Source organism: Podarcis filfolensis, assembly GCF_964270895.1.
Source record: "Podarcis filfolensis genome assembly, chromosome: 1".
In the NCBI taxonomy this organism is placed as follows: Eukaryota; Metazoa; Chordata; class Lepidosauria; order Squamata; family Lacertidae; genus Podarcis; species Podarcis filfolensis.
The window spans coordinates 57885453-58026017 of record NC_139604.1 but is presented as its reverse complement, the minus strand read 5'-3'; the positions used below and the strand labels follow the sequence as shown (position 1 = coordinate 58026017).

The window sequence follows — 140565 nt, the reverse complement described above, 5'->3', positions numbered from 1 at the left end:
AACCTTTTGAAAAGAACTTTTAATTAATCAGTTAATTGATGGATTCCTTTGCCTGTATCCATCACCCAAGCATGAAGAAGAAGAAGAAGAAGAAGAAGAGAGACCGGAAGAGCACAGAGAGAAAATGTCATCAATTCGGCAAGTCCCTTACCTCCTCTGGGCAATGACATTGGTATAAACAGAGTTATCTACACCACGGTGATATTCATCAGGGGGCAGGACACCTAGAAGAAGGCAGAACATGGAAGCACTTCCTGGATTTTCTGAAAATTCAGAATGAGCCCAAGTCTAGAAAAGTCAGAGTCCAGGAGCCAAATAAATGTTGCAGGTTAAGTCTATTGTGCATATACTTGCCTATTTTGCACTTTTTGCATATATCTGCTGTTAGGTATGGGATGCGGCAAGGAGTCATGCAGATAACTAAGCCCCACTTAATCAGCACTGGAACACAGCAAGCTGCTTTATATTGAATCAGATGGTGGCTCCAGCTGGCTCTATATTGTCTGCTCTACAACGGCTGGGAATGACTCTCCAAGGTTTCAGAAGCAAAGGTCTCTCCTTGCCCTACCTGGAAATGCTGGGGATTGGAGCTGGGACCTTCTGCATGCCATGCAGGGGCTCTACCCCTGAGCTATAGCCCTTCCCTTCTATAGCTCCTCTGAGATTTTAGCAGTCACTGCAAACATAGTTCCAAGCGCCTAGAGATGTGCCTTCCTGGTCGAAACTCCTGCGCAAGCACATTCACTGCATTTTGGACACAGGCGGACAAACTGTTTCGTCCCAGCATTGAGTTGGTGATGGTGGTGGGGAACCTGTTCTTCCAGTTTGCACATGTGAAGAAGGGCAGGGCTGAGGGCTGACAGGTTGGTCCTTGTGACATACACAGAGCCATCTCTCCTGCTTCCCCAGAATTGTGCCTGGTTTCCCCTCAGAGGATTAAGGAAAGAGGCCAGAAAACCAAACGCAAATCACTTTGCACCTGAATGAGAAGTGTAATAGTAGCAGATTGCAGGCAGCTCAAGAGGCAGCACAGGAAATGCAAAAGTTGGTGTATGTCTCTTTGGTGAAGGAGGAGTCCCCCTTGCACATATTTACCAGGGATGTGATAGCTCTGGTCTTCTGGGTTCCACACCACCCGGCTGCACCAATACTGAGCCACAGCATGGACCACCTCCCAGCCTCCTGCCTGATGGAAGAGCTCCAGGTCCTAGAACAAGAGGGGAAAGAGGGGCTCAGAGGGCCACTGAGCTCCACATTTCCATCCTAGAACAGGATAACATCAGCTGGGTAGCTCAGTTGGTTAGCGCTTGGTGCTGATAATGCCAAGGTTGCAGGTTCGATCCCCATAAAGGCCAGCTGCATATTCCTGCATTGCAGGGGGTTGATCCCTTCCACCTCTATGATTCTGTGATCATGGTTCAGGGGGAATGAGAGGTAAATATCAGAAGATGCATTAATTGGAAAGATGAATACGACACTGTCTTCAGAGATGAAGCTCTCTCAATTTCAAAAGCAGGTCCCAAGGCTAGAGTTTGATTCATTTACCGACAATGCCATACAATATGCCCAACACTTACCTGAGTGAAGTAGTAATACTGCTCAAATGCCAGCAAAACATCTCCATTGATGTGGATTTCCTCGTTTCCATAAACCTCCTCAGGGCAGACCTCTCGGCCTGTTGCTGCACTCTCCCAGGGGAACTTCGCACCCTGCCACAATCAAATCGAGTAACACTCAAAAGAGATGATAATTCAAATGGTGATTCGCTGTGGGCGATTTCTGTGGGCAATTTCAAACTCAGGACAACCTTGCACTTTAGCTGCTGTTGAAAGTCATGCGTACTAGACACTGTTTGTGACTCGCTTTGTATAATCCATTTGAAACAAATCAGAATGGTCCCATCTGCACTATACATTTAAATCAGAATCGTACCACAGTCATGGCTTCTCCCAAAGAGCCCTGGGAACTTTAGCAAAGAGCTACAATTCCCAGAGTGGTTTACTAATCATTCCTCTTCCCATGGGAACAAAACGCCATACCCAGGATTATTTTCTGACTAGCTGCATTGTGCAGTGTAGATGGGAAGCAGTGGGATATTAACAAATATGATGAGTGGAAAAAATAAGAGTGCATGCACCCTCATGGGTCAATCTCTCTCTCTTTTTAGACCTGAGCAATCCCTTTGTCAAGTAAGGTCCCCATTCTGTTCCTATTGCTCCTTACCTTGTATCCTTCCTCCTGTGCATTGCACAGAGCTCCTCCTAGCGTTCGAATCCGGTATTTCAGGATAGCAGAAGCTGCTTCCGGATAGAAAAGCAAGATGTTTGGGTACATCCAGGTATCCTGAGTTTAACGACAACATCACACATTATTATTAGATGGAGAAGCTCATAATCCTTCTAGCTCACCACCACTAACCTGGTCATAAAATCTGTATGTTGATTCTTCCTGAAGCTTTTAATGATGTAGGATAGTGGTAGCCCACATAAGATGCTCTCTTACAATGTCTAGAGAGCCACAGGTTCCTTACCACTGGATTAGGGGATAGTGCCCATGTCTGACTTTTTAGAGAGGTATATGCTACAGATTTTCCCTTCCATGGCTTAAAAAAAAATACATGTTAGTTCAGTGGGGTGTATACAAGATAGTGTTCAAGAGCTAAAAACAGGTAACCTCTGGGATTTGTGAAAGGCTGACACCTACATACGTTTTAATACAGGCCAATCTTTTTACTCGAAGTCTATGTCCTTTTTCTTTGGTTTTCTTGAAGGGTTACCTCTAGTCTAGGAACCCCTTTAAATTTCTCCAACCTATTGTTCCAGTTTCATTATCTGGCATCTTTAGTTTAAAAGATCTCAGTCTTCAGGACTGGAAAAATCTCTCTCTGCCTAATATCTTGGAGACACTGGGTTAGACAAGACTTATAGTCCGACTCAGTTTCCTTGATTTTGAACAAGTCTTTCATGATCACTCACCACAAACTGTGTATATAACAAGACAATACTTCATTCTGGAGCTAGTTACACAAAACTTAAATAATATAGCACACAGAGAGAAAATCCTGCGGAATTCATGCCACCTCCTGTTCTTTATCTCTCAAAATTATATACTCTGGAAAGCCAATATTTGCCCAAGCAACCAAAGAATAAGCTCAGGGGCTATGTCTTCCCTACTGGCATCTCCTGATTTCTGCACTTCATCACCTCTGTACAGAGATGGGAAACTGGAGACACAGTAGTGCCTTTTGGATCACCTGGTCCCAGAAGACATGGCCCCAGTAATCTTCACCTGAGGTCCCATTAGAAAGGCCTCCAGGGCTAATTCCGGAGAATGGGAAGTCAGAAGAACCCAGGGGAGGAATGGCACTCAGCAGGTAATAGAGGCATCCATAAACAGCCTGGCTCAGTGAAAGAGGTCCCTCAACTTCCACACAGCATCCTTTCCAGAGGGCTGTCCACGCCTGGACGTGAGACACATATAATGAATGAGAGGCAATCAGTGACATTCCTTCACTAAAGCTCCTTTTCACGTCCTCTTCACTCTCTGCCACGGCTGTGAGGAACTCCCAGGTCTTTTCCTTCTCCTCCTCAGGGAGGGTCACTGCTTGTAGCACTGGGGTCCAGATCATGTGTACAGTAGGCTGAGGGCCACTCTCCACCTCAGGGACCAAAGTCTTTCCATAGATGTAGCTAGAGGAGAGAGGGAGAGAAAAGCTGCAGGAAGGAAGACCTTATGGTTCTTTCATCAGATCAGAGAATCACACAAGGAATTCAAGCCCCATCTCTAACTCTACCGTTAATCCTACCACTGGTTTCCTAGCTCCCATCCACATCCTGCGCAAAATCTTTGTCCTCCTTACTTTTCAAACTCTCCGTATCTTTGCCCTACCTCCAAGGCAGATATTTTGGACTACAACTCTTTTGGACTACAACTCTCATCCTAAGAACATAAAAATATATCAAGATATACATGGTAGATTTTCTCCCCCATTAATCTACCAACATCTTCTGAATGGGGCTGCCATTGTTCCTTGGGCTTGCCTGTATTCAAACACAGGGACATAAGAAGTTGCCTTCAGGAACGCAGGTCCTTGTTCCATCTAGTTTGGCATTGTTTCAGGCAGAAGTCTTTCCAAGGACTCCCTGGAGATGCCAGAGACTGAACCTGGACCTTCTGCATGCAAAGTATGTGCTCTACCACTGAGCTATGGCCTCTCCTCCAAACCACAGGAAGTACTCGGTTCTTTCTGCCGCTGTCTTTAAATCTCAGGGGAAGGAGGACAACACAAATCTGACCAAATCTTCTCATGATGATACTCACTGAGCTCCCTGGAAATCTGCCCCTCTGTGCAAGTCCAGGTCTGGACTCTCAGGTGTGAATTGGGTCTGTAGATTCACAATAATGGGTTCGCCTTCAAGCATTGACCTCTGGATGGTTACGCTGAAGGCCAGAAGGTGAACAAGGGATTGGTGGGCATAGATCCTGTGAGTGGCTGTATAACCTGGAGCCTGGATTGTGTGGATATAGGTCCCTGCAGGAAAAAGGAAAGAAAATGATCCATGTGAATTCAGATTCTTACACTTTTGTTTACGTTCAAAAGAAAGCCTAACAACACAAATTTCACACAAGGTCTGTCTGGTTCAAAGTTCACTTTTGGGACAAGAACATCTAAACACAATCTACAACACTAAAATGATATACTTGGACAAATAATGAGGTTTAAAAAACCTTCGTTTTGTTATTTACTGAAATAAGAATTATATCAGGCACCCTATGGAATTGAAAAAATTGTCTAGTAGCACAAGAAGACAGAAAAACCTCCAGATCTTAAACATGTTGTACTGGAAAAATTGATTACATTTGAATCCTAAGTTTCCTCTGGAGTGGTATATTTTGGACTGCATTTAAGCTTTATTTCAAAACTGGCTGATAGACTACAACTAGCTTCCAAAAACTTAGTGAAATTTGTGCTAAGTGGGAATTTGAATCCAGGACATCCTGAGCCCAATACCAGCACACTCTATTCAGTGTTCACCTTTGTCTCTTTAAAAGTAAGAGCTTCCTTTTAAAACAATGCCCATGCTCAGTGCAAGCTAAATAACGTAGCCCCATCATTGTGGCATTGCTGCATTTGCAATGAAAAGCAAGAAAGGAAGGGCAACAACACGGTTGACACTTACCTGTCCTGGTGTCCAATGAGAAAGTCTCGGTCAGGCTGTCCTCAGCAGCCACACTCATTTTGACATTAATAGGGCTGGGAACATCAGCACGATGACAGTCCCCGACTGCTCCATTATACACCCCGTTTACATGCAAGATGTCCCTGTAGACACGAGTGCCCAGGTAGGCGTTGGTCACCGTGGCAAGGAGACGGGGGTCAGAGGGCAAAGTGCCAGAGGTGAACACAGCAGGATCTTCCTCTGCCATGGCAACATACCACAGGCAGCTGAAAACAATGTGATGGCATACAGTGAATATTTCACCAGATGAGAAATGTTATGCACGTAATCACAATACTCAGCACTAAGGCACGCAAAATGAAATGTAAGCTCGGAGCTGGACAGAGGTGTGAAAAATGTTCTTATAAGGAAGTGGAAACATTGTGTTGCTGTACTTAGGCTGACCAGGCAGAGTGGGGGACAGGGATTGTCTCAGATAATAATTTTGAAAACTGGAACTCTTCTCATCCCTTTAGGACAAGATGGACCTGCTCAAATTCTCTCTTCTATGCAGTTTTAACAGAGAGAGGAATCCTGGCCTCTTTGGCATCTGGCTGGCCACTGAAGGAGGGAACTTTCTCAGAGAACAATGCCCTGCGACTCCAGTCTCAGTCTCCCACTCAGCCACAGGAAGCTTGGTCGTGCCCAAGGACTTGAATGTCCTTCCTCCTTTAACTGGCAAGATTCTCTCTTACAAAGATGAAACCAAAAGGAGAGGACTTATCTTTCCCTCACTTTCCATAGGTCAGAAAAAAAGGTTCCTGCTCATGCATATATGAAAATTTTCAAATACTAGATGCTAATGCAAAAACCTGTTTTTAAGAGTCATAGTTGTGACAAGATATGTTCCATTGCAGCAGTCTGACCATGTAAGAACTCGGGCATCTGCAGGATTTTTTCCAGGAGAGATGCAGCAAAGTACAAAATGTACATAGATACATAACTAGTGCCAAAGGACAGGTCTATCATTTCTGGTAGATCTGGTGACTGAGTGGTGGTGAGGCCTGGGGACCACGTCTACTAAGCTGAGTAGTAACTGCCTTTGAGGAACTAATATACCATAGTTCTCCCATTCTGTTAATTTTTTGATGGGCAGATTTACTGATCATTGCAGACTTGCTGTTTTGACAATATTTTTCCACCACAACTGAAATGCTTCAGTTTTTCCCCCGGCTCCCTTTGCCCTGCACACCCTTAATTCATTGCACTGCTGCTCCAAGTAACACCACAGTCCCCTCGCATTTCCCCCTTTAAAAACAGAAGAAAACGTGGGAAGAGTACACTGCAGGGCTGCCACTCCCTACTGCAGCGCCCAGCAAAATGGGTATATCATTAGTCTGCTTCGTAAGGCTAGTGTACTCTGTTCTCTCAGCAATATTATCTTTGTTATTACAGGGTGAGTCCTTTAAAAGAGGCCCTGTGGATACAGAGTACACATGTTCCATGGAGCCTCTTTTAAAAGACTCACCCTGTATTAGCATGGCAATTTTACAAGAAGAAAATCACATGTATGGAAAATAAGCCCAGAATACGAAAGCTCAATCACAGCTACAATCTACGGTATTTCTGACTTTCCCCCATGGAACAGCAATCACTCCCCTGTCCAGAAACACTCACTCCAAAAGGTCAGCGAGCGCATGGGGGTGGGGGGCGCTCAAAAAATTAACCAGGAAGTTTCTACTCCACCTTTCTTTTGGTTAATTGGCTAGCTCCGATTTCTCATTGTTACGACTTCATTCATTGGCTACACACAGTGAAAGGCGGGAGCAAGGTTAGTTTCTTAAAAAAAAACACCTCCCATCTCAAATGTCACAAGGTTTGCTGCGATTATTATTGAAAAGCTGCTTCCCCTCTCTCCACTGCCATGCTGGCAGTTTGGGGAAACTCCGCTTCTCTCACTCAACAGGTATAATAACAACACTTTCCTGGCGATTTTCCTGCAAAAAAGCTCCCTCTGCTCGTCCGCGCTGAGGATCGAGCAAAACACGCACACGCGACATAGACATTTAACCACCTTAATGTAGGTGTTAAGCAATCCCATAAATGTCTACTCAGAAGTAAGTGCCATTGAGTCAGATCGGGCTGACTAGTCCCAGGTAAGTGCAAGCACACTTGCCTTGGAGTAAGCCCCACTTGGATCAATGGCACTTACCGCGCTAAAAGACGTGGTGAACTGGAGGCCAGTTCATACTACAGTACAGGCAAAGAGGGAACGGATGAGTTGCCTCGGGAAAACAGTGGTTTGGGTCTTGCCTTGAATCAGGTCGCTGAGATCCGGACAGTCCTCCGGGTTGCTGCTGGAGGTGGAGCCGCCGGAGGACGACGGGGGCGGGGAGATCGCAGAAGAGGGATCCTGGAAGCCCAGGAGGGAGGAGAAGGAAATACGTTTAACTTTTAAAAAAGCAATAACAACTTCCAGCCGGAGATAATTAACTTCGCGTGTGTCCTATAATATCGTAATCTGAGCAAGGGAAACAAGTAGGGTACACAGATTGCGTCGAAAAAGATTTAATTATCTGGTTAATCACTTTTTCGCACGGAGAGGAAATTTCCTGCTTGGCGTCCTGAGAGTCAGTCAGCAAAGAGATCAAGGGAGAAGCTCAACAAACAATAAAGAGCGAAAAAACACAGCAAAAGGCAAGGAAACCAGGAGTTCCAGAGCAGGGAAATTCCCGTGTAATAAAAGATTCATTTCCTTCACACCTGGGGCTGCCTACACACTATACATTTGAAGCACATCCTTCCGGATCCTGGGAACTGTAGTTTACTACTCCCATATATTGTATGTATTGTACATTGTACCCAGCACCCACAACAAACTACAGTTCACATGGCTTTTTGGTGTGTGAGATTTAAGGGGGGGGGGAGGAACCTGGGTCTTTCTGGATGAATCTTCTGGTACCACCAAGATCTACCTTGGGATCTGCTGCCCCTGTGGATCCCGCCACCTGAGGCAGTTGCCTCACCTTGCGATATGAGTGGGCCGGCCCTGGCACCATAATACAAGTTTTTGTGGCGGGTAGGTGGACTAGAGTCCACATTATGCTTTAGTAAACATGTTAGTGAATAAGTTACCACAGGACTCTTGGTTGTTTGTACTGCAGTGGGTCTGGGAAATGGGTGGAAAAGGGACAAAAAGAGGGAAAAAAACTCTTTTCGTTTTGAAAATGAATGTCCTTCTTTTGTGCCTGCAGCACACTATTTGCCTCCAGGAAGGCAAGTCCAGCAAACATCTTGTCTATTCTGTCTGGTAGATCAGTTTCTGTGGTGCCTCTAGTGATGCGATGCCAATTTTTAGGGGTCTCTCTTCCTGGACTATTTTTAAAACCATAGGCTTGGAAAATGTTTAAGGGCAATGAAATACACAGTAAGCCTGCAACTTATTCATCTTTAATTTGTACTCATTCCTCTTTACATGCTTGCCATTTTTTAAAAATAACAAAACAGAAATTTAAAAGGGGGCAGGCACCCAGGAAAAAAGACTTTGGCAATCCCGCTTGCCCTTGAACCCAATGTGTTTTTACGAAACACAATATTGGCTTTAGGTGTGATCCATGGAAAGTAACCACCAGAAAAGTTGAGGACATACTCCCAAAGCATAGTCGTTTTAAAGAAGAAAGTCCATATGCATTTGAAGATGACGTATGAAGTGTGTGCGCTGCGTGTATTTTCACTTTTTAAAAAAATAATCAAGGATTTATATTTTACAGAGCTTGTAGCAGTATGTTAGGAATTCAGTGGTAATGACTTTACTTTGTTACACCTTCTCTTTGCCCTTACTCTGAAGAAGTAAGAGCACAGTGGTCATTGGGCCCCACAAATAACTCAGAGATGCATTTTAAATAAAAGCACACATTCTACTCATGTAAAAACACACTGATTCCCGGACCGGATGTAGAAGGCAATTGGGCCGGATCTGGCCCCCGGACCTTAGGTTGCCTACCGCTGCTCTACACCATTCATAACCCGCCTCTATTATGCCCCTGGTTTCTTGCCTGTTTTCTAATCTAGAAAGCCCCAAATGTTGTAACCTTTCTTCATAGGAGTTGCTGAAGTCCCTTGATCATTTTGATAGACCATGCATGCTGTTAACCTTGCCTCTAAATGTGCTTGTCCCCCTCAAGTTGCGTCATTCTTAGCTCCATGCTATTGGTGGTTGGCATCTCTCATCTGTTCTTCCCACCTACCCATCACTATCTGAGATGGACCTGGGAATTAACCTGCTGAGAGAGTCAGGAATGAGGCTGCTGGCTGAGGGGGTGAAACACCCAGAGTGCAAGACACAGAAACTGGTGTAAGTGATGGGTTAGCATTCTATCTTCTGCGTTTGCTATTTCTGCTAGAATCATAAAATCCTGTGCCTGACCCAGTTATTCTGTCATTACAAAGAAAACAACGTCATCTTCTTTTACTTGGTTCCTGTATATTTATGTATCTTTTTCAATCATTGCTGCTAAAAATGTGGTTTGGACAAACAACTCGTACTCTAATAGCCCAATGGTCCCAGTGTGATGTTTCCAAACATATTTGCAGAAGAAAATATAACTATTCCAGATAAAAATCAAAGTATTGCTTCACTCTCTTTCTTCTGCTACATGCTGGCCAACACCCAACAAGAGAGCTGCCCGCCGGCTATTCTGTGTGTTTCTCTGAGCCAATACCTCTTTGTTAGCTGCATATGTAAACAGTAGTAAAACTCTTTTACAGCCAACTCATTACAGCTTCAAATTGTAATTTAGTTCTACCCTTGTATGAAAAAAACACCATGCTTAATGGAAAAATACAGAAGCTTTCTTTACAATGCAAACTAAAAATGCAGCAGTTTATTTACATTAAACATAACTTTAATACTGTATAATGCAAGGAATCCCAGAGGTGCTGCCACACTGAAAGCTCAACTTCTTTCAGATGTGGAGTGAACATCATATGGTCATTGCAGGAGTGCAAGGTCTGCACAGCAAAATGGTCAGGTAGGCGCATGTGGTGGGGAATCCCTAAGGTAAACTGGTCTCAAGCTCTTAAAGAGCTTTCTATAGAATAGTAAGACCTTGAACTTGGCAGCCAGTGCAGGTCTTTGAGCGGAGGTATGATTTGGTGGCAGGATCTCTCTCCTATCAGCAGTCATTCTACACTAACTACAGCTTCCAGGCAAGCTGCAAGGGAACCCCCCCCCCCGCAGTGCGTTGCGGTACTCTTAACCTTGAAGTACAGTATAGTGACTCTTCACCTAAAGGGAGCAGCCTAAAATGGGGCAGCTCAAAAAAGAGCTGAAACACTTGAGTTTCCTGACTTGGGAGTGTGTGTTTCAGTGAGAGGGGGCAATTCATGTTTGCAAATACCCAGTTCAGACAAAAAAATGCATGCAGCAACTGAGATCCTGCAAATCACAGTCCGTCTGTGAACAGCTCCTAGGGAGAGGCAACAATTATTATATATAGGACCTCAGGCTAAGTATCCCGGGTTTCTTTTTCTTTTTGCGGGTGGGTGGGTAGGTGGGTGGGCAAACTCCTGCCTCGCTGTGGGCAAGTTCAGGGAGGGCAGGCGAGTGTTTGGGCGAAGAGGGGCTCTGGATCTGGAGCGCAGCAACCTGCGAGGCAAGGCCGTTGCCTGCTGCGTCACCAGCGCTGTGCGTGCCTTTTGCGTTTATGGGAAAGTGACGCGCCTGACTCCTTAAAAGTCCAGAAAAAACACTGGCGGCACTGCGAGGAGAGATGGGCGCTGGAGCAGCGGGAAGCCGAGCGGTGAGATGCGCCCGAGTGGCCGCGCCTGCTTTTTCTGCCCTTCCCTCAGCTGGGCCTTTCCCCCGCTGTCGTCTGAACCGGCCTCGCGGCTCAGATCTCCCGAGTCTGGGCTCTTCCCTTCTCACGTCGCAGCCTGGAAAAAGGGGCGTGGGGTGGAGGCGAGAGGGGCCACGATTCTCACCCCTCCTCGATCTGAGGGGGAAGCTGCGATGTGCGAAAGGCACTCTGCGTGCTCTCAGAGACCTGTTGCGTCATTAGTGCATCACGTGATATCCCAGGGCAAGGTTTTTGTTGCTTTTCTGAGCATGTAGCGGGACGCAAGCTGTGCGGTTTGGAAAGATGAAGATGTGCGGCGTTAGACGCGCGTGTTTATTAAGCACTTAAATAATAGGCAGTGTCAGGGGCACAATGCGTTCAGTTGTCATGTTTAAACTGCCGAAGCCGTATTGAAACACCACTTTCTTTTGGGCGGGAATATCCTCTTTCATCTTCGGGCAGGTAACGCTTCATCACCTTCTTAACGCCCTGAAAGCGCCCTTCTTCTTGCACCTGTTGCTGAACTAAAGGAATATCCATAAAATAATCATCCTGTATAGCAGATAAGAACTACTGACTGACTACTGTGGAGAAACCACAACTGACACAAGGTGTAAGAAAGGTGCAAAGCAAGCTTTGTATCCTTTTGGGGTTATTTCTCTCTTTCATAATGTGTCTGAAGGGAAATTTGTGAGGTGGGGAAACCTGCTTCTAAAACCTATGCCAGGGCTCAGTTACAGTGTTGAAGAATACCTCCTGCTAATCTCCTTAAAAAATAAATAAATCCCCACATTTGTTTTAGTTATTGCTCTTAATTGATTTTTTTTTCTTTTACAAACATGCATTTTCTTTTTATTTCTGTTAATCTTCTTTGAATGTTTCAAAAAACTGAGGTGGGGGGAGTGGGATAAAATGGTTTTATAAAAACCAAATTGCCCCATGTTTAAGACGTGCTGGCTTGTTTACATGCTTGCTTTCTGTATGCAGGAGGAGAGTCAGCCAGTGTTTCTTTTCTTAGGAGTATTGCAGGGAAGACACTCTACACATCATGCTCAGGGCATGTTGATATAATAATTACTTTGTTTTAGCCATCATCTGAAATGTGTGTGTCATTAACACTGATGACTAAGAAAGATTTCAGAACCTGCTTTCCAATTTCCAGATAACAGGTTCCAGTTTATCACAATTAATTTAATTTAAATATTTACATCCTCTCTTTCTACCCAAGGCAGGTCTTCAAGGGGGATAACAACATGACTGAGTCACTGCAAATAATTCCACAACTAAAATAAGAACCAACCCACAATAGTCAGTCAAATCAAATAAATGCCACTGGAAGCCTAAGGAAAGAAGACATTTTAACTTGTTGTGCCCAAGCTTAGTAATACCAAAATGTTTTAAATTTGTCCAGTAATTGCTTTTATTTTGAGTAAGCGCTGCAGATTTGTTAGGCGCTGGTGAAATATGGTCAATCCTATTGGCATTGGTTAATAACATAATGGCCTTACTAATGGATATTTCTGTTCTAATGGAAGCTTCTCAGCAATCTTCAAGGCCTGATCCCTGCAGATGAAAATGAAGTAATCTAGAATTTTGTTAAGGGAACATGCTAGGTAATTTATTGGATTGTTCCATTGGGGATAGCCATGGGTGTAGCCAGGATTATTGTTTGGGGGGGCAGGCCTTTTGTTGGGGGCAGAATCTGAGTTTGCTATGTATTTTTACTGAATTTTATCATTTTAGCGGGGGCAGTTGCCCCTCCCTGCCCCTCTGGCTACGCCCATGGTGATAGTTCAGTTGGTTAGAGCATGGTACCGATAACACTAGGGTTGCAGGTTTGATCCCCATAAGGGACACCTGAATTGCAGGGGGTTGGCCTAGATCATCCTTGGGGTCCCTTCCAACTCTATGATCTCTTTAGCTTGCTTTTCACAATCTCTAAGTAACAGCTTTTCATCTTTTTGTGTGGCCCCAGATCTGAGAGCAGAGTCCTTTTATGAGATCTCCAAAGCTCCGCTCCAGCCTCTAACAAGCAAACCCACAATGGCTCACCCAGATCTAGCGATGGGTAGGAATGAAACCTTAAGCCAAACCCTCTATGATGCCTTGGAAGAACTCCTTGAAGACCAGTTTAACATTTTTAAACGGAAGCTACAAGACATTGACCATGATGGAAAGGGGAAAATCCCCAAAGTTCAGCTGGACAGTGCTGATAGATCCGATGTTATTCATCTCATGTGTGACTTCTATGGTGAGGCCAATGCAGTAAAAGTATGCATATGTGTCCTTGAACATATTGGCAAGGAAGACATTGCTGCAAATCTCAAAGAAGCAACACGGAAAGGTAAGAAATCGTAGCATATTGCTGGAGATTCTCTTTTTTCTTTTCTTTTCTTTTCTTTTCTTTTCTTTTCTTTTCTTTTCTTTTCTTTTCTTTTCTTTTCTTTTCTTTTCTTGTTCATGTTATCGGCTTTAGATCCATTTCAGTCTGGTTTCCGTCCTGGTTTTGGGACCCAAACGGCTCTGGTTGCCCTAACAGATGATCTCCGTAGACAACTGGATCGAGGCGGGTCAGGACTGCTGATCCTTTTAGATTTGTCAGCAGCCTTTGACATGGTCAATCATGATCTTCTGGACCACCGTCTCGCAGACGTGGGGATACAGGGCATAGCCCGCAACTGGCTGTGCTCTTTTATCTCTGGTCGGGGACAGAGGGTGGCACTAGGGAGGGAAATGTCGTCGTGCCATTCCTTGGTGTGTGGAGTGCCGCAGGGCGCAATTCTCTCCCCGATGCTTTTTAACATCTTTATGCGCCCCCTTGCCCAGATTATCCGGAGCTTTGGGCTGGGCTGTCACCAATATGCTGATGACACTCAGCTCTATCTGCTGATGGATGGCCACACCGAATCGGCCCCGAACACACTGACCAGATGCTTGGAAGCTGTGGCTGGATGGTTTCATGGGAGCCGATTGAAACTAAATCCTTTGAAGACAGAGGTCCTATGGCTGGGTTGGGGTGGCATGGGGATGAGGGACCAACTCCCTTCTCTTGCGGGGGCCCAATTAGTGCCATTGCCTTCCGTTAAGAGTTTGGGTGTAATCCTTGACACCTTCCTTTCCATCAAGGCGCAAGTTACAGCAACAGCCAAGGCGACATTTTTCCATCTTCGCCGCATCAAGCAGTTGGTCCCTTACCTTTCCCGCCCCAACCTGGCCACAGTGATCCATGCGACGGTCATCTCCAGGCTTGACTACTGTAATTCGCTCTATGCGGGGCTGCCCTTGAAGCTGACCCAGAAACTCCAGAGGGTGCAGAATGCTGCAGCGAGGCTCCTCACGGGGTCTCTGCCATGGGAGCATATTCACCCAGTGCTTTTCAAACTGCACTGGCTCCCGGTAGAGTACAGGGTCAGATTTAAGGTGCTGCTTTTGACCTTTAAAGCCCTTCACGGCCTAGGAACCTCGTACCTACGGGACCGCCTCTCCCGGTATGCCCCACGGAGAGCCTCAAGGTCCATAAATAGCAACACCCTAGTGGTCCCGGGCCCTAAGGAAGTTAGATTGGCTTCAACCAGAGCCAGGGCCTTTTCAACTCTGACTCTGGCCTGGTGGAATACTCTGCCTCATGAGACCAGGGCCTTGCAGGATCTGATTTCTTTCCGCAGGGCCTGTAAGACAGAGTTGTTCCGCCTGGCCTTTGGCTTGGAGCCAATTTGATTCCCTCCCTCTCTTTCTTTTTTCCTTTCCTTCTCCTCCTGTGATGAGGCTAAATTTTAATATTTTAATATTTCAATATTTTAATGTTGTATTTTAATTTTGTTTTTAAGTTGTAATCATTCAACTTGTTTTTATTATTGCTTGTAAGCCGCTCTGAGCCCGGCCTTGGCTGGGGAGGGCGGGGTATAAATAAAAATTATTATTATTATTATTATTATTATTAAGGAGGATCTCCAGTAAGCAAATGCATCAGATCCTGGTGGAACTGCTAACGGGGACTCACCTGAAGTCCATTATCAGGCAGGGGTATAAGGACTTGGGCAGCCCTTAAGGTACCTTGGACTCAAGTTGTTAAGGGTCTTGTAAGTTAATACAAGAAGTTTAAACTTGGCTCAGTATCATGTGGGCAGTCAGTGCAAGCTTTTAAGCACTGGAGTTACATTCTAGCAGTAGTCTGTCCCCATGAACAGTGGAGCCACAGCATTTTACATCTCCATGTTTGATTGGGATGGGATTATATATGTCTGTGTAGTTCATGTACAGGCTAAAACAGCTTTTTATATTTACTGAGCTTTCTCATTTCAAGACAAGAGATGGAATTCCTAACAAATAATATTTGGTGCTTTCTCAATACTTCTGCTAGCACATGTCCTTTTCTTAGGTTCTAGGTTAACCTACAGAGACTACATAAAGGGCAAATTTCAGTCAATGAAAGTCCATCCTTCTCTTGGTGAAAATCTGCTTCGAAGCTCCCAGTATTCAAAGCTAACCTTTGATATTGAGAGTCCCAGAAAGCAGAAGGAAGAACATGAAATCATGGCTTTAGGATGGGTATATTTTCGAGACACTTACATGGACTATTGTAGCCTTCAAACAGAGTATACCACTGAAAAGCTATTTAATCCTGATAGAAATGGACTGGTTCCACAAATCGTTGTACTGCAGGGAGCTGCAGGGATCGGGAAAACAACAACAGCAAGAAAAATCATGTTTGACTGGGCCTGTGGAAGACTTTATCAGGCCATGTTTGATTATGTTTTCTACATTAATTGTGGAGAGATGAACCTCTGTAATGAGGATAGTAGTATTGCAGAAATCATTTTAAAACAGTGGCCCCGACAGGATGAAATTAAGAAGATGCTGGAGAATCCGAAGAAACTGCTGTTTGTAATTGATGGGTTTGATGAATTAAGATGCTCCCTTCAACCAGACCCCTTTTGTACTGATCCCTGGCAGAAGGGGCCGGTGGAGGTCCTCCTGGGCAGCTTACTTAAGAAAAAACTCCTTCCTGAATCCTACTTGATAATAACAACAAGACCAACAGCCCTGGGGTATCTCCATGAGTGCTCAGAGGAATTACGTCGCCATTTCAAGATCCTGGGATTTTCAAAAGAGGACAGAGAGAAATATTTCCACAAATTCTTTGAGAATAAAGACCGAGCAACTCAAGCTTTCAGTCTTGTAAAACAGAACGAGACCCTCTTCACCATGTGCTCGGTTCCCCTTGTGTGCTGCATCATCTGCATGGTGTTGGTACAACAGATGGAAAACAGTGAGGATCTTTGGCAAACATCCAACACGCTCACTGCCATCTATGTGCTTTACCTTTCCAGCTTGCTAAAGCTGCACCACAACAGCCCATCAAAGGAACATATTAGAAAGAACTTGAAAAGTTTGTGTTGTCTGGCTGCAGATGGAATCTGGAAACGAAAAATACTGTTCTGGGAGGAAGAAATCAAAGAGCTCGGCTTAGATCAGGAAGACTCCCTCCCCCTCTTTCTGAGCAAGAGCATTTTCAGAAGGAACATTGAATGTGAACGTGCCTACAGCTTCATTCACTTAAGCTTCCAGGAGTTTTTTGCAGCCTTATCTTACTTACTGGAAGAAGGAGAAGGGCTGAGTTCTGAAAATCCTAATCGAGATGTGGTCAGATTATTAGAAAGCTACGCAGTTTCCAGACCTGATTTAGAAGTAATGGTACGCTTCCTCTTTGGCCTCGTAAATGAAGGAAAGGGAATGAAGGACATGAAAGAGCCGTTCGGATGGAAATTTTCGCCTAAGATTAAAGAAGTCTTATTAGAATGGGTGAAAAACACCACAGAAACAAAGATGGATGTACATGAGAGGCATAAGCACCGATGGCTTGAATGCTTATATGAGAACCAAGAGGAAAATTTTGTGGAAAGTGCATTGGATCACGTGACTGAAGTTACCGTACACGGAAGATACCTGACTAAGACGAGAGTGATGGCCCAGGCATATTGCTTGGAGCACTGCTCTTCTTTGGAGGTCCTTCACGTGGAGGAAATGTTATTTATGAGATATTATGATTTTACCGAAGAAATACTAGAAAAAGAGGAGGAGGAAGAAGAGGAAAAACTTACTAATTCAAAACCACGTTCAGACGGGTATGTATTATTTAAATAAGGGATGTTGAGTTTCTCTGCACCTGCCACTTCCACACACGGGATTTCACCACATGCAGCAACTTTTTGCCCTTTTCTAATATTTTCCAGAGTTTCTGATGAGGACACACATTTGACTTTGAACTCTCATGAAATTCTCCACACACACACACACACACACACACACACACACATCCCATGTGTATTCTTGATGCTGACCAGCCAGATCTTCTTTTGATAGACAGATTTCTGGTTAATAGCCAAAAACAGTTAAGACCCTATTTAACTCTTGGCTGACCAGCTGCTGCATTAGGAATTCCTAGAGTGGGCAAAAGGTGTTGACTGTGGCAGCGGGGCAGATGCAGGAGTTGGGAAGTGTGTGGGTGGGTGTGAACTAAATGTTCCCATGACCTTGTATTATGGATTATTGCCTTGGAGGAAAGCAAGAATGCAAAGGAGTCTGCCCCCAAAACACAGGGGAGTGGCATGGCAGGGTGAGCATCCCAGTTCCTCGGGAGGATGATGAGTAATGCACTACTTTCGTGGTGCTTGGAGCCTGTTGATCAAAATGGGAGATAGAGAATGCTTCTGTATTGTATACTGTGAAGCATGATAGGAAATTTTCATGAAGTTAGAGAGGAGCCTACCTGGGCTGTATCTTTGTGGCTCAGTCACAGAGTTATTAGCATACAGTCACATGAAAGAGAAAGTATTTCATGTCTATGCATATCTAAACTGACAGGCATCCATGTTGGGTGTAGTGCCTCTTCTGAGCTCCTGAAAAGAATGGATATGTTAATCTTCATCTCCAGCAAAAAGAGGTTGCAATGGAGAAGAGCTTTGATTTTAGCTCAAAATGCAAGATACTTGTTTTTGTATAATCTTTTTTTATTGAGTTTGACATTGCATATTTAAATTCAAACATTAAACCTCACCATCAGCATTTAGGATTCCCTGAATCCTTAGACTCCCCTCCACCCTTCCATGGTTACCATTTTCAATATTTTTCAACTGCCTCACATATTTTCTCTTTTTTTCTTACAGTCCATTTTTACCTTAGTTTTTATTACATTACAAGCGTTACTCAAATCCTGCCAAAGTTTTTAGTTGTTTACAGTGTTCTCTTAAGTACATTGTAAATTTTTCCCATTCCATATTGAAGTTCCTCTCTTCCTGGTTTCTGATTTTCCTGGTCATTTTCACCATTTCAGCGTCGTCCATCATCTTCATGAGCCATTCATCTCTGGTCGGGACCAGATATTTGTAATCTAAGTTATCGTGCCTTATGCTGGAACCAGTGCAAGAATTATGCAACTGAGTGTATGTAATTTTTATTGTTTGAAGTTGAGAGCTGAGTTCTGTGATAGTGCAAGTTTTTTGTAGGGATACAGTTAGGGCCAAAGGCGCCATCTTGAGAGGGCAGGGGACATTGCGCACATGAGCATCACACCTCCTTCCCTAAGCTGGGCAGAAGCTTCCCAAGCTTTGGGAAGGAGGCACCAGACTTTAATACTTTAATACTCTAATTTACCGGGAACATGTAGGGGTCCAGCTCAGTCTCCCTAGTCAACTGACTGCACACCACTGTTCTGTGAGTAAAGCTTTTTTGAACCATATTTTTGGACTGGATAATTTTTATTTCAATACAAGAGTCAGTTTTTGCTCATCCAGTGGCTTCTACTGAATAATAATATAATAATCTCAATAGGTTATGGGCCCAGAGCCAGAGACTTAGAAGAGACCCAGAGTGCAATAGCTGGACTATGTACAATTTTTTGAATCGATTGACTTGTGGTATGTTTGGGAAACCTGAAGAACCTTTGTTTGGGAAGCTGGAATCCTGTTGGTAAGTCATCCTTTTTTTGGGGGCGGGGGAGGTGGCCTGACCCCTTGGATCAACTCGCACCATGATACTGATAATGGGACAGGTTGTGCAACAGTGGTATTTGATGTGTGTGTCATGGTTAAAGTACAGGTTTGAAAACCACCACACTATTCTCTTCATAAAAATAAAATAATATGCCGAACCTTTTCTTAACAAGGACATTTTCTTTCATCTCTTAGTGAACAGTATCAAAACCCAGCCATCTTCAAAGCACTGAAGTCTCCAAAAAGTAACTTAAGGCATGTGAGGTAAGAAGCTGTTTGCGTTTAACTTCATTAGAGTCCTTTTGCAAGGGCAAAATATTGATCCTGATCCTGGCTGTGATGGACCAAAGTGGGTGTTCCTCTGCACTGTCCTCAGTTTCTTCAGTCAGCGAAAGGCAGCTCTCAAAGCATGGAAAAGAAACCCAGAGAAGTATCCCCAGTGGCTCCTCTCTAGCTCTCTCAAGCCTAATACTGAGCACCAGAATCAGGCAATATCGTGCCCATGTTTCTGGCCCACCAAGGCTTTTTGCCTGATCAGGGCAGTCCTGCACTGCTGCTGCTTTTGGGTAACTGTGCCCCAGGGTGTTCATTCCGGGGAGGAGGGTTCAGTGAATTTAGGGGGACAGACTTGGCAGGCTTGCTACCACCCACAGTTCTCATGTCTCCTTCCAACAAACGCTATGTATTGGAGGTGATGTTTAAAGGTTGCATTGTAGAGAACGTGGACATTTTGTGGTTAGAAGGAAATGCAATGCTAGCATTGTTATTGTTTTGTTTTATTGTATACGCTGAATCATTTCCTATATACAGATTTTCATCCTTTCATCCAATTGTCCTCCACAGAGTGAAGTTTTTTAGTGAACAGCTTGTTTCTTGTGGTTTCCTCGCATCTCTTCTCTCTGTTAACTCAACACTATTGGAGCTGGAGCTGGGAAGAAATAAAGTTGGAGATTCAGGACTGAAGCTGCTAGCTGAGGGACTAAAGCACCCAAACTGCCAGATACAGAAAGTGATGTGAGTCAGTACTTGTTAAGATTTCAGCCTCCCTGTGTATCTGCTCCTTTTGCTACAACACGTCTGGGGAAACTTTGGCCTTCTAGATGTTGCTGAACTACATCTCTCATATCCGTGGGCATTTTCTATGATTGTTGGGGCTGATTGAAGGTTTAAGGTCCTTCCCTTTATCTCACTCCTTCATCCTGAAGACAAGTGAGGTCAGCAATAAGTGGGACGGGAGTCCATCTCTGTCCGCTAACCCTCTTGAGTAGAGCTGGGTGATATTTCAATTCATCATCTGAAACCGATATGAAGTTCAGATTGTGATACCAGTTTCAGACTTTTTGAGCTGGCCAATACATCACGGCTCTCTGGTCGCCACCAGCACAGTGCATTTCACTTCCACCTGCCTGTTCTGTACTGTCAGCAACCAGGAAGTGGCATTGTACAATGGTACCTCAGATTAAGAACTTAATTTGTTCTGGAGGTCCGTTCTTAACCTGAAACTGTTATTAACCTGAGGTATCACTTTAGCTAATGGGGCCTCCCGCTACCGCCACGCGATTTCTGTTCTCATCCTGAAGCAAAGTCCTTAACCCAAGGTACTATTTCTGGGTTAGCGGAGTCTGTAACCTGAAGCGTCTGTAACCCAAGGTACCACTGTATTGCCAGCTCAATTGCCTGCTCTCCCATCTGCCTGTCTGCACATTTGCCTTTGCCTGAGCAAGTGGGACAGGCTGTCTTTCCTCCACCTTCTCAGGCTCCCTCTGCCAAGGCCAAGCTGTGGAGAGAGGATGGGAGGGAGTGGGCAGGAGCGCCTTCACCCAGAAAGCAGGCAGCCTTCTTCATTTCCTCCTAGTCACTCCACAGCCCCACCACTTTTTCTGCCTATTTCGGTATTATTTCAGATATCATGATATATCACTGATAGTTAGTTGGTGGTATATTACAATGCTGAAAACCAGATATCGCCCAGCCCTACTCTTGACATCAGAGATGCAGATGAAACAGTATTTGTGGAGAAGTGGGTCAGAAAGGAACATGGCAACTTTGTTAGCCAACTTTTGTTGTTGTGACGGAAGGTGTGGAAATGTGGGATGTAGTCATATGTACATGCAGCTTTCCCCTCTGAGGAGTTCCACTGGCACTTTGCCAGCGCCAAGGCAACCAGAATATCTTAGGAGATGGCAATGGGGAAAGGAAAAGATGGGGATAGATGCATAAACACGTTTTATTTTCGTGCTTGTATTTCTGTTTGCTGTAGGTTATATAGCTGTGGACTGACAGGAGCATGTTGTGAGGACCTGTCCTCTGTGCTCTGTACCAAGCAGAGCCTGACAGATCTGGATTTATCAGACAATGCACTAGGAAATTTTGGAATCCGCCAACTTAGTGAAGGTTTAAAACATCCTAACTGCAGGCTGCAGAAGCTCGTGTGAGTGTTAACAGGCAGAACATCAATGAAATAATTGTGCACCTGGAAAACCAACCAGATTTTTGCAGTCACATACACTGTTTTATTGACAACGCTTTCAAAGCCTAACCACCTCGCCAGTAGTCAGCTCGTTCCCCATATAAAGCTCACATTAAGTTCCTTATTCTCACATGGTTTGGATCTGCTAGTCCTTATTTAACATTAAAAAAGAAAATGTTTACTCCAGTTTCGAACTAAATGTGTGTTTATTTGAGTTTTTATTTGTTTCTGCCTACAAAACTTCCCTTTCTCTTGTTCTTGTGTCTTTTTGGAGAATGTTTGGGGAAATGAGAAATGTTGGCAAAGAAACAAATGTTAAGTTTTTAAGGCTGCCCTAATAATGTAAACTGTTGAGAGAGTAAGAACTCAACAAAATAAAATACTCACCAAGGGGTGTAAGGGGCCATTCTCATGGCAGACCCGCACTGGCCTCATTTGGACCTGGGAATTTGGCAACCAGAAAGCCACCCCACTTTCCTTTCTGACCCATTGTGCAAAACCCTTCACTTATTTTGCTTGCTTTTTTTTTTAAAAAAAAAAATCATGTTCAGTGTTTCCTACATTGCAGGGGCTTGGATTAGATGGTTCTTCTGGTCCCTTCCAGTCTGATTGTTCTTGTTTTTGAAATTCTATTCACAAGTCATCCAGGAGTATTCTTGTTTTTTCTTTTGCTGTCCTCTGCAGGTTATCCAATTGTTCTTTCTCAGGAACTGCTTGTTGGGGTTTCGCCAAAGTTCTGCGTACAAGCCGGACGCTGAGAGAGTTAGATCTGCGTTTCAATAAAGTGTGGAACATAGGAGTGATGTTGCTGTGTATGGGACTAAAGGATCCAGCTTGTAAATTAGAGAACCTACAGTAAGTATGAATGGTGCAGTTCACTCAACTGAATGCTTCATGCAGGAGTTTTCAACTTTTTGGGGGGGGGGAGGCAGTGGGCACACTTGGATGATTTTTTTTAAATATAAACTTGTATTAATTTTCCAATATTTACCCAATATTACCACAGTTTTGCCAATTATACAGATACCAATTAATATCAAAATAGTTCCAATTAATTCCAAATTTATACAATTTAAGCAAAGTGTTTTCCCGCATTCCTTGATGTGTTTTTTGTCCAGTTCTTATATTGCTGTGGTTAATTTTTTTATCAACTTCTAATTACATTTCAGTTAGTATATTAATCATTAAGATAACAGCTGCATTTTTTAGCGAGTACTATTCGTGTTAATGCCGTTTCTAACTTTTTCTAGGATTTCAAATAAGGTGTTCTGATTATTTTCCTTTTCTCTGCGTGTGTCAGTCTGAATATGTCCAGGTCTTTTTTGGCGATCACTCGTAGCCGAGGAAGATTGTCTTCCATAAACACGGTTTTAACAATGAGTCTGTAAGTGATTGTGGAAGCCAATTCTGGATCCACACGTCCTTCCACAGTGGGGACATTGGTTTCCAGGCGGGAGTTGATCACAGTGTGGATTTGCCAAGCGTGCCTTCCTCTTAGCACGTTTTCCCCTTATGTCCTGAGTTTGAGTGTCATCAAAGCCCATGACACCTTTGGTAAAGGGTGGTCTCCAACTGGAGTGCTCGCAGGCAAGTGTTTCCCAATTGTTGGTGTTTATACTACTTTTTAAAGATTTGCCTTGAGACAGTCTTTAAACCTCTTTTGTTGACCACCAGCATTATGCTTTCCATTTTTAAGTTCAGAAATTATGAAGTCCTTGGCCTTTGTCTGCTGTCTAGTTCTTGAATTCTTTGTGTTTCTTCTCACTCCAACCCAGTCTGGCCTCTCACTTCCATCCCACTGAGAAAACAGCTGTTTCTTGGTCAATCATGTCCTCTCCAGACCCTCTCCAATCCAAAGCAACATCACTAAATAATTGAAACCCTTGCCATACTAAACCCATTCTCACTTGCCCTTGGAAACCCATGACATGGAGAGAGATGTAGGTGCTGCTGACCTGCTCCCCATATGTCTCCCTGGTTGAAAAAATGTACCATCCTAGTGTGAGCTCCTACTCCTCATGCTTTACTTCTTGCTGCATGTAGGAGACAGTGGAACATGCCATGACAACATGCCATGTGTTTCCCCAGGCTACATCAGGGAGATGCATGTGGCCACCATTAGCCAAACATCTTCCTGTCGCAGGTAGTTTGAGTCTGGTCCAGAGCCACTCCATGTTTCATCCTTCCATCTTTACCATATATGGTGTGTGCTGCTGGAACAAGCTATGTTTCCGCCTTGCAGGTTGATTAAGTGCAGCATCACAAGTTGTGGAGATCTGTCTTCTGTCCTTGCCACAAACCAGATGCTGAAACAAGTAGATTTACGAGATAATAAACTGGGAGATTCAGAAGTGAGGCTGCTGTGTGAGGGCTTGAAACATCCAAACTGCAAGCTTGAGGTTTTGTCGTAAGTATGAAATCTGCCTCTTGAAATGCATTCTGCGAAGGGCTTCTTCCAATAATGATAAAAAGAATATTTACAATTATACTTCCGTTCTACAGGTTGTTTTTTTTTCCATGTAGGTTTCTATGTAATGTGGGATACGTTGCCAAGAAAAGGGTTATCAAAAGTGTAACAGAGAGAAGGACATGGAGATGTTTGCTAGATTTTTTTCTACCACCAAAAAGATCTTGAGGCCATGATGGATAGCTTGATGAAGTTTGTTGACTCATTGTGCAGCACCTGTAAAAAAGGTGAATTCTGTGCCGAAGATCATTAGGAAGGGGGTTGAAAATATGACTGTCAGAATCTTAATTCTTTTATACAGATTTCTGCTGCAATCGCACTTGAAACACTCTGTATAGTTCTGGTTGCCATACCTTAAAATGGATCTTGCAGAGCTGGAGCGGGTGCAGAGGAGGACAAAATAATCAAGTGGCTGGAACGACTCTGTGAAGGAGAGTTGCTATATTTGGGACTTTTTAGTTTATGAAAGAGCTGAAAGAATAATAGTGGGATTGAAGACTTGTAACAGATACCCCTGAACCTTCCTCTATCTCAACAGCAGTCACTACCTGATCATTCAGAGAAGCATAACCTCCTTTAATAAATAAAACACCTGTAGGTACCCTGAAATATGTATGGGGCATCTCCAAACACATTTAAAAAGTAATCTTGCTCCAGATTCTCAGAAATGTAGAGCTAATATTCCAGCACAATAGTTGCAAAACAGTTAGACAGTATTTAACAAATGATATCATAGTTTACAGACATTATCTGCTGGTACGTAAATTGGCTTGAAGGATTCAGCATTAGGGAACTTCAGAAGTGATTATATCATAATTTGAAAATGGGTTTTTTTTACCAAACAGTCATATTACTTCTTCTGTTCATAGCCATTTCCTTCTGTTTGATTTAGGTTGTTTGCTTGCTGTCTGACAGCAGATTGTTGCAAGGCTCTGTCTTCTGCTCTCATTACCAACCAGACCTTAAGAAAATTAGATTTAACTTGGAATGTATTAGGTGATTCAGGGGTGAAGCTACTATGCGAAGGGCTAAAACATCCAGACTGCAAGCTGCAGAGTTTGAGGTGAGTACTTGTGTGAGCATGTGAAAATATGCAATGCAGTGTAATATGTAATAAATGCAGCATTTTTGTCATGCAAAATGGAGTGATCATGGTGATACCTATTGGCAGACAAAGTCTATCAGGAGTTAAGCTAATGGGAAATTAATGCCCCTCTCATTGCTGTTGGGACACATGTCATATACGTTCAACAGCAAATCTATATAGATATTCTTGATTTCTTTTTACACTATTTGCAAGTGAGACTGATTATACATCCAAGTGAGTAAAAATAATCATTTATAATTATTGTTTATTATTTATACCCCTCCCATTTGGCTGGGTTTCCCCAGCCACTCTGGGCGGCTTCCAACAAAATATTAAAAATACAGTAGAAGAAAAAATCTTGACAGATTGCCACTCTGAGTGGCTCGTATGATCTAATTGGGTCCATGTTAAACTGACCAAAGCTCAAAGCCAGGCAAGGATCGGTTATGTTAAATCCACAAGTCTGGAATCTGGAAATGGCAGTCCAGCAACAGGAAATGGATGTTAGGAAAACCAATTGGATATTAGGAAAACATTCTTTAAGAAACAGATAAAAGTTCCTAGAAGCTTTAAAGAGGGTTCCAGAACTTTCTTTAGTGTGTAGGAGTGGCACTCTAGGTTTGATTGGTGTCAGCTGGAGGTGCAAATAAAGGGAGGAAGTTGCAGGCTGCAATTTCTGCACGAGGAAAGCACACACACACAAACAGCACACACGCTAACAAGGTTGGAAGGAAAACAATGTATGCTGCTGATACTGTGAGTTTTGCTGTATCAGGATTGTTTACTGGACTGAGATTATACCATGCTGGAGAGATAAAGAAGGAATGTAAATAGCTTATAATAATAATAACAACAGAAATTCTTGTGCAACCAGTCAAGCAATAAAGAAGCTCTTGACTGTGAATTTGAGTATGACTCCTGTTCTTGTTCTCTGCCTCTGGGGAAAACAGTAAGAAGTGATTTTACCGAGGTGCCACCACAGAAATAGAAAGTGCAGCAGAAGTGTGTGGGCAGTAACCTCTAATATTGGAATATTGTTTCCTTTTTGTTTCGAAAGCAAAATACTTGTTCTAAAGATTGTCAAACTTGTGGGGCAGGAGGTGGGACTTGTGTTACCTATTTAACCCTTTGAAGCACAGGTGGACTTTCCTTCCTTGGAGGTTTTTAAGCAGAGGTTGGATGGCCATAAGTCATGGCTTCTTTAGTTGAGATTCTATGATAGGCCTGTGTGACCCCTTGGCTGCTCTCTAGGTTAGCCCTGGCAACCTGTGCCAGATTAAACCCTGTGGAGGCCCCTAGGTATTCAAAATCTTGGGACCTCCCTCACAAATTATCTCCTAATATATTTTTGTAATTTTCTTTCAAAATGAAATCAATATTATTTTGAACCGCTGTTGCGGGCCCCCTGAAAAGCTGGTGCCTTCTCTGCCTATTTGGGAATCCAGCACTGCTGACAACCTTTCGCTAATGCCCAACTGATCAGCCATCAGGATATCTATTGAGTGTGTTTGTATGTCTGTGAATCTGCCCGGTTCCAGCCAAACCCGCCACTCGCCACACTCATGGCCATGTGATCTCTGAGCACCCACCTACCACCCAAGGCCTTTGGGTGCCAATAGATCACACCATTCATGAGCCACCAGTTTGAATTGCAAAAATGTTTTCCCTTTTTACTTAGTTTTAAACTGTGGGTGACCAAAGGGAACCCATTTTAGTTGAAGCTTCGCAAATTGTTCGAGTCCGACAGGTCACTGTTGTTCTTGATGTCATGTTTATAACTCCTCCATCCTGATAACTCTTATTACTGTTCCGTGCAGGTTGTCCCACTGCTCTTTTACACAGGCTTGTGGCGGGGATCTTGCCGAAGTCCTCAGGGAGAGCCAGACACTGATAGAACTGGATCTGGCTTGGAATGAAATTGAAGACAAGGGAGTGGAGCTGCTCTGCGGGGGGCTGAAACACCCAGACTGTAAACTGGAGATTCTAGAGTAGGTCACCAGCTCCTTTGCAGAAGCACAACACTCTCTTTAATCTATGCTTGTTTTCATTTGTCAGGGTGTTGTAACTGTTGTTAAAAATGAGGACTCAGTATCAACTGCATTTTAAAAATAGTTGTGTTACTGTGTATGGATTTTTCATATTAAGAAAACAAACACATGTGTCCCAGTTTGTCACTCTGCCCAGCACAGACAGCCTGCCTTACCTAGTTTCTGCTTGGAGGTAATTGCAGATAATATTTAAAGTAGGTCTTCTGTGAATTCCAGAGGAAAGGCTTCCCCAACATCCTGCGCAAAGCAGAGAGTGAAGGTATTGCCCAGTGGCTTGACCACATGGCTGTGACAATCGATCGCTCCTTGTGCCTCACATGCAAGTTTAAAAACCAATCCCCTTGCCTCTTATTCATGCTATGGGGAGAAGGCTGCCATGTGTGGTTTTTCAGGAGAAGTCGTACATCAGGGTTGGGCGACCGCAGTCCCAAGGACTGAATGAGACTCTCCAGTCATTTGGCTTTTGGGACTCTCTCCAGATCAGGCCATACTCTTTCCCAGGCCATACTCCCTTTGAGTACTTTTGCCAGTTGGAATGTGTCCTTGAACAGTGAAACACCTCTTCCTTCCTTGGAAGGAGAATGGAGAAGTCTCTCTCTCTCTCTCTCTCTCTCTCTCTCTGTGTGTGTGTGTGTGTGTGTGTGTGTGTGTAAGTAAACTACTGGCTTTGGCATCAGTGGAATGTAGCCCACTATATGCAAAAGTAAGATTCACATCCATTGCTCTGTCCATATTTACATCTAGCCCTGCCCACCACTGATTGTGGCCCTCAGAAAGTTGTCCATAATGGAATGTGGCCCTTGGCTAAGCCTGCAGTAGATAATCTGAGCAGGTGAAGGGAGGTGATCACATACATGGTTAGATCTTTTGAATCCTGTAATAATGGCAGGACAACTCATATGCCCCAGTACCATTGCTGTTGCCCTTCATTAAAAGCATGAGAGGCTGGTGAGGGTTGTGGAGATCCTAACAGAAGCTGCCTGGTCCTGAGGAAGATAGTTGCTGTGAGAGAATCTCCCTGTGCTTCAGGTCTTGGATTATTTATTCAGTTATTTAGTGCCAGGCATTTTGAAGCCACGACAGTGAGAATGAAGGGTGTCACTGGGGATTTGTCCTTACATTGTGTAGGCTGCATGGGTGCGGCAAGACACCTGCTGCTTGTGAGAACCTCTGCGCTGCCCTGACTACAAACCAGTCACTGACCAGACTGCATGTCAGCTATGACGTCCTGGGAGCCTCTGGCAAGGGTCAGTTCAGAAATGCACTGCAACATGGAAGGAGAAGACGGCAGGGACTATGGTGAGTTATTTCCGGCAGCCATTTTGAAATCGTGCCTCATAATGATTGGGCACTTAAGGAAATTGCAATTCTACCAGAATCTGGGATTTCTTGTAGGGGAAATCTGTCATGTCAGAGTGTGGCCTCTAGGGGATTGGGTCTAGGTGTTACTCTTACCCCTGAGCCATATATTCCAGCAGGATGGGTTATTCTTAAAAGAATCTGGCCTTGTTTTAATACTTCTGGCGGTCTGTCTAGCTTTCGGTTTAAGGTGCTATACCAGAAGAGCACACACAGGAGTGCCAATACAATTTTCTCAGCCCAATACATGTATGTAGTAGATCAGGCCCTCTGGTAGCAAAAGAGGACACAGATTTGCATATGTTGTATGTCATATGCAAATTTGTGTCCGATTATGTGAGTAGAGTGGAGGGCTCTTCCCCCCCCCCAAGCAGTTGGCAAATGCTGATACATAGGATTGGAGCCTAAAGCTTTAGTGACAATTGAAATTTGTGCTTAAAATAGGAAAATAAACCATTGTTTAGGCTGTGCAGGCTTACTATCCTTCTGCAAATGTTATAGAAAAGAATATTAAAAGATGGGTTTTTAGTTTGTATATGGAACAACCAGGCATTTTGCGTTTCAGGATGAAACACCTGGGGCCTTATTTCCCGCAATAACTAGAACTTATTTCTAGCAATAACTAGAACTTGACCAAGAACTTGTCCTTTCTCAATACTGGAAAATCAAATGTGATTTTCGATTACAGGTTGAATGGAGAACGTATTGGCATACCCGAGTGGTGATGAAAGAAGTGAAGATTAAGAAAACTATGGGCAGGATTCACCTAGTCGGTTCTGTTGGCAGAAGACCTGCACAAAGACTTTCACTTGCACCGTGTGGCTTTCTCTCTTCCCCCCTTTTATTTTATTATACAATAATATGCATTATATATTTCATTATGCAATAACTCCTCCCTCCTTGAGCCCTCTGTGCGCCTCCACCCCACTGAAATTGGTTTGGGTGTGTTTTTTTGGAGAGAAACTTGAATAATACTGAGGGGGAGGAGGGGAGACTTCCATCTGACAGGCAGGAATGCTTGCGCAGATGGATAAACAGGAAGAGCACAAGGTTAAATTCCACCCAGTAATTCTGGCAATTAAATGCTTGTATCAAAAAGATATCATTGTTGAGAAATGGCAGCCAAAAGTCACCGACCCAACCAAGCTTTACTTTGAAGGGGAAATAAATTTGAAGTGTAAGTTTCTGCAGGCTGCTTGTGGGTGCCCGTTATATAGTTCATATGAGATTATTTCAATTTTTTGCAATAATTCTAGTTTTGTCCCTGGGAGAAAATTAGCCACTTTGAAGTTTTGGTGCCCCCCCCCCTTATATAAAGCAGTATATAAATTCCAGGAAATAAATAGAATCAACTTGTTGGTTGTATACAGGGAAAAAAAGGTTGTTAGGGCTGTAAAACTCCATACCATTAACATCTGTGCAGTCTAAAGGTGTCGTTCTGCCCTATAACTTAACCACCTTTCTTTGTGTCTCACTGCCATCAGAGCTGTACAGTGGTACCTCGGGTTAAGTACTTAATTCGTTCCGGAGGTCCGTTCTTAACCTGAAACTGCTCTTAACCTGAAGCACCACTTTAGCTAATGGGGCCTCCTGCTGCTGCTGTGCCGCTGCTGCACGATTTCTGTTCTCATCCTGAAGCAAAGTTCTTAACCTGAAGCACTATTTCTGGGTTAGCGGAGTCTGTAACCTGAAGCGTATGTAACCTGAAGCATATGTAACCCGAGGTACCACTGTATAGGTTTGATAAAGATTTGAGGCAGGGCCTTTACAGTGGTGACAACCAGGTTGTGGAATGACTTTGGAGGTTTGTATGGCCCCCAGCCTTTTCATTCAGCTACAAAGCCTGTTTTATTTCACTGGGCCTTGGGTCCTGGGTATTATTTTTGGTCTGATTCTTTATTGTTATTTGAACGCTGTATTGCATTTGCTGTTTGTGAGTTTTCATTTTTATTTGATAATTCTAATCCTGTGTTGGATTTTATCTGTTTTTATGTGTCGTAAGTGGTTTTAAAGCCCTTTAGTGGTAAAGGTAGGCTAAATAGGGAGAGAGATCACACACCATTATTTAAAAGTAGCCAGTTGTGCACTAGTTACAATAGAAGCGGAGGAATGCTTATAAAGCCGTGGGCGCTGGTGAAGGCAAGGAGAATAAGGCAAAAAAGCTGACGTCCTGTTGCTATGCTGTATGAAAATCTGACTAGGCTGAATAGTCAATGCATTGCTTCCATGTGAAGTATGAAGTGAATGCTGTTTTTCCTGTGTTCAGTGTAACATTTCTCCGCTGCCTGCGAAGGGCATGTTTCCACAAGCTATGCCTTTTAAATAAACACCATTTAATCGATCTTGACTGGTGTCTGGATATTGACCATCAAACATCTGCTTTAAAACTTCCAAGGAAAAAGAGGCCACCGCCTTGTGAGGGAGCCTTTTCCACTGTCCAGAGTTAAAATATTAAGCTAAAATCTGCTCTTCCACTACACGAAAAGGTTCTCAAAATTGATTACATGGCGCTTTTGCAGGTTGTCTTGCAGCCACATACCTTGATTTTTTGGCTATCCCATTTTTCTGGTCTGGTCTGGTCACACTAATACTGACTTCCACCAGCAGATGGTGGACTTTCAGTGTAAGATTACCGGAACCCGAGGACAAATCCATTTTTCTCCACCTTTTTCCTCGGGATACTTCCTTGTTGCTGAATGCATTTAAACTTAAACAGAAACTGATGACGTACAAAGGGCCTTCTGCACTGTAGAGATTGTACTGGATTTTAAGACTGAGAAGAAATTGCAGGTGACCCTGCCCTTTTGTGTTCCAGGGGAAGTAGTGTCCTGGTTTTGCTCGTTTTCTCTTTCATGTTCATAAATGACACCACCGATGCGGCCAGGTAAGCCAGGATCGTTTTGTTTGCAATCCTGTTCAGATTAGTTCAGGTTGCTTAATTGAAATCAGGTGGACTTTGGTGAGTTTTGATGTAACTGAATTGTGAGCAGTATTGTAGTCATTTTGATAATTTTGGAGTTGCAAAAATAGGGGGGATTTAAAGTAAAGAACCCCTGGACAGTTAAGTCCAGTCGAATTCGACTTTGGGGTGCAGTGCTCATCTCTGCTTTCAGATGGAGGGACTTTACGGGCAACCTGCCACTTGTCTGAAAATGGGAGCATTTGCTGTGATTCAGAATCTTACTTGATGTGATAAGGAAGTTTCTTCTGGATTCCAGGAAGTGGGTTTTTAAGGACAACTGAAAGGAGGAGTGTTGGAGCAAGACAAGGGTGGTGTCTGAAGTAGGATATTGTACAGTAGGATTTCGTACAGTGCTGGCCTATGGAGATTGCTTAGAAGTCCTGAGTTCAGTGGGACTTAGTCCCACATAAATGTGCACAGGTTTGCAGCTTGTAAACCGCTGTCACAGGTCTTAATTCAAACAGAACTTTTCTCTGTCAAAAATACCGTATTTTTCGCCCTATAGGGTGCACCGGCCCATAGGGCGCACCTAGATTTTGGGGGGGAAATAAAGAAAAAAAAATTATTTCCCCCCCAGGCGCGGGGCTGGGGCGGGGGAAGCTTCCCCCGACCCCAGCCCCCAGAACAGGCTGCTATCTGCAAGCCTAGGGAGCCCGGCGGGAACTCCCACCGGGCTCCCCAGGGCTTGCGGATAGCTTCCTGAAGCCTGGAGAGGGGTCGGTGCGCACTGACCCCTCTTGCTCTCCAGGCTTCAGCAAAAGCCTGCATTCGCCCCATAGGACGCACACACATTTCCCCTTCGTTTTTGGAGGGGAAAAAGTGCGTCCTATAGGGTGAAAAATACGGTACTTTCTCTGTGAATCAGTTTACGTGTTAACATTTCCCAGCACGGGGAGCTGGTTCTGGAAAGGAACCATGTAAAAAACCACGAGAACTCACCCAGCTTTTGTAGCATTTTGCCAAATATATTTCAGAAAGCCTGTCAAATACACCAAAAGCTTAATTATTTTTTTTTGCAATCCACATTGATGCTTGCTCAGTTTCTTTCAGAATTAGTAAAGTATGCCTAATGACAAATAATGTCTGAATTAGATTACAGGGAGAAATACAGAGAACATATTAGAGAGAAATACCGAAGGCCTGAAAGAAGGCTTGCTAGCCATGGGGTCTGTGGGCCTCCCAATGAAAAATATGAGCAACTAATTATTGCAAATGGAGATAGACGAGAGACTGAAATACTGCACAGACCATGGAGACATTCTGGGGTCATGTCAGAGCAAATGGATGCCGTTCCCACTGAGGCCTTGTTTGAGGTTGACAACGATGGACCACAGACTGTGGTGCTCCTGGGAGGGGCTGGGACTGGGAAAACCACCTTGGCCAAAAAGATCCTGCTAGACTGGGCAGCTGGAAGACTCTTTCCCGGGAGATTTGATTACCTTTTCTACCTCAGTTGTGGGCAACTGAATCTCGTTCAGGGCCAGGCGGACTTGGCTGACTTGATTTTAAACGGTGACCCTGAGCTTAGAGAGAGAGAAGAGATCATGGAACTCCTAGAAAACCCTGTCAAGCTTCTCTTCATAATTGATGGCTTTCATGAACTCACTTGCTCCATCGAACACCAGGAAGACAACCCGAGCGTTGATCCCAGGGAGAAGAAGCCGGTGGGAGTCCTCTTGAGTGCATTATTTCACAGAGCCCTTCTTCCAGAGGCCTGCCTGCTAATTACTACCAGGCCATCCACTTTGGAAAGCCTCAGGAATTGCCTGCAGTCTGAACACTGCATGAGACTTTTGGGTTTTTCTGAGGAGGGCAAAGAAGAGTATTTCCTCAAGGTCTTTGGAGATCAAAAATTAGCAACACAGGCTCTTAGGTACGTTAAAGGGGATGAAGCACTCTTTGCCCTATCCTTTGTCCCCAATTTGTGCTGGGTCCTCTGCACTGTGATGAAACAGCAGCTAGACAGGGGCAAGAAAGATCTAGTTCCAGTGTCTGAAAAACTCACTGCGGTATATGCACTTTATCTCTCCCGTTTGACTGAGTCTCCCTGCAGTAGCTCAGGGCAGTGGAATCTGAGAGGGCTCTGCTCACTGGCTGCTGATGGAATCAGGAAAAACAAGACCTTGTTCAAGGCCGAAGAAATCCAGAAGCAAAGTTCAGGTCACTTAGGTTCTCTTCCTCCTGCTCTTTTTCAGAAAGACCCTGATTCTGAAGGTCTCTATAGGTTCCTCCACCTCAGTGTACAAGAGTTTCTTGCGGCCTTGTTCTATGTTTTGGAAGACACGCCCAAAGATCCTGAGACTGTGAAGCAAGATCTGGAACTCTCACTAGAAGGATGCTGCAAAGACCCAGGAGATTTGACCTTATTTGCCCAATTCATCTTTAGCCTATTAAGCAGAGAAAAAATGGAATACCTGAAAGAACAATTTGGGTGGCAAATTTCACCTGCAATTAAGGCTGACTTGCTGGATTGGTTTAAAACGGACACACAGATTAAGTCAGATTATCCAAATTATCGCCCGCTGGAGAGGTTTCACTATTTGTATGCAACACAAGAAGAGGAATTTGCCCAGTGTGCTCTCGACCATTTAACTGAAGTAACTATGGACAGATTGACATTTACTCCCCTGGACCAAGCTGTTCTCTCCTTCTGTGTCCAGAACTGTTTACACTTGGAGGCGCTTTGCCTGTACGGATGTTTGTTTCTGTCAAAGGAACCTGAGGGAGAAGAACTTCCAGGGCATCTCAGTCATCCATGTCAGTAAGTAGGACCCAAACTCTTAACTGTATTACTGTTATAGCTGATTTTTATTCCTCTTCTTTCTTACTTCTCATAATATGCATTACCAAGACTTCTGCTCTTTGCTTTCTTTTTTCTGTTTTTTGGCAGATCCTTCTTTCTTCTCCCCTTTATATCTGGATTATGTCTATGCTAAGCTGTAGAACAGGGGTGTGAGTACCTGGGGTCCTCTGGATAATAAATAATAAATAAATAAAACCCCGCCCATCTGGCTGGGTTTCTGCAGCCACTCTGGGCGGCTCCCAACAGAACATTAAAGGTAAAGGTAAAGGTACCCCTGCCCGTACAGGCCAGTCGTGTCCGACTCTGGGGTTGCGTGCTCATCTCGCTTAAGAGGCCGGGAGCCAGCACTGTCCGAAGACACTTCCGGGTCACGTGGCCAGCATGACGAAGCTGCTCTGGCGAGCCAGCACCAGCGCAGCGCACGGAAACGCCGTTTATCTTCCCGCTATAAAGCGGTCCCTATTTATCTACTTGCACTTGGGGGTGCTTTCGAACTGCTAGGTGGGCAGGAGCTGGGACCAAAAGACGGGAGCTCACCCCGCCGCGGGTATTCAAACCGCCGACCATACGATCGGCAAGTCCTAGGCACTGAGGTTTTACCCACAGCACCACCCGAGTCCCTCAGAACACTAAAAACACAATAAAACATAAAAAACTTCCCTAAACTGGGCTGCCTTCAGGTGTCTTCTAAAAGTCAGATTGTTGTTTATTTCCTCGACATCTAATGGGAGGATGTTCCACAGGGCAGGCGCCACCTCTGCCTGGTTCCCTGTAACCTCACATCTCGCAGTGAGGGAACCACCAGAAGGCCTTCAGAGGAGGACCTCAGGCTGAATGATGGGGGTGGAGATGCTCCTTCACGTATACTCCTTCAGGTATACTGAGATGCTCCTTCAGGTGTACTGCTCTTGGACTCCAAATCCCATCAGCCCCAGCCAGTATAGCTAACTGTCCTAAGCACCTTGGGAAATGCAGTTTCGTAAAAGGCCTAGGGCTCTCTGAGGAAGAATGATCACCACGCTTACAGACCTAGAACTTCCTACATTTCTTGGAAAGAAGTAGCGACAGTTAAACTTCTTTCAAACCAGTTTAAAGTTTGTAGTGCAATCACTAAAACTGCTTTTTTCTCTCCCAAAACAGAAAGGGTACCATAACCAATAAGCATATTTTGTCCATTATGCTCATTTTATATTAGAAAACAGAACATAACGAACTTTTCTACCTTTTTAGGCCCGATCAGAAAACACAGGAGCGTTCAGCAGTTTACCTTCTCTGTCAAGCACTGAAAGATCCAAACAACAAAATCAGGAAACTGGAGTAAGTCACAGCTGTTTTCCCTGCCTTGTTACTTGTTTGACTCTATTGAATCAGACACACTCAGCTAATGTGTGTCTTATTGAGGTTCAGGTACTTCCACAGCAGTGCCTCAATGGGTCCCAGGGCAGCCCCACATTGTCAGAGGTTTGCTGAATAACTGGCAAGTGGAAATGTCTGAGGTCATGAAAGTTTTGGGAGGCTACGGAGGACTCTATATTAGATCTCACCATCAGCTCCTTTCTCTGGCAATATTCAAATGATCAAGTGCGAAACAGATCTGTCGGCAAGATGTATGTTGAGCTTTATGATTCCTGCATTATGTGAGGTGGAACTACACAGATGACCCTTGGGGTGCCTTCCAACTGTACAGTTCAATGATTCTGTGAGAGTTGCACCCAGCCCCTCTTTAGGGAAAGCTTAAATTAATACAGTGGTACCTTGGTTCTCGAACTTAATCCATTCTGGGAGTCCCTTCAACTCCTGAAGCTGTTCAAAAACCAAGGTTCAGCTTCCGATTGGCTGCAGGAACTTCCTGCACTCAATCGGAAGCTGTAGAAGTCAAGTCGGAAGTTAGACTTCCGGTGCAGCGCGACTCTCTCCGCAAGCGGGGATTTTACCGCGAGGTGAATCCCGAGCTATTTTGGATAAAAAGGGGTGCTACAGGGCGCAGTGGCCCCCAATATTAACCTCTGTGGGATACCAGAGGGTCAGGTTCCCAGCGAAGCCAGGAGCAACTCGCACGGCCGTCAGGTAACTCCAAAAGGGGCGAAGAGAACGGCGGAGCGGGCAGCGGGCTAAGGGAAGCCATTTTCTATATCCAAATAGCGAAGCCCCGAGCTTGCAAGAGGAGCGCTACATTCTCAAATATAAGAACTCCGAGCCCAATTGGACTATAAATTTGTTATAATTTGGTTAAGGAAGGTATCGGAGGCTAATAAAAAAACTTCGGAGTTCAACTGTCATCTGGAATCAACACAGACGCAGCGCAGCGTGCAGAGCTGGAAAGAGAAAGTGAGTTGCCGCTTGCGGTTACTGTTTCCCTTCTCTCCCAAAGTTTTCAAAAAAGTAACTTTCTGGGTAGCTACAAGTGTCATATGCTTGTAGAATTAAAAAGGGAGAGCAGATGGTGATGATTTGAACTTTCTTAGACCTCGATAACATCGAAAAGTAAACAGAGGAAAGGAGAGATTTGTTACTTTCACTTCCCGAGAGCAAAGAACAAAGGCTTTGGAGACAAAAGACGAAAGGAACTTCAGACGCCATTATTAGTGTTTGACTACGCAGCAGCAGAATATTGAGGGGGGTAAAGAGACTGGAAACTTTTTCTGCTGACCCCATTTATTATTAAAAAGGAACTTAGTTAACCTGTCATCTAAGTCATATAATACTGGATTCTTCTCCCCCTCTTTTTATTCTCTTTTTTTCTATAAATTGGCTCCCTGAAGACGACAAATCACATAAACTCTAGTGGCGGAAAGGAGATATTACACTTTGGTTTTCAAGTCTTTTTTTTCTTTCTTCCTTTTTTTATGAGGAATATTGGAAAGGGATAAGTGCCTCTGAAGCTTAAATAAATTGGTTTCCATATAACTAACTAAAAACCCTTACCTCCCATTTTGTGTGACAAGTTTGATCTATATTGGAAGGAAACCTTAATTATTAATTGGAGCCAACCCCCGGAAACTTTCGAAGCTGGATTAGAATCTACCTCACTTCAGAACGCCTGTCCTGTCTGGAAAGACTGGATGTGACCTCTGTTATTTGTCTTCCTTTTCCTTCAAACGCATAAACATAATTTGGATTTAGCCTAATTGGTGGCAAGAAGATAAAAAACCCATCAGAGAACTCTGTTTGCAATATAATAGACGTAACCCTTCCCCCCCTCGGTGGAATAGCCTAATTGGTGGCAAGAAGATTAATTTGGGTTTTGCAGGATTTCTTTTTCTTTTATCAATATGTTTACTATTTGTTCACTATCTGCTTACTAATTTGTTCTCTACTTGGTATACCTGGCATATTTAGCTTATTGAAGTTTGGATTGTTAAGGTCGATATCTGATATAAGGTGTACTAAGTGAGTGAAATATATAAGTGAAAATGTCACATGCAGCAAAGAAGGGAGGTGACGGGGGGACGCCAGCAGAGAGGAAAGGGTCTAAACAAGAAACAGAGTTCAAAGCAGAGATATTAAAAATGTTTGCGGAAATAAAACAAAGTGAAAAAAACTTAGAATCAAAATTAGAATCTGTGGACAACAAGATTGGAAAAATGGACAAAAAAATTGATGAGACAGTTAATGAACTGAAAGGGCAAATAAGAGATGTTTCTAAGAGAACACATACATTGGAGGAAGGATATAAGAAGACGAAACAAGAAATGAAGGAAGTGAAGCGGGAAGAAGAGAGAATCAGAGTGGAGGTGATGGAACTAAACAAATCCCAAGAAGAAATTAAAGATTTGATTGCGATGAATGAACTTAGACAACGGGAGGTTAATTTGAGGTTAAGAGCTGTTCCGGAGATGCAGAATGAGAATATTAAAGAAAGATTGGTCTCTGAGTTAGCCCAATGGTTAGAGCTACCAACAGAAGAGGTTGCTAAGACAGTCCAAAATGCCTTCAGAATGAGGGTAAAAACACCTAAAACAAAGAAATTTCCAGGAGACTGTCTAATTACCTTTAAGGATAGAGAGATGAGGAATTTGGTTCTACAGAAGAACAGAGAGAAAAGACTGTATATAGACGGAAGCTACATCATCATCTTTAAAGATATACCAATAAGAATATTGAAACGAAGAGACCCATATAAACCATTGGTACAGATTCTGAAGAAGAATAATATTGAATTTAGGTGGGAATTTCCGGAGGGAATCTCCTTTTTCTATAAAACCAAAAAACGAAGATTGACGAGTCCAGAAGAAACAGGGAAATTTTTGAGGAGGTACAAAGAACTTAAAACAGAGGAAGAGACATTGGAAGAAGTTAAAGGTCCAGGAAGAGGCGCAAGTGCTAAGGATGAATTGGAAGAAGAGAAAGAAGATAAGACGGAAGAGGAAGAGGAGGAAGAAAGAGAAGAGGAAGAAGAATCGGCGGAATTATAAAAGACTGGAAAGACAAATAAACTTTATTTAATTGAAATCAAAATGGCACTAAAGTTGTGGAGTTGGAATATTAACGGCATAAATGAGAAAAAAAAACGGAATAAAATTGAACAAATTTTAAAAAAGAAAAAATTGGACATCATATGCTTACAAGAGACACATGTGGCGAAGAAACATAAGAAAATTTTGATTAATAAGAGATTAGGGAACGAATTCATATCATCAGATAAAGAGAAAAAAAGAGGAGTAGTTCTATACATTCAAAATAAAATCGAAACACAGCAAATTTTTAAAGACGAAGAAGGAAGAATTATAGCAGTTAGGATTAAATGGCAAGGCGAAAATTTGATAATAGTCGGGATCTATGCACCTAATGGAAATAAGACTGATTTTTATAAGAAATTGGAAGAAATGTTATTTGAACATATGGATCAGAAAATTATTGTAATGGGAGATATGAACGCGGTGGTATCATTGGAGATGGATAGGCTTAGAGATGGTATGAGTAAAGAAGGAAAATTACCAAAAACATTTTTCTCAATGGTGAAAAACTACAATCTGATAGATATCTGGAGACTCAGACACCCATTGGACAAACAGTTCACCTATTTTTCGGAACCAAATCAGTCGTTGTCAAGAATAGATCAAATATGGGTCTCGAACGACTTGACTCCAAGAATTCTTCAAATTGAGATACAACCAAGAGTAATTTCGGACCACAATCCAATAAAAATGGAATTGAAAGGATTTGAGGAAAGAACCTTTAGATGGAGAATTAACGACTACCTTTTAGATGATCAAAAAACTGTTGAAAAAGCACGAAAGAAGTTAACGGATTATTTTGTGGATAATTGCAACAAAGGAACGAAGATGAGCGTAGTCTGGGACGCAAGCAAGGCAGTGCTAAGAGGTTTTTTTATTCAACAGAACGCATTGAAGAATAAGAATAGAGAAAAAAGGAAAAAAGAAATCTTAAAACAAATAATGGACAATGAACAAAAACTCATTAAAAAACCAAACAACATAAAAATAAGACAGGAGATTAAGGTTTTACAATCACAGTTCGCAATGATTATAAACAAAGAAATAGAATTGAATATTAAAAGACTAAGACAAAAGAACTTTGAATATGCAAATAAATCTGGCAAATGGCTTGCGTGGCAAATTAAGAAAAGGAAAGAGCAAAATACGATTAATAAAATCATAATAAATGGAGAGGAAGTGGATAATCCGAAGGAAATCAGGAAAGGATTCACGGACTACTATAGACAATTATACAAAAACAGAGAAAGAAATAATATGAGGAAAATAGAGCGTTTTTTGAAAGAAAAAAAGGTGCAAAAGATCCCGACAGAAAAGAAAGACCAACTGAATGCCCCAATAGGAGAGGAGGAGTTAAAAGAAGTCATAAAGGAATTGAAGAGAGGGAAAGCACCAGGTCCAGATGGCTTTACAGCAGGGTACTATAAAGAAATGAGAGAGGTACTAATGTTACCATTAAAAGAAGTTATGAATAATATCTTAAAGGAAAGAGACATCCCAGAGACTTGGAAAGAAGCATATATTACGTTGATTCCCAAACAGGACTCAGATTTATTACAAGTTAAAAATTATAGGCCTATTTCACTACTCAACGTAGACTATAAAATATTCGCAGGGATTTTAGCGAATAGATTGAAAAAAATATTGCAAGAAATTATTCATAAAGATCAAGCGGGTTTTCTTCCAGGCAGGCAGTTGAAAGATAATATAAGGAGTGTAATAAATATTTTGGAATATCTGTCTGCCAGGAATGAAAAACAAGCTATGTTAATGTTCGTTGACGCAGAAAAGGCCTTTGATAATATCGCTTGGGATTTCATGTTGCAAAACTTAGAGTTTATGGATGTGGGAACTGAGTTCTGTAATGGAATAAAGGCAATTTATACAGAGCAGAAAGCAAAGTTAATTATAAATAATGTAACTACAGAAGACATAAAAATAACAAAAGGTACTAGACAGGGATGCCCACTCTCTCCGCTACTATTTATAATGGTCCTGGAGGTTTTCCTGAGTTCAATAAGACAAAATAAATTAATAAAAGGGATAACAGTTGGTCAGAATGAATACAAAGTTAAGGCCTTTGCAGACGATTTGGTAATTACAACGGAAGAACCATTAGAAAGCGTGAAAGAGGTTTTGAATGAAATCGAGAAGTTTGGCAATTTGGCAGGGTTTAGACTAAATAAGAAGAAAACAAAAATAATTACAAAAAATATGGATCAAGGTATGATAGAAATAATGCAACAAAGTACAGAGATAGAGGTGACAAAAAAGGTTAAATATCTAGGAATTTGGCTAACCCCTAAAAATATTGATTTGTATCAGAATAATTATACACCTGTCTGGAATGGAATAAGGAAAGATCTTGACGTGTGGAGGAGAATGAAACTATCCTTTTGGGGAAGAATTTCCACGATAAAGATGAGTGTTCTCCCGAAGATGCTGTTTCTGTTCCAAACTATCCCCATATTAAAGGGGGTAACAATTTTTAGTGAGTGGCAAAGAGTGCTCTCAAGATATATCTGGCAGGGCAAGAAGCCGCGAATCAAATATAAGTTGTTAACGGATGCAAAGGAGAGAGGCGGTTTTGCCCTGCCGGATCTGAAATTGTATTACGAAGCAGCAGGTCTCTGCTGGTTGAGAGAATGGATAAAATTAGAGAACAGTCAGCTATTAGATTTAGAAGGCTTCGACAACAGATTCGGGTGGCACGCGTACTTATGGTGTGAAAAGAGGAAAATTCATAAAGGTTTTGGGAATCACATATTTAGGGGTCCACTATTGGAAATATGGGACAGGTATAAAAATTTGTTAGAGCCAAAAGTTCCACACTGGTTGTCACCACTAGAGGTAATGACTGTAAAGAAAATAAGTATGAGAAGTAATTGGATTACATATGGTGAATTGACAATTAAGGAAGGAGGAAAATGGAAATTAAGGCCATATGAACAAGTTAAAGAACATGTTAATGATTGGTTGCATTACTTTCAAGTTAATGAGATGTTTAAAAAAGATGTTAAAGAAAGGGGCTATGCAGAAAAAGATTCAAGGTTTCAAATAGAGGTGATAAATAACGAGTGCAAAATCTTATCGAAAATGTATAAAATTTTGTTAGAATGGAATTTGAAAGATGAAGAAGTCAAATCAGTGATGATACAATGGGCCAGAGATATTGGGTATAATATACAGTTTGAGGATTGGGAAAGACTGTGGAATCAGAACTTAAAATTTACCGCATGTACAGTACTAAAAGAAAACGTAATGAAAATGTTTTACAGATGGTACATCACCCCGGTAAAACTCGCAAGAATGTATAAGACGTGCAATAGGTGTTGGAAGTGCAAAGAAAAGGAGGGCACGTTTTACCACATGTGGTGGGAATGTAGGAAAGTAAAGGGTTTTTGGGAGATGATTTACAACGAAATGAAAAAGATGTTAAAATATACATTTGCCAAAAAACCAGAGATCTTTCTTTTAGGAATTACAGGGAATGAAATAAGAAGGAAAGACTGTAAACTTTTTCAATATGCGGCCACAGCAGCAAGAACCCTACTAGCCCAGAAATGGAAACAAGAAGAAATTCCGACTTTAGAAGAATGGAGACTGAAGTTGACAGATTATTCTGAATTGGATAGATTAACTGGAAAAATTAGATACCTTAAAGACCAAAACTTTATCGAGGATTGGGGAAAATTCGGTGAATATCTGAAAAGAATATGTAATGTGCAAACAACGCTAGCGGGATTTCAAGAAGCACTGTAAAAGTTGAGATATATTGTTAAAAAGCAATAGAGGCGGGAGGGAAGATTAATGGCAATATAAACAGAGAAATGCGGATTTGAGATGTAATTACGGATGATTATCAGAGAAGTTGAAGGAAGTCAAAAAGGAATCAAATGTATGGAAATTTGTACAATTTGTATTATTGTTTTGGAAAATGAATAAAAATATTTAAAAGACAGGAAGTTAGGCTTTTGAAAAACGTTCGCAAACTGGAACACTTACTTCCAGGTTTGCGACGTTCGGGAGTTGATTTGTTCGGGAGCCAAGCCGCTCGACAACCAAGGTACAGTGGTACCTCCGTTTACGAACTTAATTCATCCCAGAAGTCCGTTCTTACACCGAAAGCGTTCTTAAACTGAGGCACGCTTTCCCTAATGAGGCCTCCTGCTGCCGGTGCCCTTCCACCGTTCGGCTTCCGTTTGGCTTTCAGGACAAAGTTTGCTAGCTGGAACACCTACTTCCAGTTTTGCGGAGTTCGTTCCCCGAATTGTTCGTTAACAGGACTGTTCTTAGACCAAGGTACAACTGTACTAACAATTAAGTGTTTCAGAGTTTCCTTCACATGTCAGTCATCACATGTCAGGAGGGTCAGGCTTCTCCATTCTCATGTGCCACAGGCCTCTGGTGGGTGTGAGCAGTGATCATTCTTTCTCTCCACCTTAGACTTTGAAGGTGGGTGGAGATAATTCTCACAACTATATGGAGATCCCATACATTCTCTGGCTCCAAGCTTGGGAGGTCAGCCAGGGATTGCTTTCTTGCTGAGGCACCCTGATTGCGGAGCAGCAAAGTTGGCAGGCTCCCTGCTGGCCTTTCCTCCAGAAATCATTAGCAAGGTGCTTCCTTAGCCACTCCAGCACCCAACACACCTTTAATACTACAGAAAGTCATCTACTCTTTTTGGCTTGGCTAGCAAGACCCGACAAAAATGTTGCTCTCTTGGCAGAGGGGAGAGAAGGCCACTGGAAAGACCAGGTGGACCCAGGGGGAGAGGAAGGGGGTGAGGTGGGTGCGGGCTGCCCCGGGTGTCACCACTGAGGGGGGGTGACAAAATGCCAGGCGGGGCCTGAGCCACGTGTCTCTCCACGCTGTCCAAACGATCCGCCCGCTGTCTCCCCCCAGCTGTAAGGTGGCTGAGTGGGAGGAGGCAGGCAGACTCTGGAGGCCCCACGGTGCACCCCACCCCTCTGGGTGGCTCACCCCGCCACTGGGCACACCGCCCCAGGCACCCGAGTGGCTTCCTCCACCACTGGGTGGACCAACACACCCCAAGTGCCAAGGTAGCTGTTAATGTGAAGGTCCATCTCTCTCTGTGTTTTCAGTACAGTAGGAGAGGAGAACCTGTGGCCCTTCTGGATATTGCTGGATTTTAGCTCTCATCAGCCCCAGCAAGCCTGACCCCAGGGGTCTGAGATGATGAGAGTTCCTGCCCAACAACATCCGAAGGGCCACAGCTTAGCCTCCCGTGCAGGACAGAATTAGAAGTTGCTTGCTTCCTAAGCCAGTTATTTACACCTGGGTTCCATTTCCCCATATCTGTTGGTCTTTAGCATCCTCCTCAAATGCCCTCCATTTGCCTATGGCAACTTCCAAGAGCATTTCTGTGGATCCCAGAGAAAGAGTTTGCTAATTTAGTGGGAAGATTAAAAGCTGTTGTGCTTTGAACCACCTAAGGAGAAAAACACAGGAGAAAAAGAAAAGCTCCAGATGCAGAATGTTTTACACATGTTCAGGTGGCCTGTGCGTAATCAGCATCTGCTGCATCATTGAGATGATGGAGAAGAATCAGCCATGTTTATGAGGATTTATCCAAAGGATACTCAGGGAAAGAGCTGGCCAATGGAGCTGTTTCTGTCTCATTTTGCAGGCTTAACGGATGCCAGCTCACAGACGATTGCTGTGCAGATCTTTCCACTGTTCTCTCAACAAGCCAGAAGTTGGTAGAACTGGACTTGCAGGCAGCCATTCTGAAGGAATCAGGAGCCAGGCTGCTATGTGAAGGGCTGAGTCATCCCAACTGCATGCTAGAAAAACTGGGGTAAGCTGGAAAAAAAGCTTCTTCTGCCTAAGCATTCCCAGTGGAACATAAAGGCATTGAGGGTGCACGACGTCAGTTGTCTTCAGGTGTGCAAAATTACTCAGGGGTTTTGCTGTTTTAAAAAACAACCACAGCACAATTTCTCCCTCTTGGACAAAAGACTCTTTTGGAGAGATTTCAAAATTTTAAACTAGAACATGAAGCTTAAGGGCCTACTATCTCTCAGGTGTGTGCTTGTCAGTATCTCCCTTTCTTGTGGTCCCTCTTCTGTGTCTTGATTCACACTGCATCTGTGTGTATTCCTTCTATATACACACTGTGATGTATAATGCTGGGTATTGTTTGCCATATTCTATAATTCCTGCCATCACAGATCCTAACCTGAATTTCCCAGAACTCCACATGTAGAAAAGTGTGTATATACTGTATGTGTGTGTTTTTAATCAGTTTTAATCTGACTGACTTTTATCTCTTAGTCCAAAGCATCTTTCAACATTAAAGGCACCATTGTTTGAAAATGGATATTACTAAGTTCCCCAATGAATTAAATCATAACTATCCTCAGAGAAACTAACGATCACTATACCTAGTTAGGCAAGTGGGCCTAATTTGAAAAGGACACAAAATTCTCCTGTACTGGATCACACCTTCTTTTCCATGAGTCTTAGAAGAAGGGTGAGAAGCCATGTGATGTCATCTCGATCTCTGGCTCTTTCAACCACTCACCTCTTTTTTTTTACCTTTCAGACTGAAGGACTGTGGCCTGACCTCTGTTTCTGGCAGAGACCTTTCCACTGTTTTCAGTACCAGTCAGAAGCTGACAGAGCTGGAACTGGGTTGGAATGCTTTACTGGGAGATCAAGGAGTTCAGCTGCTGTGTGAGGGGTTGAAGCATCCGAACTGCAAGCTGCAGAGCTTGGGGTGAGGAGCACCATGCTGTCCCTTTCAGAACCAGATTGCCAAAGCCCAGAGCTGGTGGATCAGGTCTAGTGCTTTTTAATAAGCAGATGGTCTTAACAAGCAGGTGATCCAATTTTTTTAGGTCTTAGCCAGCACTCTAAGATGGACTCAAAAATAACACTGGGGGCCAAGGTGAATCAGGCAATGGTGGAACCATAAGCTCAAAGCTGCACCAGCTGCAGTTTTAATTTTGCTTTAAAAAATAGTTATTATACTGCTGTATCATAAAAATATATAATAGTAATTTGCAACAATATAAAACATAAAACCAAACAATAACATCATAGCAAGTTAAAGGCAAAAATATTTTAAAAATCAGCAAACCATTGTGGGGGGATGTACTCTTAATTGCCTGCATAGGCCTGGTGGAATAGAAAAGTTTCCCACAGGCTTTTAAAAGTTGGCACAGAAGTTGCCTGCTGAATCTTTATTGGCAGGGTGTTCCATAGGATCCGGCCAGTGACACTAAAGGCTCAGCTTTTCATTGTTGTCAAATGAGCCTCACCAACTCGGGGAATGACGAAAGGTTTCTGAACGTTCCTCAAGGGCAGTCACACACGGATCATCCTGCAGTAGTCTAAAGCAGGGTCATGTTTTGTGGCCCTCTCCAACGCACACTTACTTTTTAAAAGATTGAATGTTTGAGGCCTCAGAACTTTTTATTTTTAAATTTAGGAAGAGCATCATCATGGCATGAGTTGATGTCTTCTCATGCCCTCTGTTTCTCTTTCATGTTTTGCACTGCACAACCACCCAAAACTCTGCTCTGAACCCTCCAGAGCAGATTTTGGGGAGGGGGCTGCAAGGGGACAAAGAGAAATCAGAAGTCTCGCAGATCACCCACTGTGGTGCTGCAATCCCAAAAGTTTTTTTGTAGGATCCCCAAGACTCCCCCCTCCCAAATTAATTTGTCCATTAAAAAAAAAGTGTGTATTTTGCTGTGTTACTATTATGGCAAAAAAGTGAACTGCCACCCTCAGACCCAACTTTGATAGCAATTAATTGATCACAGTTATTGAAAATAGCACACAATAGCTGATAGGAAAGCCTTTGGGATAGCAAACTTGAGGACTGCAGTCTTCACTGTTCCCACACTCTGGCACATGGCATGGCGGGGGGAAGAGAGAGAGAGCACTGCAGTGCAACTGGGATGCAGCTCATCTTGGTTGCAGCTTGAAGTATGAAAGAAGCAGAGGCTCAGCAAGTGCCCCCCCCCAAAAGTAATAACAATTTTGCACACACTCCCTATGCAGGTTGGACAGCTGCAGTCTCTCAGCTGCCAGTTGTCAGGATCTCATCCCTGTTCTAAGTACCAGCCGGACTCTGATGAAGCTGAACCTGGAAAGCAACAAAGTGGGAGATGCAGGAGTGAAGCTGTTGTCTGAAGGACTAAGACATCCAAATTGCATACTGCAAACTTTATTGTAAGTGGGAGCCAAATTCCTTCCATGTGAAATCCTTGGGCAGCTTACTTTCAAGGAGTCCTGGGTAGATCAGGGGTCCTGCTGGACAACATAGTCTGGTCTCTTGGTTTCTGTAGAGCTGTAGGATCATTCATGCCTTTATTCTTCTTGATAAAACAAAGGATAACCCACCCTGCCTTTCTGAAAAGGAGGGATGAAAATCTGACAATATCGCAAACACTTATTATTTCTTCTTCCCTGCAAAGCAGAACCAGAGTAAACCAGCACTCTGTAGGAACAGACCTTCAGACTGGCCTCCATGTAATTTCCATTGAGGACCTTCTGTTCAGCTACAGTTGCATAAAGGTATTAGGAAATGTTTGATTTACCAGGAAGTTCAGGTGTGCATGCAATGTCAGGGTTTTCGACTCGTCTTCTAAACCTCTTGCAATTGCAAAATCCGTGTGTGAACATCCGGCTCACGGGTGTTTCCTCCATCCCATATATAACACCAGGCATGGAACTGGCCAGTTTGAAAAGGGAGAATCGGGAGCACATTGCTGCTTCTTCATTTCTAGCCGCTGGCAGAATTTAGCACTTTCTGGCACCAAAGGAAAAGCCTTCCTTTTCAGGTACAGTTTGAACAATCAGGGCTGCACAGGAGGACTCTGTTGACAGCAGGTGACTGACAGGTGGTGGGGTGGGGATGGAGGAGCATGGGATCCCGCTCCCTGGCCAGAGCCAGTTTCCCACCCGTGCCTTGGAGGGCGTGTATGTGATGAGGTCAGATGGAGGTGAGCTGAATGTCCAAACCAGCTCTCTATATCAGGAATCCTCACCCTTTCTCCTTTATTGCTGTGGTCTTATCACCTCCATGACAGAATAATTTCTCACATGCCTAAAAGAATTCTCTGGGACCAGAGCCGAGAACTCAGTGATGGGTGAGGACAGGGAGAGTGAGGCTTTGGCTGGGTACACCTTAACCATCTTAAAGAACAGCCAGGTGGCTCTTTTTCTCAAGTCGTGTTGAAGCTGGTTTGGGAGGAAATGCATCAAAACATAGCCTTTAATAGTATCGCTGCAGCATAGATATGGATCGTGGGTTGCAGCTAACTGGACACAGAGTAAACAGGAGTGCCCAGCCTTTGCTGCAGTGAATATCATGTTATAGGTGAGGCCCTGGCTGAAGGGTCTCAACCTGAGTTTTACATCAGAACTGTTAAGTTGTGGGTTGACATAGCAGACGACACAACGATTTCTCCAAAGCAGCTCTTTATTTTTGTAAGCTGGAACAGGACTGAACTGAGGAGCTCAGTCAGCCTGCTTATATAGAGCTCCAGAACAATGTAACTGTTGCCATTTTCTAAAACTATCCAATCACTGAACGTCACTTTTCGATCCTTCATTTGCATACAAAACTATCCAATCACTGAACGTCACTTTTCGATCCTTCATTTGCATAACTATCTACAGTATCCCCCTGCTGGCCCAGGGTGAGAACTTCAGTACATAACAAGAACCATCCACAGATCACGGTATAAATGCAGCTCAGCTATAGAGGCAGACAGCCCTCCTTTCATCACCCACCAATTATAGGCTGCATCAGCTGTAAAGTGAAGAAATTCACTGACGTGATCACTGCAATTTAGAGTGGAAGGGCTGTTGTTTCACAACATATCTTCTCGATATCAGAGGGTGAAATAGAAGGGGCCTGTAGAAGTGAGTGAGGCATGTTTGCACTTGTTGGATCTGTTTGTTTTCTCTTACAGACTGGACACAAATGAGCTCAGCCCTGCCTGTTGTGGGGATTTCAGCTCCATTCTCAGCACCAGCCAGACATTGACGGAACTGGCACTAGAATATAATGGACTGGAAGATGCTGGAGTGAGGCTGCTCTGTGAGGGGCTGAAGCAGCCCAGCTGCAAGCTGCAAAAACTGAGGTGAGCAGCGGCTGGGATTTGTGCTGCGGAGTTCCATGATCTGGTGTATTGCAGAATGATTGCAGAATACAAAGAAATGTCTGCTCTTAAGGGAAATGAAAAGAGGTGATTCCCTTTTGCACAACAGCAGCATCCTTGATCCAGCATATTGGGGAGAAGATTAATATATTTGCATGCAGGAACAAATAGCTGTATCTTTTAAAGTATCAGAAAGAATATGAACATAGGTCCCCCCCCAAAAATATATACCATATTTTTCGCTCTATAAGACGCACCAGACCATAAGACGCATCTAGTTTTTGGAGGAGGAAAACAAGAAAAAAAATATTTCGAATCTCAGAAGCCAGAACAGCAAGAGGGATCACTGTGCAGTGAAAGCAGCAATCCCTCTTGCTGTTCTGGCTTCTGGGATAGCTGCGCAGCCTTCATTTGCTCCATAAGACGCGCACACATTCCCCCTTACTTTTTCGGAGGGAAAAAGTGAGTCTTATAGAGCAAAAAATACGGTATATATTTTAAAGTTGCTTGATAAACATAGCAGAAGAGGAAAGGCAAAGGAAGGAATGTAGGGAAAGGAGAGGAATAACCTGAAGGTAAGGAGGAGGGGAAATGGATCATGACCCAGCACTCCTGAGGGCCTTCAGAGATGCTGCTTGCTCTCTGTGGCTGATCCGACTGGCTTTGCAGATCTCTCAGCCATTTCTGTCACTTCTAGGGGGCCACACTTTGTCATGGGCACTGTAGTCTAAGGTTACCAGATTTTTTTCAATGAATCTGGGGACACTTTTCAACTTCAGTAGGAATGATAGGATTTTGTATGGGGACTGATTTGTAAATCTGGGGACTGTCCCCAGGAAACGGGGACATCTGGTAACCTTACTGTAGTCTCCCTGCAGGTTTCTCATCATGGATCTGTTGTGCTTACTGACATGCTTGTCTTCTTTCTCCACCCACCCACAAATGAGGATGGACCAGTAGAGCCAACCAGTTTTCACCTGCTTGCTGCTCTTGATTTCCTACCCCTCCTAAAACGTCTGGCAGCAGGACTGTGACCATAGGAAGAAGGCAGAGTTGTTCTGAGAGCCTTTGCATCACATACAGAGTGGCATTCGTACACACAAACCCAGCACACATGGCACAAGGTGATCTGCATGAAAACCTAAAGGGAATCTAGGTTTTCTGAGCAGAACTGATTGCTGCTGCACTTGCCTTGGGGCAGGAAAGGGCCCTAGCTCTATGTCGAAGGGAGGGAACTATCCTTGCTGAACTACAAGTCCCACCATCCTTGCCGTGTTTGCTGGGCCTGATGGGAGTTGTAGTTCAGCAGCATCTAGAGAGCCAACGGTTCATCACCCTTGGTGTAAGCTGCCATCCCCTTGCATCAGGTGGGTCCCGTGTACCTCTGCACCATTCAGCAGCACACAAATGAAGGTAGAGTCAGGTAGCTGAAAAAGTCCCAGAGGTGAGTGTTGGCTCTTAAGAACATGAAAGATAAACTTTCTCATGCATTTGAAAGGACAGGCCTGGAAACATGAAATAGACAACAAAGTCTGGCCAGTTATAATTGACTATTGAGACCACGCAGAGGGGTGTGAATAGGAGCAGGCTGTGTGCTTGTGAGTGAACCAGAACCGCATACGCAAACCAAAATCCTTCCTCAGAGTGCCTGCACAGCTGCAATGTTACTTTGAGTCCTTCAAGACTCCTTCATCCTGACAGTGGCTAGGAATAAAGGCTTCAGGGTTTTCTAGCAAGCAGAAGCTGTTTGTGGAGGAAAACATAAACGGGAGAGGTTTTTCTTTCATATTTTCTTTCTCACACAGGCTGGCCCGATGTAATATTACAGCTGCTTCTTGTGAAGATCTCTCTTCTGCCCTCGCAGTCAGACAGACTCTGACAGAGCTGGTGGTGGAATGTAACGAGCTTCGAGATCCAGGGGTGAAGCTTCTGTGCAGAGGTCTCAAGCATCCGCACTGCAAGCTGCAGCTCCTCAAGCAAGTAATCGGCTGGATCCCTCAGGGGTTGGATAGCATATTTGGAGCCCAGGTTCCCCCCCCCCCAATGAGAGTGAAGGGACCCTAGAAATGCTGTACCCCAAGCAGGAGCCAGACCGACCCTTTTGTACAGTCAAGCCTGTTGAGGCATCACTTGTTTCTGTTCGGAATCATAGTATTCCAAGATCCCTTCCTAAATTTTGATTCCTTCACCTTAACTATTCATAGGGTATTAACAGGTTGTCCCTCACCCCCACCCCAGCCAAAAAAATTGACTTACATTTCATGCCATCAAGTGCTGAGAATAGGGTCAGCAACCTTTTTCAGCCGTCCACCTTCCCTCAGACCATGTGGTGGGCCGGACTATATTTTGGAAGAAAAAAAAAGAACGAATTCCTATCCCCCACAAATAACCCAGAGATGCATTTTAAATAAAAGGACACATTCTACTCATGTAAAAACATGCTGATTCTCGGACCATCTGCGGGCTGGATTGAGAAGGCGATTGGGCCATATCCGACCCCCGGGCCTTAGGTTGCCTACCCCTGACTGAGAGTGTCACTACACCTCTTCTCTGCCTGAGTTTCAGAGTGAGAAGTTTCTGCACCTCCAGGAAACTCTTTGAGGAACATAGAAGCCCGTTTTTGCTCATTGAGTGGGTTCAGTAGCAGCTACCGTCAGCTGAGGCATGACCAAGAAAGCCCTTGTCATCCAGTTTGTTACATAGGGGCTGCAGGATACTGCTGCATGTGACAGGAATTGTTTGCATTTGAAGAAAGTTGCGAGGTGATCTGAAGAAACGGGAGAAGGGTCTTTACACTTCAAGCCATCCCCTTAAAACCCTGTTCTTCCATGCCCTGCTGGAATCCAGTTCTACAGAGTGATTAGATGTGGTACAAACTTGCAAACGGGATGGAGGAATGTAGAGGGACTCTTCTAGCTTTGGTGTGAACATAACACAGCCAATGTTTTGTTTTTTCTCCTGTAGCTTGTACAATTGTGATCTCACTGCTGCCTGCTGTGCAGATCTTGCCTCTGTCCTCAGCAGCAACCAGACGCTGACCGAACTCTTCCTGGGAGGTAACCAGCTTGGGGATTCCGGTGTGCAGCTGCTGTGTGAGGGACTGAAACATCCAGAGTGCCCGTTGCAGAAATTGTGGTAAGGAAGAACTCGGTTCCTTCAGGCTCAGATTATGAGCACAGTGTTTGTGGGTCCGGAATTGTGTTCTGTTGCATATGAGGGAGCAATCTACCGTATTTTTCGCTCTATAAGACACACTTTTTTCCTTCTAAAAAGTAAGGGGAAATGTGTGTGTGTCTTATGGAGTGAATGCAGGCTCTGCAGCTATCCCAGAAGCCAGAACAGCGAGAGGGAGCGCTGCGCAGCGTTCCCTCTTGCTGTTCCAGCTTCTGGGATTCAGAATATTTTTCTTCTTGTTTTCCTCCTCCAAAAACTAGGTGCATCTTATGGCCTGGTGCGTCTTATAGAGCGATAAATACAGTAGTTTTCATGGGGGGGAATCCCTCCCTTATCCATCCATCCATTCATACCACTCTCTCTCGTTTTCATTTTTATATGTCTTTATATGTGCATTTTCATAATTGCAAAAGTACACATGCCCTAGCCAAAGGAGGCCCCCACTCCAGGCTAATTTCTCCTGTGTTTTCCATCCCTCTAAGTAGACTTTACCTCTTCCCTTGCCCACCCCATTCCTCCCCTCCCACCTCCAATCTACGGTCCATCCCTCGACAACGATACGTGGAGGCATTCAACACAGCGCTGTGGAAATCACATTTCAGCTTCCTAGATGGACTGATCCCCTTCTTCTTCCTCCACACCCTGCTCTGGGGGCTCTCTTAACTTCTCCTTGAGCCAATTTGGGGTGGGGGTGTTGCAGAGGGAGTGCCAGGCAAGGAGAGAGGAGAAAGGTGCATTGCACCAGCAGGACTTCTTCGTTAAAAGCTGCCCAATATCTCCTGCCCTTTTGGTGTCTTTCCCAAGGAAACTCCTCCACCCACCCAATTCAGTCTTGGTGGTCTCACCATAAACCACAGGGGCTCCCTCTTCTACCCCTCCCGAAACCCATGGTCACACGAGGTGCACTTGTGTCCTGCAGCTTGTGTATCACTGAAATCACAGCAGCAGGTTGGGGAGAGATCTGTTCTGCCCTCAGCACAAACCAGATGCTGGAAGACATTGATTTATGGAACAATCCATTGGGAGATTCAGGAATGAGGCTGCTGTGTGAGGCTCTGAAACACCCAGGCTGCAAGCTTCAGGTTTTGTCGTAAGTAAGAAATCTTCCTATCTACACAGTTTTTTTTAATCTGTTTTTGAATAATTCAGTTTTTCAAAAACAAAAATATTGTCAGGAAATGAGCAGTGGATGCTTAACAGAAGGTAACAGTGAGAAGAACATGGAAATATGATGAAGCTTTTCCTTCCAACAAAGAGTGAGGACTAATAACTTTTCTCTTTTCAACCCCCCGAAACCCCAACAAAGCCTGAAAGCTGAAATTCTCAATAGGTAGCTTTTCATAGCAAATTCTGTTCTATGAACAAATGTAACAGCACTGAAACACAATGAGGAAAGTGCAATGAATTTGACTAGTTATGAAATTTGGATCACTGTGAGTATAGGCGGCTCTCGGTGTATGACCACGGATGTGCACACCACTTTCAGACCCGGAAGAGGATGTAACAGGGGGGGCTCATGCGCACTCCACCAACAACGGTGACGCGCATGAAGATGTGGGATGCAACCCCAGCACAAATTGGGGTTTGCCTGTAATATATCACGAGTTCTCCCGAACTGTTGTCACCCTCATGCTTTGTGGAGTTGTATTTACAAGTAAGGAACAAGTCAACAGCCCCTCCCATCCTAGCTGTTTGGGTTTTTTTTCAGGTTATGGAATTGCGAATTCACCTCGGCTTCCTGCAGGGATCTCTGCTCTGCTCTCAGCACCAACCAGAGTCTGAAGAAGCTGCAGCTGGGGGGTAACAAACTGGGAGATTCTGGAGTGAAGATGCTCTGTGAAGGACTGAAAGACCCAAGCTGTGGACTGGAGGCAATTGAGTAAGTTGCAGGCAGCTTCCTTGCTGTGCAATGTTCATTTGAGGAGCTGTGTGGTTGCCTAAGGTAGGCTCCCAGGGGCAGAGATGCCCCTGCCTTTTAAAGGGGAAAGTTAAGAAAACAAGGCAGGAGAAGAACCAAGGGAGCCAGTGTGACAATGAAACTGTGAGTAGAAGCGGGCATTGGGACTTGTTCTGAGAAGCACCAAGGAGTCGTCCTATAGAATTCCAGTGAGCATAGGTGTGTTTGCATGCATAGGCAGTTTAGTTGTTTAAATAAGGAAGGAAATGAATGAAGAATAAAGCCCAGTGGAAGCTTAAATGACTGTAAGGAGCCTGATAAGGCCCATTAGTCATCTCTGTACTTTTGACTTTCTCTCCATGTAATTGGAGTGGGGGGTGGGGAGTGTACACAGTATATCAGGAGGCTAAAAAGATTTGCCATTTTAGCAAATACCTGTGAAAGTGGTATGTTAGAATAGAATAGTATGTCTTAAGAAATCATTCTTAGCAACCTCAGCGGGTTTAAATGTCACAGTTTCTGTCCTGCAGAACCTTCCCTAGAAACTAATTCCGGAGGACGAGAGGAGTTCCTCCCCCAGGAAACGTTCAGCACCACCATGCAAACTTGCATATTAAAGTGGGAAGCAGAGACCTCGAAACTGCCTTTTTAAAAAAATATCACTTAAGTTTTGTAGTGTGTATAAGTTGTGCATAGTCTTTGTTGCCATGTATAGGAGGCAACAGAATGTTTCTTTCTCTTCCATTCACAGACTCGATGTTGACGAGTTATCTGAAGACACGGTGAGAGAGCTTAGTAGTGTGAAAAGGATTAAGCCTGACCTGGTTATAGACACATAGGAGCCGTTATGATGACAGAGGACAGGAATGGTCATGGATGGAGTACCTGGATAGCTCTGTTGGGAACTGGGATTCCGCCGAACCACTTCAATCACTGGGAAGCAACAAAACCAACCTTCAGGCCATACTGAGAATCGGGAGTTGAAGCAGCAGCCAGAACGGGAAGGAAAAGAACCTCTTGCCCATTATAGGATTTCACACATCCGCAATACTGCCCTGCCCAGTTTCCGCAGCCAGTTTTACTTACTGGTGTAGGACTGTTTGCTGAACAAATAATAAATTTCTGCCCTGTTTGTTAACCCGTTTATTCTGTTGCTGGTTGGTTGATGTGAATGTGAGTGTTCCATGAATTATGCTCTTCTCAACAGAATTGTGTTTTTTTTATTGTGTTTCACATTTCATTTGTATGCCTTGGTTTCTCCTGGGTTTTTCTTCCCCTCTAAAGGCTGAAGCTTCGCCCTTTGCTCTATTTTATCACGTCTTGGTTGCCTTAGTGCACCAGGATACATGCTCTGTCTTATCCACACACCAAACACACTGGAATCGGGATGCGTCATACATTAGCTACATCTTGCTTACATTAGATTCTTGTGAAGGGGGACCAGCTTCCCCATTTCACTTCATGCTGTAAAAATATACAGACAGAAATCCTATTCACCAGCTTTTATTTCTGGCAAGAATTAGTCTCCTCTCCAGTCAAGCTTTTGGCTTTATCATAAAGCAGTACTTGCTCCAGTCCCATGGACTGGGATTCACCCCACCTAGATTGCATATAAGAGGCATTTTTTGACCTAAAAACCCACTAAAGATGAAAATGCAGGTTTGTACTGGTCACCTGAGGGGATCCGCCCTCCTAAGGGAAGAATAGAGGAAAGATCCTGCTTCATTAATCACAGCTTTGAGTCCAGCACAGAGCAAGCATGCCTGTGTGTCCATCTTCCAGTCTGCTTCCACCTTCCTCACACACAACTCTGGCTATTGTTCTCCTACCTGGCATCTAAGTGAGAAGGGGGAGGTCCTCCCATTTGTCCTTTTGCACAAAGCAACTTCTTTGGTTATGTGGTGCTTAACTAGCCAGCCAAAGCCATTGCCTAGACAAAGAAACTGGTTTGGTAAGCTTGCATTTATACATTCCGAACCCAGCCACCATGGTATCATAGGTTTGGAAGAAGCACAGAGTATCAGCCAGAATGGCCATTCAACACTACACAGCCATTCAAAAAAGGAATTGCCGTATTTTTTGCTCCTTAAGACACACCTGACCATAAGACGCACCTAGTTTTTAGAGGGGGAATGCAAGATAAAAAATATTCTTTAAAGGGAGCGCTGAGCAGAGCCTATATGCATCCCAGGTTCTGCTCAGTGCTCCCTTTCACGAGCTTGCAGGCTTTTTCCCGAGGAGGGAGAAGAGCAGCCCTTCACTGATGAGCTGCCCTTCTCCCTCCTCGGGGAAAAGCCCCCAAGAGCAGCACACATGCTCCGCGCGGCTCTTTAAAGAGAGCGGGGCTCTTGGGGGCTTTTCCGGGAGGTGGGGGAAGGGACTGGGGGGGGGGCTATCCCAGAAGCTAGAACAGCAAGAGGGAGTGGTGCACAGCGATCCTTCTCGCTGTTCTGGCTTCTGGGATAGCTGTGCGAAGCCTCAGGGCAGCAGGATGAAGGCTCCCCCTGCCCTGAAGAGGCTTCGCGTGGCTAAGCCAGAAGCTAGAACAGCGAGAGGGAGCGCTGCGCAGTGATCCCTCTCGCTGTTCTGGCTTCTGGGATAGCTGCGCAGTCTGCATTTGCTCCATAAGATGCACACACATTTCCCCTTACTTTTTAGGAGGGAAAAAGTGCGTCTTATAGAGCAAAAAATACGGCAAATAAAGAGATGGACAGAAGGAGGAGACACTTCTATGAATGTACTATAGTAAGGAAACCAAGATCAAGCCTCACGCCAAACAAGATAGCGATGGGATTATGGCTCCAAAGAACACATTATTCAGCACAAATAAACATTTCCTGATCAGGGCAGAGTAGGGGGTGGGCATTGTGCAATCGAGGGATTTCTAGCCATTGTCTAGAAATGTACAATCTTAAATATCACGAACTATGCTGACTCTTGTGAAAGCAAGTATTGCACAATAATGGGGTTCAGCAAAGCCCTTTCCCAAGGCAAGAATTTCCTCGTTCCTGTTTACATAACTGCTTGGGATTGCCATATATATAAGCCCCTCCACCGCCACTTACCTCTGTTTCACCCAGACGAGCGGCCAAGAAAGTTCTGCAAGGAAAGATGACAGCCTTGACTGGTTTCCGCCTGGCTCTGACTCTCTTGGTGGTTGTGTCTGTGGAGGAGAGAGGAAGCTTTGGACAGGAGGCAGAAACCAGCTGCTGTGAACGTGAGTGCAAAATGGGATGAGGTGGGAGGTGATCTTTGATTCTGGACAAGTATAAAAGGCAGTGGGACAGCCAGTGCCTTTTATTCATCCAGTCTATTAAATATTTTAATCTTGGCTGCAAATTGTTTTTATGTTGTCATGACATTTTTTTTTGCTTGCTTAATTACTATTTTATATTGCATTTTTTATTGTAAGCTGTCCAGGAAATGTTAATTGTACACCTATTAGTTGTGCAGAAGAGTATTGGCATTTCTCCTAGCACTGCGGCTTTATAATGAGTAAAGCTGGGCCTAACTAAGTTTGTTCTTCTGTGCAATTATTAAAGGCAAAGGAGCCTTTTTTTGCATCCCATCAGACCACTGTGTGGCACACGTCAAGGCCAGCACTGTTTCCCCAGTTAATTGTTTTGGTATGTGAAAGTATAACCCAGGGGCTTACATTTTAGTCACAGGGATGTGATAATGTTTAATTTGGAAGCAGCGGAGGGAATGTTCTTGAGGAGGACTTTGAAGGCTGGTTTGGCAAATTGAGTTGTGATCTCTGAAACAAAGGGCGTTCCTCAAAAAGAAGCAGCATCTGGTCACTCTATGTGTCTCTGTCTTCTGGCTGCAACTAGCATTTTCTTCAACTTCCTGTCACTGTTCCCTTTAAATGTTCAGATTTGTCAAGATATTCCCAATCAGGCCACAACTAATTTCATGAATGAGGCCAGAGTAGAAGGGGCAGGTGCCTAATTGGTTTTGAATTTTATAAAAACCTAGCTTCAGGTCTTTCAGAAAACTCTTCAAGATAAGATAGCCCAGGTTTCTTTCTCTTTCCTTTTAAACTGTAGTTAAATGGTTGATTTCATACTTGATAGCTTTAAGATATTTACCCGAGATATTTTAAGTATACCTTTGAAAAGGTAAACAAGTGGGTCTGTGCTTGAATCTGCAAAGACATCAACATATCCATTAGAAAGCCAGGGATTGCAAGCTTCCAATCAATCATACTTCAAGTGGAAGACCCAGGTTTATCAATATGTCCTTTCTGAAATACTCAGCAGGGATTCTTAAATTGGCCCACACTTAAATGAAGATATATAGAGATATATATATAAAGGAGAAAAGGTTTCCATGGTTGCTTTGACAACCCTAACCGCTTCCAACAGCTCAGGAAAGTAATTTTCCTTTCTCAAAAATCCTCACAACAGCTGATCTGTATGGTTGGTAAAGATGAGAAGATGGTGCCTGAGGATATGAACTTGCCTTCCCCTCATGTAAATTCAGTCCTATCTGCTGCACCACATAAGACGCTTGGCACTCCAGTCCTTTCTTGGTTTAATATGCCCATGCCAGGGAACATGTCTTGTCTCACACAGGTTTATACGCTGTCTCACATTTCCTGTTTCAGAGCTGAAGGGCCTATCACATTGTGGACCAGGCGGGATCTTTTTCCAGGGCCAGCCAGGGATACCAGGAATACCAGGTGTACCCGGAACAAGCGGATCACTTGGGCCTAAGGGTGACCCAGGCCCTCAGGGTCCTCCAGGTAAGAAGATTCCAATCTCTCCTTCAGAGTTTGAGCCAGACAGATCTGGAGATCATTTGCTCTAATTCAGCCTCATCACTGTGGAGAAGAGGCTCGCTGCTATGCTCTGCAATTGCAAACACCATGTCTAGGAGAGGGGCTGTTAGGGGCAGGAAAGACTGTTTCTAGAGATGTTTTGATTGTTTCCAAAGGTTTCATCTCTCACCTGTTCCCTCTCAGGTGAGAAAGGTGGTGCTGGGATGCCTGGGAAAGCTGGACCCAAGGGAGACAAAGGAGACAAAGGTAATATTGCATCTATAACACCACTGTGAGGGGAGGGGTGTGGCAATGCAAGAGCTTGGATTATTCACAGGTGAAAGCTGATCCAGGTGAACACTGCACTGTGCATTGTGCTTGAGCAGATCCCAGTTCTAACAAGGTGACCCTCTTTGCCTCTACTACTCCACTGGAGGAAAAGGAAAATAAACTTAAATAAAAGCATGGAATCTGGAACTGCTTTCACTCTCACCTTTCTTTTTAGCTTGTTTACCTCATCAGATGTTGTTTTTCACTTCCTGCAGGAGAAGACTGCAGTTTGGACACTTCTGCTGGTTGTCAGCCGCAAGGTATGTCTTATCATCATCATCTTAATCATCCTCTTGCTAGTACAGCTGTGTTTGTTTGGTTCAACTCACGGTCCTTTCCAATCTAATGCAAGATGGCTGCGAACACAGATCATGAGGATAATATAGGGAAGGGTGAACTTACCCCATGAGAAATTATAATTCTCTGGTTAATAAAAAATAATAACCCCATGGTGGAAGCTCAAATTAAACTTCTCTGTATTCCCAGAATCTTGTTGATTTCTGTGCAAAACCAAACATGATAAAGACAGTAGAGGGCCATGTTATTCTCATCGCACATATAACTTCCAGAACGGAAAATAGGTGAACTGTTTTGCATTTTCCTCCCTGATATTTCTCCTAGAGGCTGGAGCCAAAGACTGCAAAGAACTTCTGGAACGTGGAGAGACCCTGAGTGGCTGGTACACCATCTATCCTGCCACAGGGAAAGCAATGGTGGTCTTCTGTGACATGGAGACGGACGGAGGAGGCTGGCTGGTGAGCTTTACTCCACGGAGAAGGAAGAGCCATCTGTTTATGACTTATTAAAAAGGTGTCAGGCAATATGATGCACACTTTTCAAGAAGTGGAATCCCCTGCCAGGAATGGGCAGTTGGGCAACTCCTTCCTCCAGAGATATCTCCTTCACTGAGCAAAAGAGACTTGGCCCATGGTGCTAAGCAAAGCAAAGGCAGCCCCACATGCTTTCTGCTCATGCATGCTCATAAACAGTAGACTAGAGAGAGGAAGCAGCAGCAGGAGGCGCTGCCTTCCCTTGTTTGCTGGCTTCTGCAGAGCTCAGAGGAGGTGTTGTCCAAGGGTGTTCTGTAGGGGAACGGAGGAGAGTTTGCTATTTATGGCTTGTCCACACTTCCACAATCCTTTGCTTAAAAAACATGGGTCTGAAAGGTTTTCCACTTGTCCTGTGCTTTTTGAAAGGACATGTGGTGTAAGCTGAATGCAAAACTATTAATCTGAATCAACAGAGGAGGGAACATGTACAAGTCTATCCCTTACCATGTTTTTTGTTTACGTTATACAGTGGTACCTCGGGTTACATACGCTTCAGGTTACAGACTCCGCTAACCCAGAAATAATACCTCAGGTTAAGAACTTTGCTTCAGGATGAGAACAGAAATCGTGCTCCGGCAGCGCGGCGGCAGTGAGAGGCCCAATTAGCTAAAGTGGTGCTTCAGGTTAAGAACAGTTTCAGGTTAAGAACGGACCTCTGGAACGAATTAAGTACTTAACCCAAGGTACCACTGTTGTGCTTTGTAGAGGAGGTATGGTGTGGAAACCCTGTTGATGCCCTTGTGGGAATTTATTTTCATTTTTTTATGAGGTTATTGTCCTCATTCCCTAATTTATCACCCTATTGAGATATGTTAGACTAAGGAAGGGTCAGCAGGGATACATCTTTATATTGTGAGTCCTGTTCCAAAACCAATCAGTCTGCCTAAAAGAGCCCCCCAGCCAGGTGCGCCAACTCTATGGGGCTGAGGTGTCTTCAGCCCCCTTAATATTTGCTAGGATGGGGGTGGGCCCCTCCATGCTGAAGGAGGCAGAGCCTAGCATGGCGCGGCTTAAGTGTCGGCCTCCTCCTGAGCACATGTGAGGAGGAGCCGCTGGCCATTGTAGCTGGCTGCCCCATGCCAGGTTCTGCTCAGCCTCCTCCTGGCGATATGTGACGTTGCGCACATCACATGTCATGTACATGACTTCATGCACACATGGCACATGGTGGGCCCCTTCAATCTTAGCCTCTGCACCTAGCACTTGTAGGGAATAGGAAACGGGCTTGTCTTTCAGCCGGGACACTGACATATCACCTCCTCTTGCCCCCAGGTCTTCCAGAGGCGACAGGATGGGTCGGAGGATTTCTACCGTAACTGGGAGTCCTACAAGAAAGGGTTTGGGAGCCACGCGTCAGAGTTCTGGTTGGGCAATGATAAAATCCATCTTCTTACAAGCTCTGGTAAACCAACGTTTCCTCTTCTGTCTGATGCTGGAGCATTACTGGAAAGCTTGGGGATTTTTAATGAATAATGGAGAAAGGTGTGGAATCAGTTATTGAAAGCTCCTCCAGAGTTGGACCTGTAAAATTTTTACGTTGGGATAAATAGCTGCAGGGTCCTGTCTAGAGCATATCATTGGAAGAGTGCTCTTGGTGTGTACGCTGTGGAATCCCACAGGGCACTATTTTATTCCCAATGCTATTCAACATCTATATTAAGCTAATCACTGGGAGTTTTGGAGCAAGGTGTCATACACTGATGATACCCAGTTTCATTACATCCGAGTCAGGACAGACTGTGCAACCCCTGGACATGTGACTGGATGCAATGCTTGACTGGATGAGGGTCAGTAAATTGAGCTTGAATCCTGCAAAGGCTGAGGTCTTGCAGGTGAGTGGTTCCTGTGTCTAGGCGGTAGGTCAACTGCCTGTTCTGAAGGAGCAGATTTTCAGCTCAAGGGGTACTCCTCCATCCATCTTTGATCTAGACGGTGAAGTGATTCATGTGGCCTTCTACCATCTGTGACTATTCCTAGACTGGGATAGCCTGGCTATGGTGGCCCATGCATTGGTAACCTCAAGACTTGACTACTGCAGCGTGTTTTATGTGGGGCTCCCCTTGTATCTAGTGTAGAATGCAGTGGCCAGACTGTTCACAAGAGCAGGTTACTGGCAGCATGTTACTCCTTTCCTAAGAGAAACACACTGGTTGCCAGTTTGCTACAGGGCAGGTTGAAGTTTCTTGTGTTGATTCACAAAGCCCTGCTACTTATTCTGAACCTCGTCAACAGTTTGCCTTCTGTGTAAGGGTGTTGGGAATTGTTTCATTGCAGTAGTGCATGATCACTTCTATGCCTGAAGCTGGCTCCCCATGCTTGTGAAATTTCCATTCTTGGGACAGCCACGTCTGTCGAGTAGCTAAGTAATTGTACTGCATTGCTTAAGTGTCCTTACAAAACCAGAACTATGGCTCTGCCTTCCACCCCGCCAACTGCCACAGCCTGGAGCAAAAGCTGCTGGTCTTCATTGTAGCTATAAGCATGTTAAAGTCTTTCTCTTGTCAACAATGACACAACCCCTCTCACACACAGTAGAATAATAGAAGCATAACCACCTGACCCCATGCCACTTGCCACTCCTCTTCCCCCTTTCTTCTTCTTCTTCTTCTTCTTCTTCTTCTTCTTCTTCTTCTTCTTCTTCTTCTTCTTCTTCCTAATTGTTTAAACCAATTCATAAACCAAGAACTTATACACTGACCACTAATAATGAAACCTATGTCATAGATATTTTTCCACCTTTATTATGCGATTTTTTGTGATATACAAATGACATGAGAAAACTTGGTATACTTATTTGTATAACATTATTCTTGTTTATAAAACACAATTAAAAAAACAACAACCCCAAAAACCCCAATGCTTACTCTCAGATCTCTTCCATTCTCTTGGGGGTTAGGAGTACAACAATTGCGAATTGACGTGAAGGACTTCAATGACACTAGAACTTATGCTACATATACCAGCTTCAAAGTCTTGAGTGAGAGGGACAACTACACTCTGGAAGTGGGCTCCTATTTAGATGGCAACATGGGTGAGTTATACAGAGAATTCCCTTTGAGGCATCTGGTTCAAGGTGTCCTAAAAACATGAATATTGCATTTTTGAAGGTCCAGGAATTGACTCTAGGAGGACCTTCCGCCTGCAGAGCATCTCCTCTGGCACTTATATATGTTGTCAGGGAATCAGGAGCAGGAGCACTGGGGAGAGAGGAATGGGAGAGCGAAGGGGAAGAATCCGAGGGCAGCGTAGGGGAGTATGACAGTGGCCCGAGAGATTCCATGAGCTTCTCCAGCGAATCAGAAGATTCCCAGAAGGGGGCGCCGATGGTCAGAGCAAGGGGGGTCCCAGAGGGGACGCACCAGAAACAAGGAGCCAGAGGGGAACCCCAAAGCAGCAGTGGGGGATCGGGACCAGTTTCCCCACCAGAGCGTAGTGGGGGGGAAGAGTCACATGTGTCAGGGCCAGCATCCCCTCCAGCCGGCAGAGGAGGTGAGTCAGGGCTGACCACGCCTCCATCGGAGAGTGGGGGAATGGAGGGGAGGTCAGTTGCAGCTAGCCCCCCCAAAGGGGGAAGCAGTGACAGCAGCAGTGAAACGGTCAGGAGGAAAGCTGCTGGCTGGGCGCGCGCGCCAAGTTCAAATGTGCAGGCGCGCGGGACAGCAGGAGACCCGGATGGGGAACCAGCTCCTAAAGCCCGCTGGAGGGAGGGAGACGGCTCAGGGGAATCAGCGTCAGAGGAGGCTAGAAGGGGCGAGACCCCGGCGGGCAGGCGGACCCAGAGGAGGAAAGAGCAGCGGAAAAGGTGGAGCAAGGCTAGGGTCTTAAATTGGTGTCAAGGGGGAGGAGACTCAGACGGAGCATCAGTGGTCTAACAGTTGAGACGTAGAGCTGCGCGCTGCGGCTCTGGAAGTGAAACTGAACTTCAATAAAGACTTTTGTACTTAACAACGAAGCAGCGTTGGTCCTTTGTGAGCTGGGACCTAGGGCAGCTCTGACAATATGTGACCTAGCAGGTCTGTGCTAGCAGTGCACCTGCCTTTTTCCACTGCCTTAGCACACAGAGTTAATGTGAAAGAGGTGAATTTGATGTTTTCCCTTCTCTTCTCTTTCAGGTGATTCTTTCTCAGGACACAGGGGCATGGCCTTCTCCACCCGAGACAAGGACAACGATACCAACGAAAAAGGCAGCTGCGCTGTGGCTTACAAGGGGGGCTGGTGGTACAGTGTCTGCCACTCTTCCAACCTGAATGGCCTGTACCTCAAAGGCGAACATTCTTCTTATGCTAACGGCATCAACTGGTCTTCTGGGCGGGGGCATCATTATTCTTACAAATATGCAGACATGAAATTTAGACCTCAGTAGGTGAAGTGTCCACCTGTTCAGGAACTTGCTTCTGCATTCCATGCCTGGCAGGACAGTCTCTGAATGCAGAATCATCTGCTTTTAAAATACAACACACACAGAGGCCCTCCTTGGAGCTCAGGGCACTGCAGTGGCCTGAACAGGAAGAAGCCAGTCTGATGAAGCACCTGGTTGTCACTTGCATAAGGCCGCCTTTTATTCCCCTTGTATGAATGGTAGAAAGGATCCCACAGGGAACATTTCGAATGGACAAATTGTGGCTGGCTGCTTGCTTTGAAACACCCACAATGTCCCCACATAAAGCAACAGCCTTATGCTGAACTGCAGCGCTGGTGGGTGTTGAACACCACACAAGAAGTTTACATGCTGGTGCAACTGTTTTTTTAAAAATGATGTGAAATGTTCTCATTATTTTTTAAATTCCTGGTCTGCGGCATGAGGATGAACAGAGTTCCCATGTTTTGTTTCGTTATTGTCTCTTGGGTGCTTTATCAATGCACATTGGTAAAGCAACACATCACAAAATGATGCATTTTCATATGTACAGTCATATCAATAATGGTTTTATATAGAGTTTTGTCAATGTACATTGATAAATGGAGTGGGGTTGCGGAGATACGAAGGAACCAAAAGTTGTAGCAAACAGCACATTTGCAAATAAAAACTAGAACAATGCAAAGTTTCTAATTTATCAGTTAATACTGCCTTGTGCCTTTTACTTACAATTTGCAGCCAGGTTTCTTTCCCCCCTGTAGCTCTACAATCATTCTGACATTGCACTGGAGATTATAATCACAAGGGCCTTTCTAGAATATTCATTTATACATTTTTAAAAGCACATTTGTGTTGCTAAATACCTACCAACCTCCTGTCTTCTCTTGAGGCTTAATTTTTATTGCAGTATTTCTCAGGATTCCAGTTAGAAAATTTTGCTATTGGGAAAATACGTAACAACATATTTCATTCTTTTATGGGCCACACGCATCAGATGGACATCAAAGCTAGAAAATGACATAAAGGAGCTATTGCATTCAGATAACTGTTCCTTGTGCTTCTTTTTCTGGGGGCACGCATACCCCTAAACATTTTGTGAATCTAAGTCTGGCCTCATTGAAGGGCAGTATTTCAATATGAGTAGGAAAATGAGAGTTCCCCTAAACATTTTTTAAGAAAAAAAGCACTGGCAGTTCCTATAAACAAACAGCTATGCTGACAGGAGATACTGTGGAATCCATTCATTTGCAATTGCCTCTCCCTGAGTAATCCACTTTATCGTGCTAGCAGGGCTAATGGGAGTTTCAGTCCAAAACAGTGGGTGAGAGCCTTGCTGTATATTTTATGCTCTTCTTGGCAGTTTTCACCCGTACACGGATAGAGAGATGTAGAGAGTTAAACAGTATCCCCATTTGGGCCTCTTTGGACTTTGGCTTCGCACACTTTCTTTCTTTATGTTTATACAACTCCTGCTCCTGGACACACTAGTTCAAAGAGGCAGAGAACAACTGGGAAAGCATTGTGATATGAAACAGGGAGAAGCACTGCAGCAAAGCAAAAGGGTGCATATTTACCCTTGGATTACACCTCAAGCATTTTCCAAATTCTAAACATGGAGGGCAAGGGAATCTTTGGGGCATTTACTAGAGTAAGACCCTCACTTTGTGCAATGGGGTGGGAGGCTGGCAGCATACCAGGATCACGTTATTGTAACACATGCATCACCCAAACAATGACCTGCTTCTGGGGGTGAAAGCGAGCTGGTCTTGTGGGGATGTGCAGGCTGAGCTGTCTCAAAGGCCAAAGGCTGGATCACTTTAAGCACACTGTTAGGACCTGACACGTCTTTTAACAAAGGAAAAGATTTTGGTTATAATATACAATTTGAGGATTGGATAAGGTTATGGAAAGAGGGAATGAAATTCACTGCATGTACCACGATAAAAGAAAATGTGATGAAAATGTTATATAGATGGTATATAACCCCAGTGAAACTAGGAAAGATGTTCAAAGTTAGTAATAAATGTTGGAAATGTCAAGAGAAAGAAGGAACATTTTATCACATGTGGTGGGAATGTAAGAAAGTGAAAAGCTTCTGGGAAATGATTTATAACGAGATGAAAAAAATGATGAGATATACGTTCGTAAAGAAACCAGAAGCATTGTTACTAGGTATACTAGGTAATGATGTTGAAAAGAAAGATGTGAAGCTATTTAGATATGCAGTTACAGCTGCTAGAATTTTGATGGCCCAAAAATGGAAACAGGAAGAAATGCCAACGAGGGAGGAATGGAGAATGAAACTGATGGAATACGCAGAAATGGACAAATTAACATGTAAAATTCGAGACCAACGCGATCAGAGGTTCACCGAGGACTGGAACAAATTTACAGAGTATATCAAAACTGTGTGTGATCAGGAAATAACACTTGTTGGATTTCAGGAAGCTTTGTGAAGAGAATAGTAAGGAATGTTGTTTAAATGAAAAGATAAAATAAGGACGGTTAAAGTGCAACATAAATTTAAGGAATGTGAAATGTTGTGAAAAATATGGAAATTGTCAGATAGGCTGACGGAAGTCTATAAGATGTATAAGTTAAACGGGATGTTAAATTGTAATGGGATTGGTTATTGTAAATTTGAATAAAAATTAATTATAAAAAAAAAAAAAGTTTGACTCAGGACCGCAGTGCAAGAAGCTTTTCCAGCCAAAAATCAGCTCTGCTCCAAGCCTGTTTGCCACATTACTCCCATAATTGGTGGGAGTTTATTTTTGCATTGGGTTCTTCAAAAACATTTCACACAGTTTAGTAGAAACTGTTTAGAGAGATTCCGTTAGAAGCCCTGATATTTCCTGCTATTGAGGCACCTTTGTGCAGTTGCTTGCTATCCCAGGGAAGCAGCTGAGCAACTCAGCAGCCAATCGGAGCCAAGAAAGCGGTGCTAAATTAGTCTGGCAGGAACGGAGCCACTTGTTTTCCTCTCCGACCTCTTGGAAACCTTCAGCTGCCTTTGGACAAGCGAGCGTGCACTTCTTGTGACACCGACAGCTGCAACTTCCCAGCTCGAGAGCCCGAGCCTGTAGACACTCCCTACCAAAGGGCAGAAAGCGCCATTTCAGCAACAGCTTTGGGGAGCTCAAAAGCGAATAGCTAAAAGAAAAATGCTGCGTTTCCATAAGACTTTCAGATTCCTGAATGCAACAATGAGGAATCAGATCGTTCCTCGAGCAAATATTACGGAGAAGCCACCTAAGGAGATCATAACGCCAGTGGTAAGTATCCTTTTTTGGTGTCTCCGGACCACCAGAAAATTAGGGTAGTGCAGCAGATACATTGTACTGTTGTGTGCTTCAATGTCGTGTTCAGATTTCAGAAGGTGAGAATGGTTAAGTTGTCCCTTGAACTGACAACTACATACTTTATTCAGCCACAAACCTGAAGCCTTGATTTTGGTTTCTGAAAGGAATGTCTGTAACGGGGGGCAGCCTAGGGAATTCCCTTTTTTTCCTCCTCCCTTGTCTTTTCCCCCAGTGAATAAATTCCCCACAATTTGCAATGTGATATCAGGCATGAAAATGGCACAGGATTTAAGGCTCCTGAGCTGAATGCCACACATACACACTTGGCTGCTTCTTCGTTAAAAGTGGCAGCGAGTTCTAACCAAGTGTTTAAGTAACGCTTTGAACAGACTGCGTCATTTGGCCCTCAAGCAGCTGGCCTAATACAGTTTCTCGACTGCCTTGAGTGCTGCTGGGACTCTAAAGCAGCTCCTCCCCGCCCTTCTGAAACATAGGCCATTGCACCTTCCCCGCTATATACTGTCTCAAATTCTGTTCCCCAAAGCTGCAGCACAACAGTACGAGTTTATTGGTGCAATCGGGTTGCATCTATTCCTTGCAACATGATTGTGGCACATTTGCTTCGTATAACGTGCAGGAACAGCTCAAAATGGCTCTTGGTCCCACAGGCCACATTTGAATGTTACTGTGCACTCTTTTACCTATAGCATGGACGTGTATCCAAGTAGGGCTTTCCCACAGGCCAACTTTCATTTCAAGTCTTCCTGAGTGATGGCTCTCCTACTGCAGGTGTGGTGGGTCCACATTCCATGCAGCCAGGGCTGACTCCAGAGTTTGCAGCCTAAGGTGAAGGACAAATCAGATGTCTAGAAGCCATCAGGATGGCAGTTAGGATCTTTCTCCAACACTGGCACTGGGATATCGCCCTCCGCAACTCATGGCGGTAGGCTAGATTAGGAGCTATGTGGCACACACAGCTCTTGTCCTCTTAACCCCTTGGCATCGCACCCCCTTGACTCCCAGCATCTGCCCACTGGGAAGGGCAGCACTACTTGCAGGAGGCAGAATGGCACATAATACTAATGTTTCTTGCAGCAAAGTACAGTTTACATACATATAGCCTTAAACTGTCTCTACATACATCTGAAAACTTTTGAGACGTGAGTACACGTGCGCCGAAACGTGTGTGTACTTTATATTACCCTCCACATGTTGTTTGCTTTGTGGATTTGAAGGTATTCCAGATCACTTTTAGGGGAAAGAAGCTAAGCTTTTGTTTAATACATTTAATCAGTGCAAAAACCCCTAATAGCCAAAAAAATCCCAGTGCTTTGAGACACATGTAGGAACTCCCTCCCCCCCCAATTAATAATAATGGAGCAGAGCGTTATTTATAGAGACCATCTCCTCCCACCCTCAACTCTTGCACATCCAGCCTCATTTTAAAAAATCATACAATTCATTTCCTCATTCTTCCCAGCTTAAAGAGCGTTAAGAACTTTGGCAATATGCCTGCACAGAGCCATTGTTCTCCAGATCTGATACACGTACCAGGAAATAGAAATTTCACAGCTCTATACCTTTTATGGCACAATAAAGTGAGAAGCAGCTTTTAGAGGCCTTTAACCTATAAGAAAATCAAATATTTATTTGAATATACATAGGCAGTATCTGCAGCCTTTATTGATCAGTGTAGAATTTTTGCAACCACAAATAAATTCTACCGGTTTTTATGGCCTCAAGTCATGTCCCCCTTTCTTCATGTTGCTTTAATTATTCAGAGTTTTTCATTTTTGTGGCATGAACATTGACTTCCTTGCCGAAAAACTAAGTTTTTGGCACCAAATTAACAGCCCAGATAATGTCAGTAGCAACTTGTGATTAAAAGAGTGGTTTCTGAAGGAAGGGCAATTTTTTCTTCATTCTTTCATCAGATGAATCTCAACTGAATTAAATTGTGAGTAAACCCAATGATTGAAAATTACGTCCACCCTCTATAGGAACCAAACAAAAATATATGCTTTACATATTTTTTAGTACACACAAGAGTTAGTATGCACAATCAGTCCCACAGGCGCGACAGAATATAACTAGTTCAGATGATTTCTAATTGGGATCTGGCAGGCCTGTGCTACTGCTCTCAGGACAAAGTCACTTGAAAGTCAGGCTACTGCCAGTATGCCATTGCAAAAAGATTATCTCCTTGCTCAGAAGTAATCTAAAGGCTGCACCATTCAGCAATACTTATCCGGGCTGACTACAGCCTTTGCTTATAGCTAGCAATAGTGAGGGCCCAACTAACACTTTACATTGAATGAGGAAAATTATGTACATTGCATCATAGGAAAAATTAAACGACACAAATTAACAGGCACAGCAAGACCACACGTTTGGTAAGAGTAGGATGTACAGTACACTGTTCAAACTCAGCCAAACCATGGGGTGGGTGGGTGTGCACACATACATACAGAAACATAAACCCACTCCCTTGTGGGACTTCTTTGGGAGAAGAAAAGGCTAAGGAGTAAACCCTACATCAATCCAGAGCAGAATCCTTAAGACAGTTGGATGGTGTCTTGATGCTTCCTTCCAGCAACTCCTGCAGCCAAGCTGGTGCCAAACGTATAGCTCTGCTTTTCTTTGGACCACATAAGTAAGGCCAAGAGGGAGGTCTTGTGGTCTGGGCAACCCAGGACCTCCATACACACTGCCCAGGCTTGTGCCTTGGGGAGGTCACTTTGGTGTTGCTAACACAGCAAAAGCAACACAGGAGGCAACACTTATGAGTTACTGGTTTCCACAGCTACAGCAGGCGCTGTGATTCTCCAGTGGTGTGACTTCATACACACACACCCTAAACACACCCATACTGCAGGTGTTCCTCAAAACTGAGGCAAACTTTATAAGACTTAGTCTTAAGATGAAGAATTCTTGTTCTCAACCCCATTCATCTCTATCACCCATTAGCGTGCCCTTCCTCCCCTCCCCTTATTGAAGTGGGAACAGCATCAAAGCTGTGTGAGTGGAGAGCAGAGGATTTTGTTTTCCTGCCCCGTTGTGCTTGTGAACAGACTAGAGAGAACTATGAGATGTAGTTCTTCAAAAGCTCCTGCTTCTGAATGAAAAGGAGTGCATCAGGGAGCTAGCAAAGGGAGGCCAACACTGGAAATCTAAATATAATATAAGCAATCATATGAATTGTGTTACTTTTTATTAGATGTTATCTTTTGTGGTTGCATTTTTTGCAGTTCCATTTTAAATTGTAACCTGCCCTGGGACCTTGGGGTGAGGGATGGGTAATAACTAAAATAAAAACCCAAGCCCTCTGATTGACTTAGTTTTCCCAAGTTTTCCTTTTTTGGTAGGAAACCTAGAAAAAAGTCCAAGCCAAAGAGTTCCTCATCTGTAGAGAACACATGTATGCAGCATTTATACCCTGCTAAGCCTCCCAAGACATTTTCAAAACTACACAATTAGGTGTATAGCAATCTCTTTTAGGCCCTGGCAGTTATTAATGCAATTCAGTTTTCAGGCTCTTTCACAGAAGAGGCTATAGGAGCTGAAGTGGGCTCAGCATGCCTGACTGTTAAAAAAGATACCAACCAACAGAAGGCCTTTCAATTATCTGCAGATTATTTTGGGCCCTGGCAGTCAGACTAGTCAGGCAACTGAGGATTCTTTCAAAACCACAACGAACATCCTATAAGGACTTCACTGCACTATACAAAAATAAAGATTAATCACACAGCACATACAATAACTTTAGCCCACTTGCTTTCTTCCCTGCATGAACTATAAATGGTGATTAGCCCAGGAGAACCCAGAATGTTCTTCAACATTCATAATGCTGCAGACGACATTCACCTCTGTTTCTTTGTACAGGAACAAGCTATTGGACTGACTGTGATGTTTGCAACCTTCTTGGTCCCATCTGGTTGGATATTGAGCCATATAGAGGATTACAAGAAGGCGCACCGTGAATGAATCACAGGCAGAAGTTCTCCACTATGAACGTGGTCACAAAGCAGATGCCAAAGGAACTTGCATCCTCCCATATGCAAAGCTGTCTCTTGCTGTTTTTATAATTAAAAAATTGCTTTTAAAAAACCACAGTGGAACTTGTTTGTTCAGGAAAAAATGCCCCTTATTCCTCTTCCCTATAGCAATATGAAATAATAAAACATGCCAAGGAAAGAAGTGAATCAGTTAGCATAGCGCAGTGGCTTGGAAGATCAAGCCGTAAATCTGAAATTCCCATTAAAATCTCATTTCTGCCACAAACTTGGAGACAGTACAACAGAAAAAGGAGAATGTGGTTAACAGCCTTCTCAATTAAGCAGTGCCTTCTCATGTCTCTCAAGTCCCAATCTTATACACACAGTACATAGTGGGACTTGCTTCTAAGTAAATGTGTTCCACAGATACTTTTCAACCCACTTTAAAGTGAAAGCAAGAAACAAGCGACACTGACGGTTAGCCTTTTTCTAGGATGTGCCATTCCAGACTGCAGGAGGGGACTAACTTAATGAAATGCCCCTCCAGAAAAGCAAACAAATGCTGCACATAGATAACTAGCATGTCAGGGTGATGGCTTGACTAGAACTCTTTCAAATTCGAAGCTGCTACTGCAGGTTGGATCAATACAACTGAGAAACCAATTTACCATCTCTAAGAACAAGGTATGCTGTCACTAACAATGGCCTCTACATACTTTTGTTACAGATAGATGCATTATCCCCCTCACAAGGACTAAAGACTGGAATACACAGTACACAGTTAAAATGGACCACTTTGAAACTCAGCTGAATTAGTGGAAATTATACGTTGTAAATGCAGTTGTACAAAAGCACACAACTATCTGTGTCAATATAATCAGTTAACCGACCCCACACCTATAAAAGGTTGAGTGATGTGGCTTCATGTCACACTTTTTGCAATGTTATCAGTTATAAACCAGTGAAACTGAGCAAGGCTGTGATGCTATCAGAAAGCTGTTAATACACAACTGGCAGCAGCTAGTTATCATACTTTTAGTTTCTTTAGCAGATGGCCAAAGAACTATTAGCTGCTGATTTTTTGACATGAGATAGGCCAGTCAGCCCCTTTGTGAGTGATTAATAGTTTTTTACAAGACATTTTACACTGCTCTGACCAGCCCTGGGAACTTGTGAACGGTAGATAATCTGAAGAAGTGTGCATGCACACGAAAGCTCATACCAAGAACTAACTTAGTTGGTCTTTAAGGTGCTACTGGAAGGAAAAAAAATTTTTTGTTTTGACTATGGCAGACCAACACGGCTACCTATCTGTAACTGGTAGATAATCTAATCATAATTATCAATTCACCATCACCACAGTTCTCATTAATTTAGAGAAAAATATCTGGTCCTATGATTTCCCTAGAATCATAGAATTGTAAAGTTGGAAGGGACTCCCCCCCCCCCGCTTCATCTAGTCCAGCCTCCTGCAATTCAGGAATCTTTGGCCAATGTGGGGCTCAAACCCACGACCTTGAGATTAAGGGTCTCATGCTCTACTGTAGACTGAGCTGTTAGCCTACTTCCCCCACCATTTCTCTATGTTCAATTTTTAAAGAAAATCTGGACATTTTCCTCTCTCCCCCAAGGGAATCTGACCAGAACTAAAACAAGGGCAGATTTAGTGTACTAACGGCATGTCCAAGGTGAAAGTCACAGTGAAAAGGATGCTTTTCAAGATAACCTTTAACATTGGTGAGCACCCTATTGTGGATGAATGCCAATTGGTCACCAGAGAAGCCTTTATCGTTAGATGTCCATTTCACCTTCAAACATGAAGCTGAAAAATTGTCACGGAAACCTAAAAGCTTTTTAAAATAGAGATTTCGTATGTATTCAAAAATTGGAGAACAGAGCCCCTTTCAAGATCAAGTCCAGAGTCACCCATTACTGCTCTAAGACTGAGAGCAATACTAACATCGAAATCATGCCTTCCATAGACATGTGATTAGTAGTATTATTATTTAAAACCCACTGATCTCTGAAGGGCACAAGTAAGCTGCTAACTCTGGTTTTGGCTTCTTATAATAGGACTGCTGCTCAATTCAAGACTCAGTGTAAAGCATACCAACAGAACTGCGCAAGAGGGAAGGCAGAGAAGTTTATTCCAGCAGTTATTTGACTGCATCACACTTCAGGATAAAACGTTCATAAAAGACAAGAGCAAACCCAAGGAGAGTATAAAAACAAATCCATTAAATTTATGATTTTATTCTTGGAAAACTCATTGATGGGGTTTGAGCAGTTTCCTCTACTGCAAAACAGAGGGAGACTAGGGGAAAGAGGCATTTGTTCTCATTTATGCTGCCTTTGGACTGGCAGGGAGAAAGGTCATGCTCTCCCCCCACGTCCGTCTGAAATGCCCAATGACTGAAGATGGCCCTTCCTTCTTACACCCTAAATGCACAATGGAAGTCCTGCTGCCATCCCACTGCGGAGCTAGTGACCTCCACCCTTTAGCCCATAAGCCCCAAACATCCTCCATTGCGGCAGCCTCACACCAAGACCGATTAATCCACCATGAAGGAGTCCTTATTGCCTTTGGTGGCAGCAGGATGGGAGCTCCCAAGGAGAATGCTAATCAAATGGCTTAGCACGTAGGAGGGAATTCCCGACTCCAAGCACCAAAGGGTTACACAGCAAAGGCCACTTAGTCCTCTGTACAAGCATCAGAAAAGTAGTTCTTTCCCTCCTCCCCTAGCCCCCCTGTTAATAGAATTCAGTACAGAGTCAGTGGTCAGGGCACTGCCAGTTTCAGCAACAGTACAAGACATTCCCTCAGCCAGTGCAAAGTCCTCTATGTCAGGATATCGTGGGCTTGGTGCTCCACCAACATCTCCATGCTCTTCACATCTGTGCACCAGAACTCCAGGCGGTCTTTCATGCCCTTTATCTAGGAAATAAACCCACAAGCACTTTAGGAACTTGAACTTAACGGATACACAATTAATACATAAAGACAAAATAAGGGCCATGAAAGATAAAAAATCTAACCATTCTGCATCAGAATGTCTCCTGCAACAGACTGCATTAAAATCCTGTTTTAGAGAAAATATAAACTGCAATCTCCCAATGGTGTGTCTTATTGGTTTGTCTTAATGACAAGACGTTTTGATAGGGAGATTCAAAGGTGCCAGAAACAAAGTAAGCATTGTGAAGAAAATTGAATTAAGTCAATTATTCAATGTGTCATAAATTCAACATGTGACCATATAAAGCTGTTTCTGCACTGAAGTAAAGGAAGACATATAAGTGCAGTGTGATTAATCAAAGAAATCACACCCTTTCTCCCCAGAAAGCTGTTTTTTACTAAGATTCCATGCCATGCTTTAAAAGGAGAGTGTTGCACTGAGATTTCCGCAAGAGTGGTTACCTGTTGTAAATCCAGCACCCGTGGTTGGACCCATGTCATGTGAACTCTCTTATCCACTTCATCAATACTGCCTTTCACCAAACCCACTGACAGGGCTTTCATCACTAGCAGCTCCACCTGCAGGAAGAGAAAACCCAGAGTCCCTTACTGGATTTAGAGAAACATATCCAGTTGTTTCCACAAAAATCACTGCAACTTACCAGTCTGAGTACTTGCTACAACTCAAAAAGAGGGATTTAACAAACAGAGAAAGGGAAAATGTCCAAGATCATGGCTGCTGTAAATGCCTATCTGGAAATTTAATTGCATAAATTTTAACAGGGATTATCTGAAATGAAAATGTCTTTGAAAATGGAATGACACAGAGTCCCTGAACATTTGTTTCCCTCATAAAGAACTGCAAATGCAACTCACCTCATTTACAGTGACTTTGGCACTTTTAGCAATCTCTTCAAAAGTGAGTTGCCTGTGGTTAGCTGGTCGGGTGAAGGTCATCTGCAGTCAAGTAAAACTAAAGTTAAAACTAACCTGGGCTTACGTGAAAAAAGAAGTTCCCAACATAGTGATCATAAAGCTTGATTTCCCCAGCTTTGTTTGCCTCTGTGCAAGACATTATTTGAAAGGTGGACTAGATCTTCAATAGCAATATACTGTATGTTACATTTCAATACAAATTAAAAACTTCTGCCCCAAGTGAGAACCACTACAGGGAAGGACCAGATTATATAATTTAGAATTGCTAGACTTACCTCCATGAGGCACAGCAGCTGGATCTTCTGTAGAAGAAGAGCTTCATTTGCAGCCAAGTCTGGCTGTAAGACATGACAGATGAGAACTTTAGTTACTCCAAAAATCTTATTGTCTTTTATTTAACAAGATGCATGCAACACACAGAAAGCGCTCATCATTTCATGCGTCTTGTGTCATGAAACCACAGCCTTAGACCTACCATTGTAAATTGTTCAACAGAAGTGTTTAATTTCTAAATGCAACCGTTAAGCCTGATTAAACCAACATCTCCTCTATGGGAGTGAGAAAATGAATGCTACTACACAGTTCAAGACATCAGGCAATGCATCTGTTTCAGAGCATGGATTTTAAATTGAAGTGGGATGCTTTGGAGTTATTTAGACCTTCCCTGCAGCAGATCCTTCCTGAACTGGCCCGTGTCCCAAGGCTTAAGTACTCTAAAACAGTTAATGGGGGAACTCTGTCCTGTTGCCCCAAGGTTTTTTTTGAAGACTCTGAATCTATACCAGCTGTTTTCAGAAGTGCATAAGCTTTACTTTCCACTAGCAAGTCAAAGAGGAAGTACTTATTTAATCAGTCAAACCAGCCACCTACCTGCTGCCCCCATGCTGACTTCAAAGCCTGGAATTTTTCCACATTGCCACTATTGAAGGCATAAAGCGTGTCAATCAACCATTGCCTGTCAGTGTTCCTCAAAGACTCCAGCACTGGGTGCATAAGCTGAGGATGGAAATAAAGTAGGACATTGAGATATAGTAGCTAGCTTCTGGTTCCTGAACATTTTCACCAATTAAGCTCTACTTACCAGTTCCCCAAAGTTATAGACTCCTTCCCCAAGGAGTCCTGCTAACCCTAAAGTAAAGGCTCTCTCCTGCTGGTCTGCCACTGAAAAGAAGAAAGATCTGGGTCAAGCAACAGTCTGAGAGACCACACCCCATTTTAGTACGTACACACACACACACACACACACACACATTCTCCTACGTTCAATAAAAATGTGAGCATTCTGTACACAAAGGTACAGAAAATTATTTGTCTTAGGCCTATTTTCCTGAAACTCCAGGTTCCAACAACAATAATCTTGAGGATAATTTCTATTTCCCTCTCTGCACAGTAAATTAAATCCATTTGATACAGGTCTCCACAGCACAAACAAATGCATTTTGTTCAATATGGGAAGAAAAGAGCATTACCTGGGAGATCTTTGACATCTATACAGCCCAGGAACCTTAATGCATCCTTATAATAAGAGGCATGATTCCCAATTGTCTGGTAATACTTGCTGGAGAGATCATAGAAACGGCTGTGAACAGATGTCACACCAGGAAGATTATTCAGCATCTCTTCAACATCCTCAATGGTCTCCTAAAGCGAAAAAAGGTGATTCCAGTCCTTAAAATCCACATGTATTTTATATACATACACACAAAAGCATGTTGCAATACTTTGCCTAACAATTATAAGCAATGTTTGAAGAGAGAAAAACACACAACTCCAAAGAATGGCGTGATCACATTAACTTAAGGATCAGAACATATTTGTTATTTTATTTCTGCTGGTACAAGGACTTGACCTGCTGAAGTCTCAACTCTGCTGAAGAAACAAATCCACAACTGTATATACTTGTCTGCTTGAACACTACAGCTCCTAATAGTGGTTTATAAAAAAATGAAACAACCTCCATTATATAAATTTAATAACCTTGTTAATTGCCAAAACAAGTTTCTAAACAGATGTTTACAGGTTCGAAAACCCCTATTCTTTGCTTGTGGCAAACTGATAAACAGCTTTCATTTGTACAAAGTATGAACACATTGCAAGATGTTTATTTAGACTTTTGTGAACAGTTTCTAACGGGCCATGGATTATGTTACTGGATTATACCAGCAAAAGAAATCAAATCAAAAGTGATCTCTGGCCATCAGAATGGAAATAATAATGCCACTTGTCAAAAGCACATATACTGTTACTGCATACTCAGCATCTTATTTGAAAAAAACTCAATACAGTATCTTATCAGAAATACCAACACTTTTGATTACAGTGGTACCTCGGGTTACATACGCTTCAGGTTACATACGCTTCAGGTTACAGACTCCTCTAACCCAGAAATAGTGCTTCACATTAAGAACTTTGCTTCAGGATAAGAACAGAAATTGGGCTCTGGTGGCGTGGCAGCAGCAGGAGGCCCCATTAGCTAATGTGGTGCTTCAGGTTAAGAACAGTTTCATGTTAAGAACGGACCTCTGGAACGAATTAAGTACTTAACCCGAGGTACCACTGTATTTAAATTGTATTGTACAGTGGTACCTCGAGTTACAAACGCCTCAGGCTACAAACTCCGCTAACCTGGAAGAGTTACTAGAGTTGAGAACTTTGCCCCAGGATGAGAACGGAAATCGTGTTCCGGCGGCGCAGCAGCAGCAAGAGGCCCCATTAGCTAAAGCATGCCTCTAGTTAAGAAGAGTTTCAGGTTAAGAATGGACCTCCGGAATGAATTAAGTTTGTAACTAGAGGTACCACTGTATTGCATTTCCGGTAACACAAAGTGGAACACAAGAAGCAGATAGAATTTAGTCTTCTCCACATATCCAGTATTGGGGAGAAGTAGGTCCATGATACTGGTAGATCCTTGCCTGATGTCCAGTACAATGGCAAAGATTTCTGACTCTCAATTGTTTAACAATGGCAACAAAATGCCTCTCCCCCTGTGACAATGAAGAATGCTTGGGGGTAATCAGGAATGGATTTTTGCATGGAAAGAGAGCAAACCCAGCTCAGTTCTAGTACCCAAAACAAATCATGCTGATCAGCACCTGCTCAAACACAAAATGTCCTTCAATTCTAAGTTTATGTCTTTTGCACCTGCCTCCAGCTGACGGTTTTTCAGAGTACCTATTAAGGCCTGAAGTCTGCCCTCTCCTATGTTAGAAGACAGCTACTAAAAGCTAAGGGCTGCACAAAAAAAATGCAAGAGCCGTCCAATACAGCAAACTCAAAAAAGGTTTTGTTATTATGAACAAGAAAATATGTATTTTGTCTCACCTTTGTGACTTGTAGATCACCAATGTTTAATTTCAGAGCTCCAATGGCAGTTTTACATAGAATCACGGCTTCATCACTGCTTTTCACCTGCAGCCACAATACAAAATGAACGTAATAAAACAGCTATTGTTTCAAATAGCAATGAAACTAGTGTCTGCCAAAGAGAGTGTAAGTAGTTAGCAGTTTTTCCAAATTTGACTGTATAACTATCCTTGATCATTTTCTTACTGGCAATGAAACTGGCTTGTTGGCCAGTTCAGTAGATGTGTTATTAATTTATATTGTGCCTTTCAGGACAAAAGATAGTACACAGAAATTGTAACATAAAACCTATAATTGCTTATTTTAAATCAACAGTTTTAAGTCTACACCCCTTTAAAACGAGTGATAAAAACATCAGTAGGCTACAGCAATGAATAAAAACTAATAACTGCATTGAAAACAATTCCATGCAAGTGGATCAAAGTACTATATAAAGTATCTGTCATATATCATACTTACTTTTTCTCGGGTCTTTTCCAGAAAAGTAAGGGCTACATTAGGATCTAAGGAGGTACAAGCAAGCAATTACATTAAGATTCACATAACCTCTTACTGGATCCTATCACAAAAGTTTTAGAATTGAGGACCTGCCTGAATGATATTGTCCTTGGGGAGAGGAGTAGAGGGCTTCAAGGCATGCTTCCTCCCTTCGTTCCGAGAAACAATGAATGACAAAAATTTTGCTCAGACTTCTGGTTTCAAGGTTCTCCTGATTTAATGTCCCAAAGTCAGAGGAGAGCTCGTGTTCAAAGTAACATGAGATCTCCTGTTTGATCATTCCATTTCTCTCTACACTGAGGGGGAGTGATTGTGCAAGCCAAAAGCCAGCTCCCAGATACTTCCTTGGATCAGTCCCAGGGAGAAACCAGCACCAAAAGAGGCCTTCAGTCTGTCAAACTCCTAGGATTAGATTCTCAAATTCTACATTAATACATCTCTGCTGGCCTTATAGCAAAGTTAAGGAGTATTAATGGCTAGTGTCCACAAAGACTGAAATGTGAATAATTCCCTTTCTCCAAGACTTAGTTCAATCCTTTGTTACTTTCCTAAAGGTCCTATTGTTGGCCTCAGATTCCCCCCCCCCGAACCAGTTCATAATGAAAGATAGCTATGATAAAATGAAGATGTTTTACCTGTCATCTGCCGCACTACATGAAGAATTATCTCTACAAGGGACAAAGGGTTCACCCTGAAATAAAGAGATGGTAACATGAACAACTGAAGTTTTAATAGCAATTAAGTTTAATAATGAACTTTAGAATTAAAATATTGATCTTAAAATGTAAGGTTTCCCCTAAATTTTAAGTATTTTAAAATCTTTACCTGTGTTCAAACTCACTGATAAAGTTCTCATAAAGCTATAAATCAAAGAAAGAGGTGGTAAGTTTAGAAGTACAAGTGTGTTTTGGTTAACAAGTCAAGTTGATCATTAGTACATCTATCTACAGTTTGATTAGTGTGTGTGGAATTCCTTACAATCAATATTAAGCCCCGGGTCAGCACTAGACCACAACACCTTTGTTACAACTCATGCCTTGTCTGGAGTGAGAAACATCAAAACCCAGGTTTGGACAACATGCCAAGCCAAACCATGGGTAATACCAGTAAGCCCAGAGAAAGGGCAAAGCAGATGTGATCTCTCTCCAAGAGCTCATGCATTTACACTAAGCCATGGTTTAGCTTAGGTACGCTGGCTTGCTCATGTCCACAGAATGGAAGATGGCAGGATCCCCAAGGACCTGATCTACAGAGAGCTGGCTTCTGGCACCAGGCCAATTAGCAGACCAACTCTGTGCTACAAAGATGTCTGCAAATTATGTGACATGAAGGCTGTCAACACCAACCCTGCTCTTACCAGTAAAACGTTTTATCCTAATATTGAACTGAAATCTATCCCTCTGTAACTGAAACCAGTCAGTCCTGCCCTCTAGGTATAACAAGTATGTGATCATTTCTATGTGAGAGCCTCTATTTCAACAGTGCTATCATGTGGTGGACTCTGCCTCCTTGGAGGTTTGTAAGCAGAGGTTGGATGGCCATCTGTCATGGATGCGTTAGCTGAGATTTTTCCATTGCAAGGGATTGGGCTAAATAACTTTTGGGTCCCTTCCAACTTCTATATCCCCTCTCCATCTTCTTTTCCAGACCAAACATATCCAGTTTCTTCAATCTTTCTTGTTTTTCATACAACTGTCTGTCATGCTGTCCTCCTTTAAAGCAACCCTTCATTCATTTAGTATTTTTTAAACTATAATACAGGGTGGGCTGGATCCAGAACTAGTACATCCTCCTCCTGCCATTTTGACAGGTGGGTGGGGCTACCCACCTGTTAATCACCCAATGTACTATGAGACCAGGTGATTCAAACTTCAAACCATGGGAGTAGGCACAGACTTATATCTGCCGTTAGTACTGTGGTCCCACAGTACTGCCTGGTTTTTTTTTATACGCTTGGGCTTATTTCTGATTTTAGCACTATAGTGCTTAGCACTAAGATAGGAGAAAGGAGATCCCTTATTTCCAGTCTTGACAAACAGCACTTAAGACTGGAGATAACAGATTATCCATGCCTGATGTCATATGGTGTCAGATGACTGACAGGTCGGTGTTGTTTGTGCCAAAAATGGCCTGGTGGTCAAAATTCAGAGGACTGGTAGGCATAACTAGGCCTGGGAGCAGAGGTTCCCCACCAATGATTTAATCTGGCAGTTTATCACTGCAATGTCATCTCATACCATTTTGCATCATCTATTTAGAGTACCAGCATTATACAGTAATTACAAAATGCACCCTTTCACTCCTGGAAAGAATAAAAATGTGATCCCAAATGCCAAAAAAGTGATACAGAAGTCAACAGAATTTACAAAGCAAAAAAATTAGGACATAAGCTACAAAGCCCTGGAACTGATGTGTTCAGTGGAGTTCTCCTAAATGCCTCATCATTGGCAACGTTTATATTCACAAGAAACCAGGGGTATACATTTACACTACTCTTAATTTTAATTTTTCTTATTTATGGTAATTCCAAGAATCTTGTGAATTAGAATACAAATAATGCAAGCCATCACCATCTCAATGACTAAGGTAAGACTTGGGAGATTACCTTGATGAGTCCATCTCCTTGGGCAAAGCACGGGTCTTGCACAAAGTCCAGAACCTGAAGGGTCAGCTGGTGCCAGAGTCTGTAAAACATACACAGGACAATGGAAATGGCAAAGGACAGGCTGTCAATTTTACAAAATGAGGGCGAGCAAGGGAAGAGTACAGCAGCCAGGAGACCACAGCAAACCCTCAACGGTGTATTTACCCAAATCAAACCCGAGTTATATGAACAGAAACCCTTGCACGACACACACATTTTGGCAACCAGGCCAGCGCAGAGCCTCAATGGAGACGGCCAAGTGCTTAACACTTCCGACCCTGTTGTGCTTATGCCACCTTGGCCCAAGGCAAGCGACGCGTGCCTATCCACCATTTTGCTAAGGCAAGCAGCCTGCCCACACATCTCGGGAGTGAGGCCCGATGCACCAGCTTCCTGAACGGGGGGGGGTTGGCCTTCAAGAGCAGGAGACCCCCCAGCGGATCATCTCCAGAAAAAGGCGCAGAGTCGCCCCAGGGAAAACGGCAGAGCGCCCCTTCCCCACCTCCCGCAGGCTCCCCCAGCCGCCCCCCCTCACTTCTTGTTGTAGAGCTCCTCCAGGCGGTGCCACACGGCGGCCTGGCCGGGCCCCGAGCTTTGGCTCTGCTGCAGGAAACCCGGCACGTCCTTCATGGCGAGGCCGGGACCGGGGAAGCAGCGGGAGACAGAGAGAGCGCTTCACCCTCAGGAGCAGGAGCAGGAGGCCGGGCCACCCTGCCGCCGGAAATGCACACTCACTTCCGGCACCTTCGGCGCGGAGCACGCCGGGTACCGTATTGGCCTCGCTCTGCGCAGCATTGCTTCTCGATCTCGCCCCACGCGCTGGGGGGGGGGGAAGGAGGAGGAGGGGGAGAGTTCCGGGGGAGGGCGGGCAGGCCCGCTGGTCGCCGTGGCAACGGCCTCCGCTGCGCGAGAGAGCCGGCGAGCTTCTCTCGGGCGCCCCCTGCAGTCGTTGGGTGCCGGTTGCCATAGCGGCCCGCTGCCCGCGCGTGACGTGGGGGTGGGGATGCTGACGTCACTCGCCACCGCCTCGCGCCACGAGGAGGAGGAGGAGGATGTCGAGTGTCGCAGCTTCGTGAAATAAAACATTGCCGCCACCGCCTCGCTATACGGCGGCAAAGAACATGTTTCCCAGGCGGGAGATCCCTGCTGTTCGCCCCCCCCCCGGTCGGGCTGGGGGAGAGCCGCTAGGGCCCCTCCGTGCCGGCCATAAGTGACCTGGACAGGGTCCCTCAGGTTCCTTTTGCTTCCTTTGCTCAGGTGCATCGCCACCGTCGGACGGAGGTTTGGGCAGGGAAGCGTCGCTCTCCCGTTTCTGGCCCCTCCGTCCCTTTCTGCCCAATCTTAGAACTGAGGGAGGTGCGGTTTCCTTTGCTGTAAGTGGCATCTTGCGACGCAAAGAACAGAATTGTTGCACTCATTGCTGTGTATTGGTTTCGAAAATGCTAAAAAGAATAATATCCTGGATGGGGATGGGGATGAAGTGGGCCTTGCCTTAAAATAAATGAAACACAGAACTGTGCTTCTTGGGCAATTACGACAGTCGGAGACTAGTGGCGCCCCATAAAAAAGCCACTGTGAACGAGATTACACCCAGCAGAACCTACTGCAAAGAAAAAAGCTATTGCCAGTTCAGAGCAGTACTGTATAACAAGCAGGCTTGTAGCATAATGCCTTAAGTGGTGGTGCAATTCATCTCCGAAAAGCTACTGCAAGGGTGGTGGGGACCGTAAGAGATGGATTTTTAGCATGAGCGGATCTAGGCTCTTCTTTTAGGAACATTAAGGTAAAGAGCTTTTCAGCTGTTCTTTCAGGCTCAAGATCACTGAAAGCAGACAAGAGTGGTGCTTTGCCCTACTGATCCACTCCAGATCTTCTGTAACCTTCAGACCACAAATACAACCCAAACAGGAAACTGGCGAGATACAGAGTGATACCAGCCGCCTGCCCACCTGCATGAGTAGAGCCATTAATAAAGGGAAGAACACAGAAGACATAGAAACCTCTTGATTTTTCTTTCTCTGGTGCAGGACTAGGCGGCTGGAGGGAAATGAACTGGAGATTATATTACAGAGTCTCTGCAGGAAGGCATGCACTTTGTGCTGAAAGTTTTCAGAGACCAATAGGTAAGTAACAATCTAATACAGAAGAATATGAATGAACTGGAAGGGCCATATCAGATTTTGGAAGCGTTAGGAGAGCTAAGACCTGGAATGGAAAAGCTTACAGGTACTCAGGGAGATTGTTGGTATATTTAGTATAAATAGGAAAGTTGAATATAGGGAGGATTCTTACAGTGCATCAGACCATTGGCTGAGTACTCTGACAGACAACTGCTCTCCAAGTTCTCAAGTGGACAGAGGCCTTGGCCCTGCTACGTGAGATAACTAGAGATGCCGGGGACATTGTGCATGGAAAACATACAGTCTACCACTGAGCTAAGGTGTTTCTTCTATGAACCAATTTAGAGGAGGTAATTTTTTACATCTGTCTGTCTGTAGAACACTTTTAGCCTGCAAAATGGTTTATAACTCTCACATCCTCCAAGGAGCCATATGAAGGAAGTGCAGTAAAATGTAACCTCAGACTTTTGCAGTGTATCCCCCTTTATCCCCTTTTGTTGCATAAAGTGTGAGTCTCCTTTTGGAGCAAAACCCTGTTGCTTTGTCTATACAACTGCATGAGGAGATACTTAATAATAATTTATGTTCTTCAGCAAATACTAGTCATATATAATACAAGGCTGGGGAACCTTTCCCACTCTCCAGGGCTCCATTTGCGGGGGGAGGAGTAGTCAAGGCCATACACCTGTAGTGTTTGGGGCCAAGGCCAAAAGAAGGCAGGGTCAAAGCATACATAGACACTCACATCCCATTCACAAACCTACATACAGTGGTACCTTGGTTTACGAACTTAATCCATTCCGGAAGTCCATTCTTAAACCGAAGCACACTTTCCCTAATGAGGTCTCCCGCCGCCAGTGCCCTTCCACCATTTGGATTCCATTCTTAGACCGAGGTAATGTTCACAAACCGTGACACTACTTCTGGTTTTGTGGAGTTCGTAAGCCAAATCGTTCGTAAACGGGACTGTTCGTAAACCGAGGTACCACTGTACATAACACGTGCACATATACACACTGTATCAGGCCGCCAGTGTAGTGCCCTCTCTTCACCAGACAGGTTGGTCAATGATCAGGAAGCATCAGAGTCATAGTTCAACAACCTCTGAAGAGCACCACGTTCTGCTTGCATGGCTTCTGTGCTACGTGCTGAGAAAGGGACTCCCCTTTCTCCATGCTCAGCCCCGGAACTGCCAATGGGGGAAGAAAGTAATCTCTTCCTTCAGAAGCAGCTCAATTAACTTTTATGCTGCACAGTGTGAAAGGGACTCCTTTTCTCACTCTGCAGGATAAAAATGCACCACACTGCCGAAGAAGGAAGAACTGCTCAGCTCAGCTCATGGGCAGCTCAGCAGCAGGACTCAGCCATGTTCCCTCTTCCCCACTACTGAGCAGTAATTTTCAGTAAGCTGAGCAGCACAGGGCAGCAGGAGGTTTTTCTCCCCTCATTATGATCTGTTCTCCCTGGGCTACTTCACGGATTAAATATTACAGCTCATGGGGGGGGGAGGGGGCTGAGTAGATGGATCTGGATCTGGGAAAAGACTGGCAAGGGGAGATCCTGTGGGCCACACCTGGATTATGAAGTGAAGGTTCCCTACCCCGAAATAAAGGTTTAATTAACTAAATTAGGGTTAATCCTATTGCCCCCACTTTACTTGTGAGTAAGCCTCATTAAATTTAATAGGACTTCTTAGTAGACATCGTTGGGATTGCACTGTCAAATGGGTTTTCTATTCCTCAGTGAAATTTCATATAACCAACTATTACAAGCCCTGCATTTGAAAATGGTTGTTATGTTTTATAGGATGGAGGAATTGCTGGATATGTTCCCAGCAACATTATTATGGGAATTTTTCTGGTTCTATGACCTGCAGAAAACTGCTCCTAACTTCATTGAAACCCACCTTCTTCTTTCCAAATGGAAATCTTTTCTTCCAAAGAACTCCAGAAAGCAAAATAGAAAAGATTGCAAGTACCTATGGAGTAAGGTATGATATCCTTTCTCCTGCTCATTTTGACTTTGAATTCTTCCACCTTCCTTCACAAAACGTGCTTGGGACGCTTGTATTTATTTGTGTTTCTCTACCTTATCCCATAAGAATATAAGAATCTCCGTGACTTAAAATGCACTCCTGGTTCTTCCTTTGCAGCTGTGCAGCTGTGGCTTCAGTTATTTTAGAATTCAAGCAAAGGAAGTGTTGAGAGCGCACTTTAAGTCATACGACACCAGACGAGTAAAGCCACATTGTTAAAAACAATGCCAATTCACTGCTAATACGAACTGAGGGAGTTTTCTCCCAGTAATCTCGTTCTGGTGAATGGCATTTGAATGTGTTTCTTTGTAACCCGTTGCATATGTTGCTGGCAGGCCCTTTTCATTATCCACTGCTCTAATGGTATTCTTTGGAGGTGGCAGAGGAAGAAATGATGGTCAAAAGGAGCAGCTCACCCTGAAGGATGTGACAGAACTAATTCAGAAGAAAGAATGCAAGAGAGTCGTGGTGATGACTGGAGCAGGGCTCAGCACTCCTAGTGGTATCCCCGATTTCAGGTAACACTCAAACTGCTATCAAGGCCTTGCTCTCTTGACTGTACAGACATTTTCCCTACTCTGTAAAGTCTCCACCTTGTGGGAACTCTTCAGCAGCCACCACACTGCCCAGTCATAGATGGAGCAGCTTCAAGAAGCAGGGCACAGGCAGTAAGAGTGAACCAGGCTCTGTTTTTGGAATTGAATGAAGAGGCTGGTACTGTTGGTGTAACTTTTTTTCCTATCCCAACATCACACCAAACATGGTCTGTTAACGGTATAGTCCCTTAATGGCAAATAAGTCACATCTGGTTTTATGCTACATGGAGGATGCCACAATAGGTCCTTTAACTATTTAATTTGACTTTCTTGCATCCAAAATTTCCCTTTTTATGGTTTGCAACCTATGTTCAAAAACAAATAGCAACAGAATCCAGAGCAAATACACCAGGTGTTGTGCATGAAGTCATAGACATGCATTTGTGAACAGAATGCTATTTCACCATTCACGCACCTCCCCCTCCTTCATGTGGATTGTCATGTGCCTTTATTTAATTTTTGAAAGCATTTTGTGAACACTTATGCGTATAACTATTCAGCCATTGCCTTATTTTTTTAAAAAAAAATTAAAAAAGAAACTTTTAACAGTAAAGTGAAAAACTGCTATTGAGGATTAGAGAGGGATGTTTTAGGTGGCTTTATGCAGCGCCAGCCAGTGTCCTGCACAATCATCTTCTGCTTTGAACTTTCAGCACATTTCTTTTTTCAGAGAAGGAAGGCATGTTTAATCTGAGTATTTATGTAAAGATCTTTGGTTTCAGGGAAGTGTCACATTTTGCTGTAGTTCTCCTTTGCTTGTTTGATCCTGCTATGCTGATAAAGAGTGAAACAATATGCTACTATATCAAATCAAAACGCCCTTACCCCATTTGAAGTTCTCTTACCAGGCATGCTATCAGCTACCCTCCTTCTCATTTTCTGGTATCATTGTCACAGTGTTTCCTCCCATCTTAAAAGCGCCATTGCTTCTTGAGAGAGGCCTCCACTGCTGAATTCTCCTTCCTGTTCACCATAAGCTGTTCACATATCAACTGATAGGCCACTTTGGTGGTATGTCTTGACAAACTTGTGATAAAAGATTCCTTAACTGTGTTTTCTCATATGTGAATTTACTTCTAATAGGGGTATACCAGCACATGAAAAACCTTTGCAATGGCTTGGTTTCCTGGCATGTTCTGTAGTTTTCTTCCCCTCTTGTCTCCACAGGTCCCCTGGGAGTGGCCTCTACAGTAATCTCCAGCAGTATAATATTCCTTATCCAGAAGCCATATTTGAGCTCAATTACTTTTTCCACAATCCTAAGCCTTTCTTTACATTGGCGAAGGAGTTATACCCTGGCAATTACAGGCCCAACTATGCTCATTACTTTCTTCGACTTCTACTTGACAAAGGGCTCCTTCTGCGTCTGTACACACAGAACATTGATGGGCTGGAGAGAGGTACGTCTCCCCATCCCCTCAATTTGCATCTAAGAAATAAAAATCTAGGCTAATGTTAGAGATACTGCAGCAAACCTTTGGATGGCAGGGGAAGTATTCTCCACTTCCTTTGCATCGATGGGACGTCTGGGTCGAATTGACCTTAACTCTGAGTTTTGTGTTCTAGCTGCTGGGATTCCTCCAGATAAACTAGTTGAGGCTCATGGTACATTTGCTTCTGCTACATGCACTGTCTGTCGAAGGTCATACCCTGGTGAAGACTTCAGGGTAAGTGACAGCACAGCAGATACACCAGGAATATCAAGCATACTGCAAAGGGTGCTGGTTATGTTTGGCTTAGGCACCAAGAATCTTGTTTTGCGGGGTGCACAGGTTTGCTTTTACTTTCATTAATTCTTGGGGTGTTCAATCAATAGTACCAATGGAAAGTGTCCCTTGTAATTTCAAGTGATGTAATGTGTGGCTTATACTGCCTGATGTGGATCCTGCTTTCTGTGTTATCATTATAGGAGGATGTGATGGCTGACAAGATCCCCAAGTGCCCTGTGTGTACTGGAATGATCAAACCTGACATTGTTTTTTTTGGAGAGGAGCTCCCTCATCGGTTCTTCTTGCACGTGACAGATTTTCCTATGGCAGACCTGCTCTTTGTCATCGGAACCTCCCTTGAGGTCTGCGCTATCATGAACACGGGAAGAGAATGAAAGCTGGGGTATTGAGACAGAGTGGTTCGGGGACTCTGGAAAGCAATGCGGATCCAAAGGGAAAGCGAGGGTGGCAATTCAGGGATCAACAAAGTCGAGTGCATCTTGGGAAATGTGTAAGAAGGATTTATAAATAGCTCGGGAAGCATAGATTGCCAAAATTGAAGAAATTATTTTGTGTATCTAGTGATGGAGGGAGAGGCAGAATCAGTGTTGTTGTCTCTCAGTGGCAGGGCAGAAGTAAATGTGCCTTAAGCATAGACATATGACAAGACAGTCTTCACTAAATATTGTTGTGTATAAAGTCAGGAATATTGGAAATGCAGTTTTTCCTCTATGACATTATCCCAGCACACACAATAGAAATCTTAACATGCACATTGCCCCATCAGCAACTGTGTTAGCAGGGGAAAGGGAGAGCAATATGGCCTCAATCACCCGTACTGTAGGGATCAATGATGAATCGGTACATCCCATTTCCTAAATAAGAACCATGTAGATTTCCTTAGCTGCTGTTTGAATGCTCTGCATTAAGTGAGGGTGAATAGCTGGTACAGTGTATGGCCAAGGGCAGGGGTCAGCAAACTTTTTCAGCAGGGGGCCACTCCACTGTTCCTCAGACCTTGTGGGGGGCTGGACTGTGTTTTTTTTGGGGGGGGATGAACAAATTCCTATGCCTCACAAATAACCCAGAGATGCATTTTAAATAAAAGCACACATTCTACTCATGTAAAAACAGCAAGCAGCCCCCACAAATAACCCAGAGATGCATTTTAAATAAAAGCGCACATTCTATTCATGTAAAAACATGCTGATTCCCTGACCGCCTACGGGCCGGATTTAGAAGGCAATTGTGCCGAATCCAGCCCCCGGGTCTTAGTTTGCCTACCCATGGCCAAGGATATGCTTTGGTTCAAATATTAGATTAGATACAAACTCACTGGATGGCCGTGAGCAAGTCATTTTCTTACAAGCCTCAGCTATACTCTTTCACTTAGGAATAATATTGCTAACCTACCTACCTGACTTGTTGAAAGGATAACCTGAAATAGTCTTAAGTTTGAATTGCTTTGAGTGGGTATTTAGCAGAACCACTGTACAATAGGTAACATATTTCCTTTTTGTTAGCAGGTTCTCATTTACACTACCATATAGCCCTCTTCATTAACCAGTATTTGGGTGCATTATTACAGTTGTTCGATAGATCAATAGATCTCAAGGTGTTATGAATTTCTTTAGAGCTGTGACTTTCACTTTGGAGCAGAATATGCAGCCTTTTTCTTTTGGTGTTTGGATTTTAGGTGGAGCCATTTGCCAGTCTCGTTTATGCAATTCGTAGCTCTGTTCCACGTGTGCTGATCAATCGGGAATTGGTGGGACCCTTCGCTCATCAACCACAGCACAGTGACGTGGCTGAACTGGGAGACGTCATCATTGGAGTAGAAAAAGTAGTGGAACTGCTGGGCTGGAAGGAGGAGTTGCAAGAATTAATGAAGAAGGAAAAAGAAAAGGTATGAAAGTTCCGAGTTGAAAAGCTTTTATTCTCTCACCCGATTTCACTTGCAGAATCTCTCATGAGTACAAACATTGCACGAGTTCTGAAAAGAGCAGTTAATCCCCCGTCTTGACATAATATGACCTGTACAAGATGGGGGTATCTGGCATGCCAGTAGTACATGTGAAAAGGTTTTAGAGGTCTTGGTAGATCACAGGTTTAACATGAATCAACAGTGTGATACAGCAGCAAAAAAGCTAATGCTATTCTAGGCTGCATTAACAGAAGTATGATGTCCAGATCAAGGGAAGTAATGAGATCACTCTATTCTGTCTTGGTCAGACCACACTTGGGCACTGTGTCCAGTTCTGGGTGCCACAATTTAAAAAGGATATTGACAAGCAGAGAAGGGTGACCAAGATGATCAAGGGTCTGGAGACCAAACCTCATGAGGAATTGTTGAGGGAGTTTTTTTCTCCTGCTCTGGAGGGTAGGACCCAAACAAAAGGTTTCAAGTTACATGAAAGGAGATTCTTAGTAAACATCAGGAAGACCTTTTTAACTGCAAGAGCTGTTTGACAGTGGAAGGGGCTCCCTTGGAAGGCGGTGGACTCTCCTTCATTGGGGGTTTTTAAGCAGAGGTTGGATGGCCATCTGTCATGAATTTCAGGGGATTGTACTGTTTGATTATTATTAAATTTGTATACCACCCTTCATTCGAAGATCTCGGGGAGGTAAACAGCATAAAAATACAAAATAAGAACAAATCAAATGAATATCCCCTCCCAAAACAATGGACTAGATGAGTCTCTTCCAACTCTACAGTTCTGTGATTCTGTGACATTAGAATTAATGGCATTTTCCTATGTACTTGTTGTATTCTTACAACTCAACAGTGATATGCTTTCATTTAACTGTAAACGAATCATTTCCTTCTCTGTGTTGTTGCTTTTGCACTTTAGTCAGTATCAGCTGTTGAACGGGTGGACTTTGGAACAAGCAAGCTTCATAGACAAATAATGTTCTTTCTATTTTTAGCTGGATGCAAAAGACAAATAGGAAATCTGACCCCTGCTGTTGGAAATGATGTTTACCTCCTAAAGGACTGTTCACTGCAGCCAAAGGTTACAGCAGTAAGAGCAGAGAACTGGAGGAAAATATGCTCTCCATTGTGCTAGCACCCAGTAGGTTAGAAGAACAAAAAATCATTCAGAGAGTCTGGTTGCACATGGATGTCCTCTGAAGGATCTTGGGAGATGATGATCAAATGGCAGGTTGTGAATTTGCTTTTGCATAAGAGGCTCTAGATACCAGAGTGGAAGATGAAGATGTACATTATAGCTGCTACTTCCCATTAAACTTCACCTCTTAAGCTGTTTCTCCAAACAAACTCTTCAAATGTTTTCTAAACCATCACAGATCTTGTGGTGTTGCACTAGTAGCCTTAGCTGCAATAACATTCATCACAGTTATGCTGAATCTGACATTGTACCAACTTGTGAAAGAATTTAGATTAGGCCAAGTTTAATAACTAAGCTTAGAAGTTTGACTGTTCAGTCAGTGTGTCTTCTGCTGTAGCTTCTGTGAAGATCAATCTGGAAGCTGATATTCTAAAAATAATTTGATGTATTAATATGCAGTGTTTCATTTATGTAACATGAAAAGATAAGGTGTGTGTAACTACAATTCTAGCAAGAAATGACAACAATGAAAGGTGTAGTGAAGCTGCTGTTTCAACTTGAATAAACACTTATTGAGTGGCAATAATTAGTCAAAATAAAAGCATGTTTCAGCAGTCTCTCAATATTCTGTTTGCAGATTTCTCAGTATTTAAATTCTAAACTTGTATTTTCTGTCCTTGAATTCATTTAATGGGGGAAAAAGTATTGTGGGCATCATTCACATAATTGTCTGACATTTTGGTGTTATTCAGCATCTTTGAATGACAGGCTTTTATCTGTTTAAAAGAGATGCTGGGCTTCTGGGTTTCTTCTTTCATTATGTAATTGTTGACAAAGAGGTGAAAGGGAGCTCTGGGTGGTTAAAACAGTGTTATTTGTAGTGTTACCCTGAATTAACATTAAAATTGTGGAACCTATTAAATCTAGTACTGCTACTTTATGAACTTCAAATCACCATGAAAATGCAAACACCACTTTGTACATGTCAAGTGTGTGTAGCTTAATATTAACTTTGTGGTTGTGCCATCCGATAACCATGTAAGCCAAGGATTACCCTCTGCTTTTAGGAATTGTGTCTAGTTTGCTCCCCCAATTTGAAGAACTCTACTTATTTCTCTCCAATTACAATCAACCTCAGAGGCCTCCAAGCTCTATTTTCGGCAAGGCAGTTCTTGCAAAGAGCTTCCGATAATTTGAATGTGCTAACAGATTTGTTTATATGAATGTGTGATTCAAATATTGGATTGGAAGTCTCTTGAATTTAGGATAAGCCATTCAAATGAGACATTTGAATCACCAGCCCTGCTGAAGTGTGTGTGTGTTTGCTATATACTGTCGCCTCTTACTTGCCTTTTCTCCAAACTAAAAATGCTGCAACATTTCCTTACATGCGAGTACCTCCATCATATTGGTTGCCTTTTTCTAAACCCTTTCCAACTCTACAAGTGAGACAACCAGAACAGTACAGTACACAGTATTTCAAATGTTGTTGCACCCAAGATTTGTATAACAGCATTTTTATTTTCAGCTCCTTTCCTAATGCTCCCTAGCATGGAATTTGCCTTTTTCACAGCTGCAGCACAGTGGAGCAGCATCTTCCATGGAGCCATACACTACAGCCCCAAGGTGTTCCTGGTCACTGTCAGTTTAGAACCCATGAGCATACACATGAAGTTAATTTGACTTTTTGGTCCTGATATACATCATTTTACACTTGCTTCCACTGAATTGCTTTTGTCCTTTCATTCAGTTTGGAGAGTCGTTTTGGAATCCTTCATAAGCTTTGTTTTAATGACCCCTAACAATTTTATTTTAATGACAAGGAAGACAAAAGGAATATCAATGGCCATGAGGCATGATGGCTCCATGAACAACAGGGGAAGGCTTTGTTGTGGGCTTCCTGCAAGTGCCTGATGATCACTCTGGGAAACAGGATACAAGGCAGACCTTTGGTCTGATGTGCAGACCTTCAAATAGTTTCACTGTGTTGAAACGTAAGTGATTAATAACCTTGTAACTATATATTAGGAGGATGGGGTATGCAGAAGTCATAATTATACTCAATGTTAGTTTGTGGAGATAACCCAAAGTTTCCAACATTTTCAAACAGTACAGCTAGAATCAGAGGCAGCTGGAAGATCATCCAGTCCAATGCAATGGGCAGGATACTCCACATATGTGATTACTACAGACTGATAGACACCAATGGCCTCTGAGGTTTAGTTTGTTGAAAGCACAGAAAGTTCCACCGCTCACCCACATGGCATTGTGCTTGAGTACAACACTGCTATAACTACTCCTCCCAGTTTGGCTGCAGTTACATTGCCAAGAAATGTAATTTCTAATTGCTCAGATACAATCACCCAAATAATCAACAGATGCACGCATATTGTTATCTGAAGGCTTCATTTATTCTAGTGAAAATCTTTATATTTGTGCTAAGTTCAGAAACTGTTGGCAAAGTTGGAAACAAAGTAGGAGATGGGGGCTGCTATTTTTAAACAGAAAAGCCTATGATCAGGATGAAGGTACTAACAGGATGAATGCAGAGTGCTATGGATATAGGGGAACTGAAGCAGATTTAGAGTGCGGTTAAGCAATTGGCCTTTTGTCTGAAGAGCACAGAGAGTGAGAGTAGTCCAGAAACTAAACATGGTAGAAAGAGGAACATGGTGTCAAGGTTATAGTGGGGGTTAGAGGCCTCCTGGCCCCAAATTATCAGCAAACGCAAACATTAATGTCGCTGTGAGCAAAGGATATCTCAGAGTTTTGCACATTATCTCAGATAATGGACACATACCACACATATACATACTATTTCAACAATGCACGTTTCCTTACCTGCATGTTTCCATACACATGTAATGTGTCTTAAAGGAACTGCCTAAAAATGTGACCGATTGCCACACACATTGCACTTATATGCCTCCAGGAATATGCTTTCTTGCATTTCACATGTAAAAAAATGCAGGCTTCTCATTGTTCACAAATTTCTATAATATGCCCCAGTCGTGTATGCAAATAGACATTTACATTTGCCAAGAGTATCTGTGTGTTTTAAACACCACCACGCTGTATGGTTGCTGCATTATGTGCTTTGCACAAGTATCAATGCACGCGCGCACACGCACACACATATATATCACCTGTGTGTATCACATTTTAGTCCCATACAAGTAACTGCAGTGCACTCACAGCACCCTTAAGTGCTACTAAACCTCCTTGATATAATAAGAGATTGCCCTTCCCTCCATGAAATTTCTGCTCAAAAATCCCGGGAATCGGAGTGTAATAATCTTGTGGACACAGAGGGAAAACAGATCAAAAGAGCTAAGCTGTAAAGAGCTCTCTAAGGTAGGAGTGTTATAGAGCTAGAGAAGAAACAGATGTTATACCACTCTGGGCGGTGGAGATCCATCCCATGGGAAGTCTTTTCTTGGGACTGGTCTCCTGATACAGCACCTGTTACAGAGAGAGAATAGAGGGTCCATAGGTTTTTGAGGAACAGGAAATGTTTTTTCAGTCCAATTCCAAGTCAGAGTCAGATGATAACCTCTCCTCAGATATCTGATGGACAGCATCCTCCAAGGAGGTTACATTGAGAGAGGTTAAATTGCCATCTGGATTGACCCCCATTGGTTGGATGACTCGTTGTCTGCAATGGAAAGGAGAAATAGCACAGTCAGAGAGGGGCTCCTCATGATAACATTCTTAGAGAAACCATCAAGGGAAAGCCTACATTAAGGACACACCAGTAGTATACCCACTTTGAGAAATGTAATTCATTTGTTGATCCTAGCAGAAATAGTATAAAATAGCCACACATACCACCACCAGTAAAAACAGCCCCAACCCTCCCTCAGTTTGGCATCTGGTACGTGCGCTGGCATTGCTTTGCTCACATCCAGAATATAAATACTCACACCATGGACAAATGCTATTTGCTCAACTACAGATGTTGCTCTATTAACATTTCTAGAAGAGAATTTGAAGCTTTCGGATGAGATTCAATTACTACTGGTTTTATATGACAATCTACAGTAACCCAACAATCTACAGATCATCAGGTTGTTAGGCAGATTTCTTTTCAGATTGGAGATTGTAGTAACTGAATGGTGCCATTGGCAAAACATGTGCTCAGTCACTGAGCTACCTTTAAGGATCAAGTGGAATGACTTTTCCACTGCTTTTCTATCTCCTAGGGCCCTTTTAGTCCATCAAGGGAACTTGGTCAGTGGATTCCAAATATGAAGAACATTTTTCAGTCATAAATATTCTTCAGGAGAAACTACTAAGCAACAACAAATGAATCCAATCAGAATGTAGATTTCTTAATCCCATTTAATCAAATGTAAATGAAATACTGTATAATCAGTGTGTCAGATCTAAGAGTGTTGTTTAGATTTCTTGGGTAGAGAGGATGTACTCTCCATTTTTAGCCAGAAAGCAGTATTTTCATGCTCGCCTACATTCTGACTGAAATCAATTTATATGATGAACCATTTCCACTGAAAGGAAAAATATTTTTTGTTTGAAACTCAGTGGGAAATGTGGAGACTAGCTTGCTAATGAAGGCTTTTCCTTCATTTTACGGTGCACTGGAGCTCTATTTTTGGCTTCATCCCTAGTTAAAGGGCACATTAGCCATGCACCAAATGCTAATTATCAGCCTTTCTGAACCTTCATGACACATCCTGGAAAAGTATAAGGGTGTGATTTTCAGAGAAGTTAAGGTCCAAATGCAAGTTTGTAACAATGCTAAAATTACACTGGAAACCCAGGAAGTGATTGCTCCAGAATATTTCTCCGCTAATCTAGCTGGAAAATGCCTCAGGGGTCCTTCTGATTAGGCCACGTCAGCAGCAAAAGAAAGTGACATTGTAGTGGAAATACCATTAATGAAATGCTCAGACTAGCATTTCTGTCTGTCTAATGCACACTGGAAACATGGGGCATCTGCATAAATAGACTGACGGCTGCTCAGCAAGATGTCATTTGAACTCCTTAGGTAGATCCTGGACTCCTGCCCGCACTACTCTTAAATGATGTATGAACAACTACTGTAGAGTGAATGCCTGCTGGGAAGGAGAATGGGTGGCATTAGCTGCCATCTGCCTTTGCAATAGTACTTCCTACTAGCAGCTAGCCAGAGTTATCACTACATAGCTTGCAGAATGAACTTTGTGGAGATGACATTCAAATGTATAGTGAAGGTAAGTGGTGTGCAATCCCCCAGGGTGCAGATTTCCATTATTTCCAGTCATCACACCCAGTTTATCCAAGGTGTTCATCTTCCAGCACAGATGAACCACCACCTAGAGCACTGATTTTGGGTTCCACTTCCCCCTCAAGATTCTAGAAAATTTCTGCTTTAATATTAAAACAAATATTTCCAATCCTCATTGTTGAGGAAGAAACTTAATGATATATGGTCAACATGGGGGGCCACCAGGGGGCGCATTGGAAGATGGCCGACAATACCATCTCTCCGACCCACACGGGGTAATTAAGAGGCTGTTATGGGAGTAGGCAGCCTCCCTTGTTGCCCCAAGGAAATGGGGAACACTGCCCTTGCCTGCTGTGCCCATAAATCACCCCCTAATTCGAAAGAAGGGGGTGAGGGCCCTAGGCAGAATGCCCCCGTGTGGCCCTCGGCTCTCCTGGACGCTGTCTCTGATCGCGCACTAGCTGCAGCAATTTGAAATAATTAATTATAAAAGAAGCAAATGCACATATTTCAAGTGAAGAAGGGGAGTGAAGTCTGCTAATTTAAGTGATCTCTGCGAAAGAAGACGACGGGTTGGAGAAACAGGAATATTTTACGATGAAGATACACCAAAGGCTGGGTATGTTGACAACGGGACTGAATGGGGGGGGACCTTTTTTTACTTTCCTTCTATGTGATTTACAAGAACCCCTCCTCATTAGAATTGTCGGTTGAACTGACCCAAGCAGGATGATTAAGGTCTGTGTGGAGATAAACTTTAACCAAAAGTATGCTTTATGGAGATCGAGAAGCAATAAGAGCTTTTGGAATGGCGCAGCAATTAATTCGGAGTCGCCATCTTGCCAAAGGATTTATAGCCGAGAGAAGGAACGGACTTGTTTTCAGACTGCATTCCTGCATCTCCTCAGAGGTTTTGAGAAAGGAGGCAGATTGGTGAAGATTAATGACGCTAAGACTGTTTTGATGTATGGAAGTGATGTTACATGGAAAACGTCTGGATATGGCTACTGGATAAAAAAAATAATATACACGCAGGATTACAAACTGTCTAACCAGCTTGTGGAGACTATCAGAGGTCACAAAGAGAAAGGAAAAATATATGAAAACAACAACAAGAGATGTGGAAAAACAATAAGAAAGGACTGGATAGTACTGTGAACATCATAAGGTTAGATTTGTGGACATTAAAACAGCAGTAAGAAGCAAGAAGTTGATTGGACCCCCTTCAGAACTTGAAATATGGGTACCCCCAACAAAAATTTAAAATTCGGCTGTGTAATTTGGAATTTATGTAATTTGGTTTGATTTGATGTGATTGGTTGGTTAATAAAAAATTATTCTTAAAAAAAAGAAAAGATATATGGTCAACATTTTCCATGCCCTGCTACTCTAGTTCCAGTAGTCAAAAGGCCAGAATACCAGCACCCTTTTGGTATGTCACCTGTCATTGCCTTCCTATTGCTTGCCACTAAGCTCAATATACCGTATTTTTCGCCCTATAGGACGCACTTTTTCCCCTCCAAAAATGAAGGGGAAATGTGTGTGTGTCCTATGGGGCGAATGCAGGCTTTCGCTGAAGCCTGGAGAGCGAGAGGGGTCGGTGCGTACCGACCCCTCTCGCTCTCCAGGCTTCAGGAAGCTATCCGCAAGTCTTGCAAACCCGGCGGGAGGTCCCGCGGGCTCGCAAGGCTTGCGGGCAGCAGCCTGCAGCCCACAAGCTCGGGGGATGGCGGGGAGGCGGAGCGCCGCCACCCTGCTATTCCCCGACCTGGTCTGGAGGCTGGCGGGGGAGATAAGCAAGCTTGCTTCCCCCCCCCCGCCAGCCCCACAAGCTCGGGGGATAGCGGGGAGGCGGAGCGCCGCCACCTTGCTATTCCCTGACCTGATCTGGAGGCTGGCGGGAGGGAGAAGCAAGCTTGCTTCTCCCCATCGCCAGCCCCACCAGCTCGGGGGATAGCAGGGAGGTGGAGCGCCACCACCCCGCTATTCCCCGACCTGATCTGGAAGCCGGCGGGGGGGGGGGGAGATGCAAGCTTGCTTCTCCCCATCGCCAGCCCCACAAGCTCGGGGAACAGCGGGGCAAGCCGCTGCCCCACGGAGGCTAGAGAGGCTGTCCCTGAAGGCAGAAGAGGGAGACGGAGCGCTCCGTCTCCCTCTTCTAGCTTGGGGATGGCTGCACAAACCTGGGGGGGGGAATAAAAAAAATTTCCTTGATTTCCCCCCCAAAAAACTAGGTGCGTCCTATGGGCCGGTGCATCCTATAGGGCGAAAAATACGGTAATTCTCCTAGTCCACTAGCAGTTTCAAAACAGTCTAAATGCTTTTTAAAATATGAGAAGCACACTATTTCATTCCAGCAACCACATTTGAAGCCATTGAGAAAAGCCCTACTGTCACCAAATGATGGAAATCCGGTGTAGCTGTTGGTTACCATGAGAGAGGAGGGAAAGGCAACAGGGAGCTTGACACAGTGCATGGATTGGCACCCACACTGTGCTGAGCTCCCTGCTGCCATGCCCCCCTCCCACCTTTTAGTAACTCACAGTGATGCACAGCATTGGGAAACCAAGAGAGCAATGCTACCCCATCATCCACCACTGATGGCAGGGCAGTACTTCACTCCTTTGATTCTTTCAGACAGTTGGTTCCACTTCATTCCCATTCAGTGACTGTTAACACATAATGGCTTAATGGACAAAATCATATTGATATCCTGTGCTACCTAACAGGCTCATGCCTGTTTTCAATGGCCTTTCTCGATGTTAATAGTCCTCTTTCCTAGGAGCTCACAATCTAAGACAGTCCAATGATTTGGAGGATAAAAGAGGTCAAATGTAAGTCAACAATTCAGAAATTATTCGTTTGAAGTGAAAATGAGCTTGGAATTTCAGAACCTTTGATTTTAAGTGGTTGACCTCTTTTAGCCTGCTCTTCAAACTGCTGACCCACTTCCAGATAAATCTATCTCGTGGTACCTTGAGAGTTTGTCAAACATGTTCACCAGTTTCATTGCTTCAACCTCTTTCTGCTCATCTGTCATCCCCTCCATTGGGTTGGGAAGCTTCTCCTCCACACGTCCCGTTATAGGGTTAATGCTGTACGAGTCAGTCAAAACAACAACACACAGAAAGAAGGCAGAAGCATGTTCATTTAAAAGGCAGATATATTGACCACTGGCTTAATGACTGTTGACTGTACCAGAGATGTAGCAAACATTCTTCAACACTACATGCTACCAAAGACCAAATACTACTAAAAAATTGAAAATGGCACAGGATTCTTGCTAGGGCAAGTGGCAATCCACCTACTGACATGCATGCCAGTTTTGATCCCCATTTGCACTGGTTATCATGGAAGCAGGGGAAGAGGAGGTTAGAAGCCCAGCAATCTAGTGCTATAATTCACATGCCTATCACAGACATACACCTTTTACATGAGAATACAAAGTGCTTTTGTGTCTCTATCCCCAAAGTGTCCAGAATAGCACTCTTGACTCAGTTCAGTTCAATCTTATCCCTCTCATTGTCCAGGTTCTAATCTTCACCCCTTTCCCAGTAATGTTCACTTCTCCCTCTTCTGAATTGCAATAGTCCCTACTTTAATAAATTTTCTATATGTGCAAATGCATTCACATGTATCACAATATAACTGATGAGCAGGGGCAAATGGGAAGAGGTAGCAGAAGGAAAGAACATTGACATGGGATTGTGAAGTTTGTGCTAATAAAACAGTTAACCAAAGAAATCCGCAAGATGGATTTAATCGTGAATGATGGAAATTCTGTATATATTTGGAATGGAAGGGAGAATCATCTGCTAATGAAGGGGATGGGAGGAACGGGACAAGGGATAGGAAGAGAGAAAGCAACCAAGATAAATGGGAGTGGGGAGGAGTCAGAACCTCTTTCATGACAGAGAAGCTTTCGTACATACAGCCACCTATAAATGGAGTTCAAAACAAAGGTTTGTGATTCTCTGCAGCAGATTATAGGGGAAAGCTGTTGGTGTAGACATGCAACTGTGAAGACGTGGCAGGCAGTGAATAAGGCCATTAGGCATGGAAGCAGATAACCACAGTATTAAACACAGGGAAATGAACATCATGCCAATAAGAACGTTGGAAAGAAAAAAATGAGTAATGGGTTGAGTGAGGAAAAGTTAACAAGAAAAGGACTTGTGCCAAAAGCAGAAGAAAAGGCAATACTTAAGGAAGCAATGCATACAAGGGGGTCCATACTTGGGTTTTGCCTCCTTGTATTCCTCTGTATCAGTGTCTTCATCCTCAGAGTATTCTCCTTCTGTCCGACCTCCTGTCATGAGGCCTCGGGCTGCCAGGAGCCCCGCAGCATTCCCATATCCCGTGTACTTCACAAACCGTGACACTGTTGAGGAAAATAAAGGCAAAAGGGTCATATTCTTCTGCTGCTACAAAAACAATCTGGAAAAGACTGCTGAATTCAAATGATCATAAAACCGACTCTTGCTTATCGGACCACCTTTCAAGGAATGATTTCTTGCAAGCCTCTCAAGTCTGTAAGTCACATTCAGAGCTGCTTTACTTCACCTCATTTGCTTCTCACTCTCCACCTGCTGTATAGGCCCAGGGAATCCCCTTACCCCTGTAGCAGCAGGGAACCCAGCTTCTTTGACCGTTAAAGATATTTGTATTGCTTTTACCTCAAGCAAATATAATATCCACACTAGAAGAAATGTGTGAAATGTCATATGGGACTGGTTGTAGGCATCTATGGGCTGGTGCATGTATTTGGAGGGAAACAGTCACTTTGCAAAGGAAAAATAGGGAAAACTGTTGCCATTGTCCTAACATTCAGCAAAAAGAGTGATTTAATTGTGAAGTGAGGCCCTTTGATTGAACTTGAGAGAGAATATGTAAGTATGTGGCTATCAAAGCTTAAGTTTGGAATTCCCTCCCTTTTTACAACAAATATTTTTCTTTCCTAAGTGTATCTCTAGTCAGTGAATGTTTAGGGTGAATTATTTGGTTCTGTTTCATTCCACCCTTACCCAGGCAATATGTAATTTTGCCTTATGACTCATAAGTGAATTGCCTCAGCTCTTAGCAGCCAAGCCACCATTAAAACATATTCTGTCTGTCTACCCCAGTGCTATGAATCTTTCAGCAGTTACGAAGTTGGATGGATCAGTCTATTCACTCAACTGCGTTTTCAGACAGTCAATGTTACAAGACATTGTAACATACAATGTCAGACATACAATGTTACAAGACAACCTTCACTAGATGAAATAGAACATGGAAAGGCACACACCACTCTCCTTGCAGAGAACAAAGAGGAATTCCGCAGCACAGTGCTTGACATCAGTGTCAATGTGAGTCATGAGGCGCACAAGCTTATTTCTCAACAAGTTCCCCACCTCCGGTCTATTTTTCACATCCCGCAGTGGAGGGAGTACCTGCAATCCCATGGAAAGGGAAGAGTTATTTTAAAAGGCCTTCCTATTACGTTGGTTTTCATAAGGCCCTGTAAATATTGCTCCAAAAGTGCCACTACATCTTTGCAGAAACCATCATGGTGACTTTTGCCACTTTTACATTAGGCAGACACATGCCCACTCACACTCATAGCAAGGGATTCAAAGCATTTTTCAAAACGATAGGATCACACACAACCTTAGGTGACAATTTCAGTATTTCTACAGTATATATTTCCAGAATGATGGCATGGGTGGGACTTGCCTTACATTTTTGCTGGATCAATGGAAGCATTATTGCTTAGGATCCTATGTAATTTAAATACAGTACCTTAGCTTTAAGGAATTTCCTGGTCTGCCGATGGGCTCGAGCACTCTCAGTCAGCAAGTTCAGCACAGGGGTCAGGCTCTCCTTAAGCTTGTGACCCTATAGAAGAGCCCACAAAAAAGAAGGTGGTAATAATAATCACAGCCATGTTGTTTCCCATGTAGGGAAAAAATACACCAGAGTACAAATTTTTTTATGGAAGGATCTAAAAACACTAGTTTCCTTTCTCTGAAACAGAGCAGGTAAATGGCAGCTCAGCTGCAGGCAACATAATGAATCATCAGAGTAGATCAGGCACCCCCAACCTTCGGCCCTCCAGATGTTTTGGACTACAATTCCCATCATCCCTGACCACTGGTCCTGTTAGCTAGGGAACATGGGAGTTGTAGGCCAAAACATCTGGAGGGCCGCAGGTTGGGGATGCCTGGAGTAGATCATAGGCATAGCCAGAGAGGTGAGGGGGGCAGCTGCCCTCCCCAATGAAGTAAATAAATAAATAGAAATACTTAACTAACTGACCAATTGCATTGCAGATATATCTGTTCTGTCCCGACCCCCAACATAAAGTCTCTCCCCCCACAAAAAATAAATCCTGGCTCCACCCATGGAGTAGATATACCTTATAACCCATCCCTTTTCTCAGATGAAACTTTATGGTATAAGAAATTCAGGGTACGCACCAAAACCTGTAACACTCTGTAGTTCCCCCTTCCTCTCTAAGAAATATTACAGTGTATTTCATTGCCTGCATGAAAAGAACCTGAAGTAAATGTGGGTGTGAGGCAATGAGGAACTTTTCACCCACCCTGTCAAGACGTCGGTCAAGGAAATCCAGCAGAACATTGACAGCATCCATATTGACTCCCATATATTCAAGCGAGCCCGGATGCACCTTGGGGGCCAGCAGGACATCCAGACACTTGAGAGGCAGATTGCCCAGAAGGTTGACTGTGTGGCTGAACATGCAATGCAAGACAAAATATGCAAAGGAAGTAGCCTCCACATCAACAAGGAACCATTTTGTTTTGTTGTTTAAAGCTGACAAAAATCTAGTTTATTTCCATTTTCAAGCACCACGGGAACAAGACCCAAAACTATCCTTGCCTTGGCATCGTGGCAAGACTATAAACACTCCTGAGAACATTTAACAATAGAATTTACTTCTCCCATGTACTGCCTCAATTTTCTCTTCCCTTCCTTTGCTGTTTTCTGATGTCCATTTTTAGATTATATCAAACTAATTCTTTATAAAGTGCCATGTACTATATCATCATCAACAACAACAACCACCAGTAGCCAGTGGCGAAGCAACATGTGGCAGCCCCTGGAACGGAGAACAGGCGTGGGCATTGCTGGTGCGTGTCCCGGGGGCGTGGCGCGTTGCCTGCGGGGGCGTGGTGCACATCCCAGGGTTGCGTGTCCCTGGGGGCAGCCACAATGGCACTCATCCTCCAAATAGTACCCGGTGTGGCACGCTCCCCCGCCCCCACCCCCCCGTACAGAAGTGCAGGTAGCACTATATCAATCAGTATCAGCAACTAAAGTTCTTAGGTACTAACTGTGTCAAATTGACCTGACCCCAAGATTCTTGAATACCCAAGCTGTATGGCGGTCATGATGTTTTTTGTTTTCCCAGCCAATCCAAGTTTTTCACCAGGATAATCACCTGTGAAATTCTTCTGTCCGATCTTCACCATCTGCTGAAATCATCAGGCAGTGACGGAGGAGGGCACCCAGGCGTCGGTACAGAGCAGCATCTTCCTGGCCCCAAAACACAATGAAAAGCCTGATTATGAGAAAGGAACACATCTCTCTTGTGCACAGTCTGTTGGTTGCAAAAAGCTATGCTTTATAGTACATTCTCAAAATGGAATGTAATTCTAGTCCAAAGAAAAACTGTACCCAAGGAAACTAAAAATGTGCGTAGCTGAATTACCCTGCTCAGAATACAGCCCTTAACAGAGTTCCTGGCACCATTTTGTGGAGAAATGTGGGCATAGTAACCAAAGTAGGGCTGAATGAAGTAGTACGAGACTCCTTCATTCAGCATTTATTTCTTCCCTTGACCCCTTATCCTTCTCTCTGGGTGTCTTGATTATGCTCCCACAATTTTGTCTAAGCTGCTTTCTTCCTCCTCTTTCCCCACAATGTAAAATTATGCAAAACAACAATTAAATTAGGCAGCAAGAATATAACGGTTAAATTAAATTAATTCATACATACACAAACACGGCAAATTGCAATTTTTTAAAAAAAAAATCCAGTCATGGAATTTGGATTGTCTGGTTGCTGAATCTGGAATATTTTCTTAATTCAGAACTCCAGATGCAAATATCGTTTCCCTACAGAGGTATACATATTTCTTCTGCCACACTTTACCCTCTCTTCTGCTGCTTCATGTTTCATTTATTTATATTTTTAAAGGTTTATAAACTCACATCATAAAATATCAGAGTAGAATACATAAAACCAAAGTAATTTTGTTGAGGATTTCTACAATCAAGCAGTATATAAATTTGATGAAATAAATAAATAGTATAAAATAGACACCCAGAAATTATATCCTTCACAGGTCTCCCTGAGCTCACAGTTCATTACTAATCCAGAAAGTGAGAGAGACTCTGGATATTTTAAATAGCTTGATCTGCTAGGTTTTCATCCTGATTTAGTTAGTAAACACGACACTGGCAGTACCTTGCCAACACTGCTGCTTACACCTCAACACCCACAATGCTAGGCTTTCTTTCTTGAGTTGCCATGCATTGCTGAAAAATAGATTCCACCAGATTGTAAGATATCTGATTTTACCATGTTTTAGAACAGGACTGTGGAAGCAAACACAACATAATTTTAGAAATGAATGTTTTCATTCATTTAGCCTTTCTTTTTAATTGGCTTTGAGTGTGCAGGAATTTGTGCTTTTGTATGTTGATAAATAGGCCTGTTTATAACAAGAGTCAGCCAGTGGGCATGAGCAGAATTGACCAAATATATAGGTGCTCCCACAGAACAAATGCAGGGGGGTGGGGTGAACTAAGTCAGGCACCTGCCCCCTACCTTTCTTAAATAGTGTCTATAAGCACAGGAATCATGGATGAAAAAAACGGGTACATAAAAACAGAAACATATCACAAAATTGAGCTACCAAAAGCTCCCTCTGAGTATCTTACCTCATCTACCTCCCTCTTGCTGGTGTCAAATGTGATATTGAAGAGCACTTTCAGGATCTCCATGGCACGCTCCACCTCCTGCCGAGGTAAAGGAGCAGAAGGGTTCCCCTCAGCAGCTACCTCGTGAGGGTCTAGCCACTTGACTCCCAGGGTGAGTTCCAAGGTATCTGTCATCAGACCGATACCCCGGAGTTCCTGCGCAAGCTGCTGTCGGATGTCCACCCTCAGTGCCGTCAGCAAGAAGAGAAGGCGCAAGTCAAAGAACTTTATATCGTGCGGGAGGTTTCTCTCGTTGTAGAGTTTGATGCGGTCTGTGAGGCCCACCACGAACCGGGCTTCGGAGGTCAGCTCCTGAGCCCGGGGACTGCTGAAGACAATGTTGCAGAGACACTTGAGTGCCTCCAGGATCACTTCAAGGTCTGGAACCTCCAGAATCTGCTCTTCTGCATAATCAATCCCCGCGTGCCTGGCCAGCGTCTTCAGGCCTTCCATGGTTGTGAAAGGGCCAAGGCAGCTTTTGTCTCGGGACAGGATCCGTATGCTTTCCAAACAGGTGACCTGGCAGGATGGCTGCAGCACCCTCTCCAGAAACTTGATCAGAAGCGCAGCCAGTTTCTGAAGCATTACAGAGGTGGGGGATGGGAGAAGAAAACGAGTAGTGAAGCAATAAACGTCTATGTGAAGAAAGAAAATTATGTCTGCGCTAGTGGATTGCACAGGTTCAACGAGCTACGTTGTACCTCAAACCTGCACAATCCATCCAGTGCCTCGGGCCATATCCTTCTTGGTCAGTCACTGCCAGTTTGGACCCCATTAGTACATCTGTGACACATGTTAATATACTGTACCACTTATTATTTGAATGTAGAACAGTTTATAATTTTTAAATAAATAAATATTGTTAAAATAAATGAGGCTTTTTTTGCCCAAATGTGCACTGCTCTACACTTGCTTATATTGGGCAGGTTAAAAACTTAATAATAAAAACAGCAGCAGCAGCAACTGCATTTGCAATTTTAATGACAAAACCTCTGGTGTTGTCAGCAAAATTCTAACTCTAGGTCATTAATGAGCAAGTTTAAAAAAGCAGGTTTAAAAATGATCCTTAAGAGGATTCCACTTTCTATACACACACCCTCATTGGTTTTAGTGATATGTAGTTCTTTGCTTTCTGCAGGCCACAATAAAGCAGCAAAATGATGCAAAAGTGAATGGAGGAGTGCCATGGTGGAGCTTCAGTGAAAACAGATACAGTATTTAAAAACAGGCACATTTGTAGTTTCATAGGTTCTCTCTCTCTCTCTCTCTCTCTCTCTCTCTCTCTCTCGTCTTCTCTTTGTATCCTTTTGTTCTGCAGCACGTAAGGTAAAGGGACCCTGACCATTAGGTCCAGTCGCGGACAACTCTGGGGTTGCGGCGCTCATCTCGCTTTACTGGCTAAGGGAGCCAGCGTACAGCTTCCAGGTCATGTGGCCAGCATGACTAAGCCGCTTCTGGTGAACCACAGCAGCGCACGGAAACGCCGTTTACCTTCCTGCTGGAGCGGTACCTATTTATCTACTTGCACTTTGATGTGCTTTCGAACTGCTAGGCTTGCAGGAGCAGGGACCAAGCAACAGGAGCTCAACCCATCGCGAGGGCTTCTAACAGCCGACCTTCTGATCGGCAAGCCCTAGGCTCTGTGGTTTAACCCACAGCGCCACCTGCGTCCCTTTCTGCAGACTATGGGCCAATTTAATCCAAATTCAGTAAAGGTACAGAGGTGTATCTATTTTTGGAGCATTATCAGCAAACACTTGTTTAAATGCCTTTTTAACTGATGCTAGTGAGCAGGGCTGTTAATGCAAATAACTACTGTTCTCCTCAAAGAATGGTGGCTTATTTCTGTCAGAGTTCAAATCCAGAGAAGAGAAACTAAAAACAGCTGCGGGGTGGGGTGGGAGAAGAGAACAAGTCACAGTAGCTTTCTGCCCTGAAAGTGAATGCAATAAAAATATCTGCATAGTCACTATATGCAGTTACATCTTGATCCCCCTTTTCTTTCTGCAATTTGGCTATGCAGTAAAACTCAAGGAAGCTTCCTTGAACAGATAAAATTATACTGGCTGGTGCACGTACTGAAAATGTGCCTGCCAATGTATGACCCTATTTATTACATTTATATCATGCCTTTCCACATAATGACGCCCAAGTTGCCCAATATCAAGTAAAATAAAAATACAAGATAAAATAATCCCATACACATAAAATACTACCTATAAAGCAAGCAGGTAAAAAACATGTCAATAAAACTGCCAGTTAAAAACAGCAACGGTACTTTTTATTATCTAAAATAGTTAAATAAATATTTAATAATCAAATACTTACCTATCTATCATAATAGTATTAATAAGATTGGTTATACTTATCATTAGTAATTGTTCATATTATTTTAACAGTTAAATAAAAGTTAACTATATTATTTTAAATAGACCTTTTAGACCTATATAAACAGAAATGTTGACATAGAAGGATCACAAACACTACAGCTTTACAGGACTTATGGTTTGATGTAATTGGCTTAGCACTGCTGCCTCATCAAGGAAACTTCATGAGGGAACTGAGCTCCCATTATTTATTGTGACTGTGCCTCCTCCTAGAAAGGCCTTTCTGTATAAGCACATCACACAACCACTAGTCAAAGTAGATTATTTGCTACTCATCTCACGGCTCTAAGACTTGGGGGGGGGGGGTTAACAAAAGAAATGGGACCTGGATGCAACAGGTGCCTCGCTATCAAATTGTACTCTGCTTCTTACCCAGCATGTGGTTTTATGAGGCAGCACCATCAGCCACCCTCTAGCTGCTACCAGCATGATTTCATACTTCTTGAGGACCATAATATACATGAAGCATGCTTTTGAACTAGACACTTTTGTTCAGAAGGAAAAGCTTCCATGCATGTAGGAGGAATTCCGTGCTTTCAATGTCTAGGGCAAGCCACCATCTCACAGCCTCAGTGATCCTGATGGAGTAAGCAAAATAAGTAAATAAGTACTTACCCTCCTTTCTTCCTGTTCCTCATCTTCAAAGGTGAAACACTGTGATTTCTGAGAATGAAACAGAGACAACAGATATGTACTAGGAAAATAAACTTACTCTAAAAGCGCGAAAGGAATTTTAAAGCAAGTGATAATCAACTGATTTCTTCTGAACACCTAGTCCTACAGCATGCAACTCCAGTGAACACTATAAAGCAGTGAAGTTAAGCAAGAAACTGATAAATTCATACTGAGGAGCATATGAAAGCTATGATACAGTGGTACCTCAAGTTACAGACGCTTCAGGTTACAGACTCCGCTAACCCAGAAATAGTACCTCGGGTTAAGAACTTTGCTTCAGGATGAGAACAGAAATCGTGTTCCAGCGGTGTGGCGGCAGCAGGAGGCCCCATTAGCTAAAGTGGTGCTTCAGGTTAAGAACAATTTCAGGTTAAGAACAGACCTCTGGAACGAATTAAGTACTTAACCTGAGGTACCACTGTATAAGGAAACTGTGCAGCTCTGAACAATTCTACTGTTTCATATAAGGCTATGCTGAAGAAAACGTCAAAAGATACATAGGATGCAATTCTGAAGTAATATAAGACGCAGAACAAAGCAACTTTGGGGTGCAGTCCTTAAAGTACTTGCATCTGGAAAGCCCTTTGAAGCCACTGAGGATGTGCTCATTTGAACAACACAAAAAAACCGGTTCTCCATTCTGATGTCTTCACGAGAAAATGACAATCTAATTAGTTTCTCTTGACTTTGGAACAAGAAGTTTCAATATATTATTGTAGCCAATTTCTATTTGAGTAAAAATTCTTATGAGTCTGCAACATGGAAGATGGAAGAGGCAGTTTTCTCTAATTCTCCCTTCCTGCTGCAACCCCCTGCACTCTCTCTCATGCTTCTCTGGAGAGTCTTCCAACCTTCTAGAGCAGATTTTGTAAGGCATAAGGGACTGCAGGGGGAAAGTGAGGAAAGTTCCATTGCCCATTCATGAGATGCTCCTGCCAGCAAAAGAGGAACTCTGCTCAAGGGATGCTCCCACAAACAAGCCTAGTTATGGTCCAAGTTTTTGTTTTTGGAATGTGTATATATGTCACTTATGCAAATCCCTAGCTAGCCACTACTGATCATAATGTTCAAAAGTATGTTACATGATTTGTTTCATTATAAGGAGCTTAATAAACTAGAATGTACAGAACCTATCATGTTAGGCGTGACCAGTCACATTAAATCCTACACAGAATTAGAGACACTGGGCACTGAAAATATCTAGAGTCCATTTTTAAAGTATGCTATACATACTTAAAAAGTTGGAAACTTTGAATTAAATTCATTGGGTCATTTCAAAGCATACCTATTCAGTCTTGAGGTACCAGGATACCGAGACATCCAAACATCAGCAAAAGATTAATTGTTATGGTAAGGCAGGTAGACAGCTTCATCTCATACCACTATGGTTTTTTTCTTCCATTTACACTGTATGAATCTAAAATCTTTAATGCAGTCCTACACTCTCCACATCTTGTTCTACTGAAATTAACTGTCCTGAGATAACCTTACAATCATTTTAAGTGAGGGTAGATAGTGACATTTTTTCCACAATGAAGTGGTAGGGGAGCACACAGGGCTCTAACCTGAATTGTCAACTACCACTCAAAAGATTACTACATTCAAGGGCAATCCTCAGTACAAGACAGTTCACACAGCCCAGCCAGCTTTCCTGAAGGAAGAACACATGGGAAATTGTAAATAAGGACCCAAAATTCGAGTCCATTTGCTTTTTAAAGTCTTCTAGATTCTTTTTTAATTTTACACTACTATGTAAACATTTCATAATCACAATGTATTTTTTTTTTTAGCAAATTCACTTTTGCTATATATGAAGATGATTCTCAAACAGACACAGGCAAATCACTGTTGACAGGTCTTGTTCACACTCATCTATGCACATTCCAAAATCATGTTCACCTCTCTCAATCCTATCATATAGAAATGAAATGGAATACTAAGATTCCAAATTTAGGAATGATTTAACAATGCATTTTGGCTGTATGAAGAGGATTTCTTTAATGATCAGGAGGCCTTATGCTTCAGATCTTGCAATATGTTTTATTAGCAGCAGCAATGGTTTCTGAAACTCTGTTCTATGGTACTCTGAGGTTCCTTGAAAACCTATCAAGGGATCTACAATAGTTTTAATTTATTAGATATGTATTTCACTTTTGGACTGGAGTCCTCAGAGTGGCTCACATTCCACGTGGGAAGATATTGGGGGGGGGGGAGGATGAAGAACAACATTATCAATGAGAATACAGTGGTACCTCTGGTTATGAACTTAATTCGTTCCGGAGGTTCATTCCAGAGGTCCGTTCTTAACCTGAAACTGTTCTTAACCTGAGGTACCACTTTAGCTAATGGGGCCTCCTGCAGTCCCACTGCCACTGTGCCACCGGTGTGCGATTTCTGTTCTCATCCTGGGGCAAAGTTCTTAACCCGAGGTACTACTGTACTACTTCCGGGTTAGTAGAGTCTGTAACCCAAAGTGTTTGTAACCCGAGGTGTTTGCAACCTTAGGTACCTCTGTATTGGTAATGATGGGCAAGCTTCTCTGAAATACAGCCCTGCCCATTGAATCATACACCGTTTGCTATTGCAGACAAAGAACTAAACCATATTTTGTACCATCTTGTTTTGCTGGGGTAAGGAGGAGGGAGAGATACAGGAAGAATGGCCTATTACCACCTGAGTAGCCATGTTGATTATGACTGTAGTTTTCAAATTTTCTACTTTCAGGGAAACCCATGTTAACTTTGCTGAAGGGAAACCCCTACAACGTAGAATATTATGATGCATGTCCTAAGATGGGCAGTCCATTCATGCAGTGCTCTAAGACAGCCTACTGGATCTCATCATTGCCCTGTGGGAATTAAAAACACACTCTAGAGCACACTAATGTATCCCTTCAGCTTTACATTGCAATGGAAGATCAGCAATGGTGGGCAAGCCATTCTTCAGGAAAGCTTGCCCACCATTCTTGATCTTCTGATTACAGGATTCCTAATAAGTTTCCAAGGATCTCATGGGTTTCCCACACTACCGTTCAAAAACTCCTAGCAATATCTTGGTTCTGGTTTCATATTCTCCCAAGTATTCCTTCTCAACATCAAACAGAGATCACTCGTGTCGAAGAAATAAAGTTCTATAGCCTTTGCTGCTGCTTCATATACTGTCTGATTTATATGCAAACATCATTAGGAAAAAGAAAAATGAAATTCACATAATTGTTCCCTCAGTTGTTGAATAAGCCTACTAGCTGCACTCGATTCACTGGTAGCTGCTTGGCAATGACAGCTGAGAAGTGGAGCACAAATGTCACTGTTAGGTGTATAGCTTTTATATTCTTCTGTCACCATGCCTAAGAATTTTTTTTGGTAAAAACTAAGAAGTTTTTGGTAAGCATGACTTTTGCTTTATCTGCTGTGCTTCCTCTTATGGAGTTCCCTCTCGTGAATTCTTAAAATATCTCAGCATTAAACTATTTCCATACTGAGAGACCACAGTGAAGCATTTCTGGGTGCTCAGAGAATGGCAGTCGCTCTTCCAAACACTGATGGAGAAACACCAAAAGGTGGCCTTTCTGTTTACAAAGCTCTTGTTCTCTAAACTTCCTGGTAGAATATTGATTTTCTCTATCCAAAATCGCCTACAAATGCATACATACAGTACATACACATATATCCTGAATGGAGTTCTAAAGGTTTGAACCTTTTTCTCTGCTAATGAAGCTGATATTTTATCTACCAGTCTCTGCTTTATTCATGTTGTCATTGCTACAGCTGGAATCTTTGCACAGCAAAACAAGGGGAAGGCTCAGCAGTGGAGCACAAGCTCTTAATGCAAAAGTTCCCAGGTTCATTTCCCAGCATCTCTAATTAAAAAGCATCTCAGGTCAGGACTTGGAAAGACCTCTGGTCGAGGCCTCGTTGTGAGCTGAAGTAAACAAATGCTGGATTAAAGACCAATGATCTGACACAGTGTAAGACGATTTCATATGCAAATAAATACATGCAGTTTGCCAACTCATTTATTTTTCCTCTGAGGAAATACCATTTATGCTACATATAAAATGTGCAGCTTTGCTTATTTCCCACCTAATTTGAAGGTCTACCACAAGGGGAGTCACATAGATATGTAAACCAAAAGTATTCCTGATGCAACTGCCTGTAAATTAATGACACATTCACAGGAGCTTGATTCCAAGTTCTCAGATATGATTATCATTGAAGTACCTGGTTCTTGTGTCATTTTGAAACAAATCTAATGGTTAGTGCCTTAGACTGCTTGTTCTCACCATGTTCATTGTTTTTCCTCTCTTCCCCATCAGTTTTCAAATGCCATATCTATGGCAATCCCTTCATTAAGAGATTTTTTTAATTATCTAAAATTGCACACCGCACAGTAGTTCTATTCCACATACAGCTCCTCCTGGGGCTGCCTGTTTGTTAATACCACACATCTGTTTGCCACATAAAGCTCCTCCTTTCCCTTCTGCTCTCCAAAATCCGTCCTTCATTGCTAACATCGATTTTTCCAACACGTCTGACTCTGGCGAAAGCAGCACAAGCTCCCCATTACATACAGGAAAAAAGGGAGAGTGCAGTCACAAACAATCAATATGCAAAAGACCTACTCTTTGCAAAGGCAAAAAGATACTTGCTTGCAGTGGTTAACAACATTTTGTTGAAGCAATGCAGGCAGATAAAACTGAAGGCAGCTTATGGGGAACGGCACCAAAGCACCAGCACAGATTCTCCAGCTGATCTTCCGACTGACATCAGCCAAACAATTTCCAATGAATACTCACCTCCTGGTTGTAGATCTGCAGCACCTTGAGAATAGTATCTTGCTCCCCACTTTCGACAGTCTCTAGCACAGTCCGGAGCGCCATTGCTCCACAGTGTGGAGGTGGCCTGGAGTGCTGTAAAGTGTGGCAAGCGGCTTTGCAGTCTGGCTGGATAATTACAGATGCGCAGGGCCCTAATCACACAGCTGAGGAGGAGATGAGGAAAGCAAAGTGAGACTGCCCACTTCAATATGCCCAAAGCACAGAGCAGATGGATGATCCTAGTAAAACCAGCCAGCAGCTCACTCGCTCTCTCACACTAATCCTCTTCCCTCACTGAGCTTTGCAGCTTTTAAAAAATGCCCTCCCAGCAAAGCACCTACAAAAGCCTCCCCCTCCCCCAGTCTGAGGATTACCTCAGAAGGGATGCTGCAGCTCCCTGAAATAGCCTCCCTCCTCCAACTGTCCTGGTTTCTGTTACAGCACAGAAAAACCTAGAACCATCCCAGTGATATATTTAAAAAATGTACATAGCACAATATAGGCAGGCAAACACACACACACACACACACACCCATCTAGGTTAAGGTGGCAAAATCATTTGTCAGGTTTCCACAGATCTGAGTACCTTTTAAATTGACTCCCATTAGATCCAAATGCATGTACCTGGTTAAATGTATCATCTGCATTCAATTACCACAGAGTAACAAACATGGCAACTGTTTAAAGGATGTGTGGCCATGTTTGTTTCCCTCCAGTAGTCTTTCTAATCACAGCACATGATGTCAGCACACAGTGACAGGGTGAGGGAGATCAGCAGGCCATGCACACAAGCTGGGAGAGGCAACAAGAAGTCCATGCCTGTCCCATCTTGAGAGTGCTCAGCCTTATAATCAAGTGCATTCCATTTACATTACAGAATCCATCCTGGCCTTCTAAACTAAAATGCTAATCATGATGATATATGTCTCTTCCTGCAAGTTGCAAATTATGTGCAAGCCAGAATTACAGAAGCCTGATAACATTCCCAGAATGCCATGAGTTGTACTATCTAAGAGTCACGTCTCATTTTTAGAGGTGCCTGACCTTCACACTTTACATGTGTACTGAGGAAAACACTACCCAGCTGCCACAAAGTGTGAAATTGCTGTGAGCTACAGCTTACATGGACATAATTAAATACTTGCTATGAATTCTTTGCAAACCAGCAAAGAGTATGGCACAGAACAACATCCAAATAAAGAACTAAGAGATACGATGCTATATATTTATGACCAGATACAGGCAGGCATTGTCAATTCTGGCACAGCACCACCATTCTTGGATCCATAAATGCCTCATCTCATAAGAATTCAGCTGTCTTTTATACAAAATTTAATCAGCTCTCAGAGCTACAGGCATTGGAACAGTGGGGTATGTATGTGTGGAGACTGAGATGTAAACATAACCAGAGTATTAGAAACAAACTGCATGAAAATAAACAGCCTTCTGTACACATAGTTAATGCACGTCCCCACCCAGGGCCAATCACACAACTAGTTCCTCGCAACTGGAGCTGGATCAAGGTCTCTGTTGCTAAATCCCTGAAATCTTGTGGGGAATGTGGGCTTGTATGTTATCGTGTATTCTCTTTTAAACACTGTACAAAAAGTTTTATGACAGTTCTCTAACAATAAAATTGTCCCCTGATTTCTCCAAGCACCCTGGTGGATTTGTCTGGGGCCATTTGTCCCAAACTGGGACCATTTGTTTCAAGTACAAATTGCGATTTGGCATACTGTTATTCAACTCCTATTAGGAAGGTTTGCAATGGAGTGGCAACATGAGTTTTGTGTTTACAACAAATAATTCAGACCATCTTTTGCCATAAGGTGTAACCCATTTTCTAAGGGAACTAAAAAGGAAAATATAGAAGCATTGCATAAATTAGCTCTTAACTGCATAACAGTTTTTTGACATCAAGCATTGTCAACAAGTGAAAGTTTATCAAAGAATGAGGCCAATAGCTCAACTGATTGTATGAGTTAGCTTGTAACAGCTTGCGAAACAGATCACTTCCTTTATCTTATATAGACTTGTGATAATCTGAAACAAAAGCAAAGCATTTTTAATAAGGTATATACCTTGAAATAGGAAACATCTGGCAGTACTTGCTACAATGATTGTAGTTAGCACTTCCACTACAGGTCCACACACATGCAAGGATTTTGTAATTTAGAAACAGCCATATCAGTTTATTTTTCACCCATTTCCTGTGCACACACTGGAAAAAAAGATCAGCATCAAACAGAATATGCAAACCTTTGTATATGAATGAAAATGTAAAGCTGAAGTCAGACCTGTTTCTGTTTAGGCAAGCCATATATACATAGATTATGTTAATCATTTAAACTCCATCAAAGCCTACTGCCATCCACATCCCTCTGGAAAATATTCACAAGCTGGGGGAAATGGAAAATATCCCATTAACCTATATCCCAGCCTGTCATCCAACATGCAAGCTACATGACAGACTCCAAAATGGTTTAAAATAATATTGTTTATATATCCATTTTTTTTTCTTTTTTTTAAAGAGCAAAAAAAACATTTTCACTATAAATTCATGCCTAGCTAGTCCTACTAACCTGAATTCAGAAATTTAAAAACCAAACTAATCAGAGGGTGAGGGGGAAATGTTACCTTCTTTTTAGTTAAGCTGCCTTTTGTGTGTGCAGTTTTCGATCAGACTTCCTGCTTCATTTCCTGAAAACAGCAACTCTCCCTCCTTCCCCCAACTCTACCAAATGCAGTTTTCAAGAGCAGGCAGCGGCTTTGTTGTCATTCTGCTGGAAATCCTGCTAGCAGAAAACAGAGGGCGCAGTGGGGAACCACAATGCTGGGCTGCTCATCCAGAGACTGTAGAAGAGAAAGAACAGGTCTCTTGGGAATTCCACCCCTTTCAGTAACTGTCTTCAGGCTGATGGGAAATGGTGAATGCAAAACCATACGGGAAGTGAGAAATCATGGCACGGAGCAGATGATTGGCTACAGTCAACTCTTGGCTTTGCTCCCCAGGCAGCAGTCAGAAATGGCAAACCAGCATCCACAGATTGGATATCCAAAGGGTAAAAAAGAAATCACCTGGATTTTGTTTTACTCTTGGAGATAACAGACTTATGGAAACCCTTAACCCAGCTTGTTATTTCAAAGTCCTACTTTGATTCTTCACTAACTAGATAGATAATACTTTAATCTTCTGTAATGGTACTTACAGAAGCTTGTGTATCCTCTTACTATTATTGTTTTAAGATTTTGGCGTTTGTCACCCTGGATCCCTTTGAGATGAAGGCTGGGGTAGAAATTTAATAAATAATGACATAGATTAATGAGGTAGGAATAAATGCTACATCATTGTTCTACATAAATATTGATCTAGATTCTAGACAAACACTTAAATGTATCACTCTTCTATGTATAAGCATAAAAAGTCAATTGTACCAATATTTAACTACCCTCGCTCCAGGGGGCAACTTGTATAAAATATTGTGGGGGGGGGGAGGTAAGCCCTGCACCCCATAATCAATCACATGATGCAGTGCATGCACACCATTTGAGGGCTGGCCCCCTCAAATATTTTATTGGGGTGGCTGAATACCCCTTGGCCTCTAGGAGTTTGTGCCTATGCCTCTCTCTATGATTATTACACTAAGGGAAAAGTAATCCATATTATCTGTTCCTATCTACAGTATGTAAGCACTGTCTTTAAACATATAAACCACACACCCTCAATCGTGTTCCGGTCAGTTAACATGTCATTTTAGACTACTTTCTTGAATGAGTTCACTAACTTCAGTTCCACAAGGGATTTACCTCTGAGTAACTCCCCTTTGTCCCGCTCCTGCCAACCTAGCAGTTTGAAAGCACACCAGCACAAGTAGATACACTCTGGCACTCATCATGGTCTTCTGTGCGCCAGAAGCGGTTTAGTCATGCTTGCCACATGACCTGGGAAAGCTGTCTGCAGACAAACGCCGGATCCTTCAGCCTGAAAGCAGAGATGAGCATCACACCCCATAGTCGAATTCAACTGGACTTAACTGCCCAGGGGTCCTTCACCGTTATCTTTACCTAAACATTTATTTATTTAAAATAGTTGCAGGCTGCCTTTCTAATAAAGAAACTGCTCATTTTATCAAATAAATGTCTTTGAGCACATGCAAGCAGAGCAAGTAAACATCTTGCTGCTGTGTTATTTTATGAATAATTACCGTAGGTGCACCAACTCTGCATGCGATTACACTGTAAGCCATCACAACACAAAGTTATCTGGCCCCTCAATATGAAAATCATCCTTGCTCCTGGTGTGTTGGTAAGTGCTTCTGGACAAGACTGGACTTGCCCCTTATAAATGTATTTGGGCTTTCAGCCAGAATCCCATTCCCTTCAAAGGAACTTAAGCAACTTGCATGCAGGATGCCAGCCTTAATTACCAATTATTCTTTTGGAGTTATATACCAGTTCTTGGTAATTTTCTTGTATCCAGTACAAGAAAATTAGTGTCCGGTATATTTAACCTGAAGAAAAACACATGAAGAAATTAGATGAACTGGAAGAACTAACATACTCATAAATTGTTTACATACACAAAAAAGTTTCTGTAAGCTATTAGGTATAGGGACCCCTGACCATTAGGTCCAGTCGTGGATGACTCTGGGGTTGCGGCGCTCATCTCGCTTTACTGGCTGAGGGAGCCGGCGATGTGGCCAGCATGACTAAGCGAACCAAAGCAGCACATGGAAACGCTGTTTACCTTCCCACCTGAGCGGTACCTATTTATCTACTTGCACTTTGACGTGCTTTCAAACTGCACGAAACCTGGAAGGTATGAGCGTGGTGGCATAAAAATGTCACACTTTAGCATTTGGTTTTCCAAACGCCCCAAGGCTCACTTGGAAGAATAAATAATCTTATAGACCTGCACTGCTCAGGAAAAAAGGGCGAGGAAGGAGTGCCACCTTTTCCTCTAAACGACTTCTTGCCCTTTTAACACCTGTGTGACAGGAATTCAGCCAACGAGCCTTTGTCGCAGCCCACTAGAAGCCAGAGCGGGCCCCTTACGTGGCGATCCTGCCCGAGGCCGCGGACCATCCAAGTCGTTCCCGAATAACAAGGGCGACGAGGCCGCTCTCCTGAGGGAGGGAAGAGCAGGCGTTGCAGCGGCAGCCGAGGACAAGGCCTCCGCTCCCATTGCACCGCGCCCCCCCGCCCCAGCCTCCGCAAGAGCAGCCTGAGGCCACCTCCCTCTCTAGCCGAGGGGAGGGCCGACAGGAGGGGACGCTGCGGCCGAGGGGGGAGTTTCCTCGGCTAGCCGAGCCTTCCCCGCCGCCGCTGCTCCTCCTCCTGCTCTCTGTGGGCGGAGCGGGACACGAAGGCAGGAAGCGGCCATGGCGGACTGGGGGCGAGGTGAGATCGCGGAAGAGGCTGGCGAGGGGGCGCCGGAGCGGGAGCAGGTGGTGGCGGCGGCGGCGCTGCCTTTCCTCAGGAGAACGGGGCTGGGGGCGCCGTTGCTCCGGCTCGTCGCGCTGCCTCAGGACCTCCGTGGCCTGTGCTGGGGGTGAGGGACGGGGAACAAAGGAGGCATTCTGATCCTCCCCAGGTCACAGTTGCCACCTTCCCCCCTGCTCGGGGCTCCTGTGTCTTCTGTAGTTGGGTGACGGGCAAGGAGGTGGCAGCTGTTTTGCCCGTGCTTTGCCAGTGTGGCTTTCTGTTGTGGTGGTGGAATGAACTCTTCCCCCCACGCAGAGCATGCAGTGTGGGGTAACATCCCACACTAGCAAGTGGGGAGCCTGCTGTGCCCTGTGATGGTGAAAATAGGCTTTGGAGTGAGCATGGGGAAGGTCTTCAAAATAACCACACATTTTACCATACTACCTTTTGTTTTAACAGCTGTTATGTTTTAGCTGCACTAAGTGGCATAATTATTTTATCTTCATTTCAGGTCAGAATGCCAATGCTGTGGATGATATGTTAGATGTGGAAAACAAGCGTATGACCGAAAACCTAGCCTCCAAAGTCACCCGGCTAAAATCGGTTTGTAGATTACTTACTTTACCTGGGGCATTCACACCTACCTTTTGCCCTGTGCTTTCTAGGCACAGGGCTGTGCTTTGAAATGTCATCACTGAACATGTTTTCTTTATTTTGCCCCTGCGCTTTCCCATCAAAAACTTGCTCTTTCATGCTGAATTGGAACAAATGGAAATTTATGGTATTTGGGCAAAAAGGAAGTCTGGATGAGCCCTTGCTCTTTGATTGCTGTCTTGCTCTCCAGAAGACTTTGGTCTTTGAGGGTTTTTGTTTTTGTCCCCACCCCCCTTGTAGTAATATACAGAGAATTGCTCAGGAGCAAATGATATTCTTGTTTGCAGTTTTACTAGTTCTTTCTGAAAGTTGTCTAGGTGTCAATAACTGCTTCATTCTGTGTTTTCAATAGCTTGCACTGGACATTGACAAAGATGCTGAGGATCAAAATCACTACTTGGATGGCATGGTAAGCAACTGTTTGCACTCCTTAAGAATTACTGACGAAGCTCAGCATGAGCAGACAGGACAATTAGTTTGTATTGAAACATATTTCTGTACAGAGAAGAAATCACCCACAAGTCTATTGGTGTAAGTCGCTCTGTTCCAGAGAGTTAATGTGTTTTAGCCTGCCATTGTACTTCTGGAACATGCTCATGCACACGTATCTTTTTTTCCTTTCCAAGAAGGACCAAACTTGTTGGTCTTCTGTTGGTAGTGATTCCCTGAGAAACTGGTGTTCAGTGATCTGGTATCTAATGGCAAATATGTTGTGAAACTATTTCATGCAGTAAGGTTCGTGTCAAATATTCTGAATTTCTTATGCAAGAAGTACCTGAATGAACAAGTGTGCAAACCTTGTGTGGACCTTGCACAGACTACCACATGTTATAATGATCACGTAGAAGTCTTATTTTCTCACTGGGTTATCGCAAGGATAAATGAGATCAAAATATGCACGCAGTAAAGTCATTTAAAATTGTTATTGACAAGGTCAAATCTTGAATTTCACTAGTGTATTTTGCTGGTGTGGGATCTGAGCACATGTGTCTGCATTTGTTTGGGTTTTCTTTTTAAATATTAACAGTATTAAATTGGAATTCAATTAACTGAGTTAAATATATTTCTCTCACTGAAATATGCCATATGTATATATAATCATGTTGCTTCTTTCAGTAAGCAATGTCTTCTAAATAGCTTATTATTTCTACTCTTTGCATTAGGATTCCGATTTCATGAGTGTGACAGGCCTTCTGACGGGGAGTGTGAAGCGTTTCTCCACTATGACCCGGTCGGGAAGAGACAATCGTAAACTTCTTTGCTACGTCTCTGCTGGACTGATCGTTGTCTTCTTCATCCTCTATTATTTGGTGACAAGAGCACGGACTTGAGTAATTGTCAAGATTTTGTATTGGATAGTCGTTGAAGAGGGGGAAAAAACTGATGATGAAAATGGTTTTGGAAGATCTTCAGATCCTGAAAATATTACTCAAATGTTGACAGTGATCCAGAGGCACCTCTGTGGATTTCATTATCATCTCTGGATTGTTTTGACGCGCTCTCTTAAAAAGAATATAATTTATTCTGTCACTGTTCCTTTGAAAATTTAAATGCAGCACAATTCACATCCTTGTTGAAACCAAGTCTCTATATAATACCTTATTCTCTCTGTTGTCTGGGTGGGAAAGCATGCTGGTGATGCCACCTCTTATAATTTTGTGGTCAGCAGGAAAATCCTGACACCCAGGTCAGAGATGTTCAAGTGCCCAATTTAAATGAAAAAAGACTACCTGGAGGACTGTGATGCATCTCTTGAGAACTAATTGTGTTATGGACAACTTCTTCCTAGAAAAGCAACTTTGAATTTATTTCCACTTCTGTTAACACCAGCATTTATAAGTAGTCAAACAATCCTTTTTGCCTATTACTCTCAAGGACTTGCTTAGTAAAACAGAGAATATTCCTAAATGAAGGAAGAGTGAGAACTTGCACAAATGATTTAATCTCATTTTTTTCCTTCTTGTTTAGTCTGCCCCCTGACCAGATTATTTATATTTGTTTCTTGTTATACAAACCTTACCTTATAGCAAGTTAATGTATATTCGCTCTAAAAAGTTTGTCCAAATCATCCTTTCTGTTAAAGAATTTTATTGATTCATTGATTCTTGGTTAAGTCTTCTTTAGCTGGCTACTGAATAATTATCCACTTCTCTCTGGAATCAAGTAACATTTTGCAATACTCCTCGGTTTTAAAGTTTGTTACTAGGTTCTGGCACCTGGAGTGTCAGAAAGGTATTAACAGCAAAACTGGAGTTAAGTTTGTGTGTGATTGAGATATATATATACCGTATTTTTTGCACCATAACACTCACTTTTTTCCTCCTAGAAAGTAAGGGGAAATGTCTGTGCGTGTTATGGAGGGAATGCCTACGGGTGGCGGGGGGGATCTGCTGCAGTCGTGAGCAGAGGATCCATGGTTCCCCTTCCTTCCCTCCTCCGTGGCTCGCTTTGAAACAGCAAAGCAGGAGAAGAGCCGCTGAGTGGGGAGGAGAGAGGGACAGAGAGCCTGCTTCTTTAAAGGAATCATAGAATCATAGAATCATAGAGTTGGAAGAGACCACAAGGGCCATTGAGTCCAACCCCCTGCCAAGCAGGAAACACCATCAGAGCACTCCTGACATATGGTTGTCAAGCCTCTGCTTAAAGACCTCCAAAGAAGGAGACTCCACCACACTCCTTGGCAGCAAATTCCACTGTCGAGCAAAGCGGGAGAGGAGAGGAGCCGCTTACACGAGTGTAAGCGGCTCCTTTCCGGTTGATTCCTTTAAAGCAAGCAGGCTCTCTGTCCCTCTCTCCTCCCTACTCAGCTCGCTACATAGCAGCAAAGTTTTTCAGCTCGCTAAGCCAGGGATGAGAGGGGAGGAGGGAGAAAAGCAGAGCCTGCTTGCTTTAAAGGAGCAAAGTGGGAGAGGAGAGGAGCCTTCTCTCCTTATACCCCTCTTCTGCCTTATTAGCAGCATCCTTCTCCACCCACCCCACGCGTGCTTCTTCTCCCCTTAAACCCCTCTCCTGCATTATTAGCAGGATCCTTCTCCACCCACCCCAGGCGTGTTCCTTCTCCCCTTAAACCCCTCTCCTGCATTATTAGCAGGATCCTTCTCCACCCACCCCAGGCGTGTTCCTTCTCCCCTTAAACCCCTCTCCTGCATTATTAGCAGCATCCTTCTCCACCCACCCCACGTGTGCTCCTTGTCCCTTGAGTGCTTTTCCTTTCCTCCCCACTTAAAACGTGGTTACAAAGCATGGATCCACATGGATCCTCAGGATTTTTGCATTGGGCTACTCCAAACTCACTGTCAGATCACATGTCTGTGGCCACAGCATGAACCACAAAAATCATACATCCACTGTTTCGTTTAGAATATTGTTTTTCTTGTTTTCCTCCTCTAAAAACTACATGCATGTTATGGTCAGGTGCGTGTTATAGAGCAAAAAATACGGGGTGTGTGTGTGTATATATATATATCAATGTGTGTGTGTGTGTCCCCCCTATGCATGTATACTCAAAACTTGGGTAAAGGCACATAGGATTGCAGCCTAGGTTTTTCATCTCTCGACTGGTGGTCTGACGTTCCAATTTCCCAGATATAACTTTCCATAATTTACTATGTCACAATTGAAATAATATAAAGAAGAAAGATTCTGGTACAGTTCTGCTGTGTATCATGGTCTAGTTGATACATTGGTGATCTTTGTCATTCAAAGCCTGACTTGATTTGGGTGAATCTTGCTTTTTTGCTTCTCATTTATTCTATAACATCTCACCATAGCAATAGTACCTTCACACTGGTTTTTAACTTAAAAATAAAATTAAAACAGGTTTTAAACACTTGCCAGTATTTTTTTTTTCTGTATTCCTGTCCCTAGTATAAATTCTGATATATACAGGTCCTGACCTAGTATTAGGCAAAGTGAGGCAGTTAGCTCAGCCAGTGCTAGGGAGATAGCAGCAACAATCTCACAAGCTGTTCCTGAGCCTCCAGCCCTCACCTGTTAAAGCACAGCTGTGCCACAGGATGTTACACACACCCCACCCGCCCCCCCCCCAAAAAACCTGCTGCCCTTAGGTGCAGTAGAGGACACTATCCTGTTGCTAGTAGTGAAGTAAGATTCAGCTAGCTGCATGGAATGGAAGGAGCATCATCTTGTCTTTGCCTCAGGCAGCAAAACATGCCAGTCCTGGATATATATTAGGTAGTTTCTAAAGTCTTTCTTAGTAACCTTTGGCTGTTCTTATGAAAAGCAAATATTTGCTCCTGCATGTAAGACAATCGAGGCTGCCGCCCAAGGTTATAGTTGCTTCTTTAGAACAAGTGAACTAACTAGATCAGTACCAGGTTTTTGAGGGCAAGTCAAAAAATCTTCCAGGAGCCTGTCTTCTAAAACCTCTGAATGAGGGACAAGGCGGAAAGCCCCAGTTTGTGAACCCCTAAATGCATACTCCAGAGAGACACGCAGTGTATCGTAGCTCTTAGACAAGTGTACCCGTCCTGATACATGTGGTTGCAATAATGTTTGTCATATTCACCTCATATCTCTAGGTGTACAGTACACCTAAAAATGCAATGGGCAAGGTCACTGAAAAGCTAAGCAACCTTCAACTCAGGGATTCTGTCAAAAGATGCAGAATTCTTTAAAGTCACTATGATTTATTTATCATTTTTTTAATGCCAGAAAATTAAAAGCACACTTCTCAGTTGGCTTCCAAGCCAGACAAACTTCGTAGCATGCCATTCCTGTTCTAGACTTAAAAGTTGTTGGCAGGAGCCAGTGCAACTAGATCAGGGCAAAAATACTGCTCAAAAGCTTCCTCCCACAGCCGATAGCCTTGCTGTCTCAAAGCAGGGCTAACTGTTTTTGTGTCAAGGGAAAGGGTTAAATGCCCCTCCCCTTTTAAAGCTCTAAAAAGATATTGGGAGATCTGATTGCAGATATTCCACATCATGTGATAGGCTTTTGAAAGATAAATCTAAATAAAGAAGTTTATGCTTTTATTTTGAAAGATATCTCAACTGACATTCTGTTGCTATAGCATGGTGAGAAAGAGAGTTTATTTGCTTTTTGCAGCAAAAACAATCTTGTAGCACCTTTAAAGACGATAACAGATTTTATGGACTGTAGACCATGAAAGTTTTTGCCGTAATAAAGTTACTGTCTAAATTGTGGTCAAGTGGACAGAGTAGGGCTTGGAACAAGTTTCATCTGTGCTATGAGCTTATTGTGTAGCCTAGGGGGAAATAACAGGTGCAACCTCATATACTCATCTGTGAAATGGCTTTCCTCACAGAGTTGCTGTGAGGATGAACACAATAAATATAATGCACAAAGGATGAAAAGGAGGGGGAACTGGCGAGATCCTGGTTCCCCCTCAACACCTTTGTGCAGGAGGGGATACAACCATTCACAGCGTCAATTATTTCAGCTGCTGTACCAGTATTAATGGGTGAGAATCCTGACTGAGCTGCAAGGCAGTATCGTTATCACGATTACTGCTAGTTCTCTATGAAAAAGCTTAACATTCTACTTTTCAAGTTCAGAATATTCCTACAGTTTTCGAGTAGTGAACCCTCTACAAAAGAACTGATGTTTTATTTTATAGCTAGGACATGAAATAAACATTTTATTCCTGATTTATTTATTTATTTCAAAACACGTTTCTCAGCTGAAGATATGGAATATACAAAATACTTTTTATGTGAGTTATTGCAACAAACAAGTCCCATGAAATAATTCTGGATCAGGAACACAAGTAGCTTTTTTTACACAAATACATATATATATTTAATATATATTGGATCCTACTTTATGAAGAATGACACCGTTAATTGTATACTAGTTGTCAGAATGCCGACGTGCATTTAGATATGTCTTCCTTGGGCTCAAAGAGTAGGGCAAGTGTGAGCTGCGCTTTGTCTTCCTCACAAGAGGGGCTTATGGCATATCCCTTCATCAGAGGACAGAACTTCAGTCTTGAATGGTAATCAGTTTCTGAATATGTTAAATGGTTCTTTAGCTCTGGCATTTGTAAAAAAATGCAGTTAAACAGCTGGTGGTTAACGGTTAAAATGTGGAGGAACATGATATAGAAATATCAGTAGAAAAATCATTTTCTGTACAAGGGATGAATTCAGCAGACGTCCACAATCAGAGGTGTTGTGTAGTCGGAGTGTCTGATTCCAAAAGTGACAACTGGAGCACAAGATTTGAGCAATGATACCTAGAAGCAGAAGGAGTGTAAAATATATTAGGTGAAACAGGCTAGGCTTCTGCTAACAGATTCTTGCTTTTGTTCTTTGATCTCTGTGTTCTGCTTAACAGAACAGGCTGCTTCCTGCTGGTTTACTGAGTAAGAAGCATTTTAAATGGAATGTTAAGTGGAAGAATTAAGTACAGATAATTAATAATTGCAGAGCACAACTGGGGCAGTGTTTCATGAAATACTGCTGGAGGAGCTAGATGAATATCCTGGGCATTGTGGACCCCTGGAGATAAACAGTAATTTCAACATCTTGTTTCTTCTGGTCTGAGTAACTTCATATGCAATTAAGTAGCACCATGGTTGATTCTGGAAATGGAGTGTGTACAGTTTCAAGATCCAACAGCACACACTTGCAAACAAAATTTCATGCGATTTTCGTGTTCACCAGTTCACAAAACCCCCAAACTGCTTTGCGCACACCTGTAGTAGTCTCAGGGGCGAACAAAGTGGGGGGCGGAGGGGGCAGATCGCCCCGGGTTCCACCCAGGAGGGGGCAGGTTTGACAAGATGGCCCCTGCCTCCCCCCAGCTGTAGAGCGGCCGAGGGCACACACAGTAAGGGCGCCGCTCGCGCAGCATCTGTATGGGCTGCCACGCTCTCGTGTTGTCCATATAGGTGTCCGTATGGGCTGCCTCTCGCATGGCGACCGTATGGGCTGCCACGTGTGCGCACTCTGTAGGGATGCCGCTGCGTGAGAGCGGCAGCCCGTACAGACTGCACATGTGCATCATCCTGTATGGTCGCCGCACATACGCAGTCCGTACAGATGTCGCGCGTCTGTCACTGGGTGATTCGCCCTGCCCCTCGGTGTCCCGCCCTGGGTGCCGGAGAGGCTTCCTCCGCCACTGAGTAGTCTCACTATGTTCCCAATCTGTCAAACCATGTGTTTGGCAGCAGAAGAGACTGGTTTGTTAAACTATAGTTTGCATTACATCCAAGCCAGGAAATTGGTCTAAGCACACCATGTAAACCAGGATTGCAAACCACTAGTTGTTCTCGGTTTACAATCCTGGCTTGTAGAGAGCTTTAAAGCTATACTTTAGACATCATGGCAAACTGTCATTCAACAATACAGAAAGTTTCTCTGACAGCCAGCTGCATAAGGAGAGGCGGGACTGCTCCAACCCATTGCTTGCTCCTGAGCCAACAAACCATGGTTTCTTGAAGCAGAAATGTGATGTCCCAATCAGACCCGTGTGACAAATGGACCAATCTAGATAAAGGATATCACTAGTAATTATTTGCGTGGGCCATAACAAGTTGATGGTTTGGTAATTACGTCGAACAAAAATGAACAGGGTTGCTAAGCTACCTATGACCAGCTTCTAACTTCTGTTTCTGTAATATTAGGACAAACATTTCCCTCTCCTCACATCCCACGATTTCAAGCTCTGTTTCCAGGAAAGGAGAATATCCGTACATGGGAGTAATAATTGCTGAAAACAATTAAGAATGAAAAGAAGCTGCTTCTCACCTTTCCTACACTATAGTCTGCAGGCCCAGGTGTTTTCCCAGCTCTTAGACCCTTGCTTCGACTGCCCATAGAATACTTGGGTGCTCTCTTTTTGTAGATATCTGTATCGGGCTTATGATATGCAGCAGGACCAGGGGTCTGTAAGAGAAGGAACAGGATTCTCATAGATGAAGTAATAATACAACCCATATCTCCTAATTTCCCAGGAAAATTGAGCAGCTCCCTGTGTTACACCAAAACACATTGAATATAGTTTCTACCATGGCAACACTTTACTTCTCTCACTAATTGTCTTCCGCTTCCCAATGACTTATCAGTGCAGTTGTAAAATAAAAAAGCAAATATGAAAATAGGACCTGCCATTGAGTTGTTTTCTTTTAAGGACACGTGGAAATTAGTGTAAAAGATGTTGCACAACTGAAGCCAAAAAGTAGGGGTAAAACAAGATTAAAGGCGTTGCAAAAAGTTTGGTAAAATGACCATTGCAAGAGTGAACAGTGCATCACAGCCAGATTTCTATCTGCTCCCGAATGAGTAATTTTAGCATTAAGACCCCCATGAAAGAGAACAAATTGGCTCTTTGTCACTAGTAACCAGCAGTATACATTAAACTGTTAAATCAAGATTAGAACAAATCTCAGAAAAATGGACCAGAGCAGGCACAACTTTGACTATTGGTAACCAAGAGAGAAACAAGGCATGACATGAAGCAGCAGTCTACCTTATGCAAGTCTTCATCGAAACGCCCAAGCTTACTCCTCCCTGTCATGGAGTAAGAAGGGCCGGCGGAGGTGGCCACTGTGTGCGGCCCAAGGACCTCAGGCATCGTGTAAGCGCTGGGACCTGAAAGAGGAACATGTGGACCGTGGGGAGGAGCACCAGAGACTTCCAGCAGAGCCAGAGGAGGAGGGAGGTAATGGCTGGGATCCAAAGAGCTACTTCAGATTGGCCTAGGTACTTGGGAATACCACCTCGGAAACTTTTGACTGTTTTCCTTCGAAGAGGTGTGGAGAACCATTGGTCTGCCAGATGTTGCTGAACTACAGCTCCCATCATTGCTGGCCTTTGGCTGGGGTTGATGGGAGCTGTAGTTCAGCTACATCTGGAGGGCCAAAGCTTCCCCACACCTGTCTTAGAACATCGAACCATCGCAATACAGTATCTCAGAAATTGCTTTTCAGTGCCTCCTCCATTTCAAAAGAGTTTTCTTAATTTTATTTTCCTCCAGAGGCTCTATGCACATTCTCTCCAGCGCTCAAGTTCACAGGTCAAAACATAAAAACTATTTCCCACTTCCACCAAGTCTATCCTTTAACTGCAAAGGCTAGGAGCTCTTCTTTTCATAATTTGTGAATGGTGATATCTTAGCAAGCTAATAATACCGGGTTAGCATGATGCCAGACACCCATAGCCTGACCACCATGAGAGAAGACCTTTCTGAATGGCAGAAGCGTAACACTACACCCCTAGGCTCAGACATGCGCATGTAAGTCCTGCTGAACTTGCTCCCAAGTAAACATGCATAGACCTGAGCTAATGCGCTGTGTTTCATCATTGATAAATTTCTTAAGACAACCTATGTTTGATGCCTTCCAACAACAACAGCAAAGCAAAGAACAAAACCATAAGGAATAAGTCTTACCTGGTGTGGCATCTACTTTGTAACCACGAGTCCTGAATGACATAGAATGTGCAGGAGCATTTTGATAAATTATTTTCCGTGACTTCTCTGGTGAGTAAGAGGCTAGGTAGATGGGAAGGCAATGGATGCAATTAGGTTAAAGCTCATTTTTCACCATGCCAAAATCACTGCTATGTCCTAAAGCCTCTGAAGGGCTGTCTACAGTTTTGTTAATTAAAAAGTTAACATTCTGCGCGCAGGGAGGGTAAATCCCTCATCACATTTTGACTAAGGCATGTGAATTAAAATGCAGGATGAATGTACATTTTGCATGATTTATTCTGATTGCAAATGAGACCGCGGTTGGATGAATATAAAACAGCAGATACAGAAGGAATAGAACGTAGTGTGGGAAGCAGGGATGCTGTTGGGAGTTGCAGAGACAACAGGTGTTTTCTGGATCTCCTGTTCTTAACTTTAATTCTATGGCACTCAGGCCCTCCTCACCGTGTGGTGCTTGTAAGACCCCAGCCACTCACCATCTTAGTTTCTTCATATAAATTACCTTATGCATATACATACCCACTGCCTTGTTTTCGGGAGAAGAAAAGGCTATGGAGGAAACACCACACAAATCCTGAGTGGAGTCCCTAAGATGGTTGGACGGCGTCTTGTATGCCTCCTTCTGGCAATTCCTGCAGCCAAGCTGGTGCCAAACGTATTGCTCTGCTTTCCTTTGGACCACATCACTGAGGCTGAGAGGGGGTGGGTCTTGTTTTCTGGGCAGCTCAGGACCTCCACACACACTGCCCAGGCTTGTACCCCAGGGAGGTCACTGTGGTGCTGCTAATGCAGCAAAAACAGCATAGGAGGCAGCAGTTATGAGTTACCGGTCTCTGCAGCCACAGCAGGCGCTGTGACTCTCTGGCAGTTTGACTTCACCCCCTGAGGAGCATTCCATTGTCTCTCTAGACAGAAGGATGCCAAAAAAATGTGTGCTTTGTGCAAATTTGTGCCACAGAACTGTCCCTGGTACAAAGGGTGTATGCACTGGTGGACGAAAAAGTATCTATGTCCCTGCGAGCTGGCAGGAAACTGGGTGTCCCTTCTGTGGCCAATGAGGTGAAGTGACTGCCTCAGGTGGCTGAATTTGCCAGGGCAGCAGAACCTGATGCTGATATTTCTCCCACCCGCCCCCATTTTGGATGTAGATCTTCTCTCACCCCTTCTTCCCAGGCAGGGCAGGGGCACCATTTTGGGGCCTGGCTCAGATGCCAAAATGTTGTGAGCCGGCTCTGGGAGGGTGCAGAGGCATGCAGGGAGAGGAGAGGGAGAAGTTCTGTTGCACAAGTGGAAATCCTTAGGCTAGTTGAACTAGTTGAGTCACAACGGCTATCAGCCCCAGCAAGCAGGGCCAAGTGACTAGAGACGATGCAAACTGTAGTTCAGCAATATATGGAGGGTCAATATATGGTCCCCACTCCTGCACTAGTGGAAAAACTTCTTTGGATTCTACCCAAAGCAGCTTACCCAAAATTGACATGGCACAAAATAAAATATACAACCAAAAATCAAGACAAAATGCAGCCTAAACTGAGAAATAAGACAAAATTCAACCTAAAGCCAACAGTAGCATGCGAGATATGCCTGATGTTGTGGCAAGATTTGAGGACACTTTTGACAAACATCCAGATGTAGCCTTTGACAGAGCTTTTTTATTCTCTAAAAATAATCAGGCACGTTGAAACTGAACAAACAGTTGGATTATTATAAAAGATGCAGGAGGAAATGATTAATGATAGGACCCACAAAGGGGAGGAGGGAAGTCCAGGAGATTCTATGGAACCTTATGATGTATGTTGGATATGTGATTGTAAAACTTTAAATTGAAAAACCAAATAAATAAATTTACAAAAAAGAAACAAGAAACTGAACAAACAGAATCAGTCCAGTCTCTGTCTGAGCAAGCAACTCATATGGATTATTTAATCTGAGGATGACACCGCATGTTTTTCAATGTAGCCATAAGAAATAATTCCAAAGGCCAGTTTTGGAATGATGCACCCAAACTCTACCTTCGTCTTGGGTAAGCAGATGCCGTCAACATATACCTTGGATGGGTGACTATTACTCACCAGGACCTGGGGTAACCTCCTTTTTCACTCTGAATCGACCACCCATTGTATAAGACGGAGCCGATTGCCTTCCTCTGTTTGTCATATAGCCCTGCACATCATAAGGACCCGGAACTCTGTCTTTGCTGGATGGGGGCTTTGCGCCATACATACTGTAGGCAGGGGCTTTCCTTTTGGTAGGAATGTGCGAGATATAACCTGAAAAAGGACAGACACATTTCATGCCACAGAGCTCAGGAGTAAGGCGTTGCCTCCGACTGGTTGCAGTTCTCCAGTATCTCAAAGACAAAGGACATTCCTGGCCCTGCTTCCTTAGATCATTTAGTCCGAGACGCGAGGGAACGAACCTGGGAAGATATGTTCTCCTATGATGATGCAGCTGATCTCAGTCATTTCTAGTTGTGGGGCACCAGGGCAGCTGAGAGGGACAGGGTACAGAGGGGACTGGTGTCCCTGGCCAAGAGCCAGCAGAGGACCCAAGCTCTAAGAGTTTTCAAGTTTCTACATGCCCCCAAAAGGAAAAAATGTACCGGAATATGGAGCTCCCCCACCCCTGATCAATTTCTGTGAGGTGGGCCAGCCTGGCAGACTGCTCCTGCTGTCCAGTCCCCTTTTTATTTGCATCAACTTTTTAAACCCCACTATACTTCTGTTTCCGTTTGCTTACCTGTTGCTCCCGGTATGTTGTACTTGGGCCCAGGGCTGGAATACTGGGCCATGACTGGTCCTCGTGGACGATGGGGCCTCCATGTGCCCACCCAACCTCCATTACTCATGATGGCAGTCTATTCTAAAGCCTAAGAAATGAAGAACACAGAGCGAATTTGTGTAAAGGTTAGGTTGGATACATCCTCCTGGGGGGAAACCTGAGGTAACTCTATTGTACCCTGCACTGAGTTGGCAGGATGTATAGCTAGCTATTAACATGACTGTTACCAATTCAGTAGAGTCTCATTGTATTATCTGGGTTGTATTGGAGATAGAAGTACCAAGAATGGAAGAATTAGGCCTCCCCTACATAAGAAGTGCCTACTGGATCATGCTCATCTGGTCCAGCATCCTGTTCTCACAGTGGCCACCATTTATTGTGGTAAGGGGCTCTTCATGCATCCAAGATCTTTTGTAGTGTCCACATGGCATAGTTGTCGTCATCAAAATACCAGCCTGTATTTCTCTCTCTGTTTAATCTGGATTTACCTTTCCTGGGAGAAACCCAGTAAAGAAATAAATAGAAAACCTTGTGTTGCTGATTACCAGTTTGCACTATCTAAGTGATCCATTTACAGTATCAAACCCCTGCCCAGAACCAGCCATCGACTTCCAAAAGAGTCAGGTAACTAACTACACAGCACATGAAACAGAGGAAAAAATGGATATAAACTAAAACAATTCATAAATGGCCACTGAGTGCTAATTCACCTTCTTTTGCCCTTGGAGATTTAACTGATGTGAGCAACAGTGTTTTCTGCAGGATATTTCCTTGCTGTCTGTCAACAGGGCTGTGGACAGTTTAAGGAGAAGATGGAATTCTGAACAGGCAGAACCCATCTCCGTTTGCAGGGATTTATCCTCCCCTTCATGTGAAGAACCTTCATGAAATTGCCATAGAAACAGACAATTGCCCTTCATAGTACTTCTGGGTGTTCTAGAACACCAGGTATGACTCTTAGGAAAGCCTGGGCTATGTGTGTGTCATGATGAGAATTAGAGTCAAATCACATAGCCTGTGGAAGATCCTTGGCTGGATCTCCAAATATATATTTCTTTTGCTAAAAGCAACCGGGGATTTTGATTGGCACACTGCATAGGAGAAGGAGGGGAATTAATTCGCTCCTCTCCTATGCCAGCTACTCTAAGCAAGTTGTCTCTAATGATGCAGGCAGCCTTGTAAGTTAAAATTTCAGGTATGAAAATCTCTGAGAATGACTAGAATATCTGAAAATAGTGCACATTGAAAATACACAATCCTAATACAGGCATACCTGTCAGGGAGCCATAAATCAGCAATAAATCACACAGAGTACATAGCGTTTACTCTTTATTTGAAGAAGCAAGGGCTGCTCAGGGGAGCCAGGCCTAATGAGCACAGCAACTCTTCTCAGTAGGTCTTGCCCCTATGAGGCAGTTGTGGAGGCTGAAGGTCCCTGCCTTCCCACAGCTGTCTGAATCTCATCCTCCCCCTGGGTCCTTCCCAAGCAATCTGAAACTATGCTGGCACGCTTGTCTCTGCTCCTCTGTCTTCAGACCTCTTCTGGTCCTGGGAGACTGTGGGGAGGAGAGCTTATTGCAGCAGGAGAGGGAGACACCTGCGTTTCTTCACCAGCCTGACTCATCTCTGCCTCTTGGCCTCCCTCCTCTCCAGCTTCAGATTCTGATTTTGGACTTCCCTCTGCCACAGCCTCTTTCTGAACAATAAACCATGTTACCTCTTCAGCTTCCGACACCCACTGGCAGACAAAGGGGGTGGTGACATCACCCTCCCTCCCCCTGGACACTCACCATGGACGGCACCCCCTGGGATGCTTGGCCTGCCCCCACAGCTGGCTAGCCCCGCCCCTAGGTGCACAGCATGTGCGCCAGAGCAGCTAGCTCCGCCTCTGCCAACACCTCCTCCTCCCAGTCTGCTTCCTCTTCTCCCTCTGACCACTCATCATCATCCCACCACCAATCCCCAGGCTCTGAGCCTTCTTCCCTTGGGGGTTCCCCAACTGGTGCCTCCCACCATTCCCATGTCCAGCCAGTCCGCGACAATACCTCAGAGATCTTGTGGGTTCAGTTCTAGACCACCGTAATAAAGCGAATATCACAATAAAGCAAGCCACACATTTTTTTTTTGTTTCCCACTTTCAGTGGGGCCCCAGAACTCATGAGCAATTATGCCCCACGCAAAGTGAACATGATGGCATTGTTGACAAGATGGACGCATAGCTTGCCTTTGGTTCCAGCAAATGCCTGTTGACCTGAAACCAGCCATGTTAGGATATTGGTTCCCCTTCATAATACTGATGGCTTTTGTTTCGTTTCAGATTCACATGTAGTCATCAAGCCAGAATCACTGTCTCTATCACTAGATTGCCCTACAGCTGCTCTGGATACATTGGAACATTGGATATGTGTCCAGGGCAGCTGTTTATCAGCTCCATCTGGTATACAGGCTGAGACACTACCTGCCCACGGACTGTCTCACCAAGAGAGGTGAATGCTCTAGTTATCTCTCGCTTGGACTACTGCAATGCGCTCTATGTGGGGTTACCTTTGAAGGTGATCCAGAAACTATAACTAATCCAGAATGCGGAAGCTAGACTGGTGACTGGGAGTGGCCGCCAAGACTATATAACACCAGTCTTGAAAGACCTAAACTGGTTCCCAGTACATTTCTGAGCACAATTCAAAGTTTTGGTGCTGACCTTTAAAGCCCTAAACGGCCTCGGTCCAGTATACCTGAAGGAGCGTCTCCACCCCCATTGTTCTGCCCGGACACTGAGGTCCAGCACCGAGGGCCTTCTGGCGGTTCCCTCGTTGCGAGAAGCCAAGTTACAGGGAACCAGGCAGAGGGCCTTCTCAGTAGTGGCACCCACTCTGTGGAACGCCCTCCCACCAGATGTCAAAGAGAAAAACAACTACCAGACTTTTAGAAGACATCTGAAGGCAGCCCTGTTTAGGGAAGCTTTTAATGTTTAATAGACTATTGTATTTTAATATTCTGTTGGAAGCTGCCCAGAGTCGCTGGGGAAACCCAGCCACATGGGCGGGGTATAAATAATAAATGATGATGATGATTGTGGAATGGATTCCATCACAAGTGCTATCATTGACATGTAGAAATAAATTGATTGACCTTCAATCGTCTTCCACCTTTTGGCACAGTCAGGGAAATTGAGACAGCAGGGATCATTCTGCCCAACAGCTTTCTATCTAACCCCACCCCCCTTTGCCACTTTCCCCCATGCTGTGGCACAAACAGAAGGCTTTCACCCCTGCCCCTCTTTCCCCCAGCTGGGGATGCCAACCGGCTGGAAAAAAAGACCTTTGCTGCTCCTGTACTTTAGAAACACCTTTAGGGTCTGATATTGAGTTAGCTTCTGGTCCATCAGACGAGAGTCAAAAGAAGTTGCTGCTAATATTTATATGAGGCACTGATTTTTACAGTAGTTTTCCACGAGATTATTTTTCTTTCAATGAGATTATTTTTATCATAACTATGTTAATTAAACCTGTAAAATAACTACATTATTTAAACATGTAGAATTTTCACTGTAGTTTTTTTGCAGTTGATTTTTATGCATTGGTTTTTTTGGCTGCTTCTGCTGTTTGCAAACCAGCATTCATGGGCAGTGGTCCAGACATGCAGGTTCTTCATTATGGGTACATCTGGGAAGCCACAATTGGTCAAATAAAAATAAACAAACATGAAAAAACCTGCACCTGCAGTTGTCACCACAAATGCAATTTCCATGCATGTTCCAAATCATTTCTCAAATTAAATTGAATGTGTTGATTCTGTGTGTTCATGCAGACAATTTCTGTATTTTACAAGGTTTGAACTGAAGTCTACTTTCACGTATTGCAGACTTAAGACAGAGCCAAGATGGTGAAGGAACAGTGGTCAGAATTCACATTTGTTACCTCCCCATGCTCCTGGAACTGGCAGAGTTACCCAGCCTCACACCAATTACCGTCTTTTTCCATACTGAATTACTTGTAGTGGATAAGCCGTTGTATTGCCTCAGTTACTTGCAAGATTGAAAATGAAACTCCTTAAAAGTATTATCAGCCATACAGCACTACATGTTACAGAGACCCAAATTGCTGTTAAAACTGCTGGAAAACACACAAAGATCCTTTGTAATTTACCTGAATGCAACAAGATAAGGAATTTTAATGAAACATGAAGCTTGAATTATTCAGGAATATTATAAAGAGGTTTCTCATTGGTTTTGTACAGCATGATGAATATACTCTAAAGGAAGGATAGGGCTTGATCAGTGAAAGCAGAAAGAGAAAAGAGTGCATCATTCAGTGAGCAGTACTGGGCAACTGCTGCTGGCAGACGGCCTGCAATGTTATTGAAGATTTCCTTCGAATTATCAGCACATCTTCAGTATATCAGCCTGAAATTAAAAGGGCAGAAGAAAATTCAGCATAAAGTCCTCTCAACATATGGCATAAGTTCACATCTTCGCAGATTACCCTCACCATTGTTGTGTTAGTCTTTTTTATAATTTTTAAAATAATTTTCAATTTTCACAATTCGAAATAGACATTTTACAAACTTATTGATATCTAATGACTTCCCCTCTTCTCTTTCCATGGTTCATTTTAAATATCTTCCATTCCTGCATATTTTACTATAACCATTCAAATCAATTTTCCATTTTTACACCATTCAAACATTAATTACACTTTTGAATTTATCTTAACGCTGCTAGCGTTTTTGGGTTTTGGGACCAAAGCTCACAATTTAAAAAAGAACTATTACAAAACAAGGATAAGCTCTTGTCGAGAATGTATAACCTTCTATTGCAATGGGAAACAAAAGACGAACGAGTGAAAGCTTCAGTGACCCACTGGGCAATGGATATAGGACACAATATGGATTTAAACCTCTGGGAGAAACTCTGGAAAAGAGATTTGAAATTTACTGCATGTTACACATTGAAAGAGAACTATCTGAAAATGATTCACAGATGGTACCCAACTCCAAGTAGGTTGGCTAAGATGTATAATGTACAATCAGATATGTGTTGGAAATGTAAAGAAAAGGAGGGGACCATTTTTCATACGTGGTTGACATGTAAAATGGTAAAAGAATATTGGGAAATGATTTATAAAAAGTTGAAATTTTTTTAAAAAAATTACCTTCCCCAAAAGACCAGAGTCCATTTTATTAGGAATAGCCCAGACAGAAATTCCTAGGTGTCAGAAAATCTTGTTTATGTATGCAACAAGAGCAGCCCATGTTTTGTTAGCCAAAAAATGGAAAATGAGCGAGGTCCCAGATAAAGAGGATTGGCAACTTAAGATGTTAGAATATGCAGAACTTGCAGGTTTAACACATAGAACAAGAGAGCAAGAAGAACATATGTTTAAAGAAGAGTGGAGAACATTTATTGAGTATACAGAAAATAATTGTCCACCACTGTTGTGGTAGTTTTGACCTAGTGCTATTGGAGCACCATGCCTTGTGTCCAGTGGTGGAGCTTCATGCTCCGGCACTGGGGGGTGGGGTGGGTGGAGAGCAGGTGGGGGCGTGGCTGGCGTGCATCCTGGGGACGGGACATGCTTCCTGGGGGCGTGCCCCGCCACCTGCGGGGGGGGGGCAGCTGCGATGGCTGGGGCGGTGCGCTCCCCCCCCACTCCTCTTCCTCCGCCAGTGCTTATGTCTACATGACGGATGCTGGGATGGGCACACACCTGTTCACATGTTCCTTTACAAAAACTTGCTGATATTATATCTAACACAAGTGTGATACCTAGACTGGCCAGATACAAAAGAGGACAGGCCTCCTGGCTCTTTAATAGTTGTGTAGATGAGGGGATTTCAGCTTGCTTGACAAGCCACACCTGCTGGAGTACATACCCTCTTGGACCTCTGGCTGCCCATGTTAGATATAATATCAGTGAGCATCTGTGAGCCTAAGCTACCTTGGTGAGTGGTGCCACCTCATAAGCACCACTTTGTCTACCGAGACTGCCTCCACACAGCAATTTATTCCCTTTTCACATTTCCTTGACTGTTGATTTCTGCGTTATAAATGAGCTTTCACAGAACGTGAAAGCCACTTCTGGGAACGTAGCAGAATATAACGCAAGTTGAGTGCTCATTTCTGTGTTCATAGAAGAATAGAATTGCAGAGTTGGAAAGGATCCTGAGGGTGTTTCTAGCCCAACCACCTGCAATGCAGGTATTTTTACCTGACGTGGGGCTTGGCCCTGAAATTAAGAGTCTCATGCTCTAGTGACGGAGCGATCCTGTGTATTTACGTTCAGATAAAATCTATTTGCAAATACTGCAGAAATGAGCACTAAACTTGCACTGTGCAACTTGCAGGTGCAACCACAAACCAAAACGTAAGAGAGGACTGAGAGAGGTTGAAGTTGTGGCAAACACAACTTCCAGTTTTCCCACCAGTTTTCCTGCTTTGAGCCTGGCACCAGCTCCTGCCACCGCCTAGGATGGCACTGCAGGCCTCATGGGGCTAGGTTGCACCCAGTCCAGTGGTCCAGGATTTCGCCATTTTCTAGTAGATAGAAAACTTGTTCTAATTTTTAAACATTACTCAAGTCCCTGGAAACCTGTGTGATTCTACATTCTTTCATGTTCAGTATGTGGACATTAACATGGTTTTTCTTAATTGAACAGCATTTGTGAAAATGTTACGACGACCCGTCAGAGTTAAGGTTCAACTGCGAGAAAAGCAAGGACATTAAAAAAAAATAGAAAAAGAAGATTACCGCCAGATCCACCAAAGCCAGTTTGTGGAGCAAAGACAACTCAAATACACTTGCTCTCATTTTAAGTGCAGCATTTATCGCATGGACGTCACTTGTGTACTTTGAAAGTTCTTCCTGAAACCCCAAATCCGATTTAAAAAGCCCTTTCTGCACAATGTTATTGACAGCGATACAAGAAATCAAACCTAGGTTAAAAGAAAAAGAAGAGCTGAAGAGCAAGTGATTTGAAAATTACATTTTTTACACATATTTTATTTCATGCCTTATGAGTGTAAAATTAATAACAGTGATGCAGTGGCTTAACAATTAATCCTTCTTCCCAAGGGACCTCTGCAAATTGTAGCTCTGTGCGGGATAGTGGGGTCTCCTAACGACTCTCAGCACCTTTAATAAACTACAGCTCCCAGAATTCTTTGGGGAAAGCTGTGACCGTTTAAAGTGGTATCATAATGCTTGTATGGTGTGAATGTTGAGGCAGTCGCTTTCTTACACACGCTAATCTATCTCATAGGGTTGTTGAGAGGATAAAATGGTGGTTTTTCCTCAAGTTTTAAGGAAGGAAGGGACTGGCTCTTCTTAAGGTTCTGTTCATCTTCACTCTCAATCTCTGGCTTTGACCACACACTTTAACATTCATCATAAAGAGAGATAAACGGTATTGGCGATACTTACCAGAGTTGCAGCCACATGCCAGGGAGAGGAGCAGAAAGACAATGGCTGCCTTCATAGCTGCAAGGACAAAGGAGTGCTCCCTGGGAATAGTCAAAATGCTCTGTGACTTTCTTCGGAACCTCAGACATGCAGCCGAGAGAAATATATAGGAGCCAGCCAGCAACACTGACTCCTCCCTCAATATGGCATGGCAGTTTACAAGACTTCTTTGGCTGTTATTGTTTCTAAACAGCATGCACTCACTCTGGAGTCAGAGGGAGAGATTTACTGGACTTTAAAAGACTGAAACCCATTGCTAACATGCAACATACCATTTTGTTGCTTTGTAACAGTTATTGTCTATAGCTAAATGTTTAGAAACCAAGTTCTGCAAGTAAAGCTTTTTTTTAAAAAAACTTATTTACTGTGGTGAAGAGGATTTATTTCTACGCAAGAGTCAGATCAGAGACTTTCTGCTGATGCTATGAAACAGGATCTTGGCCATCGGCTGATTAATGCAACACTATACTTTCCCTTCTAGCTATACTTTATATTTCACATGCAGCTAATTGTGGAAAAACAGTGCCTCAGCACTAGTAAAAGGCTCTCGTATTGAAGCAGCCGATATTATCAATTTTGTACTGCTCAGGTATGAAGCCTCTGAATTATTCCATTGCAGTACCTCAGGATAAAAATAAAAATAGATGCATTTTAAATAATAATAATAATAATAATAATAATAATAATAATAATAATAATTTAAGACAATGCATTCAGCAGCTGGGCAGGATGACCCTCTGTTGTATGATATGATCCTGCAATGGTTCTTATATACTTAGCTCCGGGGTTGGCAAGGCTTACCGGGCATGGGCCGGATCACTCCCGTGGAGATCCTCCGTGGGCTGGACCGGCGCAGCACAATGCCGGAAATTGCGTCTGCGCATGTTCACGGCTCCAGAAATCGCTTCTACGCATGCCCAGATGCCTAAAATTGTGCCTTTATAGAAGCTATTTCCGGTGTCTGGACATGCGCAGAAGCGATTTCTGGCGCTGCAGAAGAGAGTCCCTGCGCCGCGCCAGTTTAGTGCAGCGTGTGGAGACTTGCCAAGCGGACGGCTCGGTTTGGGGGCGGCTCGTGGGCTGGTTAAACAGCCTCCATGGGCTGCTTCTGGCCCATGGGCTGCAGGTTGGGGACCCCTGATTTTGCTGGTGTTCAAGTCCCTGCTCAATCCAAAAGGCTGACTGGCTATCCTTGATTCAGTTGCTGCAGCTCAGACAAACCTACCTTCCAGGACCGTTGGGAGGGTCAACGAGGAGGAGAACCAAATATGTCACTTTGAGCTGCATGGAAGGAATTAATAAAAACAAACACTTTTGTTGTGTTCTCTGCAAGCGGAGGCCAAGCAACGCATGTGCACGCATGTGCCAAATGATGTCATGACATCA

At 43.5% G+C, this 140565-nt stretch overlaps 8 protein-coding genes and 2 long non-coding RNA genes across 22 annotated transcripts in view; 5 read left to right on the top strand and 5 right to left on the bottom strand.

Moving 5' to 3' along the window:
- Positions 1-7617, bottom strand: part of PGGHG (protein-glucosylgalactosylhydroxylysine glucosidase) — a 14245-nt gene extending 6628 nt beyond the window's left edge. Inside the window, exons 1-8 of one of the 4 annotated variants that reach the window (XM_083603474.1) lie at positions 7473-7617; positions 5181-5446; positions 4321-4531; positions 3254-3689; positions 2224-2343; positions 1578-1709; positions 1096-1207; positions 152-224 (exon numbers count right to left, since the gene is read on the bottom strand). In XM_083603474.1, the coding sequence (XP_083459600.1) occupies positions 152-224; positions 1096-1207; positions 1578-1709; positions 2224-2343; positions 3254-3689; positions 4321-4531; positions 5181-5427 (1331 nt within the window). In that variant the 5' untranslated portion in view covers positions 5428-5446; positions 7473-7617. Of the gene's footprint in view, positions 1-151; positions 225-1095; positions 1208-1577; positions 1710-2223; positions 2344-3253; positions 3690-4320; positions 4532-5180; positions 5447-6836; positions 6853-7371 lie in introns of those variants that run through there. The other 3 variants (XM_083603471.1, XM_083603472.1, XM_083603473.1) reach the window with 3 other exon arrangements.
- Positions 7618-10803: 3186 nt separating this feature from the next.
- On the top strand, positions 10804-54988 carry LOC310749611 (uncharacterized protein). The gene is made up of 25 exons (XM_083586877.1): positions 10804-11458; positions 12972-13340; positions 15375-17121; positions 18827-18964; positions 19183-19251; positions 19831-20001; positions 21248-21418; positions 22142-22312; positions 23700-23864; positions 24817-24987; positions 26829-26999; positions 28188-28358; positions 29107-29120; positions 31279-31302; positions 32473-34141; positions 35414-35500; positions 44291-44461; positions 45209-45382; positions 46675-46845; positions 48594-48764; positions 50588-50758; positions 51747-51917; positions 52876-53046; positions 53665-53835; positions 54605-54988. The coding sequence occupies exons 2-25, from the start codon at positions 13040-13042 to the stop codon at positions 54690-54692; spliced, it is 6699 nt and encodes a 2232-aa protein (XP_083443003.1). The 5' UTR covers positions 10804-11458; positions 12972-13039; the 3' UTR covers positions 54693-54988.
- Positions 54989-56845: 1857 nt separating this feature from the next.
- On the top strand, positions 56846-64837 carry LOC310767042 (veficolin-1-like). The gene is made up of 8 exons (XM_083623816.1): positions 56846-57070; positions 58463-58600; positions 58820-58882; positions 59161-59205; positions 59567-59700; positions 61048-61177; positions 62672-62806; positions 63888-64837. The coding sequence occupies exons 1-8, from the start codon at positions 56965-56967 to the stop codon at positions 64136-64138; spliced, it is 1002 nt and encodes a 333-aa protein (XP_083479942.1). The 5' UTR covers positions 56846-56964; the 3' UTR covers positions 64139-64837.
- Positions 64838-66905: 2068 nt separating this feature from the next.
- On the top strand, positions 66906-71631 carry LOC310769396. Its single transcript, XR_014551631.1, has 2 exons — positions 66906-67407; positions 71317-71631. It is a non-coding gene; the product is annotated as an uncharacterized lncRNA (long non-coding RNA).
- A 1928-nt stretch (positions 71632-73559) lies between these two features.
- On the bottom strand, positions 73560-82657 carry PSMD13 (proteasome 26S subunit, non-ATPase 13). Its single transcript, XM_083622672.1, has 13 exons — positions 82359-82657; positions 81785-81863; positions 80005-80039; positions 79815-79870; positions 79141-79184; positions 78640-78726; positions 76788-76959; positions 76400-76479; positions 76189-76314; positions 75594-75656; positions 75259-75339; positions 74845-74961; positions 73560-74364 (listed from the first exon to the last, which is right to left on the bottom strand). Exons 1-13 carry the CDS (start codon positions 82451-82453, stop codon positions 74269-74271), a joined length of 1131 nt encoding a protein of 376 aa, XP_083478798.1. The 5' UTR covers positions 82454-82657; the 3' UTR covers positions 73560-74268.
- A 163-nt stretch (positions 82658-82820) lies between these two features.
- SIRT3 (sirtuin 3) lies at positions 82821-91977 on the top strand. 6 transcript variants are annotated; one of them, XM_083617698.1, is made up of 9 exons: positions 82821-83196; positions 83851-83946; positions 85750-85933; positions 86314-86496; positions 87742-87974; positions 88141-88241; positions 88484-88645; positions 89980-90189; positions 91136-91977. In XM_083617698.1, exons 2-9 carry the CDS (start codon positions 83871-83873, stop codon positions 91349-91351), a joined length of 1365 nt encoding a protein of 454 aa, XP_083473824.1. In that variant the 5' UTR covers positions 82821-83196; positions 83851-83870; the 3' UTR covers positions 91352-91977. The 6 variants fall into 6 exon arrangements, 5 of the variants coding, with proteins under 5 accessions (XP_083473824.1, XP_083473826.1, XP_083473828.1 ...); XR_014549090.1 differs by having other exon boundaries at positions 82843-83196; positions 88484-88794; positions 91212-91977; XM_083617700.1 differs by having other exon boundaries at positions 82843-83196; positions 91212-91977.
- A 1766-nt stretch (positions 91978-93743) lies between these two features.
- On the bottom strand, positions 93744-118772 carry RIC8A (RIC8 guanine nucleotide exchange factor A). Of its 5 annotated transcripts, none has more exons than XM_083613167.1 (13): positions 118662-118772; positions 118502-118572; positions 116084-116299; positions 113426-113610; positions 108571-108618; positions 105530-106144; positions 104026-104120; positions 103165-103315; positions 102363-102458; positions 101869-102013; positions 100818-100962; positions 99557-99676; positions 93744-95009 (listed from the first exon to the last, which is right to left on the bottom strand). In XM_083613167.1, the coding sequence occupies exons 4-13, from the start codon at positions 113507-113509 to the stop codon at positions 94874-94876; spliced, it is 1635 nt and encodes a 544-aa protein (XP_083469293.1). In that variant the 5' UTR covers positions 113510-113610; positions 116084-116299; positions 118502-118572; positions 118662-118772; the 3' UTR covers positions 93744-94873. The 5 variants fall into 5 exon arrangements, with proteins under 5 accessions (XP_083469293.1, XP_083469294.1, XP_083469296.1 ...); XM_083613168.1 differs by lacking the exon at positions 118662-118772 and adding an exon at positions 115417-115489 and having other exon boundaries at positions 118502-118635; XM_083613170.1 differs by lacking the exons at positions 113426-113610; positions 118662-118772 and having other exon boundaries at positions 118502-118633.
- Positions 118726-121626, top strand: BET1L (Bet1 golgi vesicular membrane trafficking protein like). The gene is made up of 4 exons (XM_083626150.1): positions 118726-118846; positions 119382-119473; positions 119877-119933; positions 120688-121626. Exons 1-4 carry the CDS (start codon positions 118828-118830, stop codon positions 120853-120855), a joined length of 336 nt encoding a protein of 111 aa, XP_083482276.1. The 5' UTR covers positions 118726-118827; the 3' UTR covers positions 120856-121626.
- Positions 121627-125142: 3516 nt separating this feature from the next.
- CIMAP1A (ciliary microtubule associated protein 1A) lies at positions 125143-132719 on the bottom strand. The gene is made up of 7 exons (XM_083570959.1): positions 132433-132719; positions 131681-131810; positions 131014-131211; positions 128900-129001; positions 127979-128100; positions 127258-127395; positions 125143-125741 (listed from the first exon to the last, which is right to left on the bottom strand). Exons 2-7 carry the CDS (start codon positions 131787-131789, stop codon positions 125652-125654), a joined length of 759 nt encoding a protein of 252 aa, XP_083427085.1. The 5' UTR covers positions 131790-131810; positions 132433-132719; the 3' UTR covers positions 125143-125651.
- Positions 132720-135855: 3136 nt separating this feature from the next.
- LOC310744598 lies at positions 135856-139786 on the bottom strand. Its single transcript, XR_014539638.1, has 3 exons — positions 139141-139786; positions 138469-138653; positions 135856-136124 (listed from the first exon to the last, which is right to left on the bottom strand). It is a non-coding gene; the product is annotated as an uncharacterized lncRNA (long non-coding RNA).
- Positions 139787-140565: the final 779 nt, after the last annotated feature.

Excerpts from the sequence above, each read along its gene's own strand:
- LOC310749611 (XM_083586877.1), top strand. The coding sequence starts at position 13,040 with ATGGCTCACCCAGATCTAGCGATGGGTAGGAATGAAACCTTAAGCCAA. Across the intron at positions 44,462-45,208 it reads TGCATGCTAGAAAAACTGGG|ACTGAAGGACTGTGGCCTGA; the intron begins GTAAGCTGGAAA and ends TTTACCTTTCAG. Across the intron at positions 46,846-48,593 it reads TGCATACTGCAAACTTTATT|ACTGGACACAAATGAGCTCA; the intron begins GTAAGTGGGAGC and ends TTTCTCTTACAG.
- LOC310767042 (XM_083623816.1), top strand. The coding sequence starts at position 56,965 with ATGACAGCCTTGACTGGTTTCCGCCTGGCTCTGACTCTCTTGGTGGTT. Across the intron at positions 58,883-59,160 it reads GGGAGACAAAGGAGACAAAG|GAGAAGACTGCAGTTTGGAC; the intron begins GTAATATTGCAT and ends CACTTCCTGCAG. Across the intron at positions 59,701-61,047 it reads CGGACGGAGGAGGCTGGCTG|GTCTTCCAGAGGCGACAGGA; the intron begins GTGAGCTTTACT and ends TCTTGCCCCCAG.
- PSMD13 (XM_083622672.1), bottom strand. The coding sequence starts at position 82,453 with ATGAAGGACGTGCCGGGTTTCCTGCAGCAGAGCCAAAGCTCGGGGCCC. Across the intron at positions 78,727-79,140 it reads TGGAAAAGACCCGAGAAAAA|GTGAAAAGCAGTGATGAAGC; the intron begins GTAAGTATGATA and ends TTGTGGCTGCAG. Across the intron at positions 74,962-75,258 it reads CCAAAGTCACTGTAAATGAG|GTGGAGCTGCTAGTGATGAA; the intron begins GTGAGTTGCATT and ends CTCTTCCTGCAG.
- SIRT3 (XM_083617698.1), top strand. The coding sequence starts at position 83,871 with ATGAACTGGAGATTATATTACAGAGTCTCTGCAGGAAGGCATGCACTT. Across the intron at positions 85,934-86,313 it reads GCAAGTACCTATGGAGTAAG|GCCCTTTTCATTATCCACTG; the intron begins GTATGATATCCT and ends TGTTGCTGGCAG. Across the intron at positions 86,497-87,741 it reads AGTGGTATCCCCGATTTCAG|GTCCCCTGGGAGTGGCCTCT; the intron begins GTAACACTCAAA and ends TTGTCTCCACAG.
- RIC8A (XM_083613167.1), bottom strand. The coding sequence starts at position 113,509 with ATGGCGCTCCGGACTGTGCTAGAGACTGTCGAAAGTGGGGAGCAAGAT. Across the intron at positions 108,619-113,425 it reads TGCAGATCTACAACCAGGAG|AAATCACAGTGTTTCACCTT; the intron begins GTGAGTATTCAT and ends TTTCATTCTCAG. Across the intron at positions 106,145-108,570 it reads AGGAACAGGAAGAAAGGAGG|AAACTGGCTGCGCTTCTGAT; the intron begins GTAAGTACTTAT and ends GTAATGCTTCAG.
- BET1L (XM_083626150.1), top strand. Across the intron at positions 119,474-119,876 it reads AAGTCACCCGGCTAAAATCG|CTTGCACTGGACATTGACAA; the intron begins GTTTGTAGATTA and ends TGTTTTCAATAG. Across the intron at positions 119,934-120,687 it reads ATCACTACTTGGATGGCATG|GATTCCGATTTCATGAGTGT; the intron begins GTAAGCAACTGT and ends TCTTTGCATTAG.
- CIMAP1A (XM_083570959.1), bottom strand. The coding sequence starts at position 131,789 with ATGAGTAATGGAGGTTGGGTGGGCACATGGAGGCCCCATCGTCCACGA. Across the intron at positions 131,212-131,680 it reads CAACATACCGGGAGCAACAG|GTTATATCTCGCACATTCCT; the intron begins GTAAGCAAACGG and ends GTCCTTTTTCAG. Across the intron at positions 128,101-128,899 it reads CAAAGTAGATGCCACACCAG|GTCCCAGCGCTTACACGATG; the intron begins GTAAGACTTATT and ends TTCCTCTTTCAG.